Raw genomic sequence first — 144179 nt, forward strand, 5'->3', positions numbered from 1 at the left:
TCCAAGATGCTATGATGAACTTGGCTTACCTTGCAAGGCTGTTGTAAGGATTTAAACAGTGAAAACACACATGGAATACTGAACTAATTCTCATTCATTCTCTTGTAGCAAACTTGTATTCTCTGATAAAAAAGAAAAATTTCATTTGTAAATGTTGCTGGTTACATAGAGAATTGAAATAGTATAGCTGTTGCTGATGAAATCTTAGGTCTAATTTGGTGAGATAAGGCAGTAAATAGTTCTCAAGCCTGGACCCTACTCCAAGACATTCAGGGCAACACTTCAGCATATTTGTCTGCCAAAGCTTTCCCAAAGGATCCACATGTGCAGCCTGGGTTAAGAATCATTATGGAGATACAGCTCGGAGTAGGGAGAACCAAATATTCTTTGAAGAGCAGTTGCCAATTTTATTAGTAGAGTTTTCCTTATCACTGCTCCAACATGTCATTTTAGTTTTAGAAACACCATCTTGCCAGTGGGATGAGATGCTCTGATTAATGTAATTTTCCAATTAACTGATGATCAATAATTTCATATCATTGAACCACTTGGGATAGGAAAAGGTGAACTTCAGCATTAGGAACTTGTGTCTAGGGCTTTTAAAACTGTCATGGTTAAGCTGTGAAATATTAATTCTAAGTATTATTTAGATAAGCAGTACTTTGTATTTAGTATATTAACTGGGAGAGTACATTTAAAAAGGATTATAGATTGATAACAAGATTAAGAGACTAGATCCAGAGTTAGAAGTCTTGGAATCTGGTTCTGATCCTACTAGCTGAAGCATATAATCTAACTTTTATGGACCCCACTTTCTTTATCTACAGATTTATGACCTTTATGATTCCTGTCCAACTTACAATAAAAATTCAAATGTAGGCAATTCTGGTCATTCTATCTAATCACAGGAGACTAAAAGGGAAACAAATCTTGTCAGGCACATTAAATAAGCTTGATTGTCATCACAGAAGTTCATATTTATTGAGCACTTACTATATTCTAGGCATTGTACTAAGTAATAAACATGCATTAATTCATTTAATTTTCAGAAACAGGCTTATGATTTAGATCTCGGTACTAATATTATTCCTATTTTAATGTGTGGAAGCTAAGGAACAGTTTGTCCAAGATGGCAAGTGGTGGAACCAAGATTCAAACATAGACACATACTTAAAAGAAGATCAGTTCAAGTCATTTCATCCATGTAGGGGAGATACGACCAGTGACTTAACATATATTTGATACCACAAAGCAAATAATTTCTAAACACTTCCTCCTCTGTATGACAAAATTATTTTCTGTAATAAGCATTTGCTTTATTCTTTAGTTTTAAAATACTGATTAAAAATGAATTTTCAACTTACAAGATATTACTGCTGCTGCTGCTGCTAAGTTGCTTCAGTTGTGTCCAACTCTGTGCGACCCCATAGACGGCAGCCCACAAGGCTTCCCCGTCCCTGGGATTCTCCAGACAAGAACACTGGAGTGGGTTGCCATTTCCTTCTCCAATGCATGAAAGTGAAAAGTGAAAGTGAAGTCCCTCAGTCGTGTCCAACTCTGTGCGACCCCACAGACTGCAGCCTACCAGGCTCCTCCATCCATGGGATTTTCCAGGCAGTTCAGTATTTTTTGCAGTAACTAAAATTTGTACTTAAGAAACAAAAATATTATACTTTACAATTCTCACTCTATGTAACTAACTTTAAAAATTTAAATGTAAAATCTCAAGGTGGGCATGGACAAAGACAGAAATGAGGTAACTCAAGGTCACGTTCTCAGTGTATAGGTCTTATACATATTTTGTCAAATTTATATTTAGTATGTTTGATATATTATAAATGGAATTATAAAATTTTAATATTCATTTGTTGCTAGTATATAGAAATATTTTTTAAAATTTTTAAGTAAAATTTACAAATAATACTATGTACACATTTTAAGTGTACAGTATAATGAGTTTTGACAAATTATACACCCAAGTAACCACTACCATGGTCAAGATGCAGAATATTTTCATCACTAACGGTCTTTCTTGTGCCCTTTCCTGGTCATCACAAGTCACATCTTCAGCCCTAGGCAGTCATTGATCTTCCTGTCACTGGCGATTTTGTTTCCTAGAGTTTCATATAAACAATCACACAATAATGTTAATTTTGTATCTGGCTCCTTTTGTTCAGTGTAATGTTTCTGCAATTCATCCATGTTGCTTTGTAGTTCCTTATTGTTGCTATATAGCATTGCATTGTATGGGTGTACTATAATTTTTTATGCATTCACCTATTGATGAAAATTTGAGTTGAGATTTTGGCTACTATGAATAAAACTGGCGTGAATATTTGTGTACAATTCTCTGTGCACGTTTTCATTTCTCTGGAGTAAATATGTAGGAGTGGAATTGGTGGGAACATATATATTTGTTGTTGTTTGGTCACTAAGTTGTGTCCAATTCTTTTGCAACTCCACAGACTGTAGCCCACGAGGCTCCTCTGTGCATGGGATTTTCTTTTTCTTTTTTTTTGTGCATGGGATTTTCAAGGCAAGAAAGCTGGAGTGGGATGCCATTTCCTTCTCCAGGGATATAATATTTACACTTTTATTACATAATGCATGCCCCATTTTATCATGCTTCGTGCTGCTGCTAAGTCGCTTCAGTCGTGTCTGACTCTATGCAACCCCATAGACAGCAGCCCACCAGGCTCCCCCGTCCCTGGGATTCTCCAGGCAAGAACACTGGAGTGGGTTGCCATTTCCTTCTCCAACGCATGAAAGTGAAAAGTGAAAGTGAAGTTGCTCAGTCGTGTCCGACTCTGTGTGACCCCATGGACTGCAGCCTACCAGGCTCCTCCGTCCATGGGATTTTCCAGGCAAGAGTACTGGAGTGGGTTGCCATTTCCTTCTCCAATCATGCTTCACAGACACTGCTTTTTTACAGGTTAAAGGTTTGTGGCAACTGTGCACTGAGCAAGTCTGTTGGTGCTATTTTTCCAACAACATTTGCTTACTTTATGTTTCTGTCACATTTTGGTAAATCTTACAATATTTCAGACTTTTTCATTATATTTGTTATGGTTATCTGTGATGAGTGATCTTTGATGTTGCTACTACAACTCAGTGAAGGTTCAGATGGTGGTTAGGACTTTGTAGCAGTTAAATATTTTTATTTCTTTGTTTAAAAATCAGCAGGAATTTAATCATTAAGGAAAAGTTGATATTTAACATGATACAAGGCTTTGAAAAAAATGGACTTTATTACTTTAGTACATAAGACAATAAAATGAAAACAACATCATTTTATTTATTGAGTTGGACAGAAAGTTCATTTTTTTCCATTAAGATGGCTCCAGTAACACTCAGTTGTCTTTAACTTCTTTTGAAACAATTTTGTTAGATTGTATTGCGACAGCTGTCATATCTGTGCATTTTTTAAAAAACTTATCAAAATTGGTGATTTTTGTGTAGCCATTTTAATATAGAAGATGGAAGGAAAAAGTAACATTTTTGGCATATTATACTTTATTTATTACTTCAAGAAAGGAAAAAGCACAACTGAAACAAAAAAAGATTTGCGTGGTGTATGGAAAAGGTTCTGTGACTGATTGAATGTGTCAAAAGTGGTTTGCGAAGTTTCATGCTGAAGATTCCTTGCTGGACGATGCTCCACAGCTGGGTAGACAAGTTGAAGTTGATAGCGATCAAACTGAGACATTAATTGAGAACAATCAACATTATACCACACAGGAGATAGCCACCATACTCAAAATATCCCAATCAAGCATTAAAAGTCATTTGTACCAGCTTGGTTATGTTAATCGTTTTGATGTTTGGGTTCCATATAAGTTAAGCAAAAAACAAAACAAAACAAAACAAACATTCACTGTATTCCCACATGCAATTCTCCACTGAAATATTAACAAAAATGTTCCATTTTTAAAACAAACTGTGATGAGCTATGAAGAGTGGATACCGTACAATAATTTGCAACAGAAGAGATCACGGGGCAAGTGAAATGAACCAACCACAGCAAAAGCCATTCTTCATCCAAAGAAGGTGATGTGTATACAGAAAGAAGGATTGGAAGGGAGTCTTCTATTATGAGCTCCTTCTGGAAAACCAAATGATTAATTCCAACAAGGCTTGCTCTCAGACCAACTGAAAGCACAAAAAGCGTCTGGAATTTTTCAACAGAAAATGCATAGTCTTCCATTAGGGTAACAGGAGATTGCATGTTTCTTTGATGACCTGGCAAAAACTGTTACAGCTTGGCTGGGAAGTTCTGATTCCTCCATCATCCTCACCAAACATTGCACCTTTGGATTTCCATTTATTTTATTTTATTTATTTATTTTTTTCATTTATTTTAGTCTTTACAAAATTCTCTTAATGGAAAAAAGTTTCAATTCCCTGAAAGACTGTAAAAGGCACCGGGAACAGTTCTTTGCTCAAGACTACAAATGTTTATAAAAATGTGCAGATGGGGCAATTTGCTGACTAGGGCATTTGGTGCTAACTACCCACAGTTTGGCTAATTTTGCTGACCCTTGTGTACCATCCTTCAAGGACATGTCCTTGAAGGACATCTCAGACAAAGCAGCAACATTGCTCTGAGCTCCCTCACTTCTGATGGTGGCAATGCCGTACACTCTATGAGCTCCCCCACTGCTGTTCACTCAGTTAATCCCAAGTGGCTCCTCGGGGTCAAGGGATCTGGAGGGGTCATGACATCTGGCAAGGAACTAAGAGCAAAGGAGAACAATTCTCTTTGAGGCAGAACATGCCCGCCGGCCCAGGTTTGGCTCCACCCTGCATCAAGGAGGCCTCAGTAGCAGTGCCAGGCTTGTGCTGTGCTGCTTCCATAGGCTCAAGGCATAATTGGCAGATGGGTACAGAGGATCACAGGCTTGTGGTCTGTGAGAGCCTGTATTTCCAGGATATCCCAGTATGTGACCAGCAATTTCTGCTCTAATGATATATAGCATGAATCTGAGAAGGTTAGCCTGTTGGTAATTTATGGTCATCATAGGTGGTCCAGAGACTCCAGGGGGCAGGTGGGGAGCTGTCAAAGCCTCTACAGCAAAAAAAAAAAAAAAAAAGCCTCTACAGCAAAGGAGTGTCTAAAGGCACTGAAGGAAGTGCCCTTGATTTTAGTTCGGACAGATTCTAGAGCCTTTTGTTGAAGGGAGCCCCATTTAAGATGGTCTGATTTATAAATAGTGGCATCAGTGAGATTAAGTAAAACTTGTAATTAAGTAATACATTGTCTTTAGAACTCCAAAAGGACTAAAAGATGTTGGATTTGTGTGTCCTTAATGAATTCGTCAAGTGAAACTCCCGAAAGGAGGACATCATCAATGTATTTAATACTGATGCTCCTAGGGAAAGGTGAATGTAGTTAAGATATTGTTTGCAAAGATTTTGTATGATGGCAAAGATGTTGAGGGCCCCCATGGGTAGCCTAGTAAAGGTGTATTATGTTCCTTCAAAGGTGAAGGTGAATTGTGGTTGAGAAGCTATGTAAATAGGCACCAAATAGAACATGCTAGTCAAATCTTTAGTAGCTAAATTACCAGTCTCTGGATGGCAGTAGTAATTTAAGTAATATTCAGTACTGGGTATGCAGGCCTTAATGGATGGGACCACAAGAATTAAGACTGCTATAAGCTACTCTGAGACATCATGATTTTTTCTAGGTTTAAGAACAGGAAAAACTGGACTGTCAAATGGAGAATCAGTGGGAATAAAAACTCATTCATCACTTAGGTCTAATAAGACCAAATTAGACTTTTATCTAGCTTTTTTTACTCAGCATATTTGGAGATTCATTCATATTGTTGCATGTATCAATAGTTCATTCCTTTATAGTGATGAGCAGTGCTTCATTGTATGGATGAATGCCATTATTTATGCATTCAGCTGGTAATGGACATCTAGATTATTTTTAATTTTATGCTCTTTCAAATGAAGTTATTCTGAATATCTGTATACAAATCTTTGTGTGCATGTATGCTTTCACTTCTCTTTGTTAAGTAAGAGTGAAATAGGCAGGTTGAATGGCAGGTATATTTTTAATGTTTTAAGAAACTGCCAAATTTTTCCCAAAGTGATATTATTTTATATTTGTACAAGCAGTCTAAGAGTTCTAATTGTTTCACATCTTTATGAACACTTGGTATTATCAGTCTATTTAATTTAACCCATTCCAGTGGGTGTGTAGTTGTATCTCATTATGATTTAACTTGAAATTTCTTATGACTAAAGATGTTGAGTCTCTTTTCATGTACTTATTTGCATTTGTTTATTTTCTTTTGGGAAGTGTCTATTCAAACTTTTGCTAACGTAAAAAATTTTTTTGCCTTCTCTTGAGTTGTAAGAATTTATCTATTAATCCAAGTCTTTGACAGTATATGCTTTGAAAATATTTTCTCTCAGTATTTCACTTGCTTTTTCATTTTCTTAAGTAACCCTAGCAGAGCAAAAGTTTTAAGTTTTGATGAAGTCTAATTTATTTACAATGATGTCCACAGACTAAGAGATTAAATATTAAGATGTCACTGCTTCAGAAATTATTCTATGGATTCAATACAATCCAAATAAAAACTCTATAGGGTTTTTCTTGTAGAAATTGGCAGATTGATTTTAAATGATTTTTAAAATTATATAAAAATTCAACTATAAAGAATCTATAAAGGTCAGAGCAACCTGGAAATAGCAGAGAAAAATTCAATTACACCTGCTACCTCATTTCAAGGCTTTTTGTACAGCCAAATCAAGACATTATGATACTTACATAAAGATAGAATAATAGATTAATGGAATCAAGAAAATAAAACTTCAAACATTCATGGTTAATGATTTTGACAAAAGTACCAATACAAGAAAATGGGGAAAGGATAATCTTTTCCACAAGTAAGGCTGAAATAATGGAATGGTTGTATGCAAAAAATGACTCGATCTTTACTTCACACCACACAGAAAAACTAACTTGAGGGAAGTCAGCCTCATGGCAGTGGGAGTTGCTCCCTTCTCCTTTCCCTTTAGAAGTGAAGTTGCTCAGTCAAGACTCTACAATCCCATGGACTGTAGCATATCAGGCTCCTCTGTCCATGGAATTTTCCAGGCAAGAGTACTGCAGTGGGTTGCCATTTCCTTCTCCAGGGAATCTTCCCGTGGATTGAACCCACGTCTCCCACATTGCAGGCAGACGTTTTACCCTCTGAACCACAAATTGGATAGCCATGAAAAAAAGCCACTGAATAATAGCAGGACATCTGAGAGATCCATCCATGTGTGTGCCTGAAAGTGAATGGATTGGAACAGAGAGGAGGCCATGGAGTGAGGGAAGTGGTGCTGGAGCCAGCAGTGGCAGAGGTGGTTATGGCAGAGAAGGTAGAAATTGGTTCACTGGGAACCAGAGGAGGAGGAGGTTGAAGGCAGTGAGTGGGTGAGTGGCTCTAGTGACCAGCTGCTCTCTCCAAAGAGAGATCACAGTGAGAAAAAAAAAAAAGAAGAAGAAAAAAAAGAGAAATCACAGTGACTAGAGCGGGTCCCGGGTATGGGAGGGAACTGCATTGGAAATTGAATAGGGATTACATTGAATCTATAGATTGTCTTGAGTAGAATATTCATTTGACAATACTGAGTCTTCCAATCCAAGAACTTGGTATATCTTTCCATCTCTTTGTGTCATCTTTGATTTCTTTCCTCAGTGTCTTACAGTTTTCAGAGTACAGGTCTTTAGCCTCCTTAGGTAGGTTATTTTTACTATTTTTGATGCAATGGAAAATGGGATTGTTTCCTTAATTTCTCTTTCTGATCTATTATCGTTAGTGAATAGAGATGGAAGGGATTTCTGTGTATTAATTTTGTATCCTGCAACTTTACCGAACTCATTGATGAGCTCTAGTACTTTTCTGGTAGTGTCTTTAGGATTTTCTAAAAACAGTTAGTTTTACTCCTCTTTTTCTGGTTTGGATTCCCTTTATTTCTTTTTCTTCTCTGACTGTCGTGGCTAGGACTTCCAAAACTATGCTGAGTAAAAGTAGAGAGAGGACATCCTTGTTTTGTTTCTGATCTTAGAGGAAATGCTTTGAGCTTTTTACCACTGAATATGTTAGCTGTTGGTTTGTCATATATGGCCCTTATTGTGTTGAGGTAGGTTACACTTTCCATAGAGTTTTTATTACAAATCATAGTGAATTTTATCAAAAGCTTTATCTGTATCTATTGAGCTTGAGCTTTTTCTGGTGAGAAAATCAGCTGATAACCTTATCAAGAGTCCCTTTGATGATGTTGCTTTTCTATTGTTGCTTTTAATATTTTTAAAAAATTTTTGTCAATTTGATTGATACGTATCTCAGCATATAAATAAAATCTCAGAGCTAGAGTGATAATGTAACTATATACTAAGCAACTAAATTATAAATGGCATTAAAATTTACCCTGAAGTTGGAAATTCAGATTATCATTAGCAAATACAGATTATCATTAGCAGAGAAGTTTGACTGCACAGAGACCATAATAAATCAACTGGTTGCAGACTCATATCAAAACCCTATCAGTGAGTGACAAGTGACAATTAAATTACATCTGGCAGCAGGCTTTATAGTGGCAACTGAGTTGATGTACTTCAACTGTACAGCTGCATCTGGTGACAAGCAGAGATGATTCTGACTTGAAATCAGAATCCAACACTTATTTTAGTCCATGCACGGCCCTCCCATTATTCTGTCTGCCACTTCAGTCTGTGCCTCTTTCCTGCACTGCATACTTGTCTCAGCCACAGTATTGGTAAGTCCAAAAGCTGGTGTGTGTGTGTTAGTCACTCAGTCGTGTCTGACTCTTTGCAACCTCATGGATTGTAGCCCACAAGGATCCTCTGTCCATGGAATTCTCCAGGCAACAATACTGGAGTGGGATGCCATGACCTTCCCAACCCAGGGAGTGAACCCAGGTCCTCCACACTGCAGGCAGATTCTTTACCATTTGAGCTACCTGGGAAGTCGAAGCCCACAAGCTCACAAGCCAACCCTAGTCAAAATGAATGAAAAACCAATGTTGCTGAAGAGCTTCTTTGAAAAGGTGGAAAGCCCCAATGATGACACAGCAGAAGACTCTAAGGCTGCCAACAAAAAGAAAGCTGCATTTAAAAGAAAATACTAAGAGTCCAACTTAAATTATGGGCTCACTCAACAGGTGATTCACTTCTCCAAGTCTGCTTTGTATAATCTGTGGTGACCAGCTATTGAACAAAGCCATGAAACCTTTAAAACTGCTTCCCCACATGGAGACCAAGCACTCTCCATCAAAAGACAAGCCTTTGGAGTTTTTCAAAAGAAAAAAACTGTGAATGTGAAGAACGGAAGCAATAATTGAAGGCCACCACTTCATCAAATGTGTCTGCCAAAAGCATCCTTCTTAGTGGCTAACCACATTGGTAAAGTTAAGAAGCCCTTTACTAATGAAGAGTTGATCCTGCCTGCTGCTAAGGATATTTGTTATGAATTTTTAGAAGAGGCTGCAGTTGAAATGGTGGCACATGTTCCTCTTTTGGCTAGCACTGTAACTAGACAAACTGATAAAATAGCAGAGGATATTGAGGCACAATAGTTATAAAGGATTAATGAGTCACTGTGGTGTGCAATCCAGGTTGATGAGTGTCTCAAGGTTGACAAGGAGGCAACAATGCTGGTTTTCTTGTGATCTATTTTTTCAGGAGGATGTGCATGAGAATAGGTTGTGTGCACTTCTGTTGCCAACCAACATCACAGTTGTAGAACTATTCAAGTCTTTGAATGATTACATATCAGGAAAATTGAATTGGTCATTCTGTGTCGGTATATGCACAGATGGAGCGGCTGCTGTGTCTGGATGACTTTCTGGTTTCACTATGTCTGAATGTGAACCTACACACTGTGTCATCCATAGAGAAATGCTAGCAAGCTGAAAAATGTCACCTGAACTTAACAGTGTTTTGCAGGATGTGATTAAAATTGTCAACCATATGAAAGTACATGCCTTTAACCCATGTCTGTTTGCACAGCTCTGAAAGAGACAGACACATACATCTATTATACACAGCAGTGAGATGGCTTTCTAAAGGTAGATCACTGGCCAGAGTTTTTGAGTTACAAGAGCCTCTCCAGAAATTTCTTCTAGAAAATCAGTTACCACTGGCAGCACATTTCGGTGACACAGAATAGGTCACAAAACCTGCTTACTTGTGTGACATATTCAACCTGCTCAACAAACTCAATCTGTCACTTTAGGGGAGAGCAACAACTTTTTTCAAGGTACATTCAAAGCCAAACTGGAACTGTGGAGGAAACAAATGAACATTGGGATTTTTGACATTTCAAACACTACCAGAGATTCAGAAAGAGACTGAGCCAGGGCTTTCTTTCTCCCAGCTGGTGCATGATCACCCATCTCAGCTTTCAAAAGAGTTTGAGCATTACTTTCCAACTATAAAAGACCCCTGAACTGGGAAAGAATGGATCCGCAACCCATTTTTTAATAAGACAGGTGAATCAACTTTGTGCTAGAAGAGGATCCACAGCTTGAGAATGCAAATGACGGTGGCCTTAAAATTACATTTGCGAAAACTTCAACTTTCCATACATTTTGGATTAAAGTCAAGGTGGAATATCCTGATATTGTCACAAAAGCACTGAAAATCCTGCTTCCATTTCCCCATATCCTATCTTTATAAAGCAGGGTTTTCTGTAGTGACAGTGACCAAATGAGATTACAGAGTAGACTGGACATAAGCAACATAATTTAGATGTCACTGTCTCCCATCACTCCCACAGGGAATTGTCTAGCTGCAGGAAAACAAGCTCAGGGCTCCCACTGATTCTGCATTATGGTGATTTGTATAATTATTTCATTGTATATCACAATGTAATAATAGAAATAAAGTGCACAATGAATGTAATGTACTTTAATCATCTGGCAACCATCCTCCCCCACACTGGACCATGAAAAAACTGTATTCCATGAAACTGGTCCCTGGTGCCAAAAAGATTTAGGACCTCTGTAATACATCACACCAATAAAATGAAAGGTAAAAATCACCTGCTCATCTCAATAGATGCAGGAAAAGCATTTGACAAAATTCAGTATTATTTTATGATAAAAACCCTTAACATACTGGATATAGTAGGAACATGCCTCAACATAATAAAGGCCATATACAACAAACCCACAGCTAATATTATACAGAATGGAGAGAAAGTGAAAATGTTTCCCTAAGATCAGGAATAAGGCAAGGATGCCCAGTTTTATCACACCTATTCAATACAGTTCTGGAAATCCTAGCTAGAGCAATTAGTCAAGATAAAGAAATAAAAGGCATCCAAATCAGAAAGAAAGAAATAAGTTAAAATGTCATATAGGATCATAATATGATATAGAAAATCCCAAGAATTCAAAATTCCCAACTAATTCAAAAATCTCGGAATTAGTCTAATTTCAGTAAAGTGGCAGGATATATAAATCAATATACAGTGTAGCACTGGTGTATAGTAATGAGCATGGCTGCCTTGCTATGCTAAACATCAACATACAAAATCAATGAAGTATTTGAAGAAGAAATGAACTTATCTCATTTAAAATGGCATCAAAAACAGTAAAATACTTAGGAATAAATTTAACCAAGTAAGTGAAACATCTGTATAATGAAAACTATAAAACTTCACAGAAATTGAAGAGGACAAATGAAATGATATCCCATGCTTACAGAGTGGGAGAATTAATACTGTTAAAGTGGCCATACTACCCAAAGCCATTCACAGATTCAATGCATTACCCATCAATATGCCAAAGACATTCTTCACAGAAATAGAAAAACAATCCTAACACCCTGAATAGCCAAAGCAATCCAGAGAAAAAAGAAGAAGGTGGAGGTATTACCCCTCCAGATTTCAAACTGTACTACAAAACCACACTAATCAACACAGTATGGTGCTAGCACAAAAACAGACACATTGGAAAATGTTTTTTAAAAAAATGTTTAAAAAAAAGAGTTGGTCCAAGTATGTTAAGAGCCAATCCTAGGTAAATATGAATTAATGTTAATTCCCCATTTTCCCACTTATTTTATGTTTATAAGAAGTAGCTTAATGAGATGAATATACATAGCAGAAATACTTTTGGGTCTAAATATCAAAGTTTATTGAAATAAAATATAATCTATAATAAAAAATACTAATAGTGTTACCACTGGTTACAGATTTAAGTATATTAACAAAAAATCAAAAAATGACACTATCTTTGTGGTACAATAACAAACATGAAACTAAAAGTTGAATAATACTGAATAATTCCTTCAGAAATATTTTATACTTTCTCATCTTTGTTCAATATGCCCCTTATAGGAGTATCCTCCAAAAGTGAAACTTCTGAAACTTACTTAGTTTTTAAATTCAAATAGTTTTAGCATAATTAGCATATAAAACAATCATTTTCTTAAAAATTCAGTTCAAACCTAAGCTGAGGAGATGCTTTTAGATGTTTTTATTCAAAAACTGTATTTCAATGCTCTTTTCTATCAACCTCTAGGGCTGCGATTATTCTACAACTGGAATTCAAGCTGGTCATAAAGCAAAACAGATGTATTATTTCAGAAGCAGAAAGGGCATTAAGATAGTAAAGGAAAGAAGGAGAAAAAAATAGGCACTCGTACACAGTCGATATATTTAAACTTTTTGAGAACTCTGTTTCAGTTGGCCAGTCTTGGCCTGGTACAGAGATCTATCACAGCAACCTCCTGACCCAAATAGCTGGACAATAAAGTGGGAGAATAAGAAAACCTTTTTTCTTGTTATATTTCAAGATCACTTTCTCTGTAGTCGTTACACCACTTCACTTGCTAGGCCCCCAAATATGTGCCACATCCCAATTATTCTGTACAATTCAAGGAAAAAAGACACATGTACTAACTTTAGGAAATTACTTTCAGGGTACCTCTGAAGTTTCACAAGTGAAGATTATGCCTTTGCTGATTGTTGGGTAGCAAGCACACATCAGTCTCCGATCATATTATCCTACTTGTGATGTGTGGATCTGTAAAAACAATAGTTATCATTTTATTAAGAAAACAGCATTTTAACAAAAACCACTGGAAGCTTTTCAAATTCTCATCTTTAAAAATCTGTAAAGCTCTAGGATATCCTATATACCCTGGAAAAAATGGCTATTTCATTCAACTACCATGTAAAAAACAACAAAAACAGATAAAATTGAGAGACATATAGGACAGATTAAACGCCAGTCTTAATCTTAAAACACATTTCATTAGTTAGAACTGTTCTGCAGGGTATTTCAGTTATAATACTCATTTGGACAGGTCTTTGATTTGAGAATTTAAATGGGTATTTCATAGTTTCCTGAATTCTTACTTAAAGCTGTAACTACACTAGCGCCAAAGAAGTCAGGATCACCTTCAGAAATATTTTGCTTTGTCTACCATCTAATCTAGGGTGCCTCTGCCTTTCAGGATACTGCAATAAGGATAGATAAAAATTCTTTGAAGTTAATCGTGACAAATTATTAAGTGGTTTGAAGGAATTCTTAGGGTTAATATCAGACTAAGTAGAGACATTGTAACATAGTACTACAACTTTTTGATCTTTAAATCTACAGTGGTTTAAAGCTTAGGTTTTATGTTTCTGCCATGGTATTTTAACACCTTTTCTGGGACAGTCCTATGCTGTAAAAAAAATTTATTATAGGTAGACAAGTCTAAATCTCACTCTTTCTCAGGTCAACAGTATAAAGCTAAGCTTGAGGCAACAGTTGAACACTTTTGCCCTGCATTATGAGTTGAATTTTTTTTGAGATCAGAAAAGGAAAGTTAGACATTAGAATCCTTCATGTAAAATACATATACGCATATCACAATTTACTAAACTCTAATTTCTAACAGCAGAAACAATGGGATTAAGAAAGAGACATGCATGAGTTAAAATTTAGATAAATCTTCAAAATAAATTAACAGGGTCCTGCAATTTGTCCCTTTAGACTGCATTATCTCTGTATTGCAGTATATTTTATTCGAGAAGCCTTTGATTATAATTTTAGTTTTAAAGTGAAACTCCAAAAGAGTAACCACAATTTTTCATGTTTTCCCAAGTGTCGGTCATCTGTAAAAATGACACTCAATAACTAAAGGACCTAAGAACTGAACTCTGATTGCAGTTAGTTCTTTTACTATTTTTGGTTACTTTCTAATAGAAATTTAACTGTATATTGTCAAATAACAGTTTATAGTTAAAAAAATAATAATAATTTAAATAATCCTAAAAAGGACAGTACATGAGAGATCTAAATGAATTTCATCCAGCAAAAAAGTTTACATATATGTATCAGTAATCTGATCTCACTGTACTTTGTTCCATGAAGGAACAGAATCTAAATATTTAGATATATTAAAGATACTGGAAAAAATAGATTTTCAATGCTTTTATACTCCCAAATACTCTTGGTTTTGATTCTGTAGCCCTACAGAACACAAAAGCAACTGTAAAATTCTACATGTGTGGAAGAGGGAATTTCCTGGTGTCCAGTGGTTAAGATTCAGCACTTCCACTGCAGGGGGCATGGGTTTGATCCCTGGTTTGGGAATTAAGATCCCACATACTGTGCAGTGCAGTAAAACAAAACAAACACACACCTAGGAAGAGATGATGCCATACTCAAACACAAGACAACTCTCCACACTTTAACAGCATTCAGAAAAATCTGGCTTTAGAAATATTGCCATTGGGGGAAAAAACCTACACATTCAAGAGCAAAAGGTGTGTAATATTTATGATTATTTCAATAATACCCTGTGCTTATACTATGCCCTATATTTGAAGGTGCAAAGCACTAAAAACGAGTACTCTTTAGATACATAGAGTAAACTGAGGCACAGTAAATTTGCTGAAGGCAGGATAAAAGCCAGGTTTTCACACAAAATGCTTCAGAATTTCACATTTCCCATTCCTTAAAATACAAATTATATGCTATCTTTAATGCCATCTTATTTTTAATCAAATTTTAGTAAATTTATTATTAGGGTTTAAGTTGTATGTCCAAATATTTTGTGATAGGTAAAAGCCATAAGCTTTCCATCATGTTTTACTATAACTTCATTTAATAGGAAAGCTAAATGAAATGCCATCAATTTGCTTTTTTTTAAAAAATAAATGATTTGCTTTAGGACAGCTCTAGAAATTCTTGCCTTGATTTTTGTCCAGCAGAATTTTATAAGTATCTGCTTGAAAGGCCAACATTAATATAGTTCTCTTCTTAAATATATATTTGACTTCTAGTCCTCTTTCCTCTCGAGATATTTTGTCTCTTAGTGAACTGAGCTGGTTATTCATTGAAAACAAAATGTTACGGTTTTGTGAAGGTACAAAATGGTTAATGTTGGATTCAATCAATCTGATAGTACACTGCTTGTTAATTAAGCTAAGATCAAGAAGTATGGGGAAGAATTCAAAACATAATGTGGGGTAAATAGTCAAATACTAGAGATGTGAGACAGAAAATATATCCCAAAGCCTAATTCTAATACTTAAATCTATGTCTCATTCAACTACTTACTGGACAACTTGAAACATGAAATAAGTTACTTTACCTATGCACATTGAACTAGCATTTTACAGGAAGCAGCCAAATGCCAGTTTTAACTGCCTCAAATAGCTTGGTGTGTGTATGCTTACAATGATGAGTCTTAAATTTGTGGAAAGTTCCTAGATTCCCTTGAGAATCTATTAGAAGTCATAGATCCTTGCTTCAGAAATACACACACACACACACAAAACACAATATTTAAGTGTCAATAACACTGTAAATCACAGCACTGTTGATTCAATGGGATTGGCATGAGAAAATTTTCATACTGTTAATAAAGACTGGTCACTAACCTTAAGGAACAGTCTTTGAAAGTACGAGAAAGTTCAACGACCGTATCCATTCATTCATCTGCCTCTTTTGCTAGCTCTAATGGTGACTGGTTTATGCAAATGTGCCTCTAATCTAGCCTATAAATCTTAAAAACAAAATTGTTTACGTTCTAATTTCTGCTAGTCTTATACATGTAACAATTTTCAAGCATTACAAAATACTGTGAAGGAAAGACTAATAAACCACTATCAAATTCCAATATACCCAAACCAACAATGAAATGTATGAATATGTAATTTGTTGACTTGAGCAAAATAAAAACATAATCACTCTAAATTCTTTTTTACTTTCAAGGATGCAAAACCAGATCTCTAAGAGATTTTTTTAACAGAATTAAACATTTAATTTTCCTCCCACAGTATTCAAAGTAAACATTTTATCATTATTACTCTTGGTATACCAAACTGAATTCCAGGAATGTAAGAAAGCCCAACTGGGAAATATTACATAGAAAAAGGCTGAATTAACAAACACATTACATTTCTTACTTATTTCTTATAATTATACACTGACATTTACTTATCTGATAGCAGCACTGCTGGTTTTGAGTAAATTTTTTTTCCTTCAATGGGAATGCAGAATGGCAGTGTTGTCTTTGGAACAAATTAAGAAGACAGTAACAACTAACAGAGGAATAACTTCTACACATATGCTTTTCAAGGGCAATGAATAGTTAAGAATATAATTATGGAAAAGCATGCCTCAAATACGTTTTTAAAAATTTCTCATGATTTATTGTTTTGTTTCTTAATAAAATATAATGCACCGACACTACTATCTGTTCTGGGAAAAACAAACTGTGAGGTTTGAGTTTCCTCCTTTAACCAACAGAGTGATATCAAGAATAAACTTGGCCTAAGAATCAACTTGTTTGAGCTAATAGAGAACTGTGTAGTACATCTTATATCTGATTACTTGAGCAATATATGCATATTCTGGGTTACGGTCAAGAGGCTCACCAAATATTTTGTATGAAAGTTTTATAAACCAAATAGGTTCTCTGATGACTTATCATGCTAGCACGTGAAATCTGAAGGAATAACAAATGGTATAACATAAAGAGACATGTGATACAGGCGGACATAAAAGATACAGCTTGACCCTGAATATTTCCCTTAGAATAACTTCATCCATAAATAAGACTTTACTTTTTACATATAGATTTATCCTACAACTAGTCTTGGATCACAGAGACTGTTAAGGACATAGCTTAAGAAATCAAGACTACATTTTTTTTTTTTGTAGTCTTTCGTCCCCCCAGACCACAAAAAGCATTCTCTAAGTGGATGCTCAGGTTAAATTAAGATGCTCTTGAACAGACAAATTTACTGAGGCTTAGAATGTAAATCACATAACTACTTACAGCAGCAATAGTCTTTTCAAAATGACTAAAACAAATTTTTAAATATAAAGCATATCAAAAGGACTATCAAGGATAGTTTTCCAAACTATAGAAATACAGGAAAATATGTGTTGCCTCATAATAAAGTTCAATAAATATTCTTTCTGAATCCTAGAAACACTATAAGATGTTATAGGTTATTTGGTTCTCATAAGTTAGAAAAATCTTGATTGTTTCTACATAAATTCCTCCAAGTTCTTACCTATCGTCAAACAGATTTTTAATAATGCTTTTCCACTAGACTCAGAGATTATCTCTGTCTAACATCCTTTCAGAAATGTGCTTTTTTTAATTTAATAAGTATACTTAATTTTCTACAAAATAAACATGATTTAAATTTTAAGGTTCAAGGTAATTATAGAAAAAGGTAGACACTGAACTATCTCTTTTTGTACATCCCTATATTTACAAGGGCTAGCATCCACTATGGTTTCCTCTTTATACTCACTTGTCACACTGAATAAATAGTAACTGTGGTCCAAGTAACCTATATTAAAGATTTTAAAACTCCTCAAAATTTTACAATACAACAAAGTTATTAAGATCTGACTTTGATGAGTATTAGTGTTATGTAATTTTGTTACTGGAAAAGAAATAAAATCTTTATTTTTTTTTTCTATCTAAATTAAATCCAAGTTCCACTATCAGTTTCTCAAGGTATATCTAAAATGTACATTCCTAAAGAAAGGTAAAGCTGTTCAAGGGCTGAACTAGTCCAATATACAACTGAGGGTTATTTATTCTTATTATTTTTGTCTTTTTTTTTCTTTTTAAATCTATATTAAACCCCTGGTTTCTCATGGATCAGATCATAATTTAACATTGTAAAAATTAATTTAAGAAACTATTGTGCTAATATTTAGATTTGAGGAAGGAATCAGACAAAATCAATTATCTCTATTGTTAGAACAGAAGATGAAATAGCTTACTAACTGATATGAGTTATGAATGTCACTATGACACAAAATTTGCTGTTATTTACGTATTTGGCTACAAGTGCATTATTTTTCATGAATGACAACACAGCATTTCCAACTTGTAACATGAAACTCCAGCTCATAAAGAGTGTACTTGTGATTTTAAAAAGTCTGATTGTAATTAAGTAACAACCTTTCCCCTGATAAACATGAACAAAACCCATTGGGAAATCAGGCACAGACGGTATTTATCGGTTTTTCTTCCTTTCCTCCTATGGTTGTTTCTGAAGACACACAGATGGCTCCAACAGAATCCACTTGTTACAAAATGACACAGCTATTTTTCTCCTTTTCCTTTTCTTTATCTTTTTCTCGTGGTTCCTTTCGTTTACGTTCACTGTTTCCAGATTGTCTGCCACTTGACGGAGAGGCTTGTGCTGGCTGGCTTTGCTTTAAGGAAAATAAACAGGAAGAAATTATCACAATTTTTCTAAGATGCTTAAGCAGAGTTACCTAGAAAGAAAAACCATGAGAGTGAAAGGAATCATTAATGGAAAAAAACTGGTATATAAATTTTTAATGTTATATGGTATCTGCGTAATTGCCTCTATCATTCAGAATAGATATAATTAATGTATCCATTATTGTAAGTAAATAAACAATAAATAACATGTAGCATTATATCGCCTAAAGATTCAATTTAAAGACAATTTATGTTAAAGTTTGGGACAGTTAAAGAAAGTGACACCTTTCTGGCAAACTATAGTAGTTCTCCAAGATTTTATTACACATACTATAACAAACAGATTTTAAAAGGAGGGAAAAAGAAACTGAGGACTTGGTGTGAAATGTGTATTCTGTGAAATAAGAGAACTTCAGTGAAAAGCTAACCATAACATGGTAGGTTTTAACTTTTAAGCTTGGAGTAATCAATATTTGAGCTAGAAAGAGAAATGTTATACCTATGTTAATAGAGACCTCTATATTTAAAGTTTCATCATAACTTAAAAGACATCATGCTTCCTAGTACACCTAAATCAAAGGAACAGTTGTAGCATGGTACAGTTAAACATAAAAGAAGGAGAATTTTTTTTTCATTTAATGAGATTTAACTAATAGAAACACCTTAGTCATATTTCCAGTGCTTACAACATTTAACTGGGAAAAGGGAAGAGTGGAAAGGTGCTAATAACCTTTGTTGAATACTCAGCACATGCTAGACATTGGATTAAGTGCAACATTATTTGCTCTTAACCACAAACCTAAAAGTTAAGTATTATCTTCTACTTTATAAATAGGGAAAATGAGGCTAAGAGAGGTAGAGGACTTTGCCCATGGTGTACCTAGTAAGGGGAGACAGAAGCAGAAAATGCAAATCCACATTTATCTGGCTCCAAAGTCCATTCTTTCCAGCAGTACTTCATACTGCCTTCTAACTGATAGGAAAGATCTGTTCAAATTGGTTTATATTGTATGAAGCTATTAAGAATTTAATTTAGAAAATCTTGCAATCAAAACCTCAGAAAAAATAAATTTAACTAAATTAGAAATATATTAAGATAATCACAAACTTAGGACTGTGTCATAAAACCCATGGATGCTAAAATGCTAACAGAGTCAATACCTAACTTAAAAGTTTTGATCTCAGCACACATTTCTTTATTGCTAAAATGATCCTTGTATTTCAGAGTCAGAACGCTAGTCTTTACCGGGGCCTGTGTAGAAGCAGAGGCAGAAGCAGATGCAGCAGCTGCTGCCGCTTGCTCCTGTTCCTGGTAATACTGAGAAGCTCGTCGATCCTCTTCTTCTTGGAGTTTCTTTGCTAGTTCCAAATCACTGATTCCTTCAGGTATTTGTTCCCAATTGATCTCTTGGCTCTGCTGTTCTTGTTGTAAAGATAAAGCCATAAGATAGTCCTAAGAAATTAAATGATAACCATCTTTAGCTGTGAGATTTTACCCAAGAACTAATGTGTATAAATACAGAGATTATATCTACAAATCTATGAAAATGGCTTTTGAAAAACATACTAGATGTTAAATATAAAAGTTTATTATTTATGTTTGGGAAATAGTATTATTTCAGGAATACTGCCATTGTTATCAATATTTTAAAAATTCTTTAAAAATTCATTCAAAATTCTTTCTAGAAGCAGTATATAAGGCATTCAAGAAAGTTTATAAAGGAGAGAAGCACAGGTCTATAGAAAATTGATACAAAATAAAAAAGCATAAATAGGAGAGTTAAGATTACCATATCATCATCACAGAGTCAACTACTGTTAACAATTAATATATAATTCATCTTGGTTTTTTCTATATTCACATACGGATTCAAACACATCTTCCAACTCCTGAAACTATCATAATCTATTTTCTATTTAATAGCATAAAAGTCTTCTGTTTTAAAGAAATCGTAAACATAGACCCAAATTATTTATTAAATAATATTCCAAAGACAATTTTTAAAGCCAATGTAGCTGTCCACCAAACAATCATATTCAATTACTTAATTACGCTCTTCTTCCTCCTACATACGCACTCAGATTATTTCCTATGAGATAAAGTGACACATCTTTGGTCAAAAGTTATACATCTAACTTAATATCCACTTTTATTACGAAATTAGTGCTGAATGAAACTTGACTATTCTGTGCACCTCCCCCAGCACACTCTCAAAGAGAATTATAAATAATCACAGAAGTTATGTAAAAGGTCATTGCCTGTGAACACTTTGTACTATCTAGCAGGATCATCTTAGAGGCATCAAGAAATTGTCCTTCACATTTTTCTCCTGGATTCTTCAAACTCCACTCTTTGTCAAGACTTTGATACTTAAAAAAAGTATTTATTTTTATTTATTCACTTATTTGGCTGCACTGGGTCCTAGCTGTGGCAAGGGAGATCTTTAGTTGATGCACATGGGATCTTCAATCTGACATGCAGGATCATTTTTCAGTTGTGGCATGTGAACTCTTAGTAACAGCATGTGGGATCTAGTCCCCTAAGCAGGGATTGAACCTGGGCCCCCTGCCTTGGGACCATGAAATCTTAGCCACTGGACCACCAGCAAAGACCCCCTTCTTTGTTACTTTGCAAACAATATCATATGTATATTCTCAAGATCTTACGACTAGATTACTGTGGCCATCTACTGCTTTACTACAATCCCTCTGTGCCAATATTTTTTATATACAGTGGTTTAAAAATCTTGTATATTTCTCTTAAATAACATTTAAAAACAATGCCCCTGTATACCTTCTGGAGGAAAATGAGTATGGATTACTATGGATGTTTGTCAAAGCAAAGTTGAGAGTCCTAGAAAGATTAGCATTTGTTTGAATCAAGTATTCTTTTGTCCATTCACAGCCTGCTATTCAAACTGCCATTACAGAACTTATATATTAGTTGGTAAAATACCTGCTTCCCCAACTGACTGCCAAATCTCTGAGAACAGGACAGAATGATTTATCTTTGTGTCCCCATGACCTAGTTACAGTGTTCAATACAACTGCTCAATGAATACTGGTTAAATGAACACAGTCTCTATGCACTTAAATTGTTATCAGCAAAACATGTGCCAACTGTTTAACATAATCATATTTCTGTCTCAGTTAAAGAAAATGTCACATCACTGTTAGACTTCTAGTAATAAACACAACTGTGGCTCTAAGCCTACCCGCCAACAAGCAAAAATTTCATTTATCTCAGTTCTAAACAAGAATTCTACCAGCAGTGCAGCTCCCACTGTAGAAGTATCTGTTCCTCCTTACCTTGACTCTAAGGCTTAGAACAGCCCCTACTCTTTACCCAGGGCATGCAATCTTGAAGACTCCCTCTGCTCTACTTTTTTCTGACTAACCAAAATAGATCTCAAATATGTACTCATCTCTTCGTTTCTACCACTAAGGCTAAGCAAATTGCTAGTTTGCTTACACCAGTGTCCTTCCTATGCATTTGCCACATAGCAGGTTTTTAAAAAGGTAAAGTAGTGCTTCCTTTGGCAGCATATATACTAAAATTGGAATGACACAGAGAAGATTAACATGGCCCCTATGCAAGGATGACATGCAAACTTGAAAAGCATTCCATATTTTTTACAGAAGTAGAAATATACTGTTGTACATATGAAACATATAATGTTATAAACTAATGTTACCTCACTTTAAAAAAAAGGTAAAGTAAAGATCATTGTCACTTCCATGTTTAATACCTGGCATATCTTCCCTCCTACAATTAGAACAAAATTCAAACTCTTTACCACAACCTTCACAGTTCAATATAATCAGGCCTTCTGAACCAAAGTGTACAATTAATGTAGAATAATCATTTAGCTATTTAGTAAGTATCAGAATTTCACAAGTATTGATATATTAATTAACAAATCTTTAGTTCAAAATTCTGAATAACTAAATTCATATTTGAAAGGAATGAGCATTTAACAATAAAACAATATGAAGATAAAACAACATATTTACCTGATCTATCTGATCTTGTTGTCCTCTGTATACAGTTTCAGGATCTGAAGGAGGCCGCAGATGAAATTCTGAGTCACAGAAATTTCCATCACCATCAACATTGTGTAGGCTTTCCCAAACAACTTTTTCTTCAGTGAGAAATCCTTGGTCTGTTACCAACAAATATAGTAGACCCTTAATAAGAAATAAGAAAAAGGACTGTTAAATTGATTAAAACTAGTTAAAAAAATTTATAATTTAAAAGAAATTCTATAATCTGTTTAAAATATAATTCTACTAATTTCCTGTTATGTCATCCTACTGCGTGACATAATAAATAGTAGACCAAGTAGATAACTTACTTGCTCACTGAGTTATATCCACTTGACTTTGAATATAGTTTATAATTGCTATACCATAGTATAATGAGAATTAGGAGTTCTTGGCATCTCAACTAATTCATAACTTATAAACAGCCCCTTGGGGTTTTTTAATCTCCTTTCACAAAATAGAAAAATACTAGACATTAAGTCCCTAAAAAATACATCAAATAACAAGATACAGTATAATAAAATTATATAATATTGCCTATTTCTTAAAAACTTAAGCCTATATCACTAATCCAATCCATATCAATTTTTCCCTCTCTGCTCCAATTGCTGCTCTTAATTTATACAGCAATGGTACTTTGTACTTTTTTTTATTGTAGCACTGAATCATACTATACAATGATTATGTTTTCCTCCTTGCTCTCCAGACTATATAATCTATCTCTTGGCCTACTATAGGCTGTCTCATAAAGCTGGAGTCTAATATTTATTGAATCAGTGTATTCATAATGTTTTTATAGTCATTATCATAGAATTTAGCATTGATCTCTAACTGTTCATATGCATCAGTTCTAATTCCAATCATATATAAAGGGTCCCTAGTATAATGCTTGTAAGCAATTTTTTCTTCAGATTTGCCAAGGACAAGACTTTCAATTACTTAGAGTTCCCACTGGTTAATATAGTGTTTATAACTGCACAAGAATCATACTTATCAAGTTTTCACTTGTACACAATCTTAATAATTAATAATAAGAAATTCCTTTAAAGAATCTTGTGGTATGTGTAGCAAAATTACTGAATAAATTCTGAAGCTTAAAAAAAAAAAACCTAAGTAGTTACTCTTGAACATTTACTATGTGTCCAGCCCTGTGAGACACAGCGCTTCCTAGAGCACAAAGTCTTTCCTATTGTCTAGTAGCAGTTACATTCAAGAATCAGCTGTAGACACAGATTAATTTATAAGGTCACTGAAATGACTACAGCAACATGAAAAGTATTTATAAAGAAAAACATATTGGTATAAAGTTTAAAGATACTATTTTAAGCAAAAATTAAGTCCAGGATCATTTTTTTAAAAATCAGGTATGTTCCAATTTATCAAATATTGAGTGCCTGCCATATGCTCAGCACTATGCTAAGTGCTTTAGGATTCATATCATAGATAGTAATGATCCCACCTTACTCTGTTATTAGGTCCTCCTTTTCTGTGATTCCACAGAATTCTGGACTTAACACTATTACAGCACTTCATACACTGAATTATCATTGTCTCTTTACTTACTTCTCTCTACTAATACATTTCAGGCTTGACCTAACATATTTTTAATACTCAGTTAGGGTCTACCTTGTTCTAGGATAATTTAAAAGAAAAAACTTAATTTTCCACTGAACAAGTCTGACCCTTTTGTTTAATACTTATCACAATGCATTTCAACATATTATACAATATATAAGTTTTACAATTTATTCTATGTAGGTTGTATATTATTTTAGCTGTTGGGAAGGAACTATAATCTTATCAATAATTTTTCTCCAAATGACACTTTAGGAAAGGTAAATTCTAGGAGGGTTTTTATGAAAGCTATTGCTATCCATAGCACATGAATATTTAAATGTTTTAATTAAAAGGGTAGTCATTTCATGCATATCTAACCTATCTTCTTGTGGACACCAGCCTCAATTTCTTCCTCTTTTAGATGTTGACATTTATCAAAAAAGTCTATAATTGGTCCACTGACAACAATGCTGGTTATTACTTAACAGTTCCTTGACATAACTGCAGTGTAAAATAGCAAAGCACATATCCATGCTGTACTGAATACTTTAGGTTCATTTATTTCTGACAGTCTACAATTAGATTACCACTAAGAATATTTCTTGGGAATTCCCTGGCCGTCCAGTGGTTAGGAAACAATGTTTTCACTGCTGTGGCCTGGGTTCAATCCCTAGTTGGGAAACTAAGATCCCGCAAACCATGTGGTGTGGCTAAAAAGGAAGGAAAATAAAATTTCTTGCTTTTGTATCCTAGCACTTGTCATATTATCTAGCCAAAGTTTGCATCTCTAACCTTAAATCTTCTTCCCAATCTCACTCACCAGTCTCTAAAATATTAATTTCATCAAAAATACAAAATACATATATTAAATTTGTAGATTATTAATATATAAAATGTACATTATGTGAAATAAATTAGACAATTTTTATATTTTTTTTAAAAATGGCAGTTTTAACCATTAAAGACTGAACAAAAATCTATTCTATGTAAAATACTCTAATAATTTTATACAGAGTATATATTATTTGTATTAACAATATACATAAAGCCATCACATTTTGTAGATTGGCAAAACAGAAGAAAATCTAATAATGTAATGCAAAAGTTAAGCAATTTCAGCCTTAAAATACAAAGGAAAGCACTGCTAGTCCTGGTTAACTAGGTTGGATTTGAATTATTTAAAGCCTGGTCTCTCGGATGTAAAGTGGGAATAATAATATCCACTCCTCACAGGGGAGTTGTGAAAATTAAATGAGATAATGATATGGGTACCAGAAAGCATAAAAATCTTTTCTACAAATCACAGTAAAAATAAGCCCCATTAACAGAATAATACACTTACAGATACTTTTGACTGACTGCCAATTTATTATAGACTGGTAGTTTATTATTATTATAGGTCCCTAGTTATAGACATCATTTATCTATACAGTGTTGAGAAAATATTCTATCCAGATATTAAATTTATTTTTTGTTGAAAAGTATATCTAGAATTCCACGGAATGAACTGTGTTTCTACTTTAGGTGTTCCAAAGAGGTTACAGAAGCAGGAAGATACAAAATAAAGTGATCATAAAATATGAATGCATAAAATGGCCCTAAAAATCTCAGGGTCCTTCAAAAGTGAAATGTTAGAAAACTTCCTGTTCCTGATCAGTAAATGATCTTGCCTTCCACACAATAGAAAACAGAAGTATTGAAACAATAACTTTCTCTATTTCCTGCCATCAAATCTATAAACCTACCTGTAGCCATTGTTGTTATTTGTTGTTCAGTCGCTCAGCCGTATCTGACTCTTTGCTACCCCCATGAACTGCAGCACCATAGACTTCCCTGTTCACTCAAACTCAAGTCCATTAAGTTGGTGATGCCGTCCAGCCATCTCATCCTCTGTCGCCCCCTTCTCTTCCTGCCTTCAATCTTTCCCAGCATCAGGGTCTTTTCCAATGAATCAGCTCTTCCCATTCAGGTGGCCAAAGTACTGGAGTTTCAACTTCAGCATCAGTGCTTCCAATGAATATTCAGGGTTGATTTCCTTTAGGATTCACTGGTTTGATCTTGTAGTCCAAGGGACTCTCAAAAGTCTTCTCCAACACCATAGCATCAACTCTTCAGCATGCAGCCTTCTTTATGGTCCAACTCTCACATGTATACATGACTACTGGAAAAACCATAGCTTTGACTATATGGACCTTTGTCGGCGAAGTGATGTCACTGTTTTTCTTCCAAAGAGGAAGTGTCTTTTAATTTCATGGCTGCAGTCACCATCCACAGTGATTCTGGAGCCCAGGAAAATAAAATCTGTCACTGTTTCCACTTTTTCCCCATCTATTTGCCATGAAGTGATGGGACCGGATGCCACGATCTTAAGTTTTCTTTTTTTTTTTTTTTATCTTAAGTTTTCTGAATGTTGAGTTTTAACCCAGCTTTTTCACTCTCATCTTTCACTCTCATCAAGAGGCTTTTTAGCTCTTTGCTTTCTGTCACTAGGGTGGTAACACCTGCATATCTGAGGTTGTTGATATTTCTTCCAGCAATCTTGATTCCAGCTTATGAGTCAACCAGCCTGACATTTTGCATGATGTACTCTGTATATAAGTTAAATAAGCAGGGTGACAATAGACAACCTTGACGTACTTCTTTCCCAATTTGGACAGCTGTCCATGTAAGGTTCTAACTATTGCTTTCCATCCTGCATACAGGTTTCTCAGGAGACAGGTAAGGTGGTCTGGTATTCCCACCTCTTTAAGAATTTTTCATTATTTTTTGTGATCCACACAGTCAAAGGCTTTAGTATAGTCAATGAAGCAGAAGTAGATGTATTTTTGGAATCCCTTTGCTTTCTCTATGATCCAATGAATGCTGGCAATTTGATCCCTCAGAAAATGTCCAAACTACCATACAATTGCACTCATTTCGCATGCTAGCAAGGTAATGCTCAAAATCCTTCAAGCTGGGCTTTAGCAGTATATGAACCGAGAACTTCAGATATACAAGCTGCATTTAGAAAAGGCAGACTAACCTATAGTCATACTCACAGTCTATTCTTTCCCTTCTTTATGATGAAGAGGTCTCTTTTAAAATCAAAGGTCAATCCCTTTCACCTATGAAAATGTCTATCCTTTCTCATCTTCCTTATGATGGCCATTCTATTTATCTGTTGATGGACACTTACGCTGCTTCATGTCTTGGCTATTATAAATAGTGCTGCTATGAACACAGGGGTGCATGTACCTTTTTCAACTAGGGTTTTTGTCTTTTCTGGATACACACCCAGGAGTGGAATTGTTGGATCATATGGTAGTTCTATTCTTAGTTTTTTAAGGAATCTTCATACTGTTTTCCATAGTAGGTATACCAATTTACTTTCCCACCAACAGTTTACCCTTTTTCCCACACCCTCTCTAGCATTTATTATTTGTAAACTTTTTGATGATGACCATTCTGACCAGTGTGAGTGATGTCTCATTGTGGCTTTCATTTGCACTTCCCTAATAATTAGCAGTTTTGAGCATCTTTTCATATGCCTGTTGGCCATTTACATGTCTTTTTGGAGAAATGTCTATTTAGGTCTTCTGCTAGTTTTTGATTGGGTTTTTTTTTTTAATTGAGTTGTATGAGTTCTTTGTATGTTTTGGAAATTAACCCCTTATATGACACAACATTTGCAAATGTTTTCTCCCATTCACTGGGTTGCCTTTTTGTTATTGATTTCCTACACTGTGCAAAAGCTTTTAAATTTGATTTGTTCATCTTTGCTTTTATTTCTTTCACCTTGGGAGATTGATCTAAGAAAATACTGCTGTGATTTATCAAAGAATGTTTCACCTATGTTTTTTTCTAGGTAATGGTCTCGTAGAATGAATTTGGTAATGTTCCCTCCTCTTCAGTCTTCTGGAATAGTTTGAGAAAGATAAGTTCTTTGTATGTTTGGTAGAATTCTTCAGTAAAACTATCTAGTCTGGGCTTTTGGGGAGTTTTTTGATGTTGTCATTGTTCCAAAAAAAATTTTTTCTTTAACAGATTCTGTTTTACTTCTAGTGATCAGTCTGTTCAAAGTATGTTTCTTCTTACTCAGTTTTAGCAAGCAGTAGGTTTATAAAAACTTGCCCATTTTTTCAAGGTTGTCCCAATTTGGTGGCACAGGAGTTTTATGGTGTCATGTCTTACATTTAAGTCTTTAAGTCATTTTGAGTTTATTTTTGTATATGGTGTGAGGGAATGTTCTAACTTCATTGATTTACATGCATCTGTCCAACTTTCCCAACACTACTTCCTAAAGAAACTGCCTTTTCTCCATTGGCTATTCTTGTTTCCTTTGTCGAAGATTAATTGACCATAGGTGTGTGAGTTTATTCCTGTGTTCTTTATCTTGTTCCACTGGATCCATATTTCTGTTTTTCTGCCAATTCCATGCTTTTTTTCCCCCCATGCTTTTTGATGACTGTAGCTTTGTGGTATTCTAAAGTCTGGGAGGATTATGCCTACAGTTGTTCTTTTTCTTCAGGATTCCTTTGGCAATTCTGAGTCTTTTGTGGTTCCTTATAAATTTTAGGAATGCTTGTTCTAATTCTGCAGAAAATGTCATGGGTTATTTGAAAGGGATTGTATTAAATCTGTAGATTGCTTTGGGTAGTATGGCCATTTTAATAATATGAATTCTTCCATCCAAGAGCACAGGATCTCTTTCCATTTCTTTGAATTGGCTTCAATTTCCTTTACCAATGTTTTACAGTTCTCAGTATACAGGTCTTTCACTTCCTTGGTTAGGTTTATTTCTAGGTTTGTTTGTTTGGAGGGGTTTCTAGATAAAATTTTAAACAGGACTTTAAAAAAATATTTCTGATACTTGTTGGTTTAAAGAAATTCAACACATTTCTGTATATTAATATGGTATCTTACTACCTTACTGAACTTATTTACTGGATCTAATAGTTTTTGTGTGGTGGCTTTATGGTTTTCTGTATAAAGAATCATGTCATCTGCATAGCATGACAGTTTTACCTCTCTCCTTCCAATATGGATACCATTTATTTACTTTTCTCATCTGTTTGCTGTGGCCAGAACTTCCAATACTATGTTGAATAAAAGTGATGAGAGCAGGCATCCTTGCCTTGTTCCTAAATTCAGTAGAAAGGTTTTCAGCTTTTCACCATTGAGTATTATATTGGCTATGGGTTTGTCATAAATGACTTTTATTATGTTGAGATATGTTTCCTCTATACTCACTTTATTGATATTAAAAAAATAATAATTTTATTTATTTATTTTTGGCTGCACTAGATCTTTGTTGCTATGCAGGTTTTTCTCTAGATGTGGCAAGCATCTAGAGAATGAAGCTACTATTCATTATAATACATGGGCTTCTCTTGTGGAGCACAGGCTCTAGCGCGCACAGGATTCAGTAGCTGTGGTATGTGGGTTCGGCAGTTGTGGTTCCCAGGTTCTAGAGGACAGGCTCAACAGTTGTGTTGCTTGGGCTTAGCTGTTCCACAGCAAGTGGGATCTTCCCAGATCAGGGATCGAACCCCTATTTCCTACATAGGCAGGCAGATTTTTTACCACTGAGCCACCAGGGAAGCTCCTAGTGATAGCTTTTATCATGAATGAATGGACGTTGAATTTTACCAAATGCTTTTTCTGCACCTATTTAGATGATCAAGTGGCTTTCATCTCACTGATTTGCATATCTTGAACCATCCTTGCAATTCTGGAATGAATACAACTTGATCATGGTACATGATCTTTTTTATGTATAGCTGGATACAGTTTGCTAATATTTCATTGAGAATTTATGCAACTATATTCATCAAAGATACTGGCCTGTAATTTTCTTTTTTTGTGGTATCTTTGTCTGGTTTTGCTATCAGGGGTGGTTTCATAGTATGACTTTGGTAGTGTTTCTTCCTCTTCAATATTTTGGAATACTTTGAAAGGGATAAGTTTTTCTTTGCATGTTTGGTAGAATTCTCCAGTAAAGCCATTTGGTCCTGGACTTTTTTGTTTGCCAGGAGTTTTTGGTTTGGGGGTTTGTTTGTTTGTTTGATTATAGATTCTATTTCATTTCTAGAGATCATTCTGTTCAAATTACCTGTTTCACTTTGACTCAGTTTTGACAAACTTGTTTACAGAAACTTATCCATTTTTTCTAGGAATTCCCAATTTGTTGGCATATATTCACAGAATTTATGAGTTTTAAAAATTTCTACAATATTGGATGTTATTTTTCCTCCTTCATTTCTTATTTTATTTGGGTCCTCTCTCTTTTCTTCTTGGTGAGCCTGGCTAGAGGTGTCAATTTTGCTGTTTATACTTTCAAACAATCAGCTCTTGGTTTCACTGATTTTTTTTTCTATTTTTTAAAATTTCTGTTTTATTTTCTCTTTGATCACTATTATTTTATTCCTTCTGCTGACTTCAGATTTTATTTGTTCTTCTACTTCTCTTAGGTGGAAGCTTCAGTAGTTTGAGATTTTTCTTGTTTTTGAGGAAGCCTGTATTACTATAAAATTCCTTCTTAGAACTGCTTTTGCTGCATCCCATAGATTTTGTAAAGTTGTTTTCATTGTCATTTGTCTCAAGATGTTTTGTAATTTCCTTTTTGATTTCATTGTTACTCACTGGTTTTTTAGTAGCATATTGTTTAGTCTTCATGTAATTTTTTTTCCCTCATTTTTCTTTCTTTGGCTGATTTTTAGTTTCATACCATTGTGGTCAGAAAAAATGCTTGAAATAATTTCTATCCATCTTAATGACCAAATCTGGTTGATTATATCTCCTAAATGTCTATGGAATCTGTCTACTCTCTATTTCTTTACAATCTTAGTTCAAGTCACTACAATCTCTTATTTGCCCTCCTACAATCGTCTCCTAACTAAATACATGTCCATTCTTGCCTCGAAGTCCAAAGCATCTCAACACATTATTGACCAGGGGATTTTTGCAGAAACTAATGTCTATGGCATTAATAGGTTTTCAGTCAATAATGTGTTAATGTTACATAAGGGTATCACCACTAGTGATATACTGTTTAGCCATGAAATAAGGTTCATTGAGAAAACTTAGAAGTAGAGAAATAGCAGGATGCACACCTTCCCTCAGCTATCATTATGTCACAGAAATGCATACTCAATCCAGAAACAGATCTAATGTAGAATGAGTTCTAGGAGAGGGACACTCTTTCCAACCACATAGGAAAACTGCAAATACCTAGATGACTATTAAAGGACTTACAGGTCAGGGGTATGGCCTTGATTTAAAAAAAAAAAAGGTAACATCTAAAGTTCAATTTTGGGAAGTTCTAAAACAATCACCAATGATAGCCAGAGACCTTGTTTTCTCATCTGAAATATCTCACCCCTGCTAATAAGCAAAAGGAAAAAAGAGAGAGAGAGAGAACAAAAGGAACCATTAGGCCCTTAGGAGACCAAGGTCTATTTCTTCTTTTTTTTTTTTTGGATGGCATCACCGACTTGATGGACATGAGTTTGAGCAAGCTCCGGGAGTTGGTGATGGACAGGGAAGCCTCGCGTGCTGCAGTCCATGGTGTCCGCAAAGAGTCGGACATGATTGAGCAACTGAACTGAATTGTGGCTTATAGGATCTTAGTTCCCTAACCAGGGATTGAACCCAGGCCCTGGCAATGAAAGCGCCAAGTCCCAACCCCTGGACCACCAGGGAATTCCCTATTTTTCCTTTTAACTGAGAACTCTACAAGATCTGGTATCTATTTCTTGAGCCTTACATCATGCCTCCTATTTTCTATGCTTTAGTCACATAGGCCTTCTTTGAACTCCTTACAAAGTTAGGTTATTTCCCTCCTCAGGGCATTGCACACATGCTCCATCTGCTTAGCTAACTGCAACCCCTCTTTGTTCCTGACATTCTCAAATAGGTTATAAGTCTAATAAAAGTACTCACAGTATGTTGTATGCAGCCTTTACAGAGTAAATCTCAGTAGAAATGATAACTACTTGTGCAGTTATTTAACGTGTGTTTCCCTTGCCAAATCAGGAGCTGCCTTGCTCAAGCTGCAGTCCTGGTACTTAGCTGAGCACCCAGTCATAATCATGCCCAATAGATATTTTATTAAATGAATGAACAAAGTATGGACTTGAGGAGATAAGGTAAAATAAAGCAAGATGACCTAGCAGTATTTATTATGTAGCAATAATTCTGATTTTGTAGTTCTTTGGCCTTAGATTTCTGAGGAATATGGATAAATCTGGGTCCATACCTATCACACATCTAGCTTAAATATGGCAATTATACAAATAAACCCTTGCTATAACAAAGAGCAGAGCAGGAAAGCTAGGATTATGGAGTATTCCTATATAAGCAAACAAATCATTATTTTATACTGCTTTTTACAGTTCACTGATTAATGTGTTGAAGGAAACATGAAGTCAGATTCTTGACTTCAATAAGCCTGCACGCCTCAACTACTGAGGCTGCATGCCACAACTACTGAGCCCATGCACTACAACCACTGAAGCTTGAGCACCTAGGGCCTGTGGTCTGCAACAGGAGAAACCACTGCAATGAGAAGCCCATGACTACAAGGAAGAGTAGCCACCACTTGCTACAACTAAAGAAAGCCCATGGGCAGCAATAAAGACCCAGCACAACCAAAAATAAATTTTAAAAACTTTAAAAAAATCACCTGGAAAGGGTTTTTAAGAATACCCAGGTCCCACCTCTACAGATTCTGATTTAACTGAGATCATGGTGGGATCTGGGCATTGGGATTTTTCTAAAAGCTCCCTTAAAACTGTATGCTAGGCAGTTCTAGCATACAATCTGGGTTGAGAACCACTGGTTTAAGGAGAAAAGAAGTAGCTTACTGAAGAGTTAGTATTTGAAATGCTTCTTAAACGATAGGTGAAAACTGGATAGGCAAAAACAGGTGAGAATGGGGGCTTCCTTGGTGGTTCAATTGTAAAGAATCAACCTGTAAATGCAGGGTCACCGATTTGATCCATGGTTCGGGAAGATCCTACATGCTGTGGAGCAACTTAAGCCCATGCGCCACAACTACTGAGATGGCGCTCTAGAGCCTGTGCTCAGCAATAAGAGAAGGCACTGCCATGAGAAGCCTGAACACTACAACCAGAGAGTAACCCCTGCTCGCTGTAACTGAAGAAGGCCCATGCGCAGCAACAAAGACTGAGGACAGCTAAAATATAAATAAATAAAGTATAGAATTTAAAAAAAAATCAATAAATCTTCTAAAGAAAAGGGGGGTGAGAATGTAAACTAAGGGATTAACAAGTAAGAAATGGCAATAAAAGTGCATAAATGGGAAAACATAAAGTGTATATGGGGATGAAGGGTTATTAATGAGTAGACAGACCATTATGGCTGAAGCAAAGTGTTGGCACAAGGGGACAGTAGAAAATATCTTGCATTTTTATCCTCTAGGAACTGGGTTCTACTGAACATTTTTGCTATATTACTGACATGATCAGAGCAATATTCTGCCACAGAAGTCTAGAGATAAGTTGATGAACTCCTGAATTAAGTGGCAGCTCTAAAAATGGAAGGGCTGAAGAGATGACAAGAGGGATGAATCAGTAAGTTTTTTTTTGGCAAAGCCATAAATGGCACAATGAAAAGAATTTAAAGTCACACTGATAACTATAATAATAGAAAAAACACTATCATGCAAACAAATTTTGATTCTTTCCTCTAAAGTCCTTTAGATCTCAAATGTAAACATCCATCATCAGCAGTCATCCTAGTTCTATCTCTAGGGTTTATCTTCTTTATCCTTAGAAAGAAAATAAATACGTTTCAATGCAGTAATCTGTGCAAAGGGAGTTGAGACCTAAATAAATACAAAAAACTGATTTCCACTCTAAAGAATTAATAATTACCTTTGTAATTTGATGGTTAAAGAATATTATGCTAAATTTTTTTATTTTGAAGCAGATTGTAAGCCACCTCTAAATCAAGCTCCTTTAGTTCAGAATAACAACAGCTATTTCTATATCATACCTTGTATTTGGTCATGGTGCTAAAATGATTATTCCGAAAGAACACACAAAGTTCTCCTTCCTGAACCGTTGAAGTTAGTTCACATAATCCATGGTATGTCAGTTGAGTGGCTGTGTTATTTAGAAACTGCTCAGCTACAAAGCCTAGGAACCAATGCATAATATTAAATGGAAGAATAATTTCAAAATTTAAAAGTTTTTCTATTTACACTGTGTTCCAAGTATGAAGAAAGGCCAATCAAAGTAAGACTTTTCTATTATAACATGATGGTGCCAAACTGGAGATTCTTCTTTATTATTCTGCTATGGAAGATAGGTCTGACAATTCCAGGCTAAAGAAATAATTATCTGAAATTCTTTTTATCAATAAATGCACTTACTCATACCACACCTACTTTTGCAAAGAATTTCAATAAAAGAAACAGATACAATAAAACTAAAACCCAATATAACAAATGAGAAAGCAAGGGTTAGCAACTTAAAAACTGGGTAGGAGCAAAAGTTGTATGTTAACAACCTCTTCCCTGAAGGATAGGTGTTCAGAAATTAAAAGCAGCTTCAAGAAACTGAGTTGCTTAAGATTTTGACGAAGATCTCAGATAATTCTCCATTCACAAACTGCTCAATTCATGCCTTAAAACTAAAGGTAGGCATAAAACCTAACAGAAAACAGTGGGGTAACCAATGACATTTTTATTCTATTCTCCTCCAACATATGCCACTCATTATATAGATATATTAAAATCAGAAATAGAAATCATTTCTTTTCAAACATAATGAAATCCAAAGAAGCTTTCTGGGGTTTAATTTAAAAGATATGTATGTACGGTTGATCCTCATTATTAACATGGGTTCATATCTGCAAATTTGTCTATCTAAAATTTATAACTCCAAAAATAAATACTTATTGCATTCCTAAGTATGTACAAAATAGCAAAAAAATTGAGTTACCCAATATGCACATTCCCCACCGAAGGCAAAATAAGCAACACTGTGCCTTCTTGTTTCAGCTCTCATACTGTGAAGAAGTGTCATTTTCATGTTCTATGTAATGCCACACTTTCACATTTTGTGAAATTTTTGTGCTTTTTTGGGGTGATTTTTAGTGCGTAAAATGGTTCCTAAGTATAATGTTGAAGTTAGTGTTCCTAAGCACACAAAGGTTGTGATGTGCCTTAGAATACATATTTTTTACAGCTTCGGTCAGGCAGTTACAGGGCTGTTGGCTATGAGTTTAATGTTTATGAGTCAACAGAGGTGTCTCTAAACAGGAACACACACAAAAAACAAGGTTATCTCTTGACAAGCTGAAGAAAATGTGACCAGAAGCTCACAGCTACCTAATCTTGTGTTTCCCTTGAGAGTAGTGGTTTGGTATTGGCTAATTCAGTGTTCACAGCAACTTTACAGGACATAACTTTCAGTAATAATGAAAATCAATTGTATAAATATTTTAAAAGCCTGTATTTCTCTCTTTCCTTCTTTATTTTCCTTTCTCCTTTTGCTCCCTTTCTTTAAAAAGGAATGGAGGGGAGGAGAATGCTCTTAAAAGTTTTATAAGTGAGCAGGGAAGTGCAGATTAGGGAGTAAAGATGAATCTGTGTTAAGAAACTGACACCTCAACAAAAAATTGAAAAAAAAGTTGGTAGAAACTTGGTAGGGCCAGAGGCAGCTGTATAATATAGGTTTATTCCACTCCCTTATCATCCCTAACTTTTATTTATTTTCTAGAATTGTGAGTTAAGTTTTATTTGGGGCAAAATGAGGACTGCAGCCCAAGAGACAGCACCTCAGATAGCTCTGAGAGACTGGTCCAAAGAGCTAGTGGAGGAAGGTAATAATATAAGATTTTGGTGAAGGGGGAGTTCAATGCAGCCAAGCACTCATTTTACAAAAGGTTTTCTGCTAGTCACAAGGAGCTGATGTCACCATGAAGGGATTTAGTGCTTTTCTAGATATGAGGAGATGCAAAGATTGGGATCATGAAATCATTCCTGAAAATACCTTACTATCTAAAGACCTGTTACACCAGTTTCCCTGGAGCACAGAGTGCCTCACTCTCCACACTGAATTCCCTTCAGGGAGTGTCGAAGGTCAGCAGCTGCAGCAGCACAGACAGATGGCTAATGCCCTTGTTGTTGTTCTTCACTTGCTGGCAATGCTCTCAGCAAGTGCCAATTTGTAGTTGACAGGCAAGTGTCAATTTATAGTTGACAGGGCCCATCCCTCACTTTCAGCGTCAAGTCACAGCACTTCTAGCTACAAACTGGTTGTAAAAAGTTACCAATATACCAAGCTATTCCAATGAATTGGTAAAGTAGGAGGGGAAGTGCAAAAAGTTATACAGAAAACCACAGCCAAAGGAAACTTATAGCACATCTGCAACTTCTTGGGTTTTATACATTTAGAAATAAGATTCCCCTTAATTGTTATCATTACTTTGCTAAATACTAAGTTACTAAGTGAAACGTATTAGTTATATACTAAAGCACTTACTATTATCTAACATTTAAAATGTAAGCATTATGTCTCTGTGAGAAGTACCATTGCTGTTAGAATATTCATGTAATTAAACACTTCTTTCAGAAAGATGTTTCTAAATGTCCCTTCCATACCACACTCACACAACATCCTCTCCATAAAACTGTTTCAAAAAGATACAAAAATTCAGTGGAGCTATAGTACAATATTACTTTCATATATAAATTCCAAAATTTAACCCTAGAAAAGTCTTTCTCAGCTATTTGTTTCTAACAATCAGGACATGGATTCAGAGAGAAGAAGTGACTTGCTTAAGGACATAAAACTAGTTATGGCAAAGTGAAGATTGGAACTTAACTGGCATTAAGTTAAAAAATTTACTGCATTATAAATGCAAATTTATTGCATTATAAATGTAAACTGGACTTTATTTCTTCCTGAACCACAGAGCATAGCTTAATTTAGACTTAAATGTTTCCTAATTCTTCTACCAACTTGTAACAGTGACATATTCAAAAGCCTAATTTAGTTTTAACTTTTCATAACTAAACAAATTATGGAGTTTCAAAGCATAATATAAGCAATTATGTATTAATTACAAATGGCAAAGCGCATCTTTCCGATAAAAAAATCTGGTAAGTATCACCTTAATTAAATTTGAACATCACCAACAATGGGATAGTCAGACATGATATGCCACTCGATTTGATGCACTAGGAAAGACACAATGTCACCTATGTAGTAACCACACTGAAAATATTTAACACAAGTCTACTTAGGAGGAAACAATCAAATGAATCAAAATTGAGGACTATTTTATAAAACAATTAGGCTGGATTATAAAGAAAAGTAAATACCACAAAAGACCAAAAAGAAAAATAGATAGAGATCTGTTCTAAATTACAGGAGACTAAGTTGGGTATGATAATTAAATGATACCTGATTGAAGCCTATATTGAAAAAGCTTAAAAGTTATAAGGGGCATTATTGGGATAACTTGGGAATTTTGAATATAAATAGTACGTTAGATACTGGTAGTATATCAATGCTAAATTTCCTGAGATAATTATATTGTGATTACAGAGGAATATTCTTTGTTCTTAGAAGACAAATACTGGAGAGTTAATGGATAGTGTTATAATATTTGCAATTAATTATTACATGATTTAGGAAAAAAAATTGTGGGTGTGTGTGAATACAGAAAGAAAGTAAAACTTGAATACATTAGTAATTGGTGAATTTAGATGAAACATATATATGTATGTACATACATACACACATATTCATTTTGCTATTCCAACTTTATGGGTTGGAGTTTTTTCAAAATGAAAGAGAAAGAAAAACAAAAGGAAATCAATTTTATTTAATCAAAAATAATATGAGCTCAAACTACAATCTTCAGTGTTTATGGCACATAATAAAGGCTCAATAGGTACTTGAATAAGTGAATATGCTGGAAAAATTTCCTTAAGCTTTTTTTTTTTAAATCTAGAAACAGTTGTTAAAGAAATTATTCCTGAGAGAGCACCTAGAATTAATGACAAGCTTTGTGGAGTCTGGCAGCTAGTAATGAGCTATTTTTTTCCCTGCTGACTTTTGCTGCCATGCTACAACCCATCATTATAACTTGAATCAAAAAAATATTAACATCAAAAAGAGGCAGCAAATAATAAATATTCTATGTACACAAAAAGTTCTGAACTTTTACTTACGAGATACTGCCATCAGAAGAAAACAAATATTTTCTGAAAGAAGTTGAAAGGATGTCTAATTCTATTTGACCGATAGCTAAATAATATTTCTTTTTCATAAAAAAAGAATGATAGTAAAAGTATTTCTTGTATTCTGTACCTTACGGAAATGAAACATTTGAATTAAAAAAAAAAAGCAGTTACCATCTAAGGCCAAAGTTCAATAATTTTTAATACAGAATGAAATAATAAAACATTTTGGGATATTTTATGATTCAGAAGGAAAGTTACAATTGTAAGGCTAAATAGAAAAAGAAAGCAGACTTCTTCAGCTGAATAATATACCCAAGAAAATATGATGAAGAAAATGGAAAAAAAAAAAAAAGAAAATGGAAAAAAGCTAACTGCTACGTTATATAAGTAAAAAGATCCATTGTGGTCTTTCATTTCATTACTGATGTCATAGTGCCTTTATACATGCAGCCACTGAGACTGAATATTTATTTCAAACAGACTACATATTTGTAATTTCTTATAAACAAAAAACTAGTTGAGCTTTTTAACTGTATTGAATTCCATATATAATTTTTCTTTGAAATGGAAATCTGATAAGCACAATTTCACCATTACAAAATTCATATATCAAGGAATTAATCAGCTTGGTATATATTACCTGGAAATTCTGTACCACTAAAGAGGAAGATTCCTTCTTGTTTTTACCAAGATGTTCTTCTCAAGTTATCAATATTATACAAATTAGCTACCTTTCTCATTATCTCAGAAATCAATGCTAGAGAAATAATAATATTAAATAGCTGTAAAACCACTTTGAGAAAAAGGAGAAGTGAGGAACAGACTGTTTTTCAGTTGCTATTCATTCTGCTGGTGTAATAAGTGCTACCCATGTTACAATGCAGCCTCACTTGGTGAAAATGCTGTTAATAGTGTTTCCTATAGTTTCTTACCTCATAAATATATTCATCCAAATATCACTTATTGGCTATCATTTTATCTGTTAACACTTTCCAGATCCAATTGTTCTCTCAATTATTATTGAATAGCATACTGAAAGTTACTGAGAAAGTAGGAATCCACAGAGAGGTAATTTCTTTGTAGCCTGCTTTCTAAGAATATTTACAGAGCATGGATAAAGAATGGAATGTTCTAGTGAGTGGAATTTTGTTAACTAAGGGAAGACATTTTTTGTGACAGCTTTTCTTGCTCCTCTCTCCCCTAAAATTTAAACTTTGCTGTCTTAGGCTGTAGTGAAAGAGGTGTCACACAAATCAATCATCAATATCCCTGAATATTTATGCCTGGATAGTGAAAGTGAAGTCGCTCAGTCGTGTCTGACTCTTTGCAACCCCATGGACTGTAGCCTACCAGGCTCCTCCATTCATGGGATTTTCCAGGCAAGAGCACTGGAGTGGATTGCCATTTCCTTCTCCAGAGGATCTTCCCAACCCAGGGATTGAACGCGGGTCTTCTGCATTGCAGACAGACGCTTTACCATCTGAGCTACCAGGGAAGTCAATTGAGCAATAATCAGTTGGGTTCTTATTAACCAATATAGTTTGAGATTCACTTACATACCTTCTTTCATATGTTCTTAGATATTCTTGTAGTCACTTAGCTTTAATTTTATAACATATAGTGATTATAATCGATTTTTGTTACACTTCATGTGAAAGAAGTGTGTCTGAGACAGAAAGATGAAGCTTATCACCTACTTTTCACTATTTCTCTTTCTTCTGTTAATCCTTCAACCCGAGAAGAACAGGAAACTTAGTATTTGTGTATATTTATGAAAAAGTGAAGTGGGTGTTGGGGAAATTATACCAAATGCTATGGTTCCTGACAGCATTTTGGTTTCAAATCTGCTCTTCCCTTCACTGACCGGAACACAGTTTTAAAAAAAGAAAAAAGAAAGAAACCACTTCTATATTGATGAATTTAGCAATACTTACTTTTAGCTAAGAATTAGGAAAACTGATGATCAAGAGTGTACTCTGATCCAGAACAGAACTTTAACATACTATATTATACTGAAATATAAGGCAGAGCTCTACTAAAATGAACATGAGTACCATAACACACATCTCACTCAGTCAACTAAAGTGTTCAGGATGAATTATAAAGTTCCCTCAGTACTCCCAAATAATAACCCTTTTTTAAAAGAGCAATTATCAGTAACCCCTGGTAATCGGCAATATCAAAGATAGCAAGTGATTCCAAAGACTTTTATTAGAATCCAGGCCTGATCTTACAAGGCAAGTAAAAAAGGTTCTAGGAAAAACCTTTCACTGGCACCTTTATGAATAATTACTTCTTTTTTTAAAATAATTACTTCTTTTAATTCCCACAGGTAGCATCACTTTTATTTTTAGAAGTTGTATTTAAGACATTTAAAAGATATTAAATTATAAGACAAGTTATTCTGCCAAGAATAAGTCAGGTATTAGCAGCACTCACCCACCTTCACTAACCAGCTCACTATTTTCTGACTGCTTACAAGAGATGATCTTCTCCACTAGCTGGTTGTAGCTGCAGTTACCAACAGCTTTTACAATGTCATCAATCTAGAAAACAAATGACTGTCTCACTAATCATGATAAAGTTATTATAAAAACAGTAACAAAAAAACCCACATCACTCTTGAGGGTTTTATTCTAATATGATACTAAATTTAAAATTATTACTTATGAAAAAAAATCATCACTAAAATCAACACCCAACAGTTTTCAAATTTGTTTATAGCTCACTATAGCATAGTATGAAAAATACTGCTTAGCTATATTTCAATTATGCAAAAAATTATAAAATGGAATTATTATATACAACTTTATTTCTAAAGATTGTAAAGATGTATTTAAGTGATTAAAATAAAAAAAGTAATCTATTTCAGGAAGAAAATTAAGACAATCCCATTTTTTTAAATTGAAAAACAAATGTTTTGTATTTAAAGCAAGGCAAATCTAAAAGATGTTAATCTATGGGTTAACAAGGTTTTCCCATTTTATTACTTAGTTCCTAGCAAAGTATACTGGAGATACAAGTAAGCATAACTAATGTTACTTCCCTAAAGGAAAGTTAATATATATTCTTAAGGGAAAATATTTGCCTCATGATTCTTATTTTGTCTGTGGAGGTACAGCAGAAAAATAAATTCAAATTTTTAAAGTATAGGACAATAAAATTGGGCATCTCTACTCTCCTTCCATTATACTTTGCTTTGACTGTTGAAGAAAAAAAATAGATGTCTGTTGTCTAAACAACTTACTTTGATTGCACTCCCATTCCTGAAATATATTTGTAAGTTATTTACATGTACTTAATTAATATATTAACATAAATTTACACAATGAAATAAAAAATAAGAGGGGCAATATTCTCTTTCCATATCCAAATGATCTTCTAGAATACTACAAGAACCAACAGATTTGCACAAGGAACAGAACAGTGGTTTTTAAACAGAGAGTGTTTTAAAAAGTTAAAAGATTTCAAGACTCAAGTTGTTTCTCAAGTATCTAAGTTTTCATTCCACTGCAGTATAGCAAAGTTTGAGAACAACTTCTTTAGGCTATAATTTATTTCCTCTCCGTCTGCAAAATTTAAGGATGGTAAAAGCCTCTTAATCATGCAAGTGTACTAATGGTTGGCTGAAGATAAGTTAATTGAATAAGTTAAAGCAGAGAACTGTGGAAAATATTATATACATATCTTAAACATTTCATGTTAACTTAAAACACAACTGTATTCACTTGTCAACTTTCTGACACAGAGCCAAAATAAGGCTGTTTCTTTGAAAGTGGATCTTTTGGCTATGATTCTATATAAACGACACAAGAATATGCCTTCCAGTTTTAATTTATTTAAAATGAAAACTTAGGCCCTTAAGAAGCAGTTTGAGAGTGTAATCTCTTTAGATTTTCATTATTTTTTGGAATATCTTTACTGATTACAGCAACTATCTTCAGTATTCAACTTCATTAACTCTTTCCAAAGTACTGAATTTTCAATCCTAAGAAATCCACAAAAATACACCTAGAATAATACATGATCAATATATAAAAATTAGTTGTACTTCTATAGACTAGCGATGAACAATACAAAGATTTCAAGTTTTCATAGGCAGAATCTCTACATTAGTATTTCATCAATTAACTCATTTGGATGTCTTTTATGTACTACTATGTGCCAGGTGCTATTAGAGAAACCAAAGACTAAGCAGTGAATAAAATAGATGGTTTAGCAAATATATATTATACTAAGCAGTTGTATGTAGTGGTAAGAAGCTGTTCTTTGTTTTCATTGTACTATAGCATTCCATAGTATGAATGTAACAGTTATTCATTCATCTTTTGATGGATATTCAAGTTGTTTTCAGTTTGGGGTGATGACAAATAACACTGCTATGAACTCTCTTTGTACATTTATCCTGTTTCACAAATCTAGATTTTCTCTAGTAAATGTGCCTTGTCAAATTCCTGAGTGGTATCCTCAACTTTACTAGATAACTCCAAACTGCTTTCCAAAGGAGGTAGTCAGTTTATGTTATCATTAGCATCGAATGAAAATTCTCTATATTGCATATCTTCTCCAACATTTAGTATTGTCAGACTTCTAAATGTTAGCCATTCTGATATGTGTATTTTGACTGTAATTTGCATTTGCCTGATGACTAGTTCATATGTTCACTGGTCATTTGGGTATCCATTTTTTTAAGTGTTTCTTCAAGCCTGTTTTGAAGAATTTTAGCTTTGCTAGTCTTCTTTATTATATATTTATTTTCTATTTTAATACTTTTGCTCTTAAGATAGATACATAGCTCATTAATTTTTAGTCTTTTACTATCCCTTAATATATGACTTTTACGGCTTTAAAAACTGTTTTAGCTAAATCTCACAAATTTTGATAAAGATTTAGTTGCTGTGTAGTTTAAAATATACTGTTTCATTATGAGTTTTTGACTCAAACAGTCTCTACTGATTTTTTCTAATGATTTCTAGATTACTTACATTGTGGTCAGAGACTATTTTACACCTTGTTTATTTTTTTTTTTTTTTTACACTTCATTTATTTTAAATCCTTATAAATTTGTTGAAACTTGGCTTTATAACAGCATTAGGTCAAGTTGTATAAATTTCATTAGTGCATAAAAAGAATGGATAGTCAGGTTCATAGGAAACAAGGAAAGGCTGAGAAAGCAGCATAGACAAGGGGAGACTATGAAGATACAATGATTAAAATGCAATATAATATCCTGAATTGGATTCTGGAACATAAAAAAAATTAGTGAAAAAATCAGTGAAATGTGAGAACTGTAATATAGTTAATAGTAAGGTACCAACATTAAATCTCTAAGTTTTGACACATCCATTATGGTCATGTAAGAGTAGGGGAAATTGGGTGAAGAATGTATGGGAATTCTGAATACCATCTTTGCAACTTTCCTGTAAATCTAGAATTAGTCAAAAATTAAAAGTTCATTAATTTTTTGAAAAGAATATATGTTTATTAGGTTATCTTTTCTGCTTCTATCAATTGTAGTGAAAAGTATTTTAAAAGCTTCCAGTACGACAAATTTCTTTCTTCTTATTAAATTCTGCTTTATGTACGTGGAGCTTATGTTATTAGATGCATACAAATTCTGTTTTCCATTGTTAAAAACTGACCTTTACTCTCTGTGGCGATTCCCATGAGTCCAAGGAATAAACAGTCAATCAGGGTATTTATTTTCCAGGTGTCTCGAGACACATAAACACTTGAAATGATTATATCTTCTTAGCAAATTAAACATTCTGTCATTAGTAATGCTTTTCGACTCAAAAGTCTATTCTTTCTGATATTACTATTGGTACATCAGTTTTCTTTTGATTAGCAATGTATGGCATCTCTTTTATCTATTTGCAATCATTCTGTTTAACTTCAGACTATTTTATATATGTCTCTTGTAACAGCAAATATATATGTCTTAATCCAACCTCAGAATCACTGACTTTTAACTACAGCATTTAGTCCTATTGATATTACTATAATTATTCATATATTTGAATATATTAAATCTACCGTTCTCTCTTTCCCATCAGCTCTATATTTCTTTACCTCTTCTTTCTTCTTTTTGGATTAATCCTTTTACTAATCCAGAAGTTACCTACTATGTTTTCTATTCTTTTCATGGTTATTCTAAAGGAGCGTTATCCATCTGCACATGCTGTGATAATGGAAATATTCCAAATATTTGTTGCCCAGTAAGATACCCACTAGTCACAGGTGGCTACTGAGCAATTTAAAGTGTGTCTAGTGAAACTTAGGAAGTAAATATTTAATTAAATTTAACTAGCCATATTTGGCTACCATATTGGACAGAGAAGTTATAAGAACTATAATATCAACTCTTATCATATCAAACTTAGAACTTAATATTCTCTTCTTGATCAATTAATTCTAGGCCCTTAGAAAACTTTACCCTTCTCCCAGCTTATTATTTTTTCATATGCTAATGTTTTTAAACTGTAAAGGATGATGTTATTCTTTAATATAGTCAACAATGATTTAAATTTATCATGTTATTTTCTCTCCACTCACTCTTCCATCTGGGATCACTTTCTTTCTTTTCAAAATCCTTGTTCAGAATTTCCCTCAACAGTGGTCTACTGGCAGGAAACTATCTTAATTCAATTAATCTAAAAATGACTTTAGGGACTTCCCTGGTGGTCCAGGGGCTAAGACTGCACTCTCAACACAGGGAGACCAGGTTAGACCCCTGGTCAGGGAACTAGATCCCACATGCTGCAATTAAGAGTTCACATGCTGCAACTAAAGATCCTGCATCTAAGGCTTGGCACAGACAAATAAATAAATAAATATTTTTTAAAAAGATGAAGCCAATCTTAAAAATGATTTTATTTCTCTCCATTCTTGAGAGAATTTTTCTGGGAACAGGAAATAGACTAGCATTTGTCTTCTTTCAGCACACTGAATGTATGATTTTCACTGTTATCTGGCTTCAAATGTTGCACTTAAAGAATTAATTATCAATAATGGAGAAATACCTTCTCAGTGGCTGAATTAGTGTCCATCTACCATCCAGAGAATGACATTTATTTGCAAGATAATTATTTGCAGTACACATATTCAAAGGATACAAAGAATCAGCCAGTGCCAAGAGATATTTCATAGAAACCTATGGATTTTAAGCTTTTGCCTTGTTCTTTTTTCTTTCTCAGCTTAAAATCCGTCACTCATGAAACAAGTAAGTAAAAATAGATAAAAAGCACAGCTCTCAGGCCCAAGATTTTGAAAACCACTGTGCAGTCCAGAAAAACCTGATGAACAATTTGTATCCTACATTAGAGTATACTTTTCTCTAAGCCTATAAATTCAACTGTTTGCCAGACAATATGCAGCTACACATACAGTCAGAGGGATAATCTAAATCCAGTTTTTAAGAACTCAGAATTAAGTCCCTTAGGCCATAAGTTCATTTTCCTCAAGAATCTAGGCTACCTGGCACTGCCATTTGCCAGGATCCAAAATGATTTACCTTGGAGGAATCAGATGCTGGACATGTCTAGACTTTTTAGTGATGTTCTCAAGAGTCAGAGTGCCAAAATAAATAAACAGATGTCTGCTTACAGCAAGCCTTTCACTGCTCAGAAATACCAGTTACCTTTAAAGGACAGGGGTGAAGAAACACTACCAAATCTTTGCTATATGATCTCTCCGTCTCTGTAGGTAATGCATGCATGAATGTTTCATTTCATCAGTTAATATTTACTGAGAATCTTCTATGTGCCAGGCACTGTTCTTAACAATAAGAGCCTAGCCTTCACAAAACATACACTCTACTGGGAGATGACAGTTAATCAAGTAAATAAACAATTCTAGATAATGACTTGGGAAAAGGAGGGTGACTAATTTCAACAAGGGAAGGCCTCTCTAACAAGATGATATTTGATCTAAGACCTGAATAATGAGGAGACCAGAAATGGAAAGATATGGGAGAACAATGTGTTAGGGCAGTAAAACAGTGTTCCACAGTGGGCAATCAGCTAGTACAAAAACCTGAGCTAGAAATGAGCTCTGTATATCTCAAAAATAGGAAGGCAGCTGGTGTTGGAGGGCAGTAAAAAGGTGGGAGAATTACCTAAGAGGCGAAATTGGATATGAGACAGAATTTAGATTATGCAGTGTATCATAAAAGTTCTAATAAAGATATTGTATCTTACTATAAAGAATGATATAATGCCATCTGCAGCAACATGGATGAACCCAGAGATTGCCATATTAAGTGAAGTAAGTCAGATAGGGACAGATATATGACATCACTTATACGTGGAATCTAAAAAAAATGGTGCAAATTGACTTATTTACAAAACAGAATTAGAGTCACAGATGTAGAAAACAAACTTATGATTACCAGGGCTAGAAGCGGAAGGGGGGATAAATTGGGAGATTGAGAGACTGACATATCCACACTACTTTATATAAATAAATTAGTAATAAGGGCCTGCTGTATAGTATAAAGAACTCTACTCAGTACTCTATAATGGCCTATATTGGGAGAAGAATCTAACAAGCAGTGGATATATGTATAACTGACTACACTTCCCTGTAAACCTGAAACTAACACAAGATTGTAAATCAACTATACTCTAACGAAAATTTAAAAAAAAAAGATTTTGTATCTTATTCTAGTTACACTGGAGGCTTCTGATGAAAGGAGTAGGGCGCAGGGATAAAGGGGAGGGTTTATTTCACAAAGATCATTCTGAGTGCCAAGATAATTCACTGCGGGGAAGAATAATCTTTTCAACAAATGAGAGTGAGACAACTGAATATCCACATGCAAAAGAATAATGTTGGATTCCTTCCCCAAACCACATACACAAGTCAACTCAAAATCGATCAAACTCCTAAATGTAAGCACTAAAAGTATATACTTTATACTTACATACTTTATATATTGTAAATATACAAAAAACTCTTAGAACCCGATAACAAAAAGACAAATAGTCCAATTAAAAATGGCCAAGAGATTTGCAGATATTTCTCTAAAGATATACAAATGGCTAATAAGTACATGGAAAGATAATCAACAACATTAGTCATTAGAGAAATGCAAACAAATCCACAATGAGATACAACTTTACACCTACTATGATGGCTACAATCAAAAAGATAGACAATAATAGGTGTTGGTGAAGATGTGCACTCAGCTCTGTAGTCAGCCTCTAACTCCAGGAAATTATAGCCAGAAGTCTTGAGGAGATTTAGCACTCTAGAGGACTGTGCTCTTAACCTCACAATGTGGCTAATTCCATGTAAAAGCACAAAAATATAAGTATCAGAAAATGTAAACCTAGATTACTTTGCCAAATTAATAAATTTTTATGATATTTGTGTTCATATAATTTAAGATTTTGTACTTACCTGAGGGTCCACTAACCATCCATGATACAAAGGAATATCAAGAAGATCAAATACTATGCATTCTGGTGTATATTCAAAGACTCGAACACCAGTGAATTTTACATTTACATCCAAGCCTGTCTGTAGTTTGTGCAATACTGCCATAGCATCACTCATATTCTGAAAATAGAAAGGGGAAGAGAAAAAATGAGAAAAACAACAACAAAAAATATATTTAAATACAGGCATATTTACTACAAATTTTCCACTTTATCCAATTTATTCATCCTTTCCATTTTTATTATTAAGTACCTACTATGTTTCAGGGGCTTCCCTGGTGGCTCAGACAGTAAAGATTCTGCCCGCAGTGTGGGAGGCCCGGGTTTGACCCCTGGTTTGACTATGCCAAAGCCTTTGACTGTGTGGATCACAACAAACTGTGAAAATTTCTTAAAGAGATGAGAACACCAGACCACCTTACCTGCCTCCTGAGAAGTCTATATGCAGGTCAAGAAGAAACAGTTAGAAACGGACATGGAACAACAAATTGATTTCCATGGGAAAGGAGTACATCAAGAATGTATATTGTCATCCCGTTTGTTTAACTCACATGCAGAGTACATCATGTGAAATGCAGGGCTGGATGAAGGCACAAGCTGGAATCAAGATTGCCGGGAGAAATATCAATAACCTCAAATATGCAGATGACACCACCCTTATGGCAGAAAGTGAAGAAGAACTAAAGAGCCTCTTGATGAAAGTGAAAGAGAAGAGTGAAAAAGTTGGCTTAAAGCTCAACATTCAAAAAACTAAGATCATGGCATCCGATCCCATGAGTTCATGGCAAATAGATGGGAAACAATGGCATCAGTGAGAGACTTTATTTCCTTGGGCTTCAAAATGACTGCAGATGGTGACTGCAGCCATGATATTAAAAGACGCATGCTCCTTGGGAGAAAAGCTATGACCAACCTAGACAGCATATTAAAAAGCAGAGCCATTACTTTTCTGACAAAGGTTTGTGTAGTCAAAGCTATGGTTTTTCCAGTAGTCATGTATGGATGTGAGAGCTGGACTACAAAGAAAGCTGAGAGCTGAAAAATTGATGTTTTTGAACTGTGGTGTTGGAGAAGACTCTTGAGAGTCCCTTGGACTGCAAGGAGATCCAACCCATCAATCCTAAAGGAAATCATTCCTGAATATTCATTGGAAGGACTGATGCTGAAGCTGAAACTCCAATACTTTGGCCACCTGATGCGAAGAACTGACTCATTGGAAAAGACCCTGATGCTGGGAAAGATTGAAGGCAGGAGGAGAAGAGGACGACAGAAGATGAGATGGTTGGATGGTGTCACCAACTGCACGGACATGAGTTTGAGCATGCTCTGGGAGTTGGTGATGAACAGGGAAGCCTGGCATGCTGCAGTCCATGGGGCTGCAAAGAATCAGACAGGACTGAGCGACTGAAGTGAACTATGTTACAGGCATTAAATATGAGTTCTAAAGATAAAAGAGTGGATAAAACAAAGTTCTTAATCTCATGGAACTAACATTTTACTATGAGAGGAAAATACATAAATTATAATATAAAGTTAAGTATTAGTAAGAAAAATTGGATAGGATAAAGATATACAGAGAGGGGAGGGGGGCCTATTTTTAGACCAGGAAGTTCAAAGACAAAAGTTTCTAGTCAAAGAGAAAGGCCTCTCCCACTTCCAGGTATATTCCTAAAAGAATCAAAAGCACCACCTTAAAGAGACAGGTGTACACCTATATTCACTGCAGCATTATTCACAACAGCCAAGAGGTGCAAGTAGTTCAAATGTCCATTAGCAGATAAATGGATAAAGGAAACATGTTTTATATATATACACTCACACACACACACACACATACACACACATAATAGAATATTATTCAGCCTTTAAAAAAAAAGAAGGAAATCTTATTACATGTTACAACATGGATGAAACTTGAGGACATTATACTGAGTGAAATAAGCTACTGCAAAGAACAAATATTATGTGACTCCACTTATATGAGATAAATAGAGTAGTCAAAATCATGGAAATAGTAGAATGGTAGTTGTCTGGGGCTAGAGGGAGATCTGGGGAGTTGTTCAATTAGTAAAGAATTTTAGTTTTACAAGGTGAAACTGTTTTAGAGATCTGTTACACATGAATATAATATAGTTAACACTACACTTAATGGCTAAGAGAAAAAAAATGGTTAAAGAGTAAATTTTATGTTTTTTTAACCATAATTTAAACAAAAGAAAGAAAAAGAAATCAGCTATCAAGCCATGAACAGACACGGAAAAAATTTAAATGTACATTACAAAGTGAAAGAAGCCAATATGAAATGTATTGTATGATTCCATATGACACAAAATGATGGGAAAAGGCAAAACGATGGAGACAGTAAAAAGATCAGTGGAGGAGGGAGGGATGTAGTGGCAAAGAACTGAGGATTTTTAGGGCAGAGAAACTATTCTGTATGATACTATAATGGTGATACACATCATATATTTGTCAAAACCCAAAGAATGTATGGGAAGATCCCCTGGAGAAGGGAACAGCTACCCACTCCAGTATATTCTGGCCTGGAGAATTCCATGGACTGTATAGACGATTGGGGTTGTAAAGAGTCGGACATGACTGAGACACTTTCAAAGAACGTATAAACACCAAGAATGAACCCTAATGTATATGGACTTTGGATAATAATTCTGTATCAATGTAAACAGTGGGAGGTGAAGTCTGTGAAAAAGAGCCTCAATCACAAAGACTTATTGGTCAAATCAGAGTCATTCTGTCCACACCAGGTTTCTCATTAAACATGGTCATGTATGTAAGACTATTTTAAAACATGTTTTTCTAAACATTTTAATATATTAAGTATGGACATAAGTATAGAGGGTATATTTGATGCAACAAATAAAAATCAATATACAAAATTTGATAAAATTTTATTAAATCTATACTGTTAATCAGATACTGTGCTACATACTAAAGATATAAAATAGGCTACAGACTATAGCCTACTGGAGGGCTTATAGTAAAACGGCTAAACATGAAATAAACCCTTTTATATTACAATTAGGGACTCTCTGAAATCTGGAAAGGACAAATTTAGGTCAAAAGAAAAGTTTACCAGTTAACTTACAAAATTCTATCCTAAGAGACTACACAGACAAAAACAGAAATTATTCAAATGTTTTAAAATTTATGAGTGAGGAATTTACAACAGGATAGCACTATTATAGAGTCTTTGGTTTTTGCCAGTCTCACCTCTCTCTAACAATTGTAATACCCTGAAACACTTATATTCTCAGTCTTCCCTAAAGTTGAAACTTTGAAAATAATCAGCTCACATTTTTTTCCTTTCAGTGTTTTAAAACTTCTCCTAAAGCCATAACAATGATGAATGTGAGAAAATATGAATGAATATGAGCCACTGTAGGATTGTAGTTTTACTACTACTGATTTTTTCTGCTATGTGTTAAATTCTTGGTTGCCAATCACCCAATTTTCTTCAAGGGAGAGTATAACTTCAAGCTTACACCTATATATATCTTCTACATTTTAAACAGATTATATAATATTAAAATAACTAAATTAATATAACTAATAATCTCCATAAAGAATAAAACTGATATATATAAATCTATAAACAAAGAGTTTGAAAGAGTATTTTGCCATTTTGTTCCTGAATTCAAATTATGATAATTAATATAAAATATAAATTAGGGAAGGGTGCTTATAAAAGGACTACTACTTCTTTAAGCCAATAGTTCAACTGCTTCTTAGAATTTTTCTTAAAGGTACTGTTAACGTGGTAAAATTTTAAATTTAAACATAAGATACATTTTAAAAATATATTTGCAGTAATATAAAAATCTGTCATAAACACACACAGTAATTTCTTGTGTTGTCATCAAAAGCAAAACTGGAAAAAATATGCTCTTTGTTTATATTGCAACTTCTGGTAAGGATTCTTAATTAGGAAGATTGAAGTTCTGTGCTGCTCTTTTTAAAATTTAGGCTTGAACATTTCTGCTCACACAAATTATACAAAAAGATTATTGTTACATCATACCTGTGGAGCATTAAAAACCAGTTTAGACTCAATTTTATCAGCTTGGTACTAACTCTGATGCTGGGAAAGATTAAGGGCAGAAGGAGAAGGGGACAACAGAGGATAAGATGGTTGGATGGCATCACCGACTTAATGGACATGGGTTTGGGTGGACTCTGGGAGTCGGTGATGGACAGGGAGGCCTGGCATGCTGCAGTTCATGGGGTCGCAAAGAGTCGGAACAACTGAGCAACTGAACTGAACTGAACTGAACGTACTATTCTCAAAATGAATGGTAATTAAATCACAATACCTTATAAATAGTTTTAGAGCTTATTTTAAACACAGGGTACTTTTTGTCTGACATGTTGATAAGAAATGCAAGTAGCTGTCAGTGTTTGTTTCAACTTTGAAACAAAACTTTCAGTCATTTTTCAAGAGTCCAAATCATCTTAATGGAAGCACATCCTGAGACTGCAAGACAAGACTTGAAACAAAGTGCTGGTATCATTTGCAAATACTTTTCACTCAAGATTTTCTCAAGTCTGTGCAACAGAAATGAACTAAATTTTGAGGTTGATATGAAACTGCAACTATGATCTACAATTTCTAATTTCAAATTTTTGTATTAATTACAATAGCCTTACTGATTTCAATAAAAAATGATACAACTTTGATAAATGATATAAGTTTAACCATAGGGCTTCCCTGGTGGCTCAGAGGTTAAAGCGTCTGCCTGCAGTGCGGGAGACCTGGGTTCGATCCCTGGGTCGGGAAGATCCCCTGGAGAAGGAAATGGCAACCCATTCCAGTATTCTTGCCTGGAGAATCCCATGAACGGAGGAGACAGGAAGGTCCACAGGGTCGCAAAGAGTTGGATACGACTGAGCGACTTCACTCACTCACTCATTCATAAGTTTAACCATATCACTTTACACTTATAAAATATTCACTGGTTTTATAAATTGAAGGTTAACATAAGATTTCATTTGAAAACAAGTTTCTACTGTGAAAAATGTTTGGAAATCCTTGCTTTAAGTTACAAATTCCAATAGAACTGAAATGACTTAGTATGCCTATTTGGCTTTAACTACAGATTTCCTGGAGGAGAACATGGCACCCCACCCCAGAATTCTTGCCTGGAGAATCCCATGGGCAGAGGAACCTGGCAGGTTAGTCAATGGGGCTGCACAGAGTCGAATACAACTGAAGCGACTTAACATACACACAGATTTCCTACCTTACACAGTGATTCAATGTAACATACTTAGCTTTTCGATCTTATTAGGACTAGATTATCTAACATTCAAATTCAAGAAATTTTGCAATATTGAAATTAGTTTTCTTGTTGCTATCTGGACACTGGTGAAAGTATGTATAAGGGTTACTTTGAAAGTAAACATAAAGGTTCCAATGATATGTTTCTTCCCTAGCTGATACCGTCTTCAACTGCAAGAACCTGTGCTCTTCTTGCCTTCTACAGTCAAACAAAGGAAGAATACTGAAGAAAATGAAGCTCTGCTTGCTTACTTCCAGTTCCAGTAATTTTGAGCCTGGTGGTCCCTTTATGTTAACCTTCAATTTATAAAACCAGCGCATATTTTATAAGTGTAAAGTGATATGGTTAAACTTATATCATTTACCAAATTTGCATTATAATGATGCTGTGAAAGTGCTGCACTCAATATGTCAGCAAATTTGGAAAACTCAGCAGTGGCCACAGGACTGGAAAAGGTCAGTTTTCATTCCAGTCCCTAAGAATGCTCAAACTACCACACAACTGCACTCATCTCACACGCTAGTAAAGTAATGCTCAAAATTCTCCAAGCCAGGCTTCAGCAATACGTGAACTGTGAACTTCCAGATGTTCAAGCTGGTTTTAGAAAAGGCAGAGGAACCAGAGATCAAATTGCCAACATCTGCTGTATCACAGAAAAAGCAAGAGAGTTCCAGAAAAACATCTATTTCTGCCTTATTGACTATGCCAAAGCCTTTGACTGTGTGGATCACAATAAACTGTGGAAAATTCTGAAAGAGATGGGAATACCAGACCACCTGACCTGCCTCTTGAGAAACCTGTATGCAGATCAGGAAGCGACAGTTAGAACTGGACATGGAACAACGGACTGGTTCCCAATAGGAAAAGGAGTACGTCAAGGCTGTATATTGTTACCCTGCTTATTTAACTTATATGCAGAGTACATCATGAGAAACGTTGGGCTGGAAGAAACACAAGTTGGAATCAAGATTGCCAGGAGAAAGATCAATAACGTCAGATATGCAGACGACACCGCCCTTATAGCAGAAAGTGAAGAGGAACTAAAAAGCCTCTTGATAAAAGTGAAAGAGGAGAGTGAAAAAGTTGGCTTAAAGCTCAACATTCAGAAGACTAAGATCATGGCATCTGGTCCCATCACTTCATGGCAAATAGATGGGGAGACAGTGGAAACAGTGTCAGACTTTTATTTTGGGGGGCTTCAAAATCACTGCAGATGGTGATTGCAGCCATGAAATTAAAAGACGCTTACTCCTTGAAAGGAAAGTTATGACCAACCTGGATAACATATTGAAAAGCAGAGACATTACTTTGCCAACAAAGGTCCGTCTAGTCAAGGCTATCGTTTTTCCAGTGGTCATGTATGGATGTGAGAGTTGGATGGTGAAGAAAACTGAGCGCCGAAGAATTGATGTTTTTGAACTGTGGTGTTGGAGAACTCTTGCAAGTCCCTTGGACTGCAAGAAGATCCAACCAGTCCATCCTAAGGAGATCAGTCCTAACTTCATTGGAAGGACTGATGTAGAAGCTGAAACTCTAATACTTTGAGCACCTCATGCGAAGAGTTGACTCATTGGAAAAGACCCTAATGCTGGGAAGGATTGGGGGCAGGAGGAGAAGGGGATGACAAGAGGATGAGATGGCTGGATGGTATCACCGACTCGATGGACATGGGTTTGGGTAGACTCTGGGAGTTGGTGATGGACAGGGAAGCCTGGCATGCTGCGATTCATGGGGTCGCAGAGAGTCGGACACGACTAAGCAACTGAACTCAACTGAACTGAACTGAGTGGTTCCCTCGTGTATTACAGAATAGTATCTCCAAAGAACAAGCCAAACAATGTGAACACATTTAAACAAAAGTTCCAATGATATGTTTCTTCCCTAGCTGATACGTCTTCCACTGCAAGAACCTGTGTTCTTCTTGCCTTCTACTGTCAAACAAAGGAAGAAAACCGAAGAAAATGAAGCTCTGCCTGCTTACGTCCAGCTCCAATAATTTTGAGACCAGTGGTCCCCGCCCATATTACAGAATAGGATCTCAAAAGAATGTGCCAAACAATGAAAACACACTGAAACTATGAAATAGCAGATTTAGTCCTAATGGCATACCCTAGACATCATTTGCTGAACAATTTCCAAAATATAACTTAATTGTAAAATATAAACAAATGAGGGAAGATGAATCAATAACAAATTCACTTGAAAGTCAATTTTTTCAAGGAAAACACTAGGTTATGATTTTTCATAGGTGTGTAGAATGGTATCCATGTTTCATTCTTCATTTTATACTGTTTAGTCACTAAGTCGTGTCCAACTTTTGTGACCCCATGGACTGTATATAGGTTCATACAAAAGAGAGATCAGCAAAGTATGGCCTATGGGTCAAATATAGCTGTGGGCTGAAAATGGTTTTTACATTTTTAAAAGGGCGTAAAAAAAAAGAAAACAAAAAAATATGCCTGAAAAGCCATTGGTAGAGACCAATGAATATACCCATAAGGGCAAATTACCTATTTTAATATAACAAAAATTGGGTCTGTTACCTGCTCATAGTTTAAACGCTGAATTTCTGAAATTTCTTTTGGCTTTGTATCAAGCATGTAATCTCCTGTAAAAAGAAATTGTAAAGTTGCCTTTTAAAAATATCACTTTTTTTCTAATTACAAAGGTAATATATTTAAATTATAAATTGTAACAATAAGTAACATAAAAAAGAGCCCCCACCCAATTCTATTCAGAGAAAATCATCAGAGAAAATCAATGTTAACCGTTAGCTAAGATCTCATATTTTTTTCAGTGTACATCCTATGTTTTGAATTTATTTTTCTTCCTTAATGAGTATCTTTCCACGTCACTACAATAAAACTCTAAAACGCTTTACAAAGTTTCATGGATATCAGCAATATAATTGTTACCCTAATACCTTTCCAAGAATGAGTGTTATCAGTCTTCTGAATGTTGCTTTTCTTAGAAGTAAACAGTAACTTTTTCGCATTTAAGAAACTGATATATTAGTGATTACCAGTAGGGAGAAGGAAAGGAGAAAGGCAAGCAAGTGGTATGGAACTGAGATACAAAGTACTATGTATAAAACAGATAAGCAACAAGGATATATTGTATAGAACAGGGAATTATAGCCACTACTGTGTAATTTTAAATAGAGTATAATCTGTAAAGAAACCGAATCACTAGGCTGTACACCTGAAACTAATATTGTAAACCAACCATTCACCCCTCCAAACTGATATCTTTTTATACATGTATTTTTATTTGGTATCACTTTTTTAATATATAAACGACTTTTAGTATATGTCACACTTTTTAAATATATGTAGCATCATTTTAATATATGCTGTACCTTTTGATCTATGTTTTGCTTTTTAAAATATATATTAAAAAAATAAATAAAAATAAAATATATATTAGTTATACATACTTTTCTTCAAATTGCCTGCCTATACAATATTACATTTTTCTTATTGAACTATAAAAGCTCTTTTTCAATTAGACAAATGAGAACATTTCCTGTTATATGTGTGGTAAATTATTTTTTTCCCCATATTGACCTCTGACTTTATGATAGTGCTTTTTTGCCTATTTTTCACCATATAGAAATATTTAATTTTACATAGTCTCATTCTTCTATTACAGCTTCTGAGCTTGACGTTATGTTTAGAAAGATTTTCACCACTTCAGAGTATACAAACATTCACATATAATTTCTTCATGTAATTTTATGTTTGTCTTTTTTTACATTTAAGTTCTTTACATTATTTGGAATTAATTTTTATATAAACAGTGATATATCGGACCAACTTCTCACTCAGCCTCCTAAACCACTAACAAGTTGATAAATTGCTTTTATATAACTTTTATTTTTAAATTCAAAATAAACTTCCAATGACTGTATCAAGTACTCTTTCAATGTCTCCAATTTTGATAACCAGAGAATTCCTATAAACATCAATATATTATTATCTGTGGGTTTATTTAGAATTTTAAGACAGCAAAATCGAACTAATAATAATATTATTATACCATAGGTAAAGGAACTCCAAAAATACTAAATTCATTCATTCACAGAAATATATAAGCAAGTATATTTAACAAATATTTTTGAAAACTTACTATAACTGGCACATTGTATATTTACATGTTGAGATTTTAATATAGCACTTAACTGAAAACTACGCTGAGTAAATTTTATACATTATTTATTCAAATAATTGGGACCATATTTGCTATACTTTGATCCTTTATTTCATTTAAGTTCTGTAATTATCCTGATACAACACTGTAGTGTATGTTTTTCTAACATTTTAGCAGGGTCAGGATGCAGAATATTATATAATTCAATACTAAATGACCCTAGGTATGCTATCATAGAATAAAGCTTATGTGTTACGAGTGTAATAAATATTGGGAAAGACTCAGATAAGCAACTTCTCTTTTCCTGAGGTCAGAAAAGATATTTTGACAAGAGAAGAATGGCCTCGCTAAGGGAGGCAGCCTCTTTGACGTACCCTACTGCCCGGTATTCACACCTCTGTCTAATCCCTTTCCCTTGATTGTGGACTGGACTCAGTTCCAGTGAATAAAATACAACTGAATTAATGAAATGTCACTTAAAAAATTAGAAAAGAAAACACTGTGTCTTTCATCATGGTGCTGTCTCACTTGCTCACTCTGAAAAATGCCACGTGTCATGTTCTGAGCTGCCTTATGGGAGAGGCCATGGCAAGTAACTGAAGGAGGCCTCTGGCCACAGTTAATGAGAAACTGAGGACCTCAGTCCAATGACCTGTGAGGAACTGAATCCTGTCAAAAACCAAGTAAGCAAGCTTAGAAGTAGATCCTCCTCAGCTGGGCCTGGAGATAAGACTGCAGCCCCAACTGAAACGCTGACTGCAACTGTGTAAGAGACCTTAAATGAGAGTCATCCAGCCACACTCAGATTCCTGACCCACAGGTACTTTGTGACAATAAATGTTCATTGTTCAAAGCAACTAAATTTTGAGGTGATATCTTATGTAGTAACAGACATCTATATTTTTAGAAAAGTTTATAATAGAGAGTTAGATATTTTTAAAAGACTGATTTTGAGTTTTTAAGGGAACATACTTCAGTTTTAGATATCTAAAAAATCACCTCTTAAGATTGCTGTTTTGTCTAACTTATCTAGCCTTTATTTCAAAATTGATCAACAACACTATTTCAATCAAAAAGTATTTATTGATAGTTTATTCCGTGTTCAGCAACAGGTTAAAACAAATAACCTGTTTGGAAATGACTGTTTCTCTTAAAAAACTAGTAATCTGGTTAGGTAAAGAACATACAGAAAACAGAATAAGATAATAATAAGGTATATATAATATACTGTAAACTGTAATAAATGCCTTAAGTATCACACGATTTTGAAAAGAGATATTGAGATAGCCTGTAGCACTTAGAAATCTCCTTTGGAGCAGGTAGTATCTAAAGCAAAACTTGCCAAGGCAGTGAGGGGAAAAGCATTCTTCGAGGGAGAAAGAATGAAGGAAAAAGCATGTATAAGAAACATCATGCCCTGTGGACAGCTTATAAGGAGGTTTATACATAAGATTGGAGAAGGCTGTGGCAACCCACTCTGGTACTCTTGCCTGGAAAATCCCATGGATGGAGGAGACTGGTAGGCTGCAGTCCACGGGGTCGCTAACGGTCGGACACGACTGAGCGACTTCACTTTCACTTCTCACTTTCATGCATTGGAGAAGGAAATGGCAACCCATTCCAGTGTTCTTGCCTGGAGAATCCCAGGGACGGGGGAGCCTGGTGGGCTGCCATCTATGGGGTCGCACAGAGTCAGACATGACTGAAGCGACTTAGCAGCAGCAGCAGCATACATAAGATTTATGTTGCAGAGTGGTGGGAAATGTGGCTGGATGGGTAACCTTGATCAGATTACAGAAAATCATAAATACCACATTGATAAGTTTGGTTGCTTGTGAAGATCTTAAGGGATCTTTGTTTTTAAGTCGACAAGTGAAGGATAAAATTAGTGCTTTAAGAAGATAACATTTGTAAACAGTCCAGTTTGGATAGTAGAGAAAACAAAAGAGCTTGCAATAAACCACACTCCCAAATACCAGTATACCGAGAGGAAAGAATTTCAAAGAAAGAATCCCTAAGACTTTGCTACTAATGGGATATTCCAGACAAACAGAAATCAAGAAGCAAAAACGTGACAGCTACACTAGGCCAAAAACAGCAGACAGGGTTTGTCAGTAGGGAACCTATCCCATGGTAAGCACCTGGAAAAGAAGAGACGCAATTAACTGTAGGCAAAATTCAGTTCAGTTCAGTTTAGTTACTCAGTCGTGTCCAACTCTTTGTGGACAAAATTTTGTAGGCAAAATTAAAATGCTTCAGTATTGCTTTTACAGTATTTATGTTCAAAAGATAAATTATCTTTTAAGAGCGAGGGATTGGCTGGTTTAGCTTTTGTTGTTGTTCTTCTCTGCTATCTGCTTAATAGAGAGAACTTCATGTGGTGGGAAATATTTTTAAAACACACACATACACACAGTATATATAGGGCAATGCACAGGTGGGAGCTGGCAGTGCAGAGAGGAAGAGACACTGGTCTGCAGCAACAGCTTCTACTACCAGCCCTTGGAACACACACCCCTGTGCTCAAGCAATCATTGTCAATGACAAAGTGACTATTGAAGTTATAGTTGTAATAAATTAATGCTAATAATTTGGATATTTTATTTTATTTCGGGCTGCTCGGGTAATGTCAGCCCTTAACCAAGCATATGTGGTTTTTTCCTTTTATTTTTTTCTTTCCGGATACAGCTGTAAAATATTTGGATATAGGAAATGTTGTGTAATTCTTGCAGCCTTGATATTCAGGGTGGATTGTAAAATATAAATTTTTGTGAGATTTCAAAGATTATTTTGATAACATTATTTACAGATTCAAAAGATGTGGTTATCACAAGTCTGCTGAGGGGGAAAACTACTGCATAAAATATCTAATTTGGAATAAATATTTCGCATCAGTTTGAAAAAAAAGAAAAAATATCTTTTAAAAAGTCAGACAGCACCACCATCCCACCAACTATTTTCCTCACTATAATATGGTGCTAATCTCACGATCATACAAACTATAAAAATCATACTATACGTTTGAAACAGGAGGGAAGGGGACAGGGCACAACCCCTGAAAGAATGATAAAGTCTGAGGACACAACATAAACTGATTAGAACCAAATGGGTCCAAAATGGCAGACAAGTCAACTTGGACTAGACCTTGATCCTCAAGATACATTCATTGTAACACATCAGCAAGCTAAATGACACACGTAGAGGTACCACAACAGTTTCAAGGGTCGACCAAAAAGTAGACAGTGGCCCAATTTCGAAAATCTCCACCCCTTTCCCAAAATAGCTGGAATAATCCTCCCACTTAATAGACTACGAAATTATCCAGCCCCCAAAATCTAACCACACCATATTTCAAGACCACACTCTCTCTGTTCGAAGGCCCATGATGTTGTCTGTGGCATGTGCTTCTCCCAAGGTTACTCCTGCCTTCAGACATGGCCTACACTCTATCTGTGTATTGTGTTTCTAAGTAAATCCACTTCTTACATATATCGCTTTGTCTCTCACTGAATTCTTTCTACTGAGACATCAAGAACCTGAACTTCCATTACACCCCTAAACCAGCTCTGTGATCTCAGTTGGAAGACCATGGGTTTTGGCTGGGTTCAAGTTCTGGCCACGTGGGTTAGAGTCCCAAGCAGGGTTTTTGCCAGGTTTGAGTCCTAAACTGGGTTTTGGCCAGGTTTGAGTCCCGGCCACGTGGGTTCAAGTCCCAATCTGAGATGAACGGTTTCACATTCCAGTTTATGTTGTGCTTCTTTACCTTATCTTTCTAACCATTTTCTGCCTTTCACCTACACGTCATTCCCATTTTATTTTATTAGATCTCCCAGTACTTCCCAGGTATCCAAGCTTTCATGTTTCTTTCTTGAGGCCAAAGTTCTCCAAGAAGCCATGTTCAAGTTTGGCCCTGCTCTTGTTATTCAGTTGTGTACGACTCTTTGCAACCCCATGGACTGCAGCATGCCAGGCTTCCCTGTCCTTCACCATCTCCTGGAGCTTGCTCATACTCATGTCCATTGAGTCAGTGATGCCATCCAATCATCCTCTGTCATCCCTTTCTCCTCCTGCCTTCAATCTTTCCCAGCATCAGGGTCTTTTCTAATGAGTCAGTTCTTTGCATCAGGTGGCCAAAGTACTGGAGTTTCAGCTTCAGCATCAGTCCTTCCAATGAATATTCAGAACTGATTTCCTTAGGATTGACAGGGTGGATATCCTTGCAGTCCAAGGGACTCTCAAGAGTCTTCTCCAACACCACAGTTCAAAGGCATCAATTCTTTGATGCTCAGCCTTCTTCATGGTCCGACTCTCACATTCATACATGACTACATGTGGAAAAACCACAGCGTTGACTATATGGACCTTTGTTGACAAAGTGATGTTTCTGCTTTTAATAAGCTGTCTAGATTTGTCATAGCTTTTCCTTCCAAATTTCAAGGCCCTGCTCTAGAAATTTCCAAATTAAAATCCACACCTCTTCTAATCTTTAACAATCAAAATTCCCATTCCCCATGGTTCCTCATCTGGGTACAGGAAAGTCTTCAATGGTTTCTTTTACAATATTTCTACTAGTGCTTGCTTATTAATGCAAAATGTCTCTGGTTCCTCCAGAGAACTTCAGTCATCTCAAGAGAACAAAATCCAAATAGCTTAGAAAACTAAACAGTTAGTTCTGGCAGAAATGGCCTTGAATAAATTTTATCTTTGGCAAGGCAGAGTTTCCAGAATCTCTCTTATCAAATCACTCTTGCTCACTTCTCCCCTACCTGCCATTAGGATCATATTACTTTCATGCTATCCCTAGTAGTCCAGTACCCTCACCCAGGACTTCCAAACCTCTTCACCTACCCCAGATCTAAACATTTCTTCATCAATTTTTCTTTTCCCTATAATTTAAAAAACTCTCTACTCTATGTCCTGCTTCTTTAGGACTTTTTAAAACATAACAGTTGGATAAATTTAAAATACCAAGATGTACTAATTATTTTCTTTCCAAGAAAAATACCATGTTAACATTTTCTTAGCAGAGTACATTTGTGCAGTCACACTGACTGTATTGTTGACAACTCCAAACAATGTGTCTATAGTACATGATTAGTAAATATTTGCTGGATAAGAAAAAAGAAAAAGGAAGCTAGAGACAAGAAGTACAAACTTAAAATACACACCTGAGTGGTAGGAAGGGAGAAGAGATACACTTTTGAGAATACTAGCCTTTCAGCATTTAAAAAATAATAGTAGAAGGTGCCCAGGTTGAGAGCACACATTATTTAACCTTTCTGAGCTTTGGTTACCTCATCTGTAAAATCAAGAGGTATTATAATTTATGATGCTTTTATTGCTACTTCAGTCTTATCTTTTCCTACTATTAGTACATCCATTTATATGCCTTCTGCCTCTGCTCACGGGTCTCTGCCATTACAACTGCATTCTTTAGCTACAAGAACCAACAGCAAAAGAGCTTATTTTGTCCCAGAAGACAGAATAGAAAAAGGCAAGAAGACTGATGGTAATAACAGAAGGAACAGGTTAGGTAAATGATATCAGTCTATGGTAGCACAGACAGCAGAGCCAGGATGAAATAAGAAGCTGTGGAGAGGCATCATAGTGTAGGTTAGCACTGTCCAATAGAAATATAATGTAAGCTGTATGCAACCTCAAATTTTTAATAGCCACATTTTTAAAAAGTAAAAAGAAATAGGTAAAAAATTTTTTAAAAATATTTATTTGGCTGTGCCGAGTTTTAGTTGTAGCACTTGAGATCTTTGATCTTTGTTGTGGCATACAGGATCTTTAGTTGTGGCATGTGGGATCTAATTCCCTGCCCAGGAATTGAACCATGGCCCCCTACATTGGGAGTGCAAAGTCTTAGTCAGTGAGCCACCAGGAAGTCCCAGAATTAGGTAAAAGTAATTTTAATAATATATTTTATTTAGTGCAGTATATTAAAAATATTATCATTTAAACACATAATCATTACAAAAATCACTGATATGTTACATTCTTTTTTGAGCTAAATGTTTGAAATCCAGTATATATTTTACACTTATAGAAAATCTCAATTCACTCTGGCAATATTTCAAGTGCTCAAAAGCCACATGTGGCCAGTGGCTACTATGCCAGGTGGTATAGGTTTAGGTGATTATAGTCATGATATGAGAACAAAGAAAGTAGGACAGATAGCAGTTGGATATGGAAGAAATGGATAGGAAACTGGGCTCAAAAATATACATTTTCTACATATATTAGGCATTCAAAAATCTATTGATATTTGACCACATCTGAACTGCTATTACTATTTCCTGATCGGTCTCAACCAGACAATCCTAAAAACTACACTTAACATGTTGTTTACTCCTCTTGAACTAAAATACATGAGGCAGCCTACCATAGTAAACAACTTCTCTGACTGGCTTCCAAAACTCCTCAGTTTAGCTGTAGCCTACTAACCCAATCTCCAATCTACCTTTCTGTAACATGCAGAGTTACCAACCACAGTCAAATTGTACTCAAATCACCCTTCTTCCAAACATGTCTTACAGGGGTTTCCCTGGTGGCTCAGTGGTAAAGAATTTGCCTGCCAATGTGGGAGACAGGGGTTCAGGCCCTGATTTTGGGAAGATCCCATGCCTCGGAGCTACTAAGCCTGTGCTACTGAGCCCATGTGCCATAACTACTGAAGCCTGCATGCCCAGAGCTTATGCTCCACAAGAGAAGCCACTGCAATGAGAAGCCCACGCACCACAACTAGAGAATAGCCTCCACTCACCACAACTAGAAAAAATCCTGCACAGCAACAAAGACACAACACAGCCCCACCCCAAAAAATAAGTAAAATTAAGGGGAAAAAATGCCTTACATTTATTTACCTTGAGCTTGAGCTTAAAATAGTTTACACCTAGCCCTAAAACAATCTTTCTCCTTTTTTACAAGGGATCTAAGTATACCACCTTCTTTACAAGGATTCTAAGTATACCACAAAACCCAAGGTAAGTCACATGTTCTCTACTAAACCTTTTCCTACTCTTCACCTACTTCTCATACCCATCCATAGACAAACTTCTCAAAAGTTATCTGCAACTGAGTCTTCACTTACTCATCTCTTAAATGCTCCTCAACTCACCATTTCATTTCCATCCAGTCACTCTACTGACATTGTTTCTGTGAAGGTTACAATAACTTCCATGTTGCCAAATTATGTAGAGAATATTCTCCAGTATTCAACACTCTCTTATTCTCCCTCCTAGCACTCTTCTCTTCTTGGCTTCACTGGATCACCCTCTTCTGGCTTTTCTCCTTTCTTCTTAGTGGCTACTCCTTCCCTTACCATTCTGTCTTCTAACATGTATTTCAGCAGGGGCGATGTTGCCCCCCTAAGAGGGCAAAAACTGATTCTGGGAGGGTAGGGGCAAAAATATCTTAGATATTATAAGGGCTTGTGGCCTTCAAAGGGCCACAGAGCACGAAGAGACACACAGTATGTCTGTGGTATTAAAATTTCCTGGAGTGATTAGGACAAAGATGTCTACAAAGGCTCCTTGGGGGGTGGTGGTGGGGGGCAATACTGAAAAAAAAGGTTGAGAAACACTGTTCTACCCAATTTGGGCAGGCTGGGAAACTTCAGGCGACAATCCTGTACCCATTTCTCTCTTTATTCTTTCTCTCTTAATGATCTCATCTGTTTCCACAGATTTAAATAGCATCTTTAGACTTGTGTGTGCTCATTCACTCAGTCATGTCCAACACTTTGCAACCCCATGGACTGTATGTAGCCCACTAGGCTCCTCTGTCATGAAATTTTCCACAAGAATACTGGAGTGGGTTGCCATTTCCTTCTCCAGGGGATCTTCCCATCCATGACCACTAAATTCCTATTTTGGATTTCAACGTCCTCTGGAACTCATGGTCTCTCAACAACAAAGCTACTAAATGTTTTTTCTTAATGTTTCCTTCGCCTTCTGCCTAAATGAAATTTGGCTCTGCCTTGATGACACTGCAGCCCTTTCAAGTCATAGCTCTTTTCTCGCTTATACTTCTTTACCAGTGAATCTGCTGGTGGCAGATATCTACTTGTTCCTTATGATCATCCTTTCCCCTCATCCTCCCTAAAACTCAGTTTTAAAACCCATGCCATGATATACTACTACCCATTATTCACCCACCTGGTTATAGCTCTCTACGAACTTTTAGGTCAATCTCCCTCATTCCTAGCTCACTATCTCTCTATGATACAAATCCTGCCATAATTTTTGATAATTTTAATGCTCATAGAGATGACCCACCTAATACTTTGGCCTTTCTGTTCCTTGACCTCTTTTCCAACAAAAATCATATATTCCACCTTATATCAGAAACTCATTCCCTATGATCATACAATTTTGTTACTACCAGGTTCCAAAAATTCTTCGACTATATTAGGGCCTACAATCCACTAAATCCTGTCACATTTTTCTTCAATGTATTTATATCCACATCTCCTCTTTGTGCAACTTAAATATTATGGCTCATTATTATAATTATATCACAGGTATATCTACACATAACTTCAATTCCCTAGACTCTTTCTTCAACATACTCACTTGGCAAAAACCCAGCTCTGGTTAAACCCTGCTTCTCCACTATGTAAGCGTATACTCATGCAGCAGAATGTGACTGCAGCAATCATACCACCAACGCTGGCTGGTCTCACCAACCCCAGGGTAAAACCCAGGAATCATACTGCATCTCCTCATTCACTCTCCCACTTGTCTAAGCAACTATTTTATACCTTCCTTCTCATCTTCAATAACTCCTCCTTCATTCTCACCCTCAGCTGATGATCTGATTTCCCATTTATTGAGAAAATAAAAGTACTTAAAAGACCTTCTACAAGCTACCACACCCACATCTACCCATCTACTTCTATCTTTTAAAAAATTTTTGTGTTTATTTATCTTTGGCGGCACTGAGTCTTTGTTGCTGCCTGTGGGCTTTCTTTAGTTGCAGTAAGACAGGGCTACTCTTCAGTTGCAGTGTGTGGGCTTCTCATTGTGATGGCTTTTCTTGTTGTAGAGCACAGGCCCTAGAGCATGCAGTCTTCAGTAGCTGTGGTGTAGGAAGGTCAGCAGTTGTGGCACACATGCTCTGTGGCATGTGGGATCCTCCCAGACCATGGAACAAACCCATGTCCCCTGCATTGGCAGGCATATTCTTAAACACTAAACCACTAAGGAAGTCCAACCTGCACCTATTTTTAACAGTCTATCTTCCCTTCTATTGCTAAGGATGAACTATCTGTACTACCTAAGACTAATTCTTCATTTGTCTAAAATATATTTTTCAATTCCTTTCCTCCAATTTTCTTTTGTTAAAACCAGCTTTATTGAAACATAACTCACATACCATACAATTAACCCATGTAATGTGTACAGTTCAATGTTTTTGAACTATATTAACAGGACTGTGAAATTATCATCATGATCTAATTTTGGAACATTTTGGTCCCCCCCAAAAGAAGTTCTATACCCTTTAGCAGTCAATCTCTATTTCCCCCCTATATTCCCCAGTCCTAAGCAACCACAAATCCTACTTTCTGTCTCTAAATTTGCCTATTCTGAACATTCATATAAATGGAATCACACAATAAGTGGTCTTTTATGACTTGGCTTCTTTCACTTAACACAACATCTTTAAGGCTTATTTATATTATAGAATACATCAGTACATTTGCTTTTATGGCTGAATAATGTTTCATTGTATGGATATACCACAGTTGGTTTATTCATCAGTTGATGGCTACCTGGATTGTTTCCAATTTTTTGGCATATATGAATAATGCTGCTATGAACGTTCCTATACAAGTTCTTGCATAGACATATGTCTTTACTCCTCTTGGGGGAAGCTGTAGGGTTATATGGCAATTCTATATTAGCTTCTTTCAGTTCAGTTCAGTTCAGTTCAGTCGCTCAGTCGTGTCTGACTCTTTGCAACCCCATGAATCGTAGAACACCAGGCCCCCCGTCCATCACAAACTCTCGGAGTTTACTCAAACTCATGCCCATCGAGTAACAAACTGTTTTCCACAGTGGCTGCATTATGTTTCATTCTTATTGGTTATGTCTTAGGACTTCTGATTTTCTCTTGTGCCTACTCCAGTCAGGTTTTCATCCTGTGGACTTACTGAAGTTACCAATTACCTCTGTATGGCTTCAATCAGTGGTTAATTTTTAGTCTTCATCCTGCAAAGCCTATTAGCAACATTTGACTCAGACAGTCTCTCATTCTTCACTGAAACTCGTCATTTAGATTCTAGGAAATCAGTCTCCAGTTTTTCTTCTACATAGCTGAGTTTCTATCTATTCTTCCTCTTCTCCAGCTTCTAATCACGGGCATGTCCCAGATTCAGTCCACTGATGTCTTCTTTGTCTACGTTCATATTATTTGTGACTCAGTCTAATGATCCTTTATATGATAGTTACTGTTCCTAAATTTGTATTTACAGGCTAGACATGCACTGTCCAACACAACAGCCAGTAATGACATGTGGCTATATTAATTTAAATTAAAATTAAGCATTCAACTTTCCTACAATTTAAAACGTAGCTAAATATTCACTACATTTTAAGAGATCAAGAGCCATATGTGGTTAGTGGCTATGAAACTGGACAGCCCAGATAAAGAACATTTCCATCAACACACAAAGGTTCACTGTACAGTGCTGATCTAGACCTGTCTTCTAGGTTCTAGATTTATATATCCCACCGCCTCCCTGATATCTCCACTTTAAAGTCAATAAACATCCCCAAACCAAAATCCTGATATTCTTCCGTAAACATGTTCCTTCCATTTGTTCCTGTTTCAGTTGATGTTAATGCCATCCTTCCAGTTGTTCAAGCCAAAAATCACTGGGTAACTCGACTTTACTCTCACTCCACATTCAACTAATCAGCAAATTCTGTCAGCTCTATACTCAGAATCTGACCATATTTTATAATCTCATTTCTATTACTCTGTTTGAAGCCAGAGAATTCTTGTTAAACTCAAAGTCAGATCATGTCAGTTCTCTGTTCAAAATCCTTAACGGCTTCTCAGATCACCCACAGCAAAAGTCAAAGTTGCTATAAAAGCCTAGGATATTCTATGAGATAGGATTCCATTATCTCTAATCTCCTCTCCTGACACTTCCCCTTTGCAGTCCTTGGTAGTCCTCTGGCTGTTCCTCAAAACCACTAAGCATATTTCAGCCTTTTTCTATGAAATATAATTTAGAAATCACAAAGTTTAAGAATCACCAAGCTAGAGTAAAAGAGGTAGAAAACAGAAATTCTATTTTCAGATATCTAGTTTTGAAGTAATCTACACTTAATGATGAGGTTCCTAGCCAATGAATAGGATTAAATTATATTAGTTATATAAGTAAAAAGGTCTTCCAAAAGCTGTAATCTCAATTATTTCACTAAACTTACATCTCACCAAAAAATCAGTTAGCTAGTTGTCTGGAAGAGCATAGACAAACTAATCAGCTAATAAGGTCTTTTTAATAGAAATTTAATTACTAAAAATAAGAATATGGATTAAGATTTCTCATTTGGTAACAGTGCAAATATATAAATTCTTACTTGTTAAGTTGTAAAAGACCTCAGTGTGATAAACAACTACCTGCTCTGTAAACAAGTTCTGAATGCAGCTGATCTGCAAACTGTGTATTATGGTCTGTTTTGAAATAGGAAGCTTGCATAAGAATGTAACTCAATATGCTGCTTCCTTCATCAAGAAAAACTGGCTTCAAAAATATTTCAGATGGACTAAACAGTGTGCTTCCTATAGTAAATGTTTTATACTCTAGTACAAGCCTCTATTTCACTGCAGACTGGTCTAACATTTTATTGACTGGCATAGGTTCGTGAACCATATTTTGGGTAGCACTGCTCTAAATCACTTTCTGGGTTTTAATTCAAGTCTATTCAATATTTTTAAACACTCTCTACATGCACTGTTAGAGTTTCTATGCCATTTCCCATTCTGTAATTTATTGGAATTAATATATACCTTGTTGTTTTCTAGATGTCACTAGTCTCTTTATTTACATTAAAGAATTTTAATGCTGGTCAGAAAGAAGTCTGTACCATCCAAGAACAGAAACACACTAATAAAATTATTTAGTTAAGAGATTAAAAATAGCTTCAAAAAGGTGAAATTTGGTAATATAATAGCTTTGAAAACTTTGTTTTATCTTGAAAGAGATATAAAAGTCATTCACTTTCAACACTAACCTAAATATTCCATCAGCTGTTCAGCAGTTATGATTTCCATCATCGGTGGAAGTTTCACCTGAAAAACAAAGTATTTTTTCTATAAAATCAAATGTTTTAGGTAATTAAAGTGTTTCTTCAGTCAGAAACACATGTATATATATTATATGTATCTACTATATGTATACCATACTCACTTTAATCTTTAATACAACAACAGCTTTGTTGTATTAAAGATTAGTTTAACACAATCCTATCACCATAAAATTCAAGATCTCATAGAATCACTGAGAAATCTGTTTTCAAAAACAAGTGCTATGCCTTTCATCACCCATCCTGATTGTCATTAGGCACATGCAACAGTGTCCTGTGTGACAGAAAATGTGGTTAAAGGGCAGGAAGTGGCACCAAACATGTTTTGACAGATCAGCCATGAAGCAGTTTTTCTGAACACAGCTCAATATCCCATCACTTCAGTCTACCTTGATCATTTTTTGTTGTTGTTGAATAGCTAAAATGAATATAGTATAAAGGATTGGTCATAAACTGAAGTATTCATACTATATGAGCCCACCTGTAAAATTAAAAAAAAAAAAACAGGCAAAATAAACTACACTGTTTAGAGCTGCACAGGTACTAAAAAAAGAAAATGGATACTATAAAAATCAGGACTGTAGTTAACCCTAGGAATAAGGGAAGGGGTTATAGTTAGAACGAGACATATAAGAGGCCTCTGGGGTGCTGGCAATGCTTTGTATCTTGACTTGCATGGTAGTTCCACTGTTTGCTTTATAATTAACCTGTTAAACTGGACATCTCTGTTTTATGTATTTTCTGTGCTACATGTCACAATAAAAAGTTTAGAAGTAGATATATATGTTACAGTCACATTTAAGTCTCAAAAGTTAATTCAGCTGCAACACAGTCTAAATTTTTCAAATGAATTATCAGCTGAGTTACACAGATATTACAGCCAATGATTGTAAATATTTTAGCTGACTTATTTAAAAGGATACTTCTTGGTATATTCATAGAAGAAAAATAAATACTATAGGATGAAAACTCAAAGGAGTTAACATATCAACGATAGAATAGCAGTATAATTCAAAAATCTTCAAGAATTAATATTTTAAGAATTATTTTCTGTTCAATCAAGGAAATCATTTAAATCAGCAATTCCTCCAACAAGTGTTGAAGAAGGTGCTCTGAGTATTTATGTTACCAAATGTAGTAACAGTATGTGACATCTCTACCTCTTTGTTTACTTTAATCAATGAATAAATAAGTCCTAAAAAAGATCCTTGTAAAACAGTTTTAGACCCTCTCAAAGCATACCAGACAGCTAGAACGGATGAGTTAGTCATCCAGTGGCTTTATCATTCAGTGAAAACCAAGAGACTGCATGGAGGTTTTGATCATTACTTGATTCTAAATAATTTTTATTTTCTAAGACATTTAGAAAAACTGTAATAGATTTTTCCTTTTGGCTGCACCATGTGGCATGTGGGATCTTAGTTCTCTGACCAGGGATTGAACCAATGCCCCCTATAGTGGAAGTACAGAGTCTTAACCACTGGACTGCCAGGGAAGTCCCAGAAATTGTAATATACTTTTTTTGGTGCAGTTTTAGGTTTACAGAAAAGTTGAGCAGAAAGTACTGACAGTTCCCATAAATAGTATTATTTTTTAAATTGAAACTCATTGGCAAATTAAAGTCTCCTGCTTTTCTAAATAAAGTTTTATTGAGTGTCACCCTCATTTGTTTATGTACTGTCTTTGGCTGCTTTGACTATAATAGCAAAGTTGAATCTTTGCAGCAGAGACCAGGTACAGCCCATAAAGCCTAAAATATTTACTATTTGGTCCTTTAGAGGAGGGCTTTCCAGGTAGCACTAGTGGTAGAGAACTGGCCTGCCAATACAGGAGATATAAGAGACGTGGGTCCGATCCCAGTCAGGAAAATCCCCTGAGGAGGGCATGGCAACCCACTCCAGTATTCTTGCTGGAGAATCACATGGACAGAGGAGCCTGCCAAGCTACAGTCCATAGGGTCGCACAGAGCTTAGACACAACTGAAGCAACTTAGCACACATGCACCTTTACAGGAAAAGTATGCTGAATGCTGCTTTAGATGATTTTAACTGCTTTTAGATAATATTTCATCAAGGTGTTTCAATAACACTTTGAAGGTCTGATATTTAAACTAGTAGTTTACATACACTGTGAATATTTACATTCTGAATAATTGTCAGACCAATCTGAAAGCCCCATTTACACCTAACAATGCTTTTTGAATAAAATAAGACCTATACATTCTTTTATTCCAGACAAATCCAGTACAGAAATACATTCACTAGAGGGCTTCCCTGGCAGTCCAGTGGTGAAGAGTCTACCTGCCAATGCAAGGGACACGAGCTTAATCCCTGGTCTGGAAAGATCCCACATGCTGTGGAGCAAACAAGCCTGTGAGCCGCAACTATTGAGCCTGTGCTCCAGAGCCTGCAAGCCACAACTACTGAAGCCCACACACTCCAGAGCCTGTGTTCTTCGGTAAGACAAGCCACCACAATGAGAAGCCCGTGTACCACAACTAGAGAATGCCCCTGCACAGCAACAAAGACCCAGAACAGCCAAAAGTAAAATAAATATATATACTAAATATACATTTTACTAGAAAATTCCATAAACAAACCGCTTATCCTCTTTTGGTCAATGTAGTGATCTTACTATAAAATTGTCAAAATAAGAAAGCAAAGCACTAACAAGTATATGTATTTGGGAAATACATTCTATAATCCTAGATTTCTGCAAATAGATGATTTCAGGTTTTAGTCTTGAAATTTCCAAATAATAACAGCCACCTACCACATCTTGTTTCAAGCATTTGAAACAGGAAATGACAATCTTTATATAGATTTTAGAAGTGAGACAACAAACATGTAAATATTTTAACTATTCCCAAGCATACTCAGTAGTATATTCATTTCCTGAATCTTAGCCAACTAAAAATTCTGGATGTTCATTAAACCAAGAGATTAAAGAGTACAATAGTGAAGAAATGCTTGTTTCCCACTAATCTTTAGGAACCATCAACAGATTTTAGTTTTTTTTTAACCACAAAATGATCTTCCTGAAAGCTTACTTCTCTTTTTGCTTCCCTCTGCCACCATCACCACAAAAGCAAATGCCAAATATTTTGTTAATGATCCTAAGACTTTCTTTCCATTGTCTCTTTAGAATTTATTAAAGGAAAAAAAAAAAACCCACAAAAACATGTTATGGGAAAGCTAGCTTAGAATACTGGGGGAAAAAAAAAATCAATGAAACTAAGAGCTAGTTCTTTGAGAAGATACAACAAAATTGATAAATCTTTAGCCAGACTCATCAAGAAAAAAAGAAAGTGGGCCCAAATCAATAAAAATAAAAATGAAAAAGAAGGTACAACTATCACTACAGAAATACAAAGGATAATAAGAGAGTACCACCAACAATTATGCTTCTGAGGTGGCACTAGTGGTAAAGAACCCGCCTGCCCATGCAGGAGACACAAGAGAGGCAAGTTCAATCCCTGGGTCAGGAATATCCCCTGGAGGAGGAAATGGCAACCCACTCCAGTATTCTTGCCTGGAGAATTCCACGGACAGAGGAGATTGGTGGGCTGTAGTCCATAGGGTCACAAACAGTTGGCCACGACTGAAGTGACTGAGCACACACCAACAATTATACTCCAATAAGACAGACAACCTTCGAAGAAATGGACGAATTTCTAGAAATGTATAATTTCTCAAGACTGAACCAGGAAAAAAAAGAAAATATGAACAGATCAATTACCTGTAATGAAACTGAATCAGTAACTTAAAAAACTCCCAACAAATAAAAGTCCAAGATCGGGCTCCCTGGTAGCTCAGTGGTCAAGAATCTGCCTGCAAATGCAGGAGACACGGGTTCTGTCCTTGATCCAGGAAGATCCCACATGTCACAGAGCAGCTATGCCCATGTGCCTCAACTATTGAGCCTAAGCTGTAGAGCCTGGGAGCCACAACTACTGAGCCTACATGACATAATTATTGAAGCCCAAGCACCACAGAGCCTGTGCTTCACGAGAAAAGCCACTCCAATGAGAAGCCAGCACACTGCAACTAGAAAGCAGTCCTTGCTTTCCACAACTGGAGGAAAGCCCACACAGCAGCGAAGACCCAACAAAACCCAAAAAAACAAAAACCTATTGATTAGGTGGGATACTGGTCAACCATGTATCAGTAGCAAATAATTGTATGTGTGGTGTCTGCTGTTTTACAGTTTTGTTTCCAAGCCTATTGATGTTTAGTACAATATTATTTTTAAAAAAAAGTCCAAGATCAGATGGCTTCCCAGATGAATTCTAACAAACATTTAGAAAAGAGTTAATACCTATCCTTTTCAAACTATTCCAAATATTGCACAAGAAAAGATGCTTCTGAACTCATTCTATGAAGCAAGTATCACTTTGATACCAAAACCAAAGATATCACACAAAATGAAAATTATAGGTCAATATCACTGATGAACATAGATGCAAAAATCCTTAGCAAAATATCGGCAAACTGAATTCAATACATAAAAAGGATTATACACCATGAACAAGTGGAATTTATCCCAGGAATGCAAAGATGGTTTAGTTCAATATATGCAAATCAATCAATGTGATACATCACATTAACAAACTGATGAATAAAAATTATATGTTCAAAAAAAAATTATATGTTCATCTCAACAGATGCACAAAAAACTTTTGACAAAATTCAATATTCATTTACAATAAAAGTTCTCTACAAATTGGGTACAGAGAAAACACACCTCAACATAATAAAGACCACTTATGAAAGGTCCACAGCTAACATCATACTCAATGGTGAAAAGCACTTCACCATTTCTTCTCAGATCAGGAAGAAGACAAGGATGCTCACTCACACTTTTTTTTTTTTTTTTTTTGGCTGCACCATGTGGCTCTGGGACCTTAGTTCCCCAGCCAGGGATTGAACCTGTGTCCCCTGTAGTGGAAGTACAGAGTTCTAACCTCTGGACCTCCAGGGAATTTCCGTCACCACTTTTATTCAACATAGTATTGGAAGTCCTAATCATAGCAACCATGTCAGAAAAAGAAATAAAAGGAATCCAAACTGGAAAAGAGGATGTAAAACTGTCAATGTTTGCAGATGACATGCTATACATAGAAAATCCTAAAAACACCAAGAAACCACCAGAACTCATCAATGAGTTTGATAAAATTGCAGGATACAAAATTAATATACAGACTTAAAAACAGTAACACTTTCTTTCAATGAAGTCTTATATAAAACATCATCTGAAATATATTTTAAATGAAGAACTGGCAGAACTTTATGACCAATGAAAAGTGGAGGATAATGAGAAAAGAAAAACTAACTCTAAGGTTGACTCTAAGGTTCAGGAAACTCCAAAAGTTAAGATCCCTACACCTAATGAAAATAAAAAATTTGGTAAGTTTGTATAAGAAATGATATCTGCTTCATAACTGTGAAATGTAGTTTGACATTCAAACAGAAAGTTGAGTTGGAACTCAGGAGACAAAGATTTTTAATTTGTCCATGAAGTATTTGATTCCTATGCTGCAGTCTACTTTTCATTACTTATGGTAAAATGGATCACTAAATAATACAGTTTCTTGGAAATTCCCTGGTGGTCCATGGTGAGGGCTCCACACTTCCAGGACAGGGAGGCCCAGGTTAGATCCCTGGTCAGGAGACTAAGATCCTGCAAGCCATGCAGTGTGGCTAAAAAAACAATTTTTTTCTCAGTTCAAGTTTCACTGATTTTGAATATGCAGTAAATCATATAGTATTCATGAGTTTTTAAGTTCAAATTGTAAAATAATTGCACTGCAAGTACTGTTAACTGGAATCAAAGAGAAGAATGTAGGTTTTTTTCAAAATAAGAGCTAAAACACTTAAGGATCCTTTCAACATGCCTTTAATTCTGGCTCCAGCAATTAAACATGTATTACAAGCTATTGTGAATCATGTTTTATATTCTAATTTCTTATAGGTAATATTAATTTATTATTAAAAATAATTACTGTACTTAAAAAATACTAAAAATTTACCTTTCTACTTGCCATCAGTATTTCATATCAGGAACATTTAATAAGAGACAAGCTTTAACTTCCAGCAATTTGCAACACTTTTACCATCAATGTTTATCATAACTCAAACCCCACACTCAGAGTAATATCGAGGCCTATTTAAAAATGCTTAACCATCAGAAATTATAGATGTATCCATATGTATTAGATTTTCAAGAATGTCCTATTTTACACGCAATTCAAAGGATTATAAAACAATGAAGAATGTTGTTCCAGAGAAATTTCCCCAGTAAAAGATTCATGAGTAAAAGAAGACATCTTTAGTTCAAATTTCACTGCACTTATACTTAAGCAGCTGAGCAAGCTTATCAAAGCCGAAAAACCTACTAAAGAAAAAGTAAGTGAAATTTTTATATTAATTGCTTGCAAGATAGATGAGAACAGGATAAGGTAAGAGACCAGTTAGAAGGTACAGAAGATGGAAAGTGGCCTGAATTAGGATAGTGGCAGGACAGAGAAAGCTTACTAATTTTTGAAAATATTAAAGAATATAATCAATAAACTTTCATGGTTAAGGCAAGCTCACTCACCACAGAACTCAAGAAAGGCTCTGAAATTGGAAGTGTCAGAGAATTCAGAGGACATGAGATAAAACATATGCGGCTGAAAACAGAATGAATCTGTACAAAGAGTAGATCCCCAGGATTTCTTCTAAGGAATCGTGATTCATGACGTCTATTCCTGCTTCTCTGACTTTATCACTAGCTCTTCTACCACCCTGGTTTGTCCCAGACCTGTTGTCCACCAGGTGTTATCTTTAATTTTAACTTTCCAACCAAATATCTGAACTAAGAGCTCAGGTTCTGGAGTGGGTATCAACTTACCTTGGGTAAGTTATTTGATCTTTATATACCTCAATTTTCTATGTATGTAAAATAGGAACAATATCTACACAAGGATCTTAAGATGTGGCTGAGAAAACTAAAACAAAATGCATATAATACATATAAAATACTTAGCAGAGTATCTGGACAAAAATAATTGAGTACTTAGGGTTATAATTATTAATCTTAGGTGGTACCCTAAGATTACTCATACTACTTGTGTGTGAATGCTACTTGGGAGTCAACATCGACAAGGATGGAAGGAGAATGGGAAAGTTTTCCACTGAAGGACTACTCATAGCAAAGGGAGAGGAAAACAATGAGGACATCACTAATAAGACAACCACCACAGGGAGTACTCATAATATCATCTGCCCATTTCCACTTTATCTCACAAATCCAGAGATATTACACCAATCCTAATTTTTAGGACTGACTGGAAATAAAAACTTCAGAAGTCTTGCTTGCATCTTTTGTGTAAACAAACTTCACCACGGTGTGAAGTTTTTATCTCTCCTTAAAGGATCTATATTTAAGAACAAATATGGCTGACAGAGGCTAAAATGGAATCTTTGGCTCACCATCTGTTTTTCCATTTTTCTAAGTAACACACTTGGCCGAGAGGAGCTACCCCATGCCCGAGGTCAGGGACGGCAGCCGGGAGGAGCTACCCCATGTCTGAGGTAAGGTGCAGCAGCTGCGCTTTGCTGGAGCAGCCGTGAAGAGATACCCCACATCCAAGGTAAGAGAAAACCAAGTAAGAGGTAGGCACTAAGAAAGGGCATCAGAGGGCAGACAGACTGAAACCACAATCACAGACAACTAGCCAGTCTGATCACATGGAACACAGCCTTGTCCAACTCAATGAAACTAAGCCATGCGGTGTGGGGCCACCCAAGCCAGAAGGGTCATGGTGGAGAGGTCTGACACAATGTGATCCACTGGAGAAGGGAATGGCAAACCACTTCAGTATTCTTGCGTTGAGAACTCCACGAACAGTATTAAAAGGCAAAAAGATAGGACACTGAAACATGAACGCCCCAGGTCTTTAGGTGCCCAATATGCTACTGGAGATCAGTGGAAAAATAACTCCAGAAAGAATGTACGGATGGAGCCAAAGCAAAAACAACACCCAGTTGTGGATGGGACTTGTGATAAAAGCTATAAAGAGCAATATTGCATAGGAACCTGGAATGTTAGGTCCATGAATCAAGACAAATTGGAAGTGGTCAAACAGGAGATGGCAAGAGTGAACATCGACATTCTAGGAATCAGCGAACTAAGATGGACTGGAATGGGTGAATTTAACTCAGATGACCATTATATCTACTAATGTGGGCAGGAATCCCTTCGAAGAAACGGAATAGCCATCATAGTCAACAAGAGTCCAAAATGCAGTACTTGGATGCAATCTGCACAACGACAGAATGATCTCTGTTCATTTCCATGGCAAACCACTCAATATCACGGTAATCCAAGTCTATGTCCTGAACAGTAACGTTGAAGAAGCTGAAGTTGAATGGTTCTATGAAGACCTACAAGGCATTCTAGAACTAACACCCCCAAAAGATGCCCTTTTCATTATAGGGGACTGGAATGCCAAAGTAGGAAGTCAAGAAACACCTGGAGTAACAGGCAAATTTGGCCTTGGAGTACAGAAAGAAGCAGGGCAAAGGCTAATAGAGTTTTGCCTAGAGAATGCACTGGTCATAGCAAACACCTTCCTCCAAAACAACACAAGAGAAGACTCTACACATGGACATCACCAGATGGTCAACACCAAAATCAGATTGATAATATTCTTTGCAGCCAAAGATGGAGAAGCTCTATACAGTCAGCAAAAACAAGACCAGGAGCTGACTGTGGCTTAAGATCATGAACTCCTTATTGCCAAATTCAGACTGAAATTTAAGAAAGTGGAGAAAACCACTAGACCATTCAGGTATGACCTAAATAAAATCCCTTATGACTATACAGTGGAAGTGAGAAATAGATTTAAGGGACTAGATCTGAGAGTGCCTGATGAATGACAGACGGAGGTTCATGACATTCTACAGGAGACAGGAATCAAGACCATCCCCAAGAAAAAGAAATGCAAAAAAGCAAAACGGCTGTCTGAGGAGGCCTTACAAACAGCTGAGAAAAGAAGGGAAGCAAAAAGCAAAAGGGAAAAGGAAAGATATAAGCATCTGAATGCAGAGTTCCAAAGAATAGCAAGGAGAGATGAGAAAGCCTTCTTCAGTGATCAGTGCAAAGAAATTGAGGAAAACAATAAAATGGGAAAGACTAGAGATTTCTTCAAGAAACTTAGAGATACCAAGGGAACAGTTTTATGGAATTCGAAGTCAAGTGGGCCTTTAGGATGCATCACTACAAACAAAGCTAATGGAGGTGATGGAATTCCAACTGAGCTATTTCAAATCCTAAAAGATGATGCTGTCAAAGTGCTGCACTCAACATGCCAGCAAACTTGGAAAACTCAGCAGTGGCCACAGGACTGCAAAAGGTCAGTTTTCATTCCAGTCCCTAAGAAAGGCAATGCCACAGAATGCTCAAACTACCGCACAATTGCACTCATCTCACAGGATAGTAAAGTAATGCTCAAAATTCTTCAAGCCAGACTTCAGCAGTACATGGAGCGTGAACTTCCAGATGTTCAAGCCAGTTCCAGAAAAGGCAAAGGAACCAGAGATCAAATTGCCAACATCCGCTGGATCATAGAAAAAGCAAGAGAGTTCCAGAAAAACATCTATTTCTGCTTTATTGACTATGCCAAAGCCTTTGACTGTGTGGATCACAATAAACTGTGGAAAATTCTGAAAGAGATGGGAATACCAGACCACCTGACCTGCCTCTTGAGAAACCTGTATGCAGGTCAGGAAGCGACAGTTAGAACTGGACATGGAACAACAGACTGGTTCCCAATAGGAAAAGGAGTACGTCAAGGCTGTATATTGTCACCCTGCTTATTTAACTTATATGCAGAGTACATCATGAGAAACTCCTGGGCTGGAAGAAGCACAAGCTGGAATCAAGATTGCCAGAAGAAAGATCAATAACGTCAGATATGCAGATGACACCACCCTTATGGCAGAAAGTGAAGAGGAACTAAAGAGCCTCTTGATGAAAGTGAAAGAGGAGAGTGAAAAAGTTGGCTTAAAGCTCAACATTCAGAAGACTAAGATCATGGCATCTGGTCCCATCACTTCATGGCATATAGATGGAGAAACAGTGGAAACAATGGCTGATTTTATTTTTCTGGGCTCCAAAATCACTACAGCTGGTGACTGCAGCCGTGAAATTAAAAGATACTTACCCCTTGGAAGGAAAGTTATGACCAACTTGGACAGCATATTGAAAAGCAGAGACATTACTTTGCCAACAAAGGTCCATCTCATCAAGGCTATGGTTTTTCCAGGGGTCATGTATGGATGTGAGATTTGGACTATAAAGAAAGCTGAGCGCCAAAGAATTGATGCTTTTGAACTATGGTGTTGGAGAAGACTCTTGAGAATCCCTTGGACTGCGAGGAGATCCAACCAGTCCATCCTAAAGGAGATCAGTCCTCGGTGTTCACTGAAAGGACTGATGTTGAAGCTGAAACTCCAATACTTTGGCCAATTGATGAGAAGAGCTGTCTCACAGGAAAAGACCCTGATTCTGGGAAAGATTGAGGGCAGGAGGAGAAGGGGATGACAGAGGATGAGATGGTTGGATGGCATCACCGACTTAATGGACAAGGGTTTGGGTGGACTCTGGGATTTGGTGATGGACAGGGAGGTCTGGCATGCTGCAGTTCATGGGGTCACAGAGTCTGACACGACTGAGCGACTGAACTGAACTGAACACTTGGAAATCCTCAAAAGAGCTTTGTGCCTGCTTTAGGAAAAGGGGAATATGAGAAAATTTGTATGGCTACAATATTCCTGTAAGTCAGGAAGTAAAAAAGAGAAAGTAATACTTATTCAAAACTAAGAAGAGGTATCTGTGAAAAGTGTCCAAGAAAAGAAAAGTCACCAGGAGGGAAGGAGAACTAGAGCAAAAGCTTTCTGGGAAGAAGCACAGCCTCTGCAAGTAATAATGAGACAGAGAATATGTCCATTTGAACTTCACTGAATTTTCTGCTAATGGCCTTCTGCTCATTTTGCTATTGCATTGCTCATCTTTTTCTTTCTAATTTATTTATCTATTTTTAAATATTTATTTATTTGGCAGCATGTGGGATCTAGTTCCCTGACCAGGGATGTAACCCATACCCACTGCATTGAAAGCATGGAGTCTTAGCTACTGGGGCACCAAGGAAGTTCCTTTTCTAATTTATGGGGGTTCTTTGTAAATTGATAAATTAGCCCTTAGACACATACAGTAGTCTAGCAGATAATTCCCTCAGTTTGTAGTGTGTGTTTTGACTTAGTTCCTGGTGAAGTTTTTTGGGGGAAGGGGTATATTTTTGTCTTTTTTTTTTTTTTTAACCTTAAGCTCTTTGCTTTTTTTACTGAATCAAATATATCAATTCTTCTTTACAGTTTCTTGATAATGTCTAAACCTAGGAGCAACCAGCCTAATATAAACAAACTTAAGAATCCTGGTGTTCCTCCCGTTATGTGGAGTAGATCATCACTTCAGCTCCTGGTAAGCAAAGAGAGAAGAATTTTCCACCCAAAAGGGCTAGGCAGGAGAAAAGATGTGCACATCCTAAATAGAAGGTACTGAAGCACATCTTAAATAGAAGCACATCTTAAATCAGAACAGTGCATTTAGTCTTCCACTAACATGTTAAGTACCAATTAGGTATCACAATACTATATGTCCTCTACTACAAGTACAGTATAAGTTATATATACATATATAGGTCTATATGGACTTCCCTTTGGCTCAGCTGGTAAAGAATCCACCTGCAATGCACGAGACCTGGGTTTGATCCCTGGGTTGGGAAGATCCTCTGGAGAAGGGAAAGGTTATCCACTCCAGTATTCTGGCCTGGAGAATTCCATGGACTATACAGTTTGCAAAGAGTCGGACACGACCAAGTGATTTTCACTTCATTTCATATGTCTATATATATATACATATATTTTTTTGAGTATGTGGGCCTTAAACCTATATTCTTTCTATAAGAATACAAAAGTGTGACAAAGGAGGGACTCCCTCTGTTATTAAACATATCTCCTGATATAAAAATACTAATGCAGAAGCTTTTAAAAATGTTTTGTAATGCAAAAGTTAAATCATATGCAAAAGTAGAAAAATAACAGCATAATGACAAGTACGCATCACTCAGATCTAACGTTTATAGTATAGGCCAGTATCATCAGAAAGTAAATTTTACATTTCTTCTGACTTGTTGATTTTTATAAACATAACTGATTAATTGGGTCACAGTCCTCAAGTAAACCTATAAATGGCATTGTGTTTGATAGATAAAATGAAAGACTAAAGAAAAATCATTTAAAAACCACCAAAACCAGTCTGTTTTAAAGAAGCAAATGAAAATGTGTTCCAAGACATAAATTTGAGTCAATTTACCTTGTGTCAGTTAAGAGAATTAGAAAATTTGAGCTCAAATTAAATTAATGAACAGATTTCCTTCTTTATTGATTTATTGGATTATCATGGCTCAACTATTTTACAGATTATTAATGATCACCTATTTTCCATCAGTCCTAAACCAACACTTCTAATTAAAACTCCAACATTTCCAAATCAGTACTTACCATATTGGATAATTTTACCTGTCATCTCTCACTCAGAGACATGGCACTTCCTTCCTTTGAATACCTCAAATCCTCCTAATGTATTCAGTTTATTGATTTCTTTCTTTTTTTTAAAGTTTCCCAACCAGGGACAGAACCTGTGCCCTTTACAGTGGAAGTGAAGAGCCCTAACCACTGAACTGCTAGAGAATTCCCTATTGATTTTTCTCATTGCTTCATTCTCCCTAGAAAGAGATGATCAACTCTTTTACTTTGAACCCTTAACTCCACTGACTCTCAATGAATCAACACTTGAAAAACCCAATACTTGATAATGCTAACCAGCCATTCTTCCTGCTCTGGTTTCCAGAGATAAGAGAACTAATGGGGGGAGGAGCAAAATGGACATACTAGAAGTTTTAAAAGAGCACCCCAATTTATCCATGGCCACCTACAACTTTCTACTTATGTCTCAATTCCTAGGCATAATTTCCAACGAGATGAGAACTTCTTTAAAATACAACATAATATTCTCACAAAATCACACTTTGATGCTTTGCAACCTCTCCTCTTAACTACTGACAAGTTCAAGAGTTATTACTGATGAGATCAACGGTCATTTTGCCAAAATTGAGAATGAGGCCTCAATTTTCACTTCTCTCTCCATTTTAATTAACATAACCTTGTCTTTGTATCTTCTATTACTTCAGGGTAAAAAAAGATTGTTGTTCTTTTCCTCTGAAGAGAATTTTACCACCTCTGAGGATTCTATGATATCCTAACTTTGTAATGCCCTGTTCTCATACCTGTCCTTTTTGGCAACAATCTTTCCTACTTCACCAGTTCCTTGACACTGTTGCATTTGACAATAAGTCACTTAAAAAAAAAAATTAAGAGTCTCTCCCCCAGACTACTGTTATGACATTGTCCCATTTCTAGTTTTCATTTACATCTCAAATTGGGCCTATACTGGTTTCTTTTATACTCTTTCATCTTTACTGCTTAGCATTCCCTTCTCCCCACCAGCTTTATTTATTTATATTTATTTATTTGTCTGTGCTGGGTCTTCACTGAGGCATGTAGGACCTTTTAGTTGCAGCACGCAGGATGTTTAGTTGCGACATGCAAACTCTTAGTTGCAGCATGTGGGATCTAATTCCCTGACCAGCGGTGGAACTCGGGCTCCTCTGCACTGGGAGTGCAGAGTCTTAGCCACTGGGCAACCGGGGAAGTCCCTCCCCAAATAGTTGAGAACTACTGTTCACCATTTTCTATGGAGAATTAATTTATTCTCATAGATACCATACTTAAATCTATGCAATAATTCTCCAATTCAATTTTTCCCATAATTTTAACCTCTTTTCTGAGGCCCATTCTAATCTTCTGAAGGTATAATAAACATTTATATTTTTATGACTTACTGTTAGTAAGACAATTCCAATCCGACACAACCAAACTTTGCATCAACTTTCCCACCTAAAGCACATTCTCTATCTTTTGAATGATCCAAGCAATTCTCTATTACTCAAATTGGAAAAAGTGTCACATCCTTAATTTCCTATATCCAGTTAGTAGTCAATTCATCATTTAGGCTGTGTGACACTATCCTCATCAAAGAGAAGGGGCAAAGAATTCCCCATCCAAAAGAGTTAATCTCATCAATTCTTGTTGCTACACTCACTACAGTCTGACTTCTAGTTTAATCTCAAATGAAAAGATCTCTTTCATTCCTTTATCCAATAATTTATAATAGCTTCGTACTATCAACTATATATAAAGTCTAAACATGCCTAGTGATGGGTCCTCTGAACTCTGACAATTGCCTTCATATCCTGAAAGAAAGTTAAGTCACTCAGTCATGCTCAAGTCTTTGTGACCAAGGACTCTAGCCCACCAGGCTCCTCTGTCCATGGAATTCTCCAGGCAAGAATACTGGAGTGGGTTGCCATTTCCTTCTCCAGGGGGTCTTCCCAACCCAGGGATGGAACCCAGATCTCCTGCATAGCAGGCAGACTCTTTACTGACTGAGCCACCAGGGAAAACTTTCAAACTCTATTTACTATTTTTCTCTACAACTGCATTTCTCAAACTTTTTGGTCTCAAGACCCTCTTCAGTCCTAAAAAATCACTGAGGATCCTAAAAAGCTCTAGTTTAAGTGCATTCTATCTATCAACATTTACTATACCAGAAATAAAAATTGAGAAAAATTTTAAACACAAGAAAGCAGAGCACACATTCCATTAACTGTCAGGGCAAGGATGTCATCACACATCATACAGTTTGGAAAACTCTACTGACACTGAAAGAATGAGTGTGAAAAAGGCAAAAAACAACTAAGTACTATTCTGAACAGTGCTGACCTCAGAAACCCTGGCTCACTTTTAGGACACTGCTCTATCCAACCTTGCTTCTCTTAATACATCTCCCTATCAATCACTGATGATTACTGATGAGTAATTTTTGTGTGCATCAATAACCTTAAAGCAGAAAAAAAAAACAAGGCAAGAACCAAAGACTTATACAATAATCCTGAAGCTCTTTAGCATGCTTTCTCATTCAGAGTCTAACCTAACATCAATTTTATTCCCTGCTACTGCCATTTCCTTCTCCTCCTCCGCCGCACTCCAAGGTTGGAATCCCCAAATAAAACAAACGTTTTTCTGCTTCAACATCTTTGAATACACTATTCCCTCGGCCTGAAATGAATTTCTTTTACTCACCCATCAGACCCATGAGACCCATCAGTATATAGGTTACCTCTTCTATGAAGCTCTCCCTTAACACATTCCACTCCCACTTACACTTTTCTCTGTAATTCCATACCATAATTCCACACTGCACTGGGATTATGGTTTATATGTCTGTCTCTGAATCAATACTAAGCTATATGAGGGCACTCTTGCATCTTACTCATCTCTGTATTCTACTATCTCACACAAAGTGGGAACCCAAACGTTATGGTCATTCACTTGAAGCTGTCTTTCAAAGACCAATCCAATGCTCATCTATCCTCAAATATTTGAGACCACAGCACTTGCTCTTTCCTTTGAGCTTCTGCAGTAGTATGTAGAAACTAGGAAGTGAGAAAAGCCTAAAGGAAACAGTTACTCCTTCAGACAAACAGACTGGAAACTTTGGCTTATAGGATGAAATCTAACTCCTTAGTCTAACATTCAAGGTCCTTCATCAAGTGGCTCTTCACCTTTTCAATCTTATTTTCTATTATCTTGCAATATGAACTTTCCACTCCTGTCATCCAAAACACATACACACACGTATTATTCATCCTGTTTTCATTCCTTTTTGTTTATATGCTTCCCTCTCTCAGGATTCCCATTTTTCTGTTATTTTAAATCCTACTTTTTCCTTAAAAGCTTCCTTCAAGATATAAAAATTTCATGAAGCTCTCTGGAACTACGCCAGACTAAAGGAAAATTTCCCCTCTTGGGATGTCTAATGCATTTCAATCTGCGTCCTATAACCTAGTATTTATAGTATATTGTCTTGCATTGTTCTTTAGTAATTTCAAGTAAGTCAATGCTGCAGTTCCAAATAGCTCAACAGCTCTTCAAGAGCAAGCAATCTCCACTCAAAACATTTGAGTGCCATTATGTACTTGATACTGGTAAGATTTCTAATCTTATTTCTTTTGCATTATCCCTTGCTAGACAGGAAGATGAGGGAATTTCATAAACACTATTCCCTTTACTTGATTTTCTTTCTAACTGGTCACAAGAATCCAGGTTATTTTTTTCTAGGGAACATTTTACCTATAGGTACAGCTCTCAATTTGACAGCAAAATATATGCTCTAAAATGCATCTTCTCAGCACTCTAAAACTGCAAGCTTAAATAAGACACTTCATGTACAGGTAACTTACTCCTGAGTCCTCAGTATAGTTACTTTTGAAGGGCCCTTCCCTCTTTTGCTCCTTTATCTTGAATATATCTTTTCTTATTTGTTATTATAATTTTAGCTCTCTTAACACATTCTGTGTGGTTACGGGTAATACTGCTAGACTATTTAACTAGAGTCAAAGAAATGAGGCAAATAAAAACCATCCATAAAATAAAAACAATCTTTGAAAACCAAGAAACTATGGTAATTAGGTCTCAGGCCATTACTTTTCCTTAAATGGAATTTGTCTAAGGGGCCACATCTTCCCTATTACCACGTCCTTAAGTATCCACACCCAAATGGAGCATAAACATAACCATCAAAACTTGCTCCCTGATATAACGGATTGAGGATAACTTCTGAAGATGATTTTGTCCAATTCTTCACGCCTCTGCATATGGGATAAAGTCAGTAAGAAGGAATAACAGAAAAATATAGTTAAAAAATAATAAAAAGATTTAGGATCCTCTAAGACCTGGCTGTTTCCAAGTGTATCAGCCACAGCTGAATGTTGAACGCTAATCACTAAACGCTAGAAGAGAGATCTTAGGTTGCCAGCAGTTCTTTCTGACATACATATGAGAATATTCCTTTAAAAAGACAATCTCAGAGTGAGTTTCGTGTAAGAAGAAACGGGGATTACTGATGAATGAGGAAAGAAAGGAAGAAGATATCAGCTGACAATGCAGCAACTCCCTCATCCCCTTTTACCCCTCCCCAAAAGCTGTAGGAAATAGAAGCTGCGGAATGTACCTTCCAGGCCAGAAGCAAAACATTGAGGATGGCCAGTAAAGGGCAGGGGCCATTCTCATTCTGGGTGATGATAGGTGTGTTCTCTTCCTTCCACTGGATCCACTTGATATGATAGACAGACTGTCCCGGGAAGCGTTCCTTGGAGGCCGCCAGCACCTGGGCTGTCTCCCCTTCCTCCTCCTCCACCTCCTCCTCTCCACACAGGGGCACAGCCCCGGGCAACACCGCCGCGCCCTCCTCCTCCTCGGGGACCCTGTTCTCAGCTCCTTCCTCACTATTAAACTCGGAGCTACTGGGAAAAGAATGTAGGTTAGAGAACGACTCCAGGGAGTCCAGGCTCGGCGACTCCCCAGGAGGGCTCGGGTCGCTGCAACTGCTGCTGAGGCCGCCGCCGCTGCTGGGCTCTGAAGAGCCCGCGGCCGCCGACTCTTCCTGGCAGGTGCCGGCGGGATCCGGGCGGGCGCCCGCTTCTCCGGCAGGACCCAGCCCATGGTCAGCTCCGGCCTCGGCTGTCTCCGGGGAGGCGGTCACCTTGTGTTGCCCTCCTAGAGGCTTCTTCTGGGCAGCAGGACTCTCCAAATCGCTCTCCTTCAAGTCCAAGCTCGGGAGCGAGCTGCAGGGTACCAGAACCTGAGGAGAGCCAGCGGGAGAAGCCGAGTCCGAGAGGCTCCTCCCGGCGGCCACCGCCCCCTGCCCCTTCCCGCCGCTGCTCTCCGCCGCCCATACTCCAGGACCATCCCCAGCGGCGAGCCTGGTCTCTTGTTGCCCTTCCTGCGGAGAACCTGTCCCTGGCGCTGGCCCGGCGGCCACCCCGTGTTCTAGCGGCTGCAGGCTCTCGGGGCCGCTCTCCATACCCAGCCGCCCGCCCCTCGCTCTAAAGAGACCGCGGCGGGTTCTCCTCAGACAGCGCCTCAGACGCCATGACAGCGGCACTGGCAGCTACAGCGCCCTTGCGCGGCCTCGGCCAGGCACGTCACGGGGGAGGGCATCGGGAGCGAGCGCGCGCGCCGCCGCGCTGTCCGTGGGCCCTGGGCGTGCCTGCGCGCCGCCGGGTGAAAGGGACACTCACAGCGACCGCCCACGGGGCTCCGCCTCGCCTGCGGGCCCGCGCGCTCTGGCCAGCGCGGGGAGTGGAGGGCGTGGCTAGGAGGGCGTGGCCAGGAGAAAAACATCCTCTCATTTTGTGGCCGGAAGTTGAACTCTGGGGCAGCTAGACCGCGCGCGGCTTCTTTAAAGGAGAGCGGGGAGGCGGTCAGCTCGGTAGTGACCCTTCAGAGCTGAGTCGTGTGTGGTTCAGCCTGGGGCTGAGGGATGGGGAGTTGGCAGCAGTTGTAGTATTTGGAAAAGAACTCGTCCCTGAAAAGCTCCGATTTGTTTCCCCAGCTTGTAATATGGAAAATTGAAGGAATTTCTTACGAAATGTAAATTTTAAAGGCTGGGATCCACTCAAGGTGTTTGGATTACTACAATGCACGATTTCCAGTCTCTCTCGGTTTTGGCTGAGAAACATCCTGCTCCTCATAAGCTACTGGGGAAAACGTTCGCTCTACATGAGGCGTCAGTGCGTTTGTGGATATTGGCCTGCGCGGCAAAAAAAAAAGTGGGTGATTTGGGCCAATCATAATAAATTAACTTGTGCTTGCCTTAGCCAAGTCTTTGCGGTTTTAACTTGGCCTCATTTTGCATGGAGTGGGAAGTGCCTGTGTCAGGAAAAGTGAGTTTTCTATTGAGTGTACTCCTCTTAAGGACATTCAGTTTTCAGAGAGGGCAGAGTAGGCTGGTGCTACTCTGATCTGTGATCTGTTCCTGACGGGGGCTTTTTTCTTTTTTTTGCCTTTCAACCTTCTTTAGGTAATGGGGATCCGAAAATGGTAAGACATATCTTCCTTCCTAGTCAGATACATCAGTTCCTGATATCTAACAGAATGTGGTCTTTCTGTATCTCTTGATTAGAGAAGACAGACAAAGTTACTAAGCAGTGTTTCATTCACTTTAACATATTTCAGTACCCATTACATTGCTGGATTCTGTGGCACTAGGGACGCCATGGTGAATAAGAGGAAGGGCTCATATCTTCTTGCTGTTTACTGTCTGATGTTTTTTCTTATTGCTACATTTTTGATATTTGCTTGGGAAATACTATTTCCTGACAATGCAGAAATGACGTTCCTTCCACCTTTTTTACAGTGACATAATATGATACTTATCCAACTCCTGGCAAAGAGGAAAATTAGAAGAGATAATAGAAAGCTTCTTTAGAGTATTGAATTTAGGAGTTTTGTGTGTTTTTGGTCTCCGTGTCAATCCATAAGCAATAAATACTATTGTTCAGATTAGAATCTTTCCCTGAAAAAGAATTGCAAATGTTAACAGATTAAGATATATGTTGCTGGATTAAGCACTCTACAGTATTTAAGATCATTAAGTACAAGTGAGAATATTACAGATTTCAGGAAATTCAGAAGTCAGCATGCTGCCTTGATTTTAAAAAGGATATTTATAAAAGTGTATTGCATGAAAAAATTGAATAGATGAATCATTTTTACAGGCCAGAAACCATAGTAGAGCTAAAAATCTTGAAAGTGCAAAAGGAAAAAAAAAAAAATCTTGAAACTGCATCTCAAATAATGACCATTCACCATTTTTCAACTGCTACTGCTACTGCTAAGTCACTTCATTTGTGTCCGACTCTGTGTGACCCCATCCCTGGGATTCTCCAGGCAAGAACACTGGAGTGGGTTGCCATTTCCTTCTCTAATGCATAAAAGTGAAAAGTGAAAGTGAAGTCTCTCAGTCATGTCCGACTCTTGGAGACCCCATGGACTGCAGCCTACCAGGCTCCTCCATCCATGGGATTTTCCAGGCAAGAGTACTGGAGTGGGGTGCCATTGCCTTCTCCAACCATTTTTCAAAATTGCTACTTAAACCTTCTTGCTCTTGTAGTTTTTATTAATATATGTTTCAAATGTTCACATGCATAGTTAAATGGCTTATCTATAATAAAAACAGAATCAGGTTTTTTTTCATAGCAACTATATAAATCAAGATGACCAAATATATATATTTAAGTTTGTGAAAATGTGCAAAGTATTTTCTAAGAGAGGTGGCCAGTAGCATCTAGGGAGAAATGTCAGAAGATACTAAATTGGAAAATATCCCATTCTTTTTTGCTTATTTGCATCTCTAGTTAAAATAGATCATTTTAAAAACAAACTTGTTATTATCCATAATTTTTAATTTTTTTTCAGGGTTACAGATGTAATAGCCTTAAAAGTCAAATGTTGTTGTTATTTAGTGTCTAAGTCCTGTCCCATGTTTTATGACCTCATGGACTGTAGCCCACCAGGTTCCTCTGTCCATGGTATTTCCCAGCAAGAATACTGGTGTTGTCATTTCCTTCTCTAGAGGATCCTCCCAACCCAGGGGTGGAACCTGCATCTCCTACATTGGCGGGCAGGTTCTTTGTCATTGAGCCACCAAGGAAGCCCAAAAGTCAGATAGTTTATGTAAAAAAGCAGTTACTGCTCTATCTCTCCACACTGATGCAGTCCTGTTCAACACCTAGATGTCTTTAGCTCCTTATCCCCATATTTCTGAGCAACATGATTACACTCTGATGTCTTCATTTAAAAGTTGTAGATATTGTTTATTGATTTAGTCCTATGAGAGATGAGGATTTAATTTTTTTCTTTCATGCCACTTTTTCCTTCTTTTGCTCCAACCTCCCAATTTTTTTCAAAACTTTGATCAAAGTACTCAAAAGGTAAAGCATTAGATTTATTCACCACAAAATCAGGTATTTTACTGTGACTGTGATTACTTTTTTTGCTAAAGTTTTGTTTTCCCTGGAATTAACAATTGCCTTATCATTTTGTTGCATGGCTTTAAAGCTCTTCACCTATCACGAACTCAGCCAGACTTAGCAGTACTGTCAACCATATCATGTTACTTCTCAGACCCATTTTAATCTTGTGTACATCTCTCCTGAACACTCATTTCTGCTCTGATCTGGACTTGTTGTTTTATAGGCCTGCTGAGCAGCTGTCATCCTGGGATTTCTTTTTTCTGTTGTTTTATGAATTGCTTCTTCCTCTCTTCTGTGTTGATTCCTTTCTTTCTTGGATCTCCTGTCTTTCTGTTTCCTTGATTTGGTGGAATATATTCTCGGCTTCCTGAGAAAGAGTGCATAGGAAGCATATTTTTGTAGGTTATATTTGTCTGAAAATAGCTGGACCTTTATTCTACTTTTATATTGTATAGTTTGGCTGGAATATAAAACTCAGCATTGGAGATACTTTTTCTTCATTTTAGTTGTTGAGAAACTGTCTTCTAGCTTCCAGGTGATTATAGAGTAGTCTGATACTATTAGATTCTGAAACCTTTTTATATAACCTAGTTCTTCTCTCTGACATTTATTTGATCTCTTTCTTCTTGGTGTTCCACCATTTCAGTATTTGATATACTCCTGGGTGGGTCTTGCTTTATTCATTGCACTGGGTATTTGGTGATCACATTCAGTGTAGAGACACATCCTTCAGGTCTGGGAAATGTCCTTTTCCTTTCTTTTATAAATCTTATCTTTTCTCTAATTGTATTTATCTTTTTGTTCTGCTTTCTAAGAGATTTACTCAAATTTATCTTTCAGTTCTTTTTGATGCATTACTTATTGACACTATTGTATATTTAATGTCCAAGAGTTCCTTCTAGTTCCTTTCATCTCTTAGAACACTGATCATAATTTTTAATATATCCTTTATATTTTTTAAAGGATGTCTGAACCATATGCTATAAAATAGTATCATTTAGTTAGTATGGAGTTATTGGTAGTGCCAGAGAATGAGATATTGGGATTCTAGTGTAAAACATTGGTTTTATTCTTTAGGAGAGCAAAATCTACTTTGAGAAATAAGACATTCACGTGAATTGGTCATTAATAATACAAGTTAATTAATAGTTAATTCTGAAGGAGTGGTATAAGCAGTAACTTAAAAAGATTCCGATGAGAAAAAAAATCTTTTAGTGTGAGATAATGAAGGAGTAATTAAACTCTATACTCTCCTGATTAAAATCACAGGCTGATTATTACTTCAGCCTTAAGAAATCTAAAAAATGTATCTCTAACTCTCAAAATAATGTTTTTTTTTCCTTTTTTAAATTAATTTTTATTGGAGTATAATTGCTTTACAATGTTGTGTTAATATCTGCTGTGCAGCGAAGTGAATCAGCTCTACATATACGTACATCCTGTCTTTTTTGGATTTCCTTCCCTATTAAGTCACCACAGAGCAATGAGTAGAGTTTCCCTGTGCTATGCAATAGCTTCTTATTATTTATCTATTTTATACATAGTACTGTACATATATCAATCCCAATCTCCCAATTAATCTCACCTCTCCTCCTTTCCCCCTTGATATCCACAAGTTTGTTCTCCATGTCTGTGTCTTTATTCCTGCTTTGGAAATAAATTCATCTTTATCATCAGAATGATAATTCTTTTAAAATTCTCTGTTTTTCATGGTTAGATCATGGCTTTTCTAGCTACCATGACAGAAAAATTGATGCTATATCTGGCTTTTACCCAAATTTATTTACTATTATCTCATCTGTCAAGTCTTGCTGATATTGTACACCCCTTTATTATTTCATTTATGTATAGCCTCTTCCTCACTGAGTCCTTATCATTTTTCTACTAGAATCTAGCAGCATTTTAGTTATTCCCCAGTCTATGATTCTGTCTTCCTCACCTTATCCTGCATAAACCTATCAGAGCTATAATTTAAACATCTTGCTTTTATTTTGTGGATTCTACTAAAAATAATGCAGTGGTTCTTTATTGTTAGTTGAGTCAAAATTGGCTCTGATTACTGCACAGGTACAAGACATGTATACCTTTACTCCTCTTAGCATTTTACACAAGAGAGAGTGATAAAATTCTGAGTTAAAATCAAGGGTTTCCATGTAATTCAAATTGCCCTGGCTCTGGCCCCCGGGTGACTATGCAGAAATTCCAGCCTCCTGTAAAGTACATCCCGTATTTAATTATTTCTGAGAGCCCCCATGAGGAGTCCCACACCTGTTCAGAAACAAATCCAATCCTGTGATATTCTACCAGGTGCTGCTTCTACTACATGCTGTTTCACCAGATGCTAGTCTGTTCTGGTGGTGTTAAAGATACATGATTGTGACCGGAGGGAAGTGACCTTCTTTTCCCTTTTACTGTAGCTCTAATGTGCTACAGCATTAATAAAACTTCTCTCAATTTTACTTATGTAGACTTTTTTAAAAGTGGGACCTAAATATAAGTCCAGATAGGTTTCACCAGAAGTGAATTAAAGGAATATAGTCCATCACCTTCAGTTCGGAATCCTTGTTCCCCTGGTAATACACCAGATGTTAAGGTTTGTTTTCATTTTTTTTTAAACTCCCACGCCCCAGCTCTTTCTTGCTGTACAATTCCAGCCCAGTTCCCTTGCCTAGTGCCTCATGCTCCTCTTCAATCAAGACTCTTCTGCCTCATGAGAGAGGGCCTCTGGAAGTGGCTCTGTTCATCTAGTTCATTTTTTTTTTTTTAATTGAATCAAGTATATTTCCTGGCCTCCCTTATGGCTTAGCGGTAAAGAACCTGTCTGCAATGCAGGAGATACAGAAGACACAGGCTGGATCCCAGGGTTCCAGAGCCCCTGGAAAAGAAAATGGCAACCCACTCCAGTATTCTTGCCTGGGAAATCCCATGGACAGAGGAGCTGGGCAGGCTGCAGCCCACAGGGTTGCAGAGTTAGACACAACTGAGTGACTGAGCATGCATGCACACATATCTCATGCCTTAGGACTTCTCTCCTCAAACTTCTACCCTGTCAACCCAACAGTTTACCTGATCTCTCTTAATTCTAGTATGATTGTTCTCAATCTGGTTTGAGGATTAGCAGTATCAACATCACTTGGATTCTTGTTCAGTTCAGTTCAGTCATTCAGTCCCAGTCTGACTCTGCGACACCATGAACTGCAGCATGCCAGGCCTCCCTACCATCACCAACTCCCGGAGTTCACCAAACCGATGTCCATCAAGTCGGTGATGCCATCCAACCATCTCATCCTCTCTCGTCCCCTTCTCCTCCTGCGCCCAATCTTTCCCAGCATCAGGGTCTTTTTAAATGAGTCAGCTCTTCACATCAGGTGGCCAAAGTATTGGAGTTTCAGCTTCAACATCAGTCCTTCCAATGAACACCCAGGACTGATCTCCTTTAGGATGGACTGGTTGGATCTCCTTGCAATCCAAGGGGTCTCAGGAGTCTTCTCCAACACCACAGTTCAAAAGCATCAATTCTTCGGTGCTCAGTTTTCTTTATAGTCCAAATCTCACATCCATACATGACCCCTGGAAAAACCATAGCCTTGACGAGATGGGCCTTTGTTGGCAAAGTAATGTCTCTGCTTTTCAATATGCTGTCCAAGTTGGTCATAACTTTCCTTCCAAGGAGTAAGCATCTTTTAATTTCACGGCTGCAGTCACCAGCTGTAGTGATTTTGGAGCCCAGAAAAATAAAATCAGCTATTGTTTCCACTGTTTCCCCATCTATTTGCCATGAAATGATGGGACCGGATGCCATGATCTTAGTTTTCTGAATATTGATCCTTAAGCCAACTTTTTCACTCTCCTCTTTCACTTTCATCAAAAGGCTCTTTAGTTCTTCACTTTCTGCCATAAGGGTGGTGTCATCTGCATATCTGACATTATTGATCTTTCTTCTGGCAATCTTGATTCCAGCTTGTGCTTCTTCCAGCCCAGCGTTTCTCATGATGTACTCTGCATATACGTTAAATAAGCAGGGTGACAATATACAGCCTTGATGTACTCCTTTTCCTATTGGGAACCAGTCTGTTGTTCCATGTCCAGTTCTAACTGTTGCTTCCTGACCTCCATACAGGTTTCTCAAGAGGCAGGTCAGGTGGTCTGGTATTCCCATCTCTTTCAGAATTTTCCACAGTTTATTGTGATCCACACAGTCAAAGGCTTTGGCATAGTCAATAAAGCAGAAATAGATGTTTTTCTGGAACTCTCTTGCTTTTTCTATGATCCAGCAGATGTTGGCAATTTGATTTCTGGTTCCTCTGCCTTTTCTGAAACCGGCTTGAACATCTGGAAGTTCACACTCCATGTACTGCTGAAGTCTGGCTTGAAGAATTTTGAGCATTACTTTACTATCCTGTGAGATGAGTGCAATTGTGCGGTAGTTTGAGCATTCTGTGGCATTGCCTTTCTTAGGGACTGGAATGAAAACTGACCGTTTCCAGTCCTGTGGCCACTGCTGAGTTTTCCAAATTTGCTGGCATATTGAGTGCAGCACTTTCACAGCATCATCTTTCAGGATTTGAAATAGCTCAACTGGAATTCCATCACCTCCACTAGCTTTGTTCATAGTGATGCTTCCTAAGGCCCACTTGACTTCACATTCCACGATGTCTTACTCTAGGTGAGTGATCACAGCATTGTGATTATCTGAGTCATTAATATCTTTTTTGTACAGTTCTTCTGTGCATTTTTGCCACCTCTTCTTAATATCTTTTGCTTTTGTTAGGTCCATACCATTTCTGTCTGTTATTGAGCCCATCTTTGCCTGAAATGTTCCCTTGGTATCTCTAATTTTTTGAAGAGATCTCTAGTCTTCCCCATTCTGTTGTTTTCCTGTATTTCTTTGCATTGATCACTGAGGAAGGCTTTCTTATCTCTCCTTGCTATTCTTTGGAACTCTGCATTCAAATGAGTACACCTTTCCTTTTTTCCTTTGCTTTTTGCTTCCCTTCTTTTCACAGCTATTTGTAAGGCCTCCTCCCACAGCCATTTTGCTTTTTTGCATTTCTTTTTCTTGGGGATGGTCTTGATTCCTGTTTCCTGTACAATGTCACAAACCTCTGTCCATTGTTCATCAGGCTCTCTGTCTATCAGATCTAGTCCCTTAAATCTATTTCTCACTTCCACTGTATAGTTATAAGGGATTTGATTTAAGTCATCACACCTGAATGGTCTAGTGGTTTTCTCCACTTTCTTCAATTTCAGTCTGAATTTGGCAATAAGGAGTTCATAATCTGAGCCACAGTCAGCTCCTGGTCTTGTTTTTGCTGACTGTATAGAGCTTCTTGTTAAAAATGAAAATGCAAAAAAAAAAAAAAAAGAAGAAAATGCTTGGACTTCCCTGGTGGTCCGTGGTTAAGATGCTGCCTGCCAATACAGGGGACATGGTTTCCATCCCTGGTGGTCTGGGAAGAGTCCACATGTCACGGAGCAACAAAGCCCGTGTGCTGCGACTGCTGAGCCCGTGCCCTGGAGCCTATGCTCCACAACAGGAGAAGCCACCACAATGAGAACTGCGCCACCGCAAACTAGAGAGTGGCCCCTGCACTCTGCACCTAGAGAAAAGTCTGCATGCAGCAGCAAAGACTCAGCACAGCCAAAAATAATAAATTAAAAAATGTAAAAATAAATTGTCCATTTCCACCCAGATTATAGAATCAAGGTGTAGAGCCCAGCAACAAGAGGTCTGTTTTAACAAGATTTCCAGGTGATTCTGGTGCATGATAAAGTTTGAGAATTACTGTTCTAGCATTAGTGGAAGCCTCCCCTCCTCATCCCTACTGCTAATAAATAAATCTTAGCAAGACAAAAATTTTCTAAGTTCATCTTCTACAGCCAGTGTTATTTTCTTATTACTCTCCCAGAACTCCACACTGCTCCAAAGTTAGTTTTTTGGCCATTTTTCTATATTCTCTCCCTTTAGATATGTATGTAATCCCGGTCTCAAAATGCTGTTTTGCTCTTGTCTTTCCTCCACTTTTCATTTAGTACCAGTCTCTGTTACCCAGGCTTAAAACATTCAAATAGTTTTGTTTTAGTTTCTTCATGGTCAAGTCCTATTTTTTAACATAAATGCTTAATGTAAAGAAATAATTAACTCTGCTCTTTTTTTTAAAGTACAAATCCAAAGCATGTTCACTTTCCAAAAATTAGAAAACAAGCAAAAAGAGGAAAATAAAAAACACCCATCTTCGAATTATGTGGAATGAAGTGTTAGAAATAACACTGGTGATACTTTATTGCACGTCTATCCTTCCCAAACTTTTCTAGGCATCTGAACACTTATGTATTTTTATCAACAAAAACTAGACTATTCTAAACACGTTTGTTTCAGTTATCAATATATCATAAACATCTTTATGTGTTACTATCCAATCATCAGCAACATTCCTAGTGAGTTAATAATATCCTACTAAAAAATAAAAATAAAAAAATGGAGGAGGAAATGGCAACCCACTCCAGCATTCTTGCCTGAGAAATCCCATGGACAGAGGAGCCTTGTGGGCTATAGTCCAAAGGGTGGCAAAGATTATTTGCTTTGCTGCTCTTTGGTCTGTTAAAATAACATTAGGGGAAAAAAAAAAATAATGTCCTACTATATGGCTGAACAATACCTGTTTCTTGGATATTTAGATCATTTTCATTGTTTATTATGAACTTCACTGCAATCAATGTTCTTGGAACTGAATCTATATAACTGTACATAAAATTAAATCCATCAGATAACTTGCTGGAAGTGCAAGTCAAGTCAGGATATAACTCTTTCTCAGTGTTTTATTCAAGCTTTGTTTTCCATTCTCTCTGCTGTCCTAGGTTACTGAGTGTGTTGGAATAAACTTGCTAACTGATTTCTCTATGATTTCTGTTCCTTTGAGTACATTATGTATATTGCTAGATAAGCAGTGCTTTTATTATTTCCTCCTACTGCTGAAAACCTTTAAAGGCATTTCCTTAATCACTAAATATCATGAGTTGGCCTGATAGTAAAAGCTTTCCTTAATCTGTCCTCATTCTTTTTAACCGCCATTATCAGCTTTCCAGGAGAACTCTGTATTTTACATTCACCCTATCCCTCATTATTTTTATTTGGAACAGTGATTGTCAAACGTCAGTGTGATTAACTGTTAGGTGAAAAGCCTATTGAAATGTGTGTTTCTGGGCTCCATCCCCTAGAAGTTTCTTTCATTCAACAGAATTGGAAAAAACTTGGGAATCTGCAATTTTGACAGGCATTCTAGGTGACTCTAATACTGTTGTGCCACTTGTCATATGTTGAGAAATACTCATCTGAAACAATATCAGATAATAACCATTTACATTATTGAAATGTATAGTTGATATATTAACAAACAAATAGTAAGAATTAAGACTCATTGGCTTATGATTACAAACAAAACCTCTGATTATTTATTCAATATTTACAATCTGGTGTTGTGGGGCACCAGAAGAGATATTAAGCATGAGCGCGCAGAAGCAGCCTCATGTGATGAACAGTGTGATGTTCAGAGAAAGTGTGATGAACAGAGACTGCAAGAACTGGGACTAGAACCTGGTCTTATCATTGACTAATTTTATAAACTTGGGTAGGTCAATTTACTTCTCCTAACTTCAGTTTTCACCTTTTGTAAAAGAAAAAAATAAAAGCAGGCCATAAATAATAGCATGAATGATTTTGCTAGATGGTTTTGTAAATAAAATGGGAACAGAGAGTAAAGCTCTTCAAAGATATTGTTGTTACTGTCCTCAAACTGGTTTTAATCTGGTTAGGAAGACAAAGCATAAGCATCTACAAAGTGAAATAGAGATGGGACACCTAAGGCAGTGCATAAGGGCTACTATAAGGTATTTCCCAGAAAGATGAGAATTAAAAAACCAAATAAGTATAAAATAAATCAGTTTAGCTATTTGTCATAGTTCCCTTAGAAAACGGAATTCCTTCAAAGTTCAAAAGAAGCAAAAGTAAGCTCTGGAAATTAAATCGGAATAGGTGTAAAAAGTTGTAGCCTAATCAATTACAACTGAAGAAAGCAAATAGTAATAACAGAAAGGGAGATGGTAGTTTTTGTAGAATATAGAAAAGATCCCAAAACATAAGGGTTTGTCACAATAGGCTTTAATCACCATCTAAGGAGACGGGCTGGGGGGAGGGCACGGTGTGTGTCGGGGGCACCTGAATAGGTGGATGGCCTGGTACTTGTCTTGTATCTTGATAGATTCTTATGTAGCACAGTCAGTTGGATAGTTGGATGAACAAATCAGTAAAATCATTCTATTAATTTCTTCTGTACTGATACCTTGTTCACTAAGCCACTTTCAGTTATGACTTAGCCTCTGAAGCATCGAAGATTACAAAAGAATGTATTATTGATTTAACATGAACATCTAAGTTGTAAAACAATAAGGTGGCATTTTGATCAAGACGTAAGTCCCTTGAAGTTTAGTTCCTATGAATTAGTCTTTGTTGGCTGATCAATTCAGATTGCGGTGAGAAAAATCAAGCTTCTTGAACTTCAAAGCTAAGAAGTAGATCTGGATCATGGCAGTGATAATAAGAATGAATTCATCCAGTAATTCAAAAGACTAGACTACAAGATTTGGAGTCAAACATACTTGGTTTAGAACCCTGGTCTGCCCCTGCTTCCTCATTTATAAAATGGAATATTACCTACTTCACAGCATTGTTGCAAAGAGTAAATGGGATCGTGTTTGGGAATTGCTTACCTTGGTGCCTGGCACTACATCAGGAATATTGTCTGGGTGGTCTGGAAATCCCCAAAGCAGGAACAGATCAAATTTTGGTTGCATGAATAACCTATAATTATCATTGTCATCCTGTAAAGTTTTCTGAGTGCCCTCTGCTCCTCCTCAAAGCCTCTTCATCAATAAAGTAACACATGATTAATTGCAGATGAAGGATATAAATAATAGGTGTTTTGTATTAAATGTGATTGAGATCGGGGGCCCCAAGATTCTAGGAAAACACTTCAGGACTATTTGGAACTTGGTCTAATTTTTAAAACAAATATGATAAGGTAAAATACTGAAAGGGATAAGGCAGACTGCAGGGACATTAGGCCAGCCCCGTCCAAGGAGGGCTGTCTCTCCTCAGTCTCAGCCAGCTGACGCTGGGCAGGAACTTCAGTCTGCTTAACCTTTCAGCTTTCACAGAAAATCGGGCGTCCAGGCTTTAACATGAACATTCCTAACTGTTGAAGAATGACATATAATTAAGAAAAAAAATATTTTCAACTACAAATCAAACTGAACTTGTCTGTGAGTCTAATTTGGCTTATGAGCTACCGGTTGTCACCAGCACTTTAAAGCCTATGTCTGAAATACATGTTAAAAGGTAACCTGAGGCATATTAAACATTTTAAGAATTTATTTGAAAAAAAAAAAAAAGAATTTATTTGAACAAAAATAGATTTGAATCAGGAAGCATTCAATCTAGCAGATAGAAAGGTACTGTAAAAAATGAAAGACTTTTATAGGCAGAAGACAGTGAAAGCAAGGAACTTATATTAGGCAAAAGAGCATATTTGTTATCGCAAAGCTACTTTCCTTTAGGGGACAATAAGGGACTGACCCAATATACAGTTTGGTATATTACCTATCAGGTGCTGATCAGGTGATTCCTGATTGACTGGTTTAAGTTTCTGTTTCTGAGAGAACTGAAACTATTAAATCTTAGTTTGGTGACAAGAGGCCTAGTATAAGTAACTCCATTTTGGGCCCATTGCCTTTCTTTCTCTTTTAAACATACCGTATGAGCAGGGAGGATGAGAGAGAGAGAAAGTGTAGAAGGGAGAAAGTTGACGATATTTTCGCATTCCCACGTGCAGTTTGACAGGGTGGAGTAGAAGCTGTATTGTAACAATAAGAGAGAAAATTTCGACAATTGAGGTTTTTGGAGCATCTTGAACGTTAGAATAAGATATCACGACTTTAGACAGTGAGGGGAGCAATCACTCCTAGGTTTTGAATATGTTAGTGAAATGGATTCTATTCTGGCATTAAGATTCAATAAACATTTGTTGGATATTTAACTCTCTGAGGTTCTGTTTTCAAAACCCCTACAACATGTGATTCATTACTATCTTTAGGAATTAAGGAAGATTTAACATAAACAAATACAGTACAGTTTGATACAAATACATTAGAATTATGGATATGGTATACTTAAATTTTTTTTTTCAGCCCCTTGACTTCCCCTGTATGTTTTCTCAGCATCCTGTGCATGGAGCAGGTTGGGTTTGAATATCACGGTTATTGAGCAAGTGATTTTAAATTTTGTCTAGTGGTAAAGTTAGTGAAATGTTACAAAGGAGAAACCTGAGCTATATGTTTAACAATATCTATTCCTTTACATTTGAAAAGAAAGTGATATTTATAACACTCTTCTAAATGCCTTAAGTTGTAAATACCATTTTCTACTGTTCTCTTTTCCTCAAAAGTGGATTTTCATTTTTATTTTATTATTTTTATTTGGCTTTGCCAGGTCTTAGTCAGAGCGTGTGGCATCTAGTTCCCTAACCAGGGATTGAACCCCAGCCCTTTGCGTTGGGAGCTCAGAGTTTTAGCCACTGGGCCACCAGGGAAGTCCCCAAATGGATTTTATAAGTGTTTTTCTTCTCTGAGCCATGTTTTATACAGAAAGCAAAATCCTGACCAAAAAAAGTGTCGTAAAATGAATTATTGAAATTCCTTATGGAGGGAATAAAATGTGCAAAGATACTGAAGAGGGAAGTGATACGTGCGTCTGAGAAGACAACTGCAGTTGAACAGCAGTGTATTGGAGTGATTAGAGCACATGCTTTCGAGTCAGATTTAACTTTGGGTGCTGACTCTGCCAGGTACCAGCATTGAGATTTTGGTGATTTATTTAAGTTCTTTAAGCTTCCATTTCCTTACTAATAATGAGCTTGCTCAGTAGTGTCTGAGCATACGACCCCATGACCCATAGCCCGCCAACCTCCTCTGTCCATGGGGATTCTCCAGACAAGAATACTGGAGTGGGTTGCCATGCTCTCCTCCAGGGGGTCTTTCCAACCCAGGGAGTGCACCCTGGTCTCCCATATTGCAGGCAGATTCTTTAACATCTGAGCCACCAGGGAAGCCCAACAACCAGCTAATACTATTACTCTGATCTTTGTCCTTGCTACCTTTAGAAGATAAAGTAGGAAAAGAGCCATGAAAGATGAATCTGTCATGGAAAGCAATGAACAGATCATAAAGGCCTTGCATTTTATCCTGGAGATAAAAGGACATATTTTTCAAAAAGGTCACTCTGGCAGCAGTGGTGGCAAAAAGTCAGGGAATAGGTGATATGAATTGGGGAGACCAGAGCCTGGGCTGTGGCAGTAGAAATAGGTGGAAGAGGTGGAATTTCATACAGTGGAGAATAGAGATGACTTGATTACTGGAATGGGAGAGAAGTTTAGGTAATTGCATGGACAATGTTGCCTCAACTCAAATAGGGAATTTAGAAGGAAAAAAAAAAAACAGTTTGGGTAGGTTGATGTAGGGATTTGTTCACTTTGGGACATGTTGAATTTGGTGTGGCCATATAATGTCAGGAAGGAATTGGCTAGCACATGTTAGATATGTAACAACACCTAAGATTTTATAATGCTTGCTCTAATGCCTTGCTATATTCTCATTGCCTTACCTCTATTAATTTATTTAACTCTCTACCTTCAAAGGTAGGTATTACTACTCCTACTATTCCTAATGTAAACATTAGGAAATTGTGGTACAGATGCCTTATTCAAAGTTGTTATACTGGCAAATGATGTAACTAGGATATAGGGCTGGTGCTTGGGGCACGGGTGTAGGAAAAGTGCTGACTATGTGCTAGGTAGCGGGATAGAACTCAGAACAATACAGATCCAGGCTTTGTTTTCATGGAGTTTACAGCCTAGTGAGTCAGAGTATTTGGAGGTAGTAAAAAATAGTCATGCACATGAAGAATGAGAAAATATGAAAGCCAAAGATAAAATCCTGAGGAATATCAATATAATATCTAAAGGATAAAGAGAGGAAAAAACCCCAGGGAACAGAAGCAGAAAAGTGAAAGGGAAAGTGTTAGTTGCTCAGTTGTGTCCAACTCTTTGCAACCTCATGGACTGTAGCCCACAAGTCTCCTCTGTTCATGGAATTCTCCAGGAAAGAGTACTGGAGTGTGTAGACATTTTCTCTTCTGGATAGCCATTCCTTTCTCCAAGGGATCTTCCCGACTTAGGGATCAAACCTGGGTCTCCTGCACTGTAGGCAGATTCTTTACTGTCTGAGCCACCAGGGAAGCCAAGAGATGCAGAAGTCACAGTTAAAAGTAAGGAGGAAAATCAGGGGTGAGCATGACCTTGGGAAACATTGGAGGGGGGAATTTTGAGGAGAGAATGTTAACTGACCAAAAAGCCTAGTTAGATAAGGAGTGAAAGTGTGTAGTGGCATTGGTTAACTAACAGATCTTTGATGGCTCCAGCAAGGGTAGCTTCTTGGGGCTGATGGGGATGGAGGCAAACTGTAGTGGATTGAGGTGAGATTTGAAAGCAGGACCAGAAGTGAGAGAGACTGGAGTGAGATGGGTTAAAAGTCCAGTAAGCAAGAGAAAATGATTGTGTGAATTGGAGTGACAATAGTAGGTAGTGAAGGATTTAAGGCACAAGAAAAACATTTTTAGGGAAGAATTAATAGTTGGTGACTAGTTATGAGTAGACAAAGGAAGAAGAGTCAGATAATTTCGGAACTTCTGACTGTATTTTTGAGCTTACTGATGTTGGAGCAAAACTATAGTAATCCATTTTTCAAAATGAGAATTAAAAAAGCACGTGGTAGTAAGTTGAAAAAACCTACAGTAAAAAGTAGGAATTCAAAATTATTATTAGTATTAATACCTATCTTCTTTAATTCAGCCTACTGAGGCAGGATGCTAAAGATGAAGACTAATTTGTTGCTTAGTCATGCAGTCCTGTCTGACTCTTTGCGACCCCACAGACACAAGCTCCTCTGTCCAGGGGATCTCTCAGGCAAGTGGGTTGCCATTTCCTCCTCTAGGGGATTTTCCCGACCCAGGATTGAACCCCTGTCTCCAGCTCGGCAGGATTCTTTACCAATGAATCATCTAGGAAGCACAGATGCTGAGTCATGTCCGATTCTTTGCGACCCCATGGACTGCAGGACGTGAGCATTGAGTCGGTGATGCCAACTAACCGTCTCATCCTCTGTCGCCCCCTTCTCCTTCCGCCTTCAGTCTTTCCCAGCATCAGGTGGCCAAAGTATTGGAGTTTCAGGATCAGTCCTTCCAATGAACATTCAGGACTGATTTCCTTTATAATTGACTGGTTGGATCTCCTTGCAGTCCCAGGGACTCTCAAGAGTCTTCTCTAACACCACAGTTCAAAAGCATCAATTCTTCGGTGCTCAGCTTTCTCTCCCACATCCAAATATGACTACTGGAAAAACCATAGCTTTGGCTACACGGACCTTTGTTGGCAAAGCAATGTCTCTGCTTTGTAATATGCTCTCTAGGTTGGTCATAATTTTTCTTCCAAGGAGCAAGCGTCTTTTAATTTCATGGGTGCAGTCACCATCTGCAGTGACTTTGGAGCCCCCCCAAAATAAAATCTCTCCCTGTTTCCATTGTTTCCCCATCTATTTGCCATGAAGTGATGGGACCGGATGCCACGATCTTAGTTTTCCAAATGTTGAGCTTTAAGCCAACTTTTTCACTCTCCTCTTTCACTTTCATCAAAAGGCTCTTTAGTTCTTCTTCACTTTCTGCCGTAAGGGTGGTATCATCTGCATATCTGAGGTTATTGATATTTCTCCTGGCACTCTTGATTCCAGCTTGTGCTTCTTCCAGCCCAGCATTTCGCATGTTGTACTTTCCATATAAGTTAAATAAGTAGGGTGACAATATACAGCCTTGACGTACTCCTTTCTCAATTTGGGACCAGTCTGTTGTTTCATGTCCAGTTCTAACTGTTGCTTCTTGACCTGCATACAGATTTCTCAGGAGGCAGCTCAGGTGATCTGGTATTCCCATCTCTTTCAGAATTTTCTACAGTTTGTGGTGCTCCACACAGTCAAAGGTTTTGGCATAGTCAATAAAGCAGAATTAGATGTTTTTCTGGAACTCTCTTGCTTTTTCGATGATCCAGCAGATGTTGGCAATCTGATCTCTGGTTCCTCTACCTTTTCTAAACCTAGCTTGAACATCTGGAAGTTCACGGTTCACATACTGTTGAAACCTGACTTGGAAAATTTTAGCATTACTTTGCTAGCATGTGAGATGAGTGTAATTGTGTGGTAGTTTGAGCATTCTTTGGCATTGCCTTTCTTTCGGATTGGAATGAAAACTGACCTTTTCCACTCCCGTGACCACTGCTGAGTTTTCCAAATTTGCTGGCATATTGAGTGCAGCACTTTCACAGATCATCTTTTAGGATTTGAAATAGCTCAACTGGAATTCCATCACCTCCACATGCTTTGTTCGTAGTGATGCTTCCTAATAAGATCCACTTGACTTCACCTTGCAGGATGTCTGGCTCTAGGTGAATGATCACACCATCGTGATTATCTGGGTCGTGAAGATCTTTTTCGTATAGTTCTCCTGTGTATTCTCGCCACCTCTTCTTAAATATCTTCTGCTTCTGTTAGGTCCATACCATTTCTGTCCTTTATTGAGCCCATCTTTGCATGAAATGTTCCCTTGGTATCTCTAATTTTCTTGAAGAGAGCTCTAGTCTTTCCCATTCTATTGTTTTTCTCTATTTCTTTGCATTGATAACTGAGGAAAGCTTCCTTATCTCTCCTTGCTATCCTTTGGAACTCGGCATTCAAATGGATATATTTTTGGATAATCAACATACCACATGTAAACTGTATACATGTTTTTCATGTAATTGACACATGACTTGATACACTTAAGTACTGCAAAATGATTACCAGTATTAGATTCCCAGCACTTATTCACCTTATAACTGGAAGTTTGTACCCTTTGACCAATATCTCCAGATTTCCCCCACCTCCCAGACCCTGGTAACCACCATTTTACTCTCTGTTTCTTTTAGTTTGGCCTTTTAAAATTCCACATATAAATAAGGCCACACAGTATTTGTCTTTCTCTGTTTGATTTAGTTCACTTAGCATAGTGCCTTTCAGGTTAATCCCTGATGGCAAGACTTCCTTCCTTCTCATTGCTGAATAGTATGCCATGTTATCTATATACCACATTGTGTTTAGCCATTCATCCATACAGGGACACTATTGCAAATGATGTTATAATGAATATGTGCGTGTAGATTTTGTTTCAAGACCTTGACTTCACTTCCTTTGGTTTTATACCCAGGAGTGGGTGTTGCTGAGCCCTATGGTAGTTGTATTTTTAATTTTTTGAGGAACATCTATGCTGTTTTCTGTACTACTTTCACCAATTTACATTCCAACCTAAAATGCACAAGAGTTTCCCTATCTCCATATTCTTGCCAAGAAGTAGCTCTTGTCTTTATATATATATATATATATATATATATATATATATATATTTATTTATTTATTTATTTTTGGCTGTGCTGTGTCTTCACTGCTTTGAGCGGGCTTTCTCTCGTGGTGTGCAGGGGCTACTCCTCATTGCCATGCACTGGCTTCAATAGTCGGAGTGCGTGGGCTCAGTAGTTGTGATGTGGGGACTCCATGGGCTTCAGTAGTTGTAGCACACAGGTTCATTAGTTCTAGCTCATGGGCCCTAGAGTGCTCAGTAGCTGTGGCGCCAGGGCTTAGTTGCTCTGGGGCATGTGGAATCTTCCCAGATCCAGGACCGAACCTGTGACCTATGCATAGGCAGGCAGATTCTTATCCACCGAAGTCCAAATATCTCTTATCTTTTTGATGATAACCATTCTAACAATGTGGCTTTATTTCACTGTGGTTTTGATTTGCATTTCTTTGATGATTAGCGGTAGTGAGAATCTTTTCAAGCACCTATTGGTCATTTGGATGTTTTCTTTGAAAAAGCACTATGTTCCTCTGCACATTTTCAAATTGGATTAATTGGATTGTCTGCTTTGTAACCTCTGAGTTGTAAGAGTTCCTTATATATTTTAATTTATTAACCCCTTATAAGAGAAACAATTTGAAGTGTTTTCTCTCATTCCAAACACTGCCTTTTCATTTTGATTCTTCTGCCAAGGGTTTTTAGTTTGATGTGGGCCCACTTATTTACTTTTGTTTCTGTTGTTTGTGCTTTTCGAATCACATCCAAAAAAAACCATTGCCATCAAGCTTTCACTCTGTTTCCTTCTAGGTCTTACGGTTTCAGGTTTTATGTTTAAGTTTTTAATCCATGGAATACAAGTTTAAAAAATCAAAGTGAGTTACTGTGAGCTCAAATAGGAGCTTCAAAGAAGTTGGGGTGAAGGAGACTCCAGAGTTCTCTTCAGAGAAGGAACAGAAAGTGGTAACTAGGACATTTTTCAGGCTAGATTCAGTACCTGTGGTAGAGGCTGCACGCTTTTAGAATGGCCAAGGCCTGGTCTGTGACACAGTTTTATAGAATTCAGAAAAATAGGACTTAGGCTGTATGTTTCTGCTGCTTGAAAGGCTTTACATTCAGGTTCTGAGCTTTGTTGGCTGTCTCCAAAGTAATTATTGTTTGTTGGGATTTTGCTTCTATTGCGGGGTGGGGGAGGCTTTGCTTTTGTTTACTTGGTAGAAGTTGTACACCCAGGGAGGCAAAAAAAGAAGTAACAAAAATCCCCATTCCCTGTGAAGTTAAGACGAGGACAGCGACGCCTTAACATCCCTCAGTTTGCCTCTTCTGCTCAAGACACAGTTCTCAACAGCACTAAGAGCGAACCCTGTACGGTCCGCAGAGTTGCGCTCCAGTCCGGAGGCGGAACCCCAGGAAACCCCGCCTCCCAAGCCCAATCCCAGCTCTCCGCCGGCGGACAGGAAGCGGCGGCGGGCCTAGCAGCCCGGGAACCGGCCCCAGTGCGCATGCGCGCGCCCCTGGGGCGCCTGGGGGAGGGGGAGGGGCGGGAGGAAGGGGTGCGGCTCCGCCTGCCCGTTGGGCGCCGGCTGGTCACGTGGTAAGGAAGGAGGCGGAGGTCCCGGGCTCGGGGGAGGGAGGTAGAGAAGAGGGAAGGAGCGAGGGAAGGAAAGCGGGGAAGGGAGGAAAGAAACGAACGAGGGGGAGGGAGGTCCCTGTTTTGGAGGTGCTGGGAGCTTTGCCGGCCCCTGAAGTGGGGCGAGAGGGAGGTGTTTCGCCGTTTCTCCTGCCCGGGGAGGTCCCGGCTTCCCGTGTAGGCTCCGGACCAAGCCCCTTCAGCTTCTCCCTCCGGTTCGATGTGCTGCTGTTAACCCGTGAGGAGGCGGCGGCGGCGGCGGCGGCGGCAGCGGAAGATGGTGTTGCTGAGAGTGTTATTTCTGCTCCTCTCCTGGGTTCCCGGGCTGGGAGGTGAGGCACGACCCCCAGTGCCGGGGGCGCCGTGAGCTCGGCGGACCGCGCGGCGGCAGCGGCGGCCGGGCCGAGCGGAGCCCAATCGCGCCGTGCGGCGGGTGCGTCAGTCAGCCCGGCCGGCCGGCGGCGCCACTCGGGCGCGTAGTGCTCCCCACTCCCTATTGTCCCCCGCGCCCCGACCGCGTTCCCTTCCGTGGCGGGGCGAGGACGCTCTGAATCTCCGGCGAGGCCTTTCCCGCCCCCTGCCGCCCCAGCAGCAGGGGAGGCTGGGGTCGCTTGCCAGAGAAGCAAAGTCGGGAGATCCGGTGGCCAAGCGAGAGCCGTGGGGCTCAGGCTGGTGGCACCATCACTCCAGCGGGCTTGCCGGGCGACGGGGCGGGCAGCTGCCACGGGGTCGGTGATCTTTGCCAGTCTGGTCCAGCACTCACCCTCCTTACCCTTTTGCCCCAGCCCCTGCCCGTGGCGAATTCCGGAGTCCCCTCCGCCGCGAAGAATCACCGCGCAGGCTCGTGGGAAGTTGCGATTGTATTGTTCTTTACCGGGCGCGGCGATCCAGACCGACCCGGTTCTGCGGAGGGGTCGCCGGAGGAGGTGTAACAGTGGTCTCCTGCTGGTCTGAGCCGGGCGGCTACGGCTCTCCAGAGTGCCCCGCCTCTGTCCGACTGTTCCGAGAAGATTAGCAGGAGGGTGTGTTTCTGCTCTGTGGAAACATTCTGTTGCCCAGGGGAAAGGGTTTCGTGGAGAGAAAGCTAAGTCGTTTCGGGACGTTCTTTGGTCTGTAGGCTGCTTTGCGTCTTTTAGAGGGACGGTCCCTCGTGACCTAACTTGGAAGAGTTTTCTTCAACCCTCAGGTGCAATAGACATATAGTGTAATTAATGGATTGTCAAAACAGTGGCAACCCTCCACCACCCCACCTCCCCACGTTGGAGTTAAAGTGTGCTAAAGCGTATAATTTCTTGATGACTCCGGTTTTGAAGACTTTTTTTGCTTCCAGTGTAACCCAGGACCAACTGCATCATTTTATTCTTGTGTGAAGTGCTTTATTTTTGGTTAACTTTTTCACTTCCCACCGTAGTAAACTTAAAGACTTTAAAGTATGTTTAAAAGAATTGGATTGGAATTTTTTCGGGGTGTTTTGGATGAGTATAGATTCATTTGATAATTTAGAATATGTCTGAATATTTCATGTAGTGGATTGTTTTTGTTATTTTCCCTGACTTAGGACTGCATAGCCTAGCATATTTTTGTTCCGTCTTTTACTTAGTCTGAGGATGCTTTGTAGGTAGACTTCTGTTGCAGTTTGTAGTGTTCATTTTCTAGAGAAACATTTTAGATTAGGAGCTTCTAGTAGATGTTTAGTTTGAAATATCTATGCTGGATAACCTCTATAAGGGCCTTTGTTTTTACATTTGTATTTATGTTCTAAATGTGACTTCCAGCACATTTCTGTTTTCACTTTTTGTTAGATGCTGATTTCTATGAGGTAGTAAAAAGTAAGGCATCCACATGAGGTAGTTTAAACTACTGATTAGTAGTATGTAAAATGTCCTTTGTTTTTAAAGAGTTAAACAGTAAGAATAGACACTGGTCTATTCTGATGGTTGAAGAAAAAGTATAAATTGACAGCGTAATCTTTGCGGACTAAGACCCTTTTTAAACAAAGATTTTCTAAATTCAGAACTCTGGAGTCATTTATAAAGTATCATTTTTCATTAAACATTGGTTAAAAGGCTGCTTACTTTTTGATGTTTGTTTTAAGCAGATTTTTTTTTTAAAAAGCCACTGAGAAATCTTTAATTTCAAAATTAACATCAAGATTGTAGTTTTGGGGTACCTGGAGATATTTGTAATGTATTTTTATCCACACATCTGAGCTATTTATGGTCGTTTGTAAGAAGTTTATCTAAGGATGATATGAGAATAGAATGCATTCAGACTCTCCTATGAGAGAATGAATACACGTTTGTGTAGATTAGGACAAGCTATAGTGGAAATGTGGATTTAACTTTAAAGTATAAGTCGTTTTAGATACTTAATAATCGTTTTTAGTTGCTTCCGCTTTGTGATTTGTCAATCCTGTTTTGCATTAGTTTTATCTTGCTCTTAGTGTGATGGTGGGAAGCTAGAAAAGAGAATGTGTTTAGAATCTTGAAACTAAACTTTCCCAATGCTGTCCATTTCTCACACATGTCCACCCTGTGTTCTGTTTGTAGGAAGATGCACGACTGAGCGACTGAACTGACTGACTGACTGACCATGAATTTTCTAGAGCTTAGCATCTGTATAGACATGTACTCAAATATATGAATAAAATGCTTTATTATATGCAACCACATTAGAAATTTATTAGAACTATTCTGATTATATATAGCCCAAAGAATTTTTATGTATATGTGAATTGTACTTTTTAACACAAATGTATTGGTGAGTTGATGTTTTTTCTTTCTCTTTAAAAAAGTTGGTGTGTTTGAGAGGTCCAAAGGTATTTCAGCGGTAGTAGTAAAATCAATCCCCTGTTTTTGTTTAATGAAATCATACTTTAAATGAACTCTTAGAATATGATTTTTTTTTTCTTTGACTGTGCTGTCTGGGCTTGTGGGGATTTTAGTTTCCCAACAAGGGATCAAATCCAAGCTGAGAACATGGAGTCCTAACCACTGGACAAGCAGGGAATTCCTGACATGTTTCTTATATTAAAAAGTCTGGTGTAGATGCTTTGCTTTGTTGCATGCTTCTTAAAGAAATAAGTTTTCTGGAAGTTGGGCCAAAAGTATGAAAAGTATAAAAGTTTAAGCTTAAATTATTTCTCACTTCTACCTGCAAGTCAGAGTCTATGAATTTAATAAAATGGACAGACTTTTGGTCTTTATCTTTAAGGAGCTGCGACTCTTCATCTTTTTAATCTTGATATTGATAGTCCAGCTAACTGTACTATCTTGACCCATTTCAAGCCATTAGTTAGCAGTATCTTTTCTGTGTGTGTAAGGACCTCTTTGAGTAGCAAAGAACTGGGCATGGCAAGCACCCCTCTCTTTTGCTCTCATTTTTATAACTTGTTTAACATCTTCCAGGGTGTTTATTATCGAATATCTTTTAAATTATCTTACAGATTTGCAGGGTGGAGCAGGGAGAGTAAGGGACATTTTTGTAATGTCTGCTGTATTTCTGATACTGTGTTAGAAGTTTCACTTTCCAACTTGTATGAGAGAGTGGTGACATTCTATATTTGAAGAAGCAGGCTTGAAGAAATATTTTTTCTGACATTGTCCACCTGCTCAGTGGTGAATTAGACAGTCAAACCCAAGCCAGTTTGACCTAAACCTGAACTTTTTACCTATTGCCCCCTCATGCCTTTTTGAAAGCAGTTTTCACATGTTAGTTCAACGGTGTTCTCTGGACTGAATCACCTTAGAGATGTGTTTTGTTTGATTTGCAGTGTCTTTAAGTTTCAAGTACTGATGAACTTTGAAAAATTGGGAAACTTCTTTTAAAAATTTCTTCTTCTTTTTGTTTAAAATTTACTGACTGTGCTGGGTCTTAATTGCGGCATGTGGGATCCTTAGTTGCAGCATATGGGATCTAGTTGCCTGACCAGGGATCGAACCCAGGCTTCCTGAACTGGGACATGGAGTCTTAGCCTCTGGACCACCAGGGAAGTCCCAAATTGGGAAATTTCTGAGTGAAGTTTATGGATTTCTGTATTTTGAGAGGACGGCTTGAAAATCCTGTTAACTGCTCAGAAATATTACTATTGTCTAGAGCAGAGCAGTAGCTGTTCCCCTCTTTAAACTGGGCTTGGGAATCAACGTGATTCCCTTCAATCTGGCTGGCTGTATGTATGCTTAGCCTGCTGCACTCATTTTTGTTACTCGCCTCAGTCCTTGTAGGTATGTTATTTGCATCTTTGCTTCAATTTCATCTTGCAAACATGACAGCAACATTTATTTATTTGGTGGTGCTGTGTGAAATGTGGGATCTTAGTCACCCAACCAAGGATCAAACCCATGCCCCTTGCAGTCCCGACAGCAACCTTAAAATTATTTCTTTTGGATTGAGACCTCTTATTCAACTTTTATTATATTGTTTATAATATTGATTTTTCTATGGTCCTAGAAATTTGCTGATAAAAACTGTGGCATACACAATACTTTTTATCTGGCATTAGGGTATTAGATATTTTACAAAATTCTTATGTTCATAATAGTAACAATTTGAAGGTCTTAAATAATGATAGTTACAGTTTTTCCACATCTCTTTATCTCAGTGAGGAAATAAGAAACCACTTCTTTTTCTGCTGGGATGGGACTCAGAAAAAAATTAGTTGAGAGTCCTGTAGATAACTTAGAAGTTTTTATAAAACACATTTACTGTGCCCCTTTTAAAGGGGCTGGATTTAATCTTTTCTTAAATGATTGAGATTTAGTATAAGAACAGCTTACTGTTTTGGGCTAAACTTAGTTTGGTTGTCAATTTTTTTACAAGGGAAAGGGAGCAACGTTAAGGATAAATGGAATAATCCTACCATTTAGAGTCTTGTGAAGGTAGTAACACTGCCACATAGCAGTGTGAAGGCTTTGCCTTAGGACTAGTGGGGACAATTCTGTCCTAGCTAGGTTGCAGAAACAGCAGTACTGAGAACAGTTCTCAGGGAGTGTAGATTCCCTTTGATATTGGGTGATTCCATTCTGAAGCTACTATAGCTCCAACTAAACAATGTGAGAACATGTACAATAAGAACATTGTTGTTTAGTCATCAGTGTTTATTGTATGTCTGTGGCTAATAGGAGTCATGAAGGCACAGTCTTGAGTGAGAGGAGAGGCAAAAAGCATTGAGCTTGCTAGAGTAGACATAAATGTCAAGGTATAAAAATAAGAGTTCCAATTATGTACTGTAGTTGAAATGAGAATTTATTAAGCTGGAGGGACATCAGCCAGTTGAAGAGAGCTTTTTGAGATAAAGAAGATATCATAAGGTGTAGTAAGATAACATGTAGGTTTACTTGCCTAGAATGGAGAGTTTACAGTAGGAAATAAGGAGAAATGCTAACTTGAGCCATGATGACTGGAACTCTCATTTTTCATATAATAGGCTATGGTAACTATGGGGTATTGTGGACTTTTAGTTGGTTGAGCAGTTGGGAATTTGGTTGGTTGAGTCAACCAATATTGTGGAATTTTGGTTAGTTGAACCAACAAAGGTCTGTTGAGTCAAAGCTATGGTTTTTCCAGTAGTCATGTATGGATGTGAGAGTTGGACTATAAAGAAAGCTGAGTGCTGAATAATTGATGCTTTTGAACTGTGGTGTTGGGAGAAGACTCTTGAGAGTCCCTTGTACTGCAGGGAGATCCAACCAGTCAATTATAAAGGAAATCAGTCCTGAATGTTCATTGGAAGGACTGATGCTGAAGCTGAAACTCCAATACTTTGGCCACCTGATGGGAAGAACTGACTCACTGGAAAAGACCCTGATGCTAGGAAAGATTGAAGGCAGGAGGAGAAGGGGATGACAGAAGATGAGATGGTTGGAAGGCATCACCAACTCCATGGACATGAGTTTGTGCAAGCTCCGAGAGTCTTGGTGATGGACAGGGAAGCCTGGGGTGCTGCAGTCCATGGAGTTGCAAAGAGTCGAACACCAATGAGGGACTGAACTGAACTGAGCAGTTGGGATATGATACAATAAGGAATAAGTTAGCTACTTGATGAACTGGGTAATTGAGTCCTGGATTGGGGTAGTGATTGTAGAAATAAACAAGAGTACACAAGAAATCATATGGAAGAATAACTGGTAAAACTTGTCAGATGTTTAATGCAAAGATACCACAATTTATTGAGGGCTCACTCTGTGTTGAATTTGGACCTTAGATGCTGTTGTATTGGAGACAGAGTAGTTTTATAAAGCTTTGAGGACCTCAGACTTTGTAATTGAAAAATGTCTAAGATTTTGAATCTAGATTGAAGGTTCAAAGTTGGAATGTGTGTTAGAGTTGAATTTTATCTGACTTGTATGCTAATACTTTTGTTGCTAAGTCGCTTCAGTTGTATCTGACTCTTTGAGACCCAATGGACTGTAGCCCACCAGGCTCCTCTGTCCATGGGATTCTCCAGGCAAGAATACTGGCACATGTTGCCATTTCCTTCTCCAGGGGATCTTCCCAGCCCAAGGATGGAGCCTCTGTCTTTTGCGGCTCCTGCATTGCAGGTGGGTTCTTTACTACTGAGCTGCCAGGGAAGCAATACTTTGGTTGAATGTTAGCTAAAACTTTGCACAGTCCTTCAACAGTTTGTGGCTAGTCATTTAGGAAGCAGTCTTCCCTGGTGGCACAGTGGTAAAGAATCTGCCTGCAGTGCAGGAGATGTGGGCTTGACCTCTGGTTTGGAAAGATCCCCTGGAGAGGGAAATGGTATTCCTTCTCCGCATTCATTCCAGTATTCTGGTCTGAGAAATCCTATGGCCAGAGGAGCCTGGCGGGCTGCAGTCCTTGGGGTCACAAGAGTAGGACATGACTTAGCAACTAAAACAAAATGAAAACTTAGGAAGCATTGTTTCTGATAGTTAGGAGATAGAAGTTTGGTGAATTTGAGGTGGAGGGGATAGGTTAGATTTAAAGATCCATAAATTGGAATTAGACTCTTCAGTTCAAGAATATGCTTGATACTTTTGGTTATATGTGAATTGTGAAATTTCAGACACAAATTGGGGAAAATAATGTGATTTCTCTACTTGAGCCAAGTGTACAAATATGATTTGTGGAGCAGAATTTTCTTTCCATTTATCTTTGTTTGCATTAATGATTGAAAGGGATATGCACATACACAGACACAATTATATATTTAACAGCTTTGAACTTTGGATTTAGTTTTCAAAAGAATACAGGTAGAACCCTATACTTTTTAATTGGGTGTAATATAATTTGCTTTTTTTCCTAAGAATTAAGTGGGATAAATTTGTAAAATTGCTGAAGAGATTGTAAAGTGCTGTGCAAAATTATTAAAAATATGTTGTTTCCAAGCCTAATTTCATTTGGAATCTATTAGTTACAGAATATAGTTAAATAAATGTATTTATAGAAGTTGAAATACTAGAACATCATTACCACACATTAAGAAATAGAATTTAAGAAATCCTTAATTTCCTCTTGAACACAATTCTGTCACTTAATCATTGAATCTTTTAAAATGTCTGTTCTGAATTTACATCATAGTATTTATGATGTAAATACTATGAAAAATATTTGAAAAATTTGAAAAATTTTGAAAAATTAATGTGTAGTTAAAATGTATATGCAAAGCAGACATAAAAATATCTGTAAGTCTAGAGATAGTTTTGGTTGTCACAACTTGAGGGATGCTTACTAGTATCTATCTAATGGGTAGAGGCCAGAGATACTGTGAAACATCTTAACAATTCATAGGACAGCTACACCCCCCCCCTCACCCCCGCCCAACACAGAATTATCTGGCCAAAGTGTCAGAAGGACTGAGGTTGAGAAACCCTGCTCTGTCTAGCACGAGTTTTCCACCATTGTCATCATCCTTTTTTGTTGTTATTTCTGATAGCTTGCTGTCTTAATTGATTACAAGTCACTTAAGCATCCCATACTCTTATCCTGTTGAAGCCTTCATCTTGGAGTGCTCTGTGCACTGCAGTTAGAAAAATTTTTTCCCCAGTATTGCCCATTCTTCCTTCAGCTTTGAGTTTATATTTGATTTGGTTAATTTATAAGAGTGATTAAATGACTGATAGCCCGTAAGGATTATCTGAAAACCAAACCAGTTTCTTGTTAACCTAGAAAAGCCATGGATTAGCTGGATTTTAGTTTCTGTGGTGAAAGATACTTTGACCAGCAGTTTACTCTGCAAATCTCTCTTCAGAATTAGTTTTACTCAGCTTCACCTTTTCACAATTTATTTTCTTTAGAATTTTAACTCATAGTAAGTCCTCAAAGACCTCTATGTCTTTTTCATAACTCCATCCTTCCCTACCATTATTGTCATTGGTAACATCTTTGGCTGAATTGTTTTATTTACACATCAGATTTCCTGGAAGGAGGCAGAGGCAGATGGTTTGGGGTATAATATGGGGGAAGGGCGAGGTAATGAGAGTAAGGATAAGGTGCGAAGTGTGGGGTAGATGTATGTCAACATGGGGTGGTAGCTGGAGCCATTTTGTGTGTGTGTGTGTGTGTGTGTGTGTGTGTGTGTGTGCACGTGCATGTGCGTGGTGGGCCAAAAGTCATAGTCCCTTGTCTGTACTTATTTTTTTTTTTTTTTTTCCTTGTCTGTACTTATGTTTGCACTTGACGGTGTAAAGGTGTTTCGAATCCTTACAGAAATCTAAATTATGTACATGTTTCCACTTTTGGAATTTTAAGTTGTATTTCATAAGTGGTTGAAATTTAATACATTTGTTAGGTTTTAGCTATTGATATTTCATATTTTTGTGGTTGATTTACTTTAAAATTTATAGTTTATAATTTCACTTTGAGCCAGCTAGCTTTACTATTTTTAATTCTTAGAGACCAGCTTATCTGAAAAAGTGGGTATATTGTAATATGCTTACAATTCAGACATACTCTCCTGTCTTGAGCTTTCACTTATAACTGTTAGGGATGGATATTTATAGAAAATGATTTGACTGGTTTCTAATGAAGAAACAGGTACTGTGGCTTAAGTTTGAAGTCACATTGTAGAAGTAACTTTTCTAAGAATGTAGTAAAGAAACTTAAGTATATTTCTGAAATAGAGGATGTTATAGTTCTTGAAGTCTACCTTTGTCATACAAAAGAACAGATTGTTAATGGTATTTAGTACTTCAAGATCAGAGTGATTATATATCAAGTCAAGCATTGGTCAACGTACTGTGATGCCTAAGACACAGCTGATGACTCAAGTTCCTTAGGAAGGAAGCACACTTGATAGTTGGGGAAAAATGCTCTTGGTGCCTAATTTTAAAATTACACAAATGAAAAGTCTGTAGAAAACAACTTGATTACAAGTAATTTTTCTGATGAATGGAAGTGTGCCAGCCTTAGCTTATTCTTACACATCCTCTCATTTATTGTAATTGAGTTTTTCTGTAAATAGGGAGATGTGTAATGTCAAAAGATTTTTACAGATTTTCTTCCTCCATTCTTAGCATTGTCATCTTTGTTTGATAAAAATAGGAAAAAAATTATTTCCTTATATAATATTGCTACCCCACACAAAGATGATACCCACCATCTGTAAGATATACTCTGATTATTTTTTCCTTCTGACATTGTTGAAATTTTCATTCTGTTTTTCTTTTTCCCCCTGTTCTTATATTTAATTTGATGAGAACAGAAGATTGTAGGTTTTGGACTCAGGAGTTGGGAAGGAAGCTTTTGTTTGCAAAGCATTCCTGCCTACGTGTGGAATAAGGAAAATAATCATAGTGGTTAGTGTTTTTGGTGTACTTATTTTATTCCAGGTATGATTTTAGGGAATTTTTTGTATTAACTCAGTCTTCACAACATTGACATAAGATTCTATTGTTCTTTTTTTTTTTGATTCTGTTGTTCTTATTTTCAGAAAAGAGGTAACAGGATCAGGGAGGGTAACCTATTCAAGGTCACAAAGCCCTATGGCTACTATTTGTGGAAGCCAGAACTTGAATATAGTCAGTCTGGCTCCAGAATTCATACTCTCAAAGACCTTACTGCCTCTAAAAAACACATACTTTAAAAAGTATAATTTTTTAAAAGTGTTATAAAATACATAAAAAGTATATAAAATATATAAATATATATGTATTATATATACTAATTTTTAATGTAAGAATAAAAAGTAATATAAAAGGTATAATGAGGTGGTTAGATTTTGCCTTTGTATGAAGATTGATTACCATCATTGCATAACTCAGGCTCTTTATGCTTAGTATTTGAGTCATTTGATTTTTGGTCAGTCAAGTTCTTTTAAAGTTTTTTTTTTTTTTTTTGACATTAAAAAATATTTACAATTAAGATGAGAGAGGCACCTCAGAGAACATTTTATGCACAGTACCATTTCAGTTTTGTCACAGATAAATTTATATATGTATTCCTATTTTAAGAGGTTGAGGACAGATAGTAAATCTGGATGATGAGATATAGGTTATATCTTTTTTTGTTTTTAACTTTTTTGGACATGTACACCCTACTATATTTCTTTTTATTTATTTAGTTTTGGTTGCTCTGGGTCTTTGTTGCTGTATGTGGGCTTTCTCTAGTTACAGAGAGCAGGGGGCTACTCTCTAGTTGCGTTGGCGCTGGCTTCTCATTGTGGCTTCTCTTGTTGCGGAGCACAGGTTCAAGGTGCATGGGCTTCAGTAGTTGCAGCATGCAGGCTCAGTAGTTGCGACTTGCTGGCTCTTGGGCACCCGAGCTTCCCTAGTTGTGGCACAGGGGCTTATTAGCTGTTGCTTGTGGGCCCTAGAATGCAGACTCGGTAGTTGTAATGCATGGACTAGTTGCTCTGAGGCATGCGAAATCTCCCTGAACCAGTGATTGAACCTATGTGTCCTGCATTGGCAGGCAGACTCTTACCTACTGCACCACCAAGGAAGTCCCCATCTTTTACAGAAGTATCTATTCCAAAACTTTTGTGATACAGAGAAAAACATTTTTTAAAGTCGAATTACCTTTAGTAAATACCAGTATCCTGGTGACTTTGAAAACACATATAGGAAATAAAATACTGTTCTCTGTAAAAAGGAAACAAGGTCCTTGAGCTCTCCAGTGTGGTAGGAGACCAAGTTAGTTTTTTTCTACTTTGAACCTACTGGTCATTTTTTCTGCCATTTGTGTATGTAGGTAGTTTTTTGGTGTGGCTTTTTACTTTTTACCCAGTTTTTGTTGAAACTTAGTTATATGTTTTCTCCATCTTAAAGGTCCAGTCGCATTATTCTTCTACCAGTTTTACACATAGGCATTTGCTTGATATACTGCTAATTTCCCCCTAACTTTTTGTCTTAAAAACATGTATGTTTTCTGAAGGGTTGGAAGTATTTATAGGCCAGCTAACATTAAGATTATTAATGATTATCTTTTGCCATGTTGCTTTACCATTCTTAACATATACATTCTTTTTTTTCGTTCTGAACCCCTAAAGTAAGTTGGTGCCCTTAAATACTTCAGTATGCATCTAATAAGGTTGAGGACATTACCCTTAAATAGCTGAGAAAATTGTTTTCTATTTTTTTAAGTGTTCAAATTTCCCATGGAGGTTGTAGGTACTAGGTACCAAGGAATTGTAATATGTGCTTTGTGAAGGCCGGATTTCTGGCAGCCACAGCTAAGGACTAGAAAGTAAAACAGTGTTAGTCTCCTTTTCTATTTAGTTAAAAAAAAAAAAGGTTAACGGTAGAGAAAGGAGACATTGACAGAATAACTGCACTTCAGGATGGGGCTATTATGTAGAAACAATGGTACAATAATGTAATCGTCTAGAGGTTATCACATTGTTATGAGCTCTTAGGCTAAAGATGTTAATAAGGAGGAACCTGGCTCTAGAAGATGTTAGAGGGGGGAAAAATTCAGTACTGGTTCAAAAGGAAAGGTATTTGGCACCTAGATAAACTTCAGTTGTTTAGAAATTTTCCTCAGTGGAACCTTTCATTTTCCTTGCATGTTAGATTACAAACATCTTACTGTACTCTAGGTTTGATGTCTGGTAACAGATTTGTTTCTCCATTGTTAAGAACTTTACATGATGAGAACATCTTCAGTGAGTATTCCATTTATCAGAAGGGAGAGAAGGAGTTAAAGATTGCCATCCATTGAGTCCTTCCTTTTACCTTCGCTCATTCATGTTGCCCTGCTTGGGTGATATTTCAGAGTGATAAAAGAACCTCTAGTTCCGTATTCATGGACAACTGAACATTAGTATTTTTTTTCATTGTTTGTCGTCGTTTTGTTTTTTCACTCCTAGACTTGTAGGCTATGATTCCTTTTGTACAGATCTATTCCATGTAAATAAAGGACTTAAATTAGAGGAAGAATAGTAGTCTTTTATGGGCCACAAATCACATATTAATTTAAATGGCAATAGACCTTTGGAAGAAGTAGTTCCTGTGCTGGTACTTACTGGTTGTGTTAAATAACCCCTGGAGGAGGAAAATGGCAACCCAGTCCAGTATTCTTGTCTGAAAAATCCCATGGACAGAGGATCTTGGTGGGCTACAGTCCATGGGGTCACAGAGAGTCAGACACGACTGAGCGCTAAGCACAGCAGCACACTGCGTGATGCTGACCCCACATTGGAGTCTCTAGCCCAGGACTCTCCTCTGAATTCTGGACTCCAGTATCCCAGCTATGTCTCCAGTTAGATGTCTGGTGGTCATCTGGAGTTAGACATGTCTGAAATCAGACCTCTGATTCCTCTCACCCACAGTCTTTTTTCCTGTAGAATTTCCCATCTCAGTAGGTGGGAGCTCTGTTCTTCAGTTGCTCAGGCCAAAAACTGAGTTATCCTTGATTCATTGTTTTCTGTTACACTCTGCTTGCAATCCTGTCAGTTCCTCCTTTAAAGTATATGCAGATTTTGACAACTTCTTATTTGCTCCACTACTACTGCCCTGATTGATACAAGTAAACACCCATTTCACTTTAATTACTGTAAAACCTGCTAACTCTTCTTCCTGTTCTCTTGTTCTCTCAGCATAGCAGTCATTGTGATCCTGTTCAGAAGCTACTTTGGCCAAAACCATCCATTGGTACTTTGTACACTTTAAAATGGTTAAAATGGTGAGTTTTATGTTATGTGAATTGTACCTCAACAAAAAATAGCAAGATTAAAAAAAAAAAAAACTCCATCCAGCGGCTTATTATTTTAAGTAAAAGCCAGTGTCCTTATAGTGGCTCTTAAGGCCCTACATCATGTACATGTATGCTTATCCTGCCCCAGTGCTTCCCCATTGTTTATTTCTGCTCCTACCACACAGAGCTCTTAAGAAAAATGCCAAGCTTACTCCTGTCTCAGGGATTTTGCACTTGCCAATCCTTTTACATGGATCAGTTTTCCCCCTAGATTGCTATAGTGTCAACCCTATTTCTTTTTTATTTTTTAAAAAAGTTATTTATTTTTAATTGAAGGAGAATTGCTTTACAGCATTGTATTAGTTTCTGCCATACATCAGCACAAATCAGCTGTAGGTATACATTTGTCCCCTTTTTATTTTTTAAGTAAAAAAAAGTTACATGGTGGTGAAATGCACATAAAATCTACCAGCTTAACCATTTTTAACTGTTCAGTAGTGTTTAAGTACATTCACATTGTTATGCTTTGCTCTCTTTCTGTTGTGTTTCTGCAGATATTATGAAGTCTTCTGATTACCTCATATAAAAATACAAACCCTTACTTGGCATTCTCTATCCACTCACCCTGTGATAACAGTCTTAGAGCCGTCTGATGTTACTTACTTGTTCACAGGGAACTCTTTTTGATATCCCATGACAAACCATAATGGAAAATAACGTGAAAAGATAGATATATAACAGTCATTTTGCTGTACAGAACAAATTAACACAACATTGTAAATCAAATATACTTCAATAAAATGAGAAAAATTTATAAACCAAAAAAGTGAAATTATTACTTGTTATACTGTCTGCTGTCCTTCTCTAGGATAAAGTTTCATAAGGTCAGTAACTTTGTTTTGTTCACTTCTGTATTCCCAGCATCTAAAAACAGTGCCCTTATAGTATACAGTGCAGATAGTAAGTGCCCAATATATGTGTTGAGTGAATAAATGAATGTTTACTGAACTAAATAATTTCATTTTTTTAATGAACTACATAAGAATTCCAAGTTTCTGTCTGGAAAAAAAAAACTTCCAAAGCTTATAATTAATCTTTTTACTTTAATTGACTTTAAAATGGAATGAAAATACCATTTTTGTTATTGTATTGGTTTTGCTGATTACTTTTATATGCCCAGTTAATTAAAGGAATTAGTAGATTGAATGGGTTATATTTTCTTTGTAAAAACCAAATTGCTTTTTCTCAACTACTCTGTGTTTCTGTTAATATTTAAAAATATTATTAAAACACTTGGCACTTGTCATTCACTGCAAAAATTATCCTAAAAGGGGAAATGTAGAATGTCTTCATGGTTATCTGATTTTACTCAATAAAACTTGTAAACTTTGTTATGTTACTAAGATGAAACTTTAAAAATACCCTTTTCATTTTAGGGTAAGTTTAGAGTCACAGAATATTAGAGCAAGATGGAAGTTTTGTAGTCTTGGGTTGCTTACTTAACCTCTTTGTGCCTCATTTTAAGATTAATTATACTTCCCCTACAGAGTTGTTATGAAGGTGAAATGAGATAATATATGTTCATTGGTTAATTTAGCCATTATTTACTGAATTCTTACCTATTATGTACTGTCAGTTCAGTTGCTCAGTCATGTCCAACTGTTTGTGACCCCATGAATGGCAGCACGCCAGGCTTCCCTGTCCATCACCAACTCCCAGAGTCTACCCAAACCCATGTCCATTGAGTCGGTGATGCCATCCAGCCATCTCATCCTCTGTCATCCCCTTCTCCTCCTGTCCCCAATCCTTCCCAGCATTAGGGTCTTTTCCAGTGAGTCAACTCTTTGCATGAGGTGGCCAAAGTATTAGAGTTTCAGCTTCAACATCAGTCCTTTCAATGAATACCCAGGACTGATCTCCTTTAGGATGGACTGGTTTGATCTCCTTGCAGTCCAAGGGAGTCTCAAGAGTCTTCTCCAACACCACAGTTCAAAAGCGTCAATTTTTTGGTGCTCTGCTTTCTTCACCGTCCAACTCTCACATCCATACATGACCACTGGAAAAACGATAGCCTTGACTAGATGGACCTTTGTTGACAAAGTAATGTGTCTGCTTTTTAATATGCTATCTAGGTTGGTCATAACTTCCCTTCCAAGGAGCAAGCATCTTTTAATTTCATGGCTGCACTCTCCATCTGCAGTGATTTTGGAGCCCAAGAAAATAAAGTCTTCCACTGTTTCCACTGTTTCCCCATCTATTTGCCATGAAGTGATGGGACCAGATTCCATGATCTTAGTTTTCTGAATGTTGAGCTTTAAGCCAACTTTTTCACTCTGCTCCTTCACTTTCATCAGGAGGCTTTTTAGTTCTTCTTCACTTTCTGCCATAAGAGTGGTGTCATCTGCATATCTGACGTTATTGATCTTTCTCCTGGCAATCTTGATTCCAGCTTGTGCTTCTTCCCAGCCCAGCGTTTCTCATGATGTACTCTGCATATAAGTTAAATAAGCAGGGTGACAATATACAGCCTTGACGTACTCCTTTTCCTATTGGGAACCAGTCTGTTGTTCCACGTCCAGTTCTAACTGTTACTTCCTGACCTGCATACAGGTTTCTCAAGAGACAGGTCGGTGGTCTGGTATTCCCATCTCTTTCAGAATTTTCCCTGGGTTTCCCACAGTTTATTGTGATCCACACAGTCAAAGGCTTTAGCATAATCAATAAAGCAGAAATAGATGTTTTTCTGAAACTCTCTTGCTTTTTTGATGATCCAGTGGTTGTTGGCAATTTGATCTCTGGTTCCTCTGCCTTTTCTAAAACCAGCTTGAACATCAGGAAGTTCATGGTTCACGTATGGCTGAAGCCTGGCTTGGAGAATTTTGAGCATTATTTTACTAGTGTGTGAGATGAGTGTAATTGTGTGGTAGTTTGAGCATTCTTTAGCATTGCCTTTCTTTGGGACTGAAATGAAAACTGACCTTTTCCAGTCCTGTGGCCACTGCTGAGTTTTCCAAATTTACTGGCATATTGAGTGCAGCACTTTCACAGCATCATCTTTCAGGATTTGAAATAGCTCAACTGGAATTCCATCACCTCCACTAGCTTTGTTCATAGTGATGCTTCCTAAGGCCCACTTGACTTCACATTCCAGGATGTCTGGCTCTAGGTGAGTGATCACACCATCGTGATTACCTGGGTCATGAAGATCTTTTTTGTATAGTTCTTCTGTGTATTCTTGCCACCTCTTCCTTAATATCTTTTGCTTCTGTTAGGTCCATACCATTTCTGTCCTTTATCGAGCCCATCTTTGCATGAAATGTTCCCTTGGTATCTCTAATTTTCTGAAGAGATCTCTAGTCTTTCCCATTTTATTGTTTTCCTCTATTTCTTTGCATTGATCACTGAGGAAGGCTTTTTTATCTCTCCTTGCTATTCTTTGGAATTCTGCATTCGGATGGGAATATCTTTCCTTTTTTCCTTTGCTTATGTACTGTACATTATTATTAATCTCTTTATATATATTAGATAATTGAATCCATATAACAACACTATTAGCTACAGGTATTACTATTTCATCTATTTTACAGGCAGGGGAAATGAGGCACAGAGTTAGGTAACTTGTCCAAGATCACTCAACTAATAAGTGGCATAGTTGGGATTTTAACTCATGGTGTTTAGTTATAAATAAAGATAATGTTTGCTAAAGTGTTGAAATATGAAGTGAGACATGTTGACCTTTACTTCTGTGGTTATTGATAAACTTAGTTGCAAAAAGGAATACTGTGTGAAAGTTTGTAAAGTCATGCAAAATAGAGACGAAAGCTGCATGGATAGTTGCAGAGACAAGTATCTGAAATGTATTCATATCGTTGATATAAAATTTGAAAAAAAAACCTCTTTGCAACTCCATGGAATTCTCCAGGCCAGAATACTGGAGTGGGTAGCCTTTCCCTTCTCCGGGGGATCTTCCCAACCCAGGGATTGAACCCAGGTCTCCCTCACTGCAGGTTGATCTTTTACCAGCTGAGCCACAAGGGAAGCCCAAGAATACTGGAGTGGGTAGCCTATCCCTTCTCCAGGGGATCTTCCCGACCCAGGAATCGAACCGGGGTCTCTTGCATTGCAGGTAGATTCTTTACCAACTGAGCTATCAGGGAAGCCCATAAATAAAGATAATTTTTGCTAAACTGCACTAAACTTTTGAAACATGGAGTAAGATATGTTGACCACATACTTCTGTCGTTATTGATAAACTTAGGTGCAAAAAGGAATGCTGTGTGACAGTTTATAAGGTCATGCAAAATAGTGATGAAAGCCGCACGGATGATTGCAGAGACACATACCTGAAATGCACTCATAGCATTGATAGAAGATTTGGAAAAAACACCTAACTAATGAATAGATTTATAATAATTTTATTTTTTAACTGATAGCACTTTGCAAATACTGGACCTATTAGAAATTCTGATACTTCTTGGATGAGTATCATGGGGTCACATTTTCTGTTGGTTGATTTATGGCTCTCTTAGCAGCAAAATAGTGGCTGCTCTTTTGATAAATACAAGTGAAAGTGGAAATTTCTGTGAAACGTTGAGTGGATCCATTAATTCTTACAGCAAACATTTACTGAGCGCCTATTTTCTTCCTTCCTTCCTTCTAGATAATGAGGGTACATCATTGAACGGATCAGAGTTCTTGTTCTCATGGAACTTCTGGTGGTAGAGGGATGTGTCAGTACAAAATAATATCAGGAAAGATAGAGCAGGATATTAGAATGAGTATGATTGGGACTTACGCTTTTAGATAAGGTAATCAAAGACTCTGAAGAAATTGTGTAGATACCTGAATGAAATGTGCTAGCCACGATATTGGCTGTGGGGGAAGATATTCCAGGCAGAGGGACGATCAGGAGACGAATGTGACTATAGCTCACAGAGAAAGGGGAGAGTAGTAGAAGATGAGATAAGACTGATATAGAAGTGGAGTAGGGGAATGCTGCTCCTTATAAGGATCACAGTCAACCTTGTGAGCCATGGCTAGGACTTTTTTTATTTTCAAATAATAAATTGAGATGAAGGCTCAATTGAGATGGAGGGGAAACCATGGGTGAGGAGTGGAAGATTTTGAGCAGAAGTGTGACATGATGCAACTTTACTTGAACGTTGTTACTCTGACTGCTGTGTGAAAAATAGATTGTAGTGGGGCAGGAGTGGAAGCTAAGGGGCCAGGTATTTGTTACGATTTCTGTCTAGAACCTTTTGAACCTTGCCACATTTTCAGCCTTATGAATTCCACCTCCCTAATTTAGATTCCCCAGCCTTTCATTTGCAGCTGGGACACAGACATGTAAACTAGTCTTTTGAACTAGGCTCCTCTGATCAGAAGCATCACTGGAGACCTGGATTCTGAACTGAGCAGACAGGTATGCCTGCAAAGTTTTGCCAGTAGTGTGCATCTCTCAGACATTATGACAGATTTTTCCTTAACTGTTTTAAGGTTGTGTTTCTGGTACAGACCTGGCATTGGAGAGGCAGGGCAGTATTGGTGTTTTTCACAAGGTACTTTTGGAGTAATTATGGTGTGTACTGCTGCTGTTGGGGATACCTGGGTAGTTTTGAGGAAGATAAAAATGGGGAGGGTTCCAGTATTATTGTCAAGTAGTAGAATATTATTTCAAGTAATGGAATACTGTATGAGAAGTATGGGAATTAATTAAGATCACAATAGAAAATGTGTTAGTATTTATGGAAATATCTATAGGTTCTGGGTCAGGTTTCCTGTGTAGTATTTACTTGTTGATTTGCAGGGAACACAGAATCTTGGATTCTTATTTGTGTCTGATGTCTCTTGATTCATGATTTCTCTTGGTTCACACTTGGTATTAGAGAAGCAATGATTTTTTTTTCTTTTAAATTAATTTATTTTAATTGGAGGCTAATTACAATATTATGGTTTTTGCTATACATCAACATGAATCAGCCACAGGTTTACATGTGTCCCCCCATCTTGAACCCTTCTCCCACCTCCCTCCCCACCTCATCCCTCTGGGTTGTCCCAGAGCACCGACTTTTGAGTGCCCTGCTTCATGCATCGAATTGGCACTGGCCATTTATTTTACATATGGTAATATACATGTTTCAATGCTGTTCTCTCAAATCATCCCACCCTTGCCTTCTCTCACAGAGTTCAAAAGTCTGTTCTTTACATCTTTTTTTTTTTTTTGGTTCTTTACATCTTGTGTCTCTTTCACTGTCTTGCATATAGGGTTGTCATTATGTCTTTCTAAGTTCCATATGTATGCGTTTAATATACTGTATTGGTGTTTCTCTTTCTGACTTATCTGTATAATAGCCTCCAGTTTCATCCACTTCATTAGAACTGAACTCAAATGTGTTCTTTTTTTATAGCTGAGTAATATTCCATTGTGTATATGTAACACAGCTTCCTTGTCCATTCATCTACTGATGGACGTCTAGGGTGCTTCCATGTCCTAGCTATTGTGAACAGTGCTTCAGTGAACATTGGGGTACATGTGTCTCTTTCAATTCTGGTTCCTTGGTGTGTATGCCCAGCAGTGGGATTATTGGGTCACTCAGCTGAAAGAACCTGCCTGCAATGTGGGAGACCTTGGTTTGATCCCGGGGTTGGGAAGGTCCCCTGGAGAAGGGAAAGTCTACCCACTCCAGTATTCTTGACTGGAGAATTCCATGGACTATACAGTCCATGGGGTCACAAAGAATCAGACACAACTGAGCGACTTTCACTTCCACTTTTCCCTTTTTCATGGTAGTTCTATTTCCAGTTTTTTAACTGTTCTCCATAGTGTTCTCCACACTGTTCTCCATAGTGGCTGTACTAGTTTGCATCCCTGTGAACAGTGTAAGAGGGTTCTCTTTTCTCCACACCCTCTCCAGTATTTATTGTTTGTAGCCTTTTGATGGTAGCCATTCTGACTGGTGTGAGATGGTACCTCATTGTGGTTTTGATTTGCATTTCTCTGATAATGAGTGATGTTGAGCATCTTTTCATGTGTTTATTAGCCATCTGTATGTCTTCTTTGGGGAAATGTCTGTTTGATTCTTTGGCCCACGTTTTGATTGGGTCATGTATTTTTCTGGTATTGAGCTGTATGAGCTGCTTGTGTATTTTGGAGATTAATTCTTGTCAGTTGTTTCATTTGCTATTATTTTCTCCCATTATGAAGTCTGCCTTTTCACCTTGCTTATAGTTTCCTTTGTTGTGCAAAAGCTTTTAAGTTTAATTAGGTCCCATTTGTTTTATTTTTATTTCTGTTACTCTGGGAGGTGGGTCACAGGATCTTGCTGTGATTTATGTCAGAGAGTGTTCTGCCTGTGTTTTCCTCTAAGAGTTTTATAGTTTCTGGTCTTAAATTTAGGTCTTTAACCCATTTTGAGTTTATTTTTGAGTGTGGTATTAGAAAGTGTTCTGGTTTCATTCTTTTACAGGTGGTTGACTAGTTTTTCCAGCAGCACTTGTTAAAGAGATTGTCTTTTTTCCATTGTATATTTTTGCCTCCTTTGTCAAAAATAAGGTATCCATAGGTGTGTGGATTTATCTCTGCTCTTTCTATTTTGTTCCATTGACCTATATTTCTGTCTTTGTGCCAGTACCATACTGTCTTGATGACTCTAGCTTTGTAGTATAGTCTTAAGTCAGGCAGATTGATTCCTCCAGTTCCATTCTTCTTTCTCAAGATTGAAGGAATGATTTTTTTTTAAAGATATTTATTTATTTGGCTACGTTGGGTCTTAGTTGCAGCAAGCAGGATCTTTTATCTTCGTTGCAGGATCTCTGGTTACAGCATGTGGGATCTGGTTCCCTGACCAGGGATTGAACCCGGGCTCCCTGCATTGGGATCACCGAGTGTTAGCCACTGGACCACCAGGGAAGTCCTTAGAAGCAATGATTTTTAGTATTAGGGCATGTATATTTATAGGCTCCTGGAACCTGGGAGAGTCTAGCATTTAACAAGGATAAGGAATAGAGTAGCTGATTAGGAATTGTAGTAGACAAGTAGGCAGGGAATCAGGAAAATCTGTAACAAAGGGAAGCTGAAATATGATGATGAGTAGGTCAGAAGTCCAGGTCTGTTCAGATATAGTTGCGGAGATGGGTGATTATTTAAGTGCAACAGTGAGATTTAGTGATAGAGTTGTATTCTGTCCCTACTTCTTGAATTTTTTGACTGGTTGCTAAAGTATAAGAACAGATCTCAGTAGGTGGAGACTCTGCATGTGGGAACAGGCAATTTTGTGGTGTCTGCCTGAGCTAAGTAGTGCAAGGGTAGGAGATTGGCATGGGCTCCTGTGGAGTAAATTGTGCCAATTTCAATCACTAGCTGTGGAAATCAAGGGTATACATATATACACACACATATATATATATATTTTTTGGTCTATAAAAAGCACATTCTTTTCTGGTATTTCATTACTCGTTTTTGTGCATCTTAGAGGTAGATGTCAGTTTAGGTTTTTGAAGTTCCCTGCCATGTGCTGTTATTTTGGTAATTTTTTTCTTTTCAGTTTTTTGTAGTCCCATCAGAAATGTGAATGGTAACTTATCTTGTTTATGATGAGAGTAATACAGTTATTGTAGAATGTTATGAAGTCACTGAAACCAAACTGATCTTGGATTTGTTACATAGCTCTCAGACCTCCATTTTCTTTAAAATGGGCTAGTAGGTCCGTGTGTATGTGTGTGTTTAATCGCTCAGTCATGTCTTACTCTGTGACCCCATGGACTGTAGCCCGCCAGACTCCTTTGTCCGTGGGGATTCTCTCGGACTAGAATACTGGAGTCGGTTGCCATGCCTTCCTCCAGGGGCTCTTTCCAATCCAGGGATTGAACGTAGGTCTTCCGTATTGCACGCAGATTCTTTACTGTCTGAGCCGCCAGGGAAATCCCGTTGGTCTGTTGGGTGTATTAAATGAAAAGCTGTAGAGCAACTACTAGACCTGGCAAGATAGCAAGTGCTTGATAGCAAGATAGGAAGTTTTAGTTATCATTACATCTAGTTTATAAACATTGTTTAATTAATCAACTTAAGTAAGAAGCCTATCTAGTCAGGATATATATATATTTTTTGTACATAGTAAACTATCAGTGTCCATTTAAAACATTGAATGCTTTTTACAAATAAAATAGACATATATATGCCCCTTGCTTCCAACTACAGTGTGGTGCCCCTGCACTGCCCGCACCTCTGCCCACCCTTCCCGCACACGCCCTGTGCTCACTTAGGCACGAGGCTGTTGCCCCTTCCTGTGCTTGGCTGCCCCCTCTAGCCAGGTGCTCCCCGGGCTCTACAACCTCTGTCCAGCTGAGCAGCCTTCATGGAGACAGTGCGGAGCGGGAGGAGGAGAGGGAGTCCCTGCAGGTGTCCTGGGAAGGACAGATCTGCCCCCACCCTATCCCCCCAATTCACCCCACAGGACCAGCCTCATGCAGCATCCCCCTGTGCCGGCAGTGCTGGTCACCCAGCAAGAGATTCCCGCACCTGGACAAGGGTGGCTTCCTCTCCCCAAGCTGAGCCCCCAACCCCTCGCAGGAGCCATCACTGTCTGAGGGTTTGTGGGGTGGGTGGGCTCTGGCAGGACCCTTGCCGTGCGGTGGACCAAGGGCACTGCCGCAGGACTGCTGCTGGGAGATGGCCCGAGACTGACCTGCACAGAGCGAGAGGGTCTGCTCTGCTGCGACCACTTCCACCGCTCCCGAGGGTCCCGGCCGAGTGCGGGCCGCGCACACTCCACCACCTGGGGCTGGGTGTGGCCAGGAAGTGCCGCTCAGATCCGGGGCGCCGGCTGCTCCTCTGGTCCTGCTCTCCCTTCACCGCCTAGCCACCTCCTTTCCTCTTCCCTTCAACGCGATGGAGACTCCGAAGCATTCTTCTCTCTGCTGTGCCAAAGCTGGTCAGAGGGGGAGAGGATGGGCAGGAGTGAGGGGCAGTACAAGGCCAAGGGGCCAGCTCCCCTGACCCGACACAGGGACAAATCTGATTTATTTATTTTAGTCAAAAAAAGTAACAAGAACAACTTTGCATTGCATTTGGCTTGACCCGTAAAAACTGAGTTCTCCTTGAAAAAAAAAAGTTTATAGTTATGGATTTTTAAATTTTTCCATTTAAAACTGAAAATGTGAAGCTTTTTTTTTTTTTTTAAAGCAATGTCTTTTAGTCTAATTTTCATGTGAATTTTAAAATACTGCATTTCTAAAATAGGAATGGGAAGAAACAACCTTAGCATAGTATTATGAATGTATTATATAATGAAAAGTAAAGGCTAAAGTCAGGAACAAAGTAAAAATGCTCTCACTGTTATTCAGTGTGGTTTCATAGTCCTAGCTAGTGTAATAAGTTTAATAAAAAAAGAATTATAAATAGATGAATAAAATATTTAAATATGAAAAGCAGAAGCAAAGTACCAACTATAAACATACATATATACCATATATATATAAACACACACATATTTATTCATAATATTTGCATGCAAATATTAAGGGGGTGGGTGCTCATGAATCCCCTAGGGAGGCACATGGATCTTGGTTAGAAATCCTATTGTAGAGGGGGGACAAAGATGATTGTAACCAATCACAGTAATAAAACTGAGTGCTTAAGTAACTTTCTATAGATTTGATACCTGTTTTGCAGTGCTCTGCTTGTTCAGCTCTGCCATTGAAAAGCAGTGATAGGAAATAATAAATGAATGAACATAGAGCTATTTTGAGAAAAGAGGTGACCAGTTCAAATTGACCTTTGGGCTTATAGTTTGCCTACCCCTGTTTTATATTATTTGGGAGCTTTTCCTAATCAGTACATTACCTGTGACTTCAGATAAAGTATTTCTTGCTTAAATGGTAGAACTGGTGGTACCTGACCCTAATGATATACTGTTAAAGGCTTAGGTTAAAGCAAGTACATAGAAAAAGAAGGATATAGCTGCTGGTAGAAGTTAGGGTATTTCTGTATAGAGAAAAGCTGCAAGCTTCTCAAACTTCTATATGCATACAGATCACTCTGGGGATCAGATACATCTGGGTAGAACCCGAGTCACTTGGGGATCAGTAGATCTGAGATGAGTCCAAGTTTTGAATCCCTAACAGTTCCCCAGGAGATCCCAGGCAGCTGATTCCTGAATCACAGTATGAATAGCAAGGTATTATAAGTGTGACAAAAATGCAAAATACTGTACACAGAAAAAGATTTAGTTCTGTAAGGACAAACATTCACAAACACAAATTTCCAATCTCAGTGGTAACAGTCTGATGGGTAGTAGGCTTCCAGGTTTTCTTTTAGCTTGTTAGCTTAAATGTTGAATTGGACCTTTTGTACTGCCAAGAAATTCTTCAAAATGGTCTAGTAACTACTTCTCAGCTGATACTTTTCCTTGATATTTGGTTTTCCCCAGTGTTCTTTTCGTACTTGGGGTCACCAATTGTCATTTAATCTTTTATTTCCCCCATCTTTTACTACTTACGTCTGTCATATTAACAAAAATACAGTTACTTGTGAATAATGCGTCATTATAGGATGCTTCATAGTTTCTTGAAGGTCAGTAGAATGTTTATTTTTTTCTCAAAGGGGAGGATTAGTAAGTTGGACTATTTTGAATTGTTTTAGATTCTGGATTTTTTTTTTTTTTTTTGAAAAAGTTTCTAACCGTGGGAAAAAGTAAAAGAAAGGCCAAATACCCAATATGCCTACCACTTCGACTCACTGTTTTTCTTTTAAAAAATTGTAATTAGCTTTATTGAGGTATAATTTCCATAAGTAAAATTCAGCAATTAATTTTGAGAAAGGTATGTAGTGGTACATAACCACTGCCATAACAATAATTTAGAACTTTTACATCAACCAGTAAAGTTCCCTTGTGCTCTTTGCAGTCAATTAAAAATGCTTCTCATTTCCCTTTTGATTTCTTCTTTGATCTATGGGCTATTTAGAAGTGTGTTACGTTCCCAATATTTGGGACTTTTTCCAGATATCTCCTACTGATTTAATTTCACCAGGGTATGTTTTCCAGAAGTTTTATTTTCGTTTTAGGTTTGAAGAGTTCGTTAACAAACCGTTCGTTACACTTATAAACAATTTCAATTTTTTCTAGAAGATTATTTAACTTAATTTCCACATGCAGTCATTAAGAGAAAAGAAATGGGCTTCCCTGGTGGCTCAGATGGTGAAGAATCTGGCTGCAGTGCAGGAGACCCGGGTTTGATCCCTGGGTGAGGAAAATCCCCTGGAGAAGGGAATGGCTACCCACTCCAGTATTTTTGCCTGGAGAATTCCATGGTCAGAGGCTACAGTCCATGGGGTCACAAAGAGTCAGACATGACTGAGCGAATAACACTTTCACTTTTCACTTTTTCCAAAAGAAAAGGAAAAGAAACAATAGAAGTAATAGTGTATACATCACCAAAATGGATCCTCATTCAGACTTTTAATAGTGCTGGGAAGTCCCTCATTAACAGCAATGTGGAGTCCCAGTTGGGAAAGGGTCCTGGGCTGTATGCCCACCCCACGGGTGAGGCTTCAAATTGCTGTTTCAGTGGCTGCTTATAATTCCAAGCCGCAAACTGCTCTCATTAATGGTTTGCGCGCAAAAGTGCTTCTCTGGTTTTTACTTTACCCTTTTTACAATGCTGTTTACTTCACCTTGTGAGTCATAGGCTTTCTTTAAGGGGGTTGTCCAGACCTCCAGGGGCTCAAGAATTCCAAGACCTACTCTTTTTCTTATCTAAAGTGTTAGCTGACTTGCTGTGCTTGCGAACTGGGAGGGTATCTGGGCAATGTCCAGTCAGGTTAAAAGCAAGTCAAAGGCCTGTTCTGTTGCTTCTGAAGCCTGAACAAGACTTCCTCCATTTTAATTGCACTAACAGAAAACGTGATCTATGATTTCAGTCTGTAAAAATTTATGGAAATACACTTCATGGCCTAGAATGGAAATTATTTTTTTTTTTAAATACACCATGTGCCCGTGAAAATACATACTCTGTGATTGGGTGGAATATTTTATAAAATGTTAATTGAGTCAAATTGCTTGATAGTGTTCAGTCCTTATTTTTGTCTACTTGTTCAGTGAGGAGTGTTATTTCCAGGTATAATTACAAATTTGTCTTTCAGTTCTGTCAGCTTTTTGTTCACATAGTTTGAAGCTCTATTACATGATGCACACTTAAAACTCAAATGTCTTTTTTTAATCCCTTTCTTTCTCTCCTTTTTTTGGTTTGTTTTGAAGTTTACTTTGACAGTACTCTAGCCACTCTGGCTTTCTTGTATTAGGGTTTGGATGGTATAATTTTCCCATTTTTTTTTAGTTTAACTCATCTTTACCTTTCTTGAAAAATAGGAAAGTGACTTTTTATCTTTTAATTATGTTTAAATCATTAACTTTTAATGTAATTATTGATATGATTGAGTTTAAAACTTCCATCTTACTGTTTGCTTTCTGTTCCATTTGTTCATAAGGCCTTTTTTTAAACCCTTCTTTTTCTAGGTTTTTTGGGATTAATTTGCTTTAAAAAATGATTTAATCTTAACTCTGTTATTGGCTTATGTAATGTACCTGTTTAGTTATGTATTTTTAGAGGTTGTTCCTAGGGTGTACAGTATACGCCTGTAACTTGTCAATGTGTACCTTTGGATAAAATACCACTTCTTTTACAGTGTCCTTTCATGTTTCCTCTCCTCCATTGAGTTGTATTATCATATATTTTAATTCTATGTGTGTCATAACTGCTATGTACTATAGTGTTTATACACATAGTGTTTTTTAAACACAATCATTTAACTTTGAAAGAGGTTAAAGAATGAGAAAAGAAATCTTTTTTATTTTCTCATATAGTTCTTGACACTCTTCTTTGTGTCAACACAGGTTTCCAGCTGGTATATTCCTTCTGCCTGAAAACTTCCTTTGACATATCTTGCAGTGCATGTCTGCTGGCAATAAATTGTCAGCTTTGATGTCTGAAAAAGGGTTCATTTCACCTTTTCCCCCCTTCATCTTCGTTTATGAGATATGTTTCACTGGGTATGGAATCTTAGGTTGAGAATTTTTTTTTTGGTAGTATTTCAAATATATTGGTGAGTTATCTTCTGAGTTATGTAGTTATGCTATCATTTGTACATTCGTTCTTCTATATGTAATGTGTCTTTTTCTCTAGTTCCTTTTGTCCTAACCCAACAGCTGATTTTAAGGTGTTTTTTTTTTTTGTCCTTAGTTTTCAACTATTAGCCCATGATAACTGTTTCAATTTCTTTGTATGTTAATTCTGTCATCTTTATAGTTTCTGTTGCTAATGTCTGACTTCTTCATCCAATAGTATGAGAAAAAGATGTTTTCCTGAGTCTTTACATGCATGGTACTTATTGACTGGATGCAGTTCATTTTTGATTTTTACTTTTTTGGTGTTTGATTTTGTCTTGCCTTTAAACGTGGTCAAATTTTGTTGTTGTACAATTAAACGACTTGGAATCAGTTGAGTTCTTTGGACGAAGTCCTTTAAGCTTTGTTAGGGTGGATCCCAAACAGCCTTTAGTCTATGGCTAATTTTGCCCTGTGAATAAGATGATGTTTTCCTGAGGGCTCTACCCAGTGCTCCGTATATTACAGGTCTTTGTTCTCTGGATGGTGGGAATATGAACACTTCCCAGCCCTAACTATAAAAACTTTTAAGATTGTTCTGCTTACTTTTTTTGTGGTTTATTTTTCTGGTCTGGGATAGTTGATTCTCACATGATCAGATACAAATTTGCCAAACATATAGGGGGAACCCTTCTTTAGATCTCTGAGCTCCCTTTCTGTTAGCTTCCTCTTTGGCACTCTGGTCCACAAATTCTAAATGCCTGGCCTCCCTGTCAGCAGGTTCTGTTTGGTTCCTGTACTCTGCATATTGACCTTAAACTGCTTCTAGGTAGTTAAGTTGGGCCAGTTGTAGATCTTACCTCATTTGTTTATCCTCCCATGTATTTCGTCAAGTTTTCTGAATGTTTAGATTTAGTTCTTCTTACTTCATTGTAGTCAGAAGTGGAAACTGATAGCAGTTTGTGTCCTTTTTCTTTTTTGTCTCATTGGGAATCACTTCAGTGAAAATTATGCATGTCATTTTACTCCTAAGTACTTCAAAATATATCTCCCCAAATTCAGATTATTTTCCTACTATATAACCACAGTGTTTTTGTATTGAGGAAAATTAATAAGAATTCCTTAATATCATGTAAGTCTGGTTGATTCTGGTTTGTTCCAGATAGTTTCCAAATGTTTTTGTTTCCTTTTCAATTGGGTTTTTTCTCTTTTTGTTGTTGGTTTTTTTTTTTTTTTCATTGTTTTTACTCTGCTATGTTTTGCCATGTTTGTGGTGGTGAGGCTCTTCTTTGTTCTGTTGTTTTTTCTATGATATAATGTGGGTAAGTTCTGTTTTGTTTGTCTCTGAGACCAGTGTATTTTTTTCCTTTAAGTCATAGTTTGAGGGGCTCATTATTTTCTGTTTTACCTACTTTTCTGCGAATCATGACTCATGATCATATACAGTCTTTCTGAGAATTCCAGGGTTCTGTTCTCTTGAAATTTTTCAGAATCTTTATAATTGAGATAAAGCATAATTTCACAGCATTTAATTGGGAAAGTTAAAAATGCTCCCCAGGTACATACAGTTCTGATTTGCAGAAAAGTAGGTAAAACAGAAGAGAGAATTTTTTTAAAAAGTGAATTTTGCGGCTAGGGTCAGCATTAGGAGTTCAGTGTCCTGTGCTTTTCCACTTTCTCATTAGAGTATTCTGTTTATTTCCTTGGCTGCTTGTTTGAGAGATTATACCATTAGGTTATATACCCTGTGTTGTGTTAGTCCACTGACTCTCTTGATAATCAGAAAAAAAAACAATAAACCATCTGATTTTTAGCATTTCTAATTTCAGTAGTATAAGTACTCCACCCATGGCTGATTTTGAGCTACCAACATGTCATTGAACAGAGTTGGGAAGAGAATTGAGCCTGTATCAGTCAGCTCTAACACACACTTGATTATATCCTTTTCTTATTTGGTTTTAGTTCTTGAGGATTTTTTCTTAGTGTTGGAGGGCTGCTTTTTATATATATGTATTTTTTCTCCATGGTTTCCCCATTATTTCATTAAGTATCAGAGGGAGAAGTAAGATAATACAGTTTCATTTAATACGTGTTCCTTTGTTAACTATGCCTAAATACCATTATTTATGTGGGATCTTAGTTCCCCAACCAGAGATTGAACCCAGGCCCTGGCAGTGAAAGTGTCAGAGTCCTAACCCCTGGATTGCCAGGGAATTCCCTCATTTAATACATTGTATTCAATAATTTTAAAAGTATGACTATGATCATATCATAAATACTGATAGTTAGGCATAGTTAACAAAGGAACATAGGTCTGATAATGAAGTGGACTTGTTAACTGTATGTACCTGGGTAGCATTTTTAACTTTCCCAATTAAATGCTGTGAAATCATGTTTTATCTCTGTTATAAAGATTCTGAAAATCATTACTCAGGTCCTTTTCAAGTGCAAGGAAACATTATGTTGCTTTATAAAATTCCTTTGTGTGTGGGATAGAGAAAAGATGACTTTCTTTAATGTCTTGCTGAAGTGTTCTGTCCATGCAAATAATTGAGCCTTTATGACATGTGCTTCCCTAGAACAGCCACAGTTACTGTTTTTTTAAGTTATTAAAAGTGACAAAATACTTTATCTGCGCTGCGATTTAAAAAGTCAACTTTTTGGTGCTGAGAAAGGAGTGGGAGAAGTAACTTTGCAAAGCTAAGATTGTACTGTGACTACTCAGTCCACTTAAAAGAAATATAACTTAGTAATCCTACTTTGATTTTTTTGGAAAATATAATTTATTTTTGGTTGCACTGGGTCTTCGTTGCTGTACATGGGCTTTTCTCTAGTTGTGGTGAGCAGGTGCTACTCTTAGTTGTGGTACACAGGCTTCTCGTTGCAGTGGCTTCTCTTGTAGTTGTCGCATATGGGCTTAGTTACTCGGTGGCATGTGGAATCATCCTGGACCAGAGATTGAACCTCTGTCCCCTGCATTAGCAGGCAGATTCTTAGCTACTGTACCACTAGGGACGTTCCCCTACTTTGATTTTTAAAAAGGAAGAAACTACCCTAAAGTTCTCTTAGTACAACTTCGCCATTTTTGATATTTTTCTTGATGTTTTCTCTTGTGTGGGGTGTTTTTAAAAATCCATGTATAAATGTAAAGATATCTTTAAGAAATATGGAACATATATTGGTACAATGTATGATTCTGTTACTTAGTCCTGATTTTTAAAATTTCCATACCAGGAGGCTTATTTTCTCTCTTACCTTGGCTTCATTATATTTTCTTTGCTAGTTGTAAGGTAGCTTTGAATTCTAGTTTTGGACTACATTTCTGTCACCTCTCTTGAGAACAGTGCATTCTAAAGTATGTTGAAGTGACTCAGTAGTTTAAACTGACTGGTCTTTTCATTCTACCCTTTCTGCTAAGCAGTTTACTTGCATTTAAAGTATTCACGGTTGTCTTTATTTTACAGATTAAAACAAAACAAAAAAACCCCCTGAGGTTTAAAAAAGTTAAATAGTTACTGGATCATGTAGTCATGGTGAGGAAATGTCAGAATTCAAACCTACTTCTGTCTTTATTCCTGAATCTCTGGCCTCAATTTGTGTAAATAGGTCTCAAAGACAAGTGTGAAAGGAGGAGGAAATGGAAGGGGAGGAGAGGGAAGAGATGGTGATAACTGTGAATAATTTATTGAGCCTTTACTGTATGGTGGGCACTTTGCTAATTGCCACACATAGCTTAAGTCATTTAATCATTGTAACAGCCTGAAAAGAAAGGTATTCTACTTCTCTCTATTTTAAGGATGGGAAAATGAAGCTGAGTTTTCCATTTGATCAGGAAAACAAGCTAATAAATGAAAGTAATGGGATTCAAACCCAGATAATTTTTTTATCCTAACAAAATATTATGTACCATAAAATTTATGATCTTAAGCATTTCTAGTGTATAGTTCAGTAGTATTAAGTATACTTACCTTGTTATGCCGTCTCCAGAACTTAAACCCAGATGATTTAAGAGCTTGAATCTTTAACCATGTAGTGACTGGCAGCTGATTGTGTAAGCAGAAAATTTAGTGATGAAACGTTTAGGCTTTATGCAGTGCATTAGGTGAGAAACAATGGTTTTTAAGACACTGGTCACCAGGTCGTGAATGACATGATCCCCAAGAGAGGGGAAACAAATGAAGTGAGACCTTTGATTGTTCCAGCTTTCTGCTTGGAATGAATTTCCATCTATAAGAGGGAACCTAGGTGGAGACCAGCAAACTCAGAGTTATGGAGATGGAATTGGACTAAGGCAGCTTGTTTGTAGACAGAATCTCACAATGAAGGGTGCTGCATAGGGAGAGAATCCTTGAGATCTGCAGAGGGTTCCCCTGGAGTGTTTGGTAGAGTATTTTTGATCAGTGTACATATGTGGGGAAACTACCTGAGGCCAGGGAAAGAACAGTGCCCTGTGTTCACATACTGCCGGAAATAGTGCTTGTTCATACCGGCCAAACTGGAGAAACTCATGATTTGTGGAGCACTGGATAGAGTACTCAAATATGTCTTGCCCCAGTAGTAGGGGGAAATTAGCCCTACACTGAACACTGCTGCACACTTATGTAACAAATCATAAAGGGAAGACCCAAAAGGATCAAACTGTTTCCAAATACCTTTTAATTTGTCCTATAACAAAGCCTAAGAATATTTGTAAGAGTACAAAAAATGTTCCAGCCACTGCAAGGTGAAATTCACAGCATCTACCATCCATTCAGTGCAAGATTATAAGACATGCAATGAAGCAGGAAATCACATTCTCTAATGAAAAGAATAAGCAATCAATTGGAACCAACCCATAGCTGTCGTGGGCATTAAAATTAGCAGACAAGAACATTAAGAGAGTTATTATAACTGTATTTCATATGTTAAAAAAGTTAAGTAGAGACATAAAAGATATAAAACAGATGCAAATCTAACTTGTACAGATGAAAACTAGCAGTGTTTTAGATGGAAAGTATACCGGATGGCGTTAACAACAGATTAGATATTAAAGAGAATATTATTGAACTGAAAGCACTAGAAGCTGTTCAAAATGAAACAGAGAAGAATTTTTGATAAATATGAGAAGACCCATCAGGGGGCTCTGGGAAGAATTTGATGACCTTAATATACTAATAATTGGATTCCTTGGGCAGGTGGGGGTGGAGAGAGTGAAAAAAATTTTGAGTAAATCTTAGTTGAAAAATTATAAATCCACAGATCGAAGAAGTTTACTGAAACTAAAGCTTAGTAAGTATGAAGAAACCAGAGCACATCATAATTAAATTGTTCAAAACCAGTGTTAAAGAGGAACATCTTAAAAGCACTAGGGAGGGAAAAAACATTACCTTCAGAGGAGCAATGGTAAGGATGACAGATTTTTTGTCAGAAGGAATACAGGTGAAAAGATAGTGGAGCAACATTCAAAAAATACAAACCTGTCAGCCTGAAATTCTATGCCCAGTAAAAATATCTTTCAAAAATAAAGACAAAATAAAGACTTTGAGACAACCAATATCTGGAAAAACCTTTCACCAGCAGAAGAAATGTTAGAGGGAGTTATCCAGGTAGAAGAAAATTATACCAGATGAACATATGGGTTCACCAAGGAATGAAGAACCCTGGAAATGAGAAGTAGAGATTTTTTCTTGTTATTTAAATCTCTTCAAAAGATAATTGTCTCTTTAAACCAAAACATTAGCAGTGTATTGTGGACTTCATCAGACATAAGTAAATAAAGTATGTGATGACAGTAGGAGGAGAGTAATGAAAATATAGTAATGTCAGATTTTTATACCTGAAGTGCTATAATATCATTTGAAGGTAGATTAAGTTAAAGACGTTTACTTATAGGCCCTAAAGCAACCACTAAAATAACCAGAGAGTTTTGCTAATAGGCTAGTGAAGAAATAAAAAGAGAATCATAAAAAAATAATTAATCCTGAGAAAGGAGAAGGAAGCAAAGAACAGATGGGACAAACATAAATAGCAATATGATAGACTTAAACTTAACCACATTAGTAAGTACTTTAAATGTAAATGATCTAAACACCCTAATTAAAAGATTGGACAAAAAAGCAAGACCCAACTCTATGCTGCCTACAATGAACTTGCACTAAATATGTAGGCACAAATAGGCTAAAAGGAAAAGGATGGAAGAGAAAGAGACCATGCTAGTCAAATAACAAAAAAAATGGGACTGGTTATATTAATACCAGACAAAGTAGATTTTAGAACAAAGAATAAAGAAGATCATCTGAAAATGATAAAGGAGTGAATTCTAAAAGGCACAAAATTATTAACATTTATGCACATAATAATAGAACTTCAAAAATCAATTAAGCAAAGAACTGCCAGGAGAAATTAGAAAAAGCCATAATCATAGACAGATTTCAGGGCCTTTCTGTTAGTAATAGTACAGGTAGGTAGAAAATCATGAAGGATATAGAAGATTAAACAACACTGTGAACCAATTGACCTGGTTGTTGTTTATGTAACACTGTACTCAGTATGTGCAGAGGTTGACATTTCTGGAATACTCATCCATTAACAGTAGAATATACATTCTTTTCAGCTGTGCATGAAACATTTGCAAGGATAGACCACATTCTTGGTCATAAAATAAATCTCAGTGTATTTAAAAGGATTGCCATACAAAGTATGTTCTCTGGGCATAGTAGAATTAATTTAGAGGTCAGTAACAGAAAGATATCTGAAAAATTCCTCATATTATAGAATCTAAATAACAGGCTTAATAGTATCTAAATAGCATATAGAATAGAATAGAATAGAATCTAAATAGCATATGAATTATAGAAGAAATTAAAAAGGAAATAAGAAAGTATATTGAAGAGAATGAAAATGGTAACACAGCATAACAAAATCTGTGGAATGCTGCTAAACAGTATTAAGGGGACACTTATAGCACCTGGATAGAAAAGAAAATAACTGAATACAGAAGTCTTAAATCATTGTTGTTCAGTTGCTCAGTCATGTCCGACTCTTTGAGACCCCAGGGACTGTAGCATGCCAGGCTTCTCTGTACTTCACTATCTCTTAGAGCTTGCTCAAACTCATGTCCATTGAGTCGGTGATGCCATCCAACCATCTCGTCCTCTGTCGTCCCCTTCTCCTCCTGTCTTCGGTCTTTCCCAGTATCAGGGTCTTTTCTCATGAGTCACCTCTTCCGATCATGTGGCCAAAGTATTGGAGCTTCAGCTTGAGAATCTGTCCTTCCAATGAATGAATATTCGGGACTGATTTCCTTTAAGATGAACTGATTTGACCTCTTTGCAGTCCAGTGGACTCTCAAGAGTCTTCTCTAACACTACAGTTTTTGAACATTCTGTTGTTTGAACATTCTTTGGCATTGCCTTTCTTTGGGATTGGAATGAAAACTTATATCAGTTGTCTTCACTAAAAAAAAATAGAGTGATTCAACTCAAAGAAAGTGGAAAAGCATCAATTCTTTGGCACTGAGCCTTCTTTATGGTCCAACTCTCACATCCATACATGACTACTGGAAAAACCATAGCTTTGACTAGACAGACCTTTGTTGGCATAGTAATGTCTCTGCTTTTTAATATGCTGTCTAGCTTGGTCATAGCTTTTCTTCCAAGGATCAATCGTCTTTTAATTTCATGGCTGCAGTCACTATCTGCAGTGGTTTTGGAGCCCAAGAAAATTAAGTCTGTCACTGTTTCCATTGTTTCCCCATCTATTTGCCATGAAGTGATAGGACCAGATGCCATGATCTTCGTTTTCTGAATGTTGAGTTTTAAGCCAGCTTTTTCACTCTCTTTCACTTTCATCAAGAGGTTCTTTAGTTCCTTTTTGCTTTCTGCCATAAGGGTGGTGTCATCTGCATATCTGACGTTACTGATGTTTCTCTCTGCAATCTTGATTCCAGCTTGTGCTTCATCCAGCCCAGCATTTCGCATGATGTACTCTGCATGTAAGTTAAATAAGCAGAGTGACAGTATAGAGTCTTGATGTACTCCTTTTCCAATTTGGAACCAGTCTGTTGTTCCATGTCCAGTTGTAACTTGTTACTTCTTGACCTGCATACAGGTTTTGCAGGAGGCAAATCAGGTGGTGTGGTATTCCCATCTCTTGAAGAATTTTCCACAGTGTTGTGATCCACACAGTCAAAGGCTTTAGCATAGTCAATGAAGCAGAAGTAGATGTTTTTCTGGAATTCTTTTGTGTTTTCAATGGTCCAGCGGATGTTGGCAATTTGGTCTCTGGTTCCTCTGCCTTTTCTAAATCCAGTTGGAACATCTGGAAGTTCTCAGTTCACATACTATTGAAGCCTAGCTTGAAGAATTTTGAGCATTGCTTTGCTAGTGTGTGAGATGAGTGTAACTGTGAAGTAGATAAATTTGTTCAGAAAATTGAAGAAGAGGTAATACTTTCAAAATGTTTTTTTGAACATTCTTTGGCATTGCCTTTCTTTGGGATTGGAATGAAAACTTATATCAGTTGTCTTCACTAAAAAAAAATAGAGTGATTCAACTCAAAGAAAGTGGAAAGAAAGAACTAGAGATCAAATTGAAAATTAAAAAATAGAAAGCAGAAAAATAGTGAAGGAAAATAAAAGGAAATAAAAGTTGGTTCTTGAGAAGATCAGTCAAATCAATAAATCTCTTAGCTATCTTGATTAGGACCCAAAGAGAGAAGATATAGATTACTGATAATCTGGAATGAGGGAGGTAACATTATTATAGATTCAGAAGATATTAAAAAACATAATAAGGGAATATTATGAGCAGTTTTATTTCCATAACTTCAAAAACTTGGGTGAAATGGACAAATTCTTACCAAAGATCACTCAAGAAATAGATAACCAGAAGAGCTGTTTATGTATCAAGTTGATGTCATTAATAACCTTTCACAAAGAAAACTCCAGGCTAAGATGGCTTCACTGGTGAATTCTATCAAACATTTAAGGAGGAAATAATACCAGTTGCACATGAATTTGTCCAGAAATTTGAGGAAGAGGTAATACTTTCAA

The 144179-nt window shown here is 37.1% G+C and overlaps 2 protein-coding genes and 1 non-coding gene across 4 annotated transcripts in view; 2 read left to right on the plus strand and 1 right to left on the minus strand.

The window, feature by feature from the left end:
• Positions 1–12144: 12144 nt before the first annotated feature.
• Positions 12145–88039, minus strand: MINDY2 (MINDY lysine 48 deubiquitinase 2). Of its 2 annotated transcripts, XM_043471834.1 has the most exons (9): positions 86979–88035; positions 69672–69729; positions 55815–55879; positions 47937–48095; positions 40978–41080; positions 34331–34473; positions 22748–22921; positions 19980–20186; positions 12145–18720 (listed from the first exon to the last, which is right to left on the minus strand). In XM_043471834.1, the coding sequence occupies exons 1-9, from the start codon at positions 87828–87830 to the stop codon at positions 18592–18594; spliced, it is 1890 nt and encodes a 629-aa protein (XP_043327769.1). In that variant the 5' UTR covers positions 87831–88035; the 3' UTR covers positions 12145–18591. The 2 variants fall into 2 exon arrangements, with proteins under 2 accessions (XP_043327769.1, XP_043327770.1); XM_043471835.1 differs by lacking the exons at positions 34331–34473; positions 40978–41080 and having other exon boundaries at positions 86979–88039.
• On the plus strand, positions 22261–22367 carry LOC122444401. The gene has a single exon (XR_006270244.1). It is a non-coding gene; the product is annotated as a U6 spliceosomal RNA (small nuclear RNA).
• A 20145-nt stretch (positions 88040–108184) lies between the features above and the next one.
• The window catches only part of ADAM10 (ADAM metallopeptidase domain 10), a 142054-nt gene continuing 106059 nt past the window's right edge, over positions 108185–144179 (plus strand). Inside the window, exon 1 of the mRNA XM_043471836.1 lies at positions 108185–108286. Within this exon, the coding sequence (XP_043327771.1) occupies positions 108232–108286 (55 nt within the window). The 5' untranslated portion in view covers positions 108185–108231. The remainder of the gene's footprint in view (positions 108287–144179) is intronic.

The sequence above is a fragment of the Cervus canadensis genome, chromosome 6, assembly GCF_019320065.1.
Source record: "Cervus canadensis isolate Bull #8, Minnesota chromosome 6, ASM1932006v1, whole genome shotgun sequence".
In the NCBI taxonomy this organism is placed as follows: Eukaryota; Metazoa; Chordata; class Mammalia; order Artiodactyla; family Cervidae; genus Cervus; species Cervus canadensis.

What these genes read in the sequence shown, in the direction of transcription:
- MINDY2 (XM_043471834.1), bottom strand. Translation starts at nt 87,830, where the DNA reads ATGGAGAGCGGCCCCGAGAGCCTGCAGCCGCTAGAACACGGGGTGGCC. An exon ending in GATGGTTAGTGGACCCTCAG is followed by an intron (nt 41,081 to 47,936) that starts GTAAGTACAAAA and finishes TTTGTTTTCTAG; the next exon opens with ATTGATGACATTGTAAAAGC. An exon ending in CTGCTTCTACACAGGCCCCG is followed by an intron (nt 18,721 to 19,979) that starts GTAAAGACTAGC and finishes TTTTCCTTAAAG; the next exon opens with CAAAGCCAGCCAGCACAAGC.